This window comes from Monodelphis domestica, chromosome 3 (genome assembly GCF_027887165.1).
Source record: "Monodelphis domestica isolate mMonDom1 chromosome 3, mMonDom1.pri, whole genome shotgun sequence".
NCBI classification, from domain to species: Eukaryota; Metazoa; Chordata; class Mammalia; order Didelphimorphia; family Didelphidae; genus Monodelphis; species Monodelphis domestica.
The window spans coordinates 106138033-106282211 of NC_077229.1; the positions used below are offsets into that span (position 1 = coordinate 106138033).

Sequence of the window (144179 nt, forward strand, 5' to 3'; positions counted from 1 at the left end):
AAGTTTATTCATAGATGGCTTGTATTTGCAGCCTTAATTTACCACAGTTGAAGTTTGGATCTTGAGCTTGGAAATATAGCTCAAAGCTTTCTTGAATTGCCGCCAGAATCTGGGGTAAAGGAATACATCTGTAAAATGTTGTTACTCAAGTGTTTATAGATGTTTATAGTTGATGTGTACTTTGCAAAAGGATATTCTTTAACAGAGACATCACATATCAGCTCTGCAAACAACTCAGGAATCCGATTTTCTAAAGGGATCTATTCCTGTCAGAAGATGATTTCTGAAGAGGAAGTCTGTTGGCTAAGATACCCAAATGCAAATGTGTGATGCCAATTGCTATTATACTAATTTTCTGTTTCTATATGTTGTTCTAGTGTTTGCCCCAGTCCTGGTTTCTACAGTTCTATCTTAGGGGCTGGCCATCCTTCAGCTCTCCAAGCAGGTCTCCACCGACCTGGGACCCGGGCATTCACTGAGAACACACCCCTAAAGACTCGGTGTCTGCAGCCTTTCCGTCCCTGTTCAAGTCTTGGCTATTCCCCTGTGGGATATGTATTTGTATGCATTTGTAACCTTGGCCAAAACTGTAAAGGATAGTTTTTAGTGTTTGACTTAAATATTAAAATATCCAAGTCGGCTGGGATTTATGGAGATTTTAATTAATAAAGAAGGAAGGAATTAAATGGCCTAGGCCTGAGCCTAAGGGAGAGGGAGTTAGTCTTTTTCACCAAAAGATTGTCTCCAAGCAAGCTCCAGTCCTCCACTCAATCTCTTGAACTGAGTTCAGAAAATCTCACTCAATTCAACTGACCTCCTTTTAAAGAGAATTTTCTCTTATGTCACCTCCCCTAAATTTTCACATCTACCAATCACAGTAGATGCTTTTTCCAGAACTGCCCATTCTTAGTTTTCACCTTCTTTGGTTTTCACCTTCTCTGGTTAAATTAAATCTTCTGAGTACGTCACACCTCTTGGTTAAGCTTGCTTTTATAAGTTACTTGACCTTTTTTAGGTACTAATTTAACCTTTACTTAACACCTTTTTGTATTAGATCTAAAAACAGTTCTAGCTTTACTATAAGGTATGAGTTGGGGACTTTTATGGTTCAATCAGGAGTTTACAACTTTATCTTCCCCTAAGGCACTATTTGAGTAGTGTAGAGTAATTTTAAAAGTTCCCAAAACATTCCTGATCAAGTATCTCCATTGTTACAATAGGGAAGAGCTAGACCAAATCTTCTAAGGTAAAGTCTGAGTAGTTTTAAGGTTCACACTAGGCAATTGGAGTTAAGTGACTTGGCCAGAGCCACGTAGCTAGGAAGTGTCTGAGGGAAGATTTGAACCCAGGAACTCTAGTCTACAGGCCTGAATTTCTATCCATTGAGTAATGTAGCTGCCCCTGATAGTTTCATTTCCATCTTTTTATTCTCAGCACCTAGCATAGTGCCAAGTATGCATTTAATAAATGCTCGTTGAATGAATGAATGAAAATTATTTTTCACATGAATTCTTTCTAGCATGAATCCTCTGATGTCTGGTAAGATTGGAGCTTCAGTGGAAGGCTTTCCCACATTCAAGACATTCAAATAGCTTCTCTCCAGTATGAATTCTCTGATGCTGAATAAGAGTGGAGCTCTGACTAAATGTTTTCCCATACTCATTACATTCACATGGCTTCTCTCCAGTATGAATTCTTTGATGTTGGATAAGGTTGGAATGCTGACTGAAGGGCTTCCTACATTCCTTACATTCAAGAAGTTTCTCTCCAGTATGAATGGTCTGATGTTGGATAAAGTTGGAACTCCGACTAAAGCCTTTCCCGCATTCATGATATTCATATGGCTTTTCCCCAGTATGAACTCTATAATGTTCATTAAGGATTGGTTTCCTACTGAATGCATCCCCACATTCAGTGAATTTAAATGGTTTCTCTCTCAATTTAAATGTGAGCTCTCTGATGTCAAATGAGGACAGAGTGTTGGGTGAAGGTTTTTCTACATTCACTAGATTCATAAGGTTTCTCTCCAGTATGAATTCTCTGATGGTAATTCAGACTTGTTGCGTTAGTGAAGGTTTTCTCTCATTTCTTACACTGAAAAGGTTTTTTACCAGAATGAATTTTCCTCTGTTCCATGAGATTGAAACTACTGCTAAAGGCTTTCCCACATTCATTACATTTATGACTCTCTCTAGTATGAACTCTCTGATGCTGAATAAATTCTGAAGCCTGGGCAAAGGATTTCCTACAGTCATTACACTTGTAGGGTTTTTCTCCAGTATGCATCCTCCCATGCTGAATAAAATTCGAATTTAGACAGAAGGCTTTCCCACATTCATCACATTTGTAAGGTTTCTCTCTTGCTTGGATTCTCTGTTGCAAAATTAAATGTGAGTGGTAATGGTAACTGTAAGCATTGCTACTATCATTACATTAATAGCACCCTTCTCCACTATGGATTCTCTGATGCTGAATGAAAATGGAATGCTCAGCAAACCTTTGGCCACATGTAGAACATTTATAAATTTTCTCTGTTTGGGGAACTCTGTGGTATATAATAAGCTTTGAGTTCCCACTGAGAATTCTGTAAAATTCATTATGTTCATGATCTCTTTCCATTCTGACTAATTTTTGGTAGAAAACTGATAATTTCTGGGGACCTCTTTTCTGGGAACATAATGATCCTGCTTCTTCTCACTAAGGTTTCCCAACTGCTTTTTAAAGTTACCTTCCTTTTTGTTGGGGTCATATTCATGACCCCCTCCTCTGGTCAGGCCATTCCCCTGATATAAACCAATCTTTGAATTCCAGTGGAAGTCTCTATCAGATTCATCACAGTCCTGTTTCCTATCCTTGTTGGTTGTTTTCTTGTAGAAGTCTACCAGTTTCTGGGGGGATTCATTCTCTCTCACCCTAATGGTTTTACTTATTTTCCATTCCATATGACCCTTCTGTTTACAGCTCTTTTGAAAGCCTAGAACTCAGTAAATACCCCTTAGAGAATTGTCACATGTATTTCCAAACAATTTTGCCTCTTCAGGTAATATTTCTTCAGCATCAAATTTTCTCTCTTAGATCTGCTCTTAGACCCTGAAACAAAACAAATATGCAAACATTACCTTTTTTTCTTTGTTGGGGAAAAAGTGAATTGTAGGGAAGAAAATCAAATTAAAACAAATTAAAACAGAAACCCATAGATGTCTGTCAATAAGCATTTATTAGGGGTCTACTATGTGCCAGGCACTGTGCTAATTTCTAGGGATAAAAAAAAAGTGCAATAGTAGTCCCAGTTCTCAAAGCAAACTCACTCACAATAAAATGGTGGAAGCAGCTATGTAAAAAACACAATGCGTACAGGATAAATTGTAGTTAATCACCAAAGAGAGGCACTAGAATTAAGGTCAGAAAAAGATTCCTGTAGAAGGTGAGATGTTAGCTAGGACATGAAAGAAACCAGAGAAACCATGAAGTAGAGAAGAGGAGGGACAGCATTCTAGGCATAGTGGCAGCTAGAGAAAATGCCTAGAGTCTTGAGATGGAGTGTTTTGTTTGAGAAATAGTAAGGAAGCTAGTAAAAATGATCTAGCAATCAAAAGGAAATTATAGAAATGTTTGAGTAGGAAACAGTATCTACAGAGATCCTTTGTCTGGCTTAAAGGATAAGATAAGCACAGACAATCAAGTATGTCCCTTCATCAAGAAGAATGAGAAACATGACTAAGATACCAAGTGAAGTATTGTAGAAGAGGAATATGAAAGTTGGGAATGAGCAGGAAAAGGATATGATGTCAAGGAAAAGATGAGGAGGCAGAATGGTGCAATAAAAAGAACAGAATGCTAGTTGCAGTTTGAGGAATGGGATTGAAATCCTAGATATTCTACTTAATATTTGTGCCTCAGTTTCCTCAAATGTAGAATAAAGAGGCTGGACCAAATGATCTCTGTAGTCCCTGACATCTCTAAAGCTATAATGTCTAAGGGAACTTGTGAAAGGAAGTTGATGGAGATGATGAAGAGAGGGACTTGCAATGGAGCAAGGACTGAGGGAGCAGGAAAGGGAAGTTTTTCCATTCCAGACTACCCTGATGATGATGACAAGTAATACCTCCCATTTATACAAGTATTTGCTGTGTATTAGTCCACAAAATAGCTCTGCTCTACAGTCTATTGTAATGGAAAGAGTATTAGATTTTAAGTAAGGAGAAACAAATCCTTTGACTTCTCAGAGCCTTAGTGTCCCCATCTGTTAAATGAGGATAATAGCAACTATAGTACATACTCTACATCACAAAACTGTTGTTTGGCTCATATGAGGTGTTGGCAAAGCACTTTGAGAAATTTTATAGCTCTATATAAATGTCAGCTATTATTTTTTTCTTTTGATGAATCCTCGCCACCTGGCCCCTTCCTACCATTCCAGTTTTATATCTTATTCTCTTCCACAAACTTCCTGATCTAGTGATACTATCCTCATTACTATTCTTCCCACAAGGCCTATCTCCAATCTCTCAGTATTTTTACTAGTTATTCTTCAGGCTTGGAATGCTCTCCTTCTTCCTCTTGGGTGACCAAGCTTCCATCAAATCCCAGCTAAAGTCTCATCTTCTACAAGAATCCTTTCTCCATCCCACTTAATTCTAGTGCCTTCACACTGTTGATTATCTCCAGTTTATCTAATGAAATCTTTGCACATTAGCTAGTTGCATGTTGTCTCTTCCATTAAACGGTGAGCTTCTCGAGAACAAAAACTGTCTTCTACCTTCCTTCCTTCCTTTCCTTTCCTTTCCTTTCCTTTCCTTTCCTTTCCTTTCCTTTCCTTTCCTTTCCTTTCCTTTCCTTTCCTTTCCTTTCCTTTCCTTTCCTTTCCTTTCCTTTCCTTTCCTTTCCTTTCCTTTCCTTTCCTTTCCTTTCCTTTCCTTTCCTTTCCTTTCCTTTCCTTTCCTTTCCTTTCCTTTCCTTTCCTTTCCTTTCCTTTCCTTTCCTTTCCTTTCCTTTCCTTTCCTTTCCTTCCTTCCTTCCTTCCTTCCTTCCTTCCTTCCTTCCTTCCTTCCTTCCTTCCTTCCTTCCTTCCTTCCTTCCTTCCCCTCTCTCTCTCTCTCTCTCTCTCTCTCTCTCTCTCTCTCTCTCTCTCTCTCTCTCTCAAAACAACTACTATTGTATTATATACTAAGTATTGGTTCCCAGGCAGAAGAGTGGTAAGGGCTAGGCAACTGGGGTTAAGGGACTTGTCCAAGGTCACACAGCTAATGGAATGTCTGAGGCCACATTTGAACCCAGTTCCTCTGAGCCCGGTGCTCTATCCATTTTGCCACCTAGCTTCCCCCTGTCTTTTTTTATATCCTCTGTACTTAGCATGGTCCCTGGCACAAAATGGGCATAATATTGATCATCAGTTTATTTATTGATTGATAGAGTTCAGATAGAAATGGTCTCAAGACAAATTGCTATTCTATTATTCTTTTATAGTTAATGTTCTATGGACTATTGTTCAGGCAGATAAAATGTTTGCTTTTGTAAACAAATAAAATTAATGAAATATAGACCCACCTTCTGTACACATACTGGGACAATTCTAGGGGAAGGTAGACAAGATGGAGATAATCTGCATGTTCTCATATCCCCAAATGGTTTTAATTTCATCTACTAAATGTCTACATTTTGGACTTTTAAAAATTATCATTTTATTTTTAAATGAACAAACATTTCTTTTCTCTTCCTCTCACCCTACTCCAAATTAAAAAGAAAAAGAAAAGAAAAACAAACCCCTTCTGATAGTCAAGCAAAACAAATCCCCACATTTTCCATGTCTCTTGACTCGTTATACACCCTGAGCCCATCACCTCATTGTCAGAAATGGGTAGTATGATGCATCATTAGTCCTCTGGAAACATAATTGGTTATTGCATTGGTCAGGTTCTTAAGTTTATCCAAGTTTTTGTATTCACAATGTTGTTATCATATAAATTATTCTCCTGGTTCTGCTCATTTCACTTTCCATCAGTTCATACCAAACTTCCCAGGTTTCTCTGAAACCATCCCTTTGGCCATTTTTTATAGTACAATAGTATTTCATTATATACTTTAATGTACTTAGCCATTCCCCAATGATAGGCACTCCTTTCACATCCAATTTTTGACATTATTGAAAAAAGCTGCTAAAAATATTTCATACATATGGGTATTTTGCTTCTTTCTTTGATATTTTTGAGGCATCAGTCTAGTAGTAGTATTGTCAGGTCGAAAAGCACAGGCATTTGGTGACTTTTTGGACACAGTTTCAACCTATTTCCCAGAATATATAGACCAATTCATAGCTCTACCAACAGTGCATGAATGTGCTTATTTCCCCACAACCCCTTTAGTATCTGTCATTTTCCATTTTTGTCATCTTTCCTAATCTAATAAGTATGAGGTAAAGCCACAGAGCTGCTTTAATTTGAACTTTTCTAAGCACAAGTGCTTTTGTAATATTTTTCTTATGCTCTTAATAGATTGTTTTTTCTTTTTAAAATACTTATTCAAATCCTTTAACCATTTATCAACTGAGTAATTGTTCTTATTCTTACCATTTGAATCAGTTGTTCATCTTGGAAATGTGTAGATCTCTGTACTTTGAAAGCTTTCATTCCATGTAGTTTGAAGATTTTAAGTATTTGCTGAACTGATATCTATTTAAAATGTTGTTCATAGTTTTTTTTTTGGATCAGTGATAGGTGCAGGAGATTATGTTTTGTATGTATTAATGTGCCAGTCCCAACACAGTTTTCTAAAAATCTCAAGAATATTTGGGGATTTGTATCTCTTTTTCATGGATTTGGTGTCTGCTGGCTTATAAGGTACAGCAACTCTTTAGTATGAGGTTCTTAACCTTTTCTCTTTGTTCTAGTACTCTTTGGAAGTACATGAATGGCTTTTCAGAATACTGCTTTTAAATTCACAAAATAAAACACTTAGGATTGCAGAGATAACCAATTATATTGAAATAAAGTTATTAAATACACACACATATACACACAAAGTTCATAGATCCTAGGTTGCAACTTCATGGAACACGATACTCCTCTCAGTTTCAGTTCTTTACTTCAAAAGTCACCACTTTTCTATTGACTCAAACCTTGAGCGATTCTCTTTCAGCCTCTTCTCCCCCATTTGGAAGGCTGAAAGGTAGAGTTTCAAACACTTCCCAAGATTTCCTTTATAAAGGCCAGATACCTAGGCCAAGTCCCATCCTTCTTCCCCTTCTTCCTGTCTCTTTCTGTATATTGTCTTCTTCAACAGAAGGTAAGCTCCCAAGTCAGTCACGAGACTGTCTCCAAGCTGGGTTCCAGTCCTCCACTGAACTCAATCTCCTGAACTCAGTTCAGAATCTCCACTCCGAACTGAATTGCCTCAATTGACTTTTTATCCCTTTCTTTTAAAGAAATTTTCTCTTGTGTCACCTCCCCTAAATTTTCACATCTACCAATCACAGTAGACGCCTTTTCCCAGGACTGCCCATTCTTAGTTCTCACCACTCTTTAGTTCTCACCTTCTCTGGTTAGATTATATCTTCTGAGTACTTCACACTTCTTTGTTAAGCTTGCCTTTTATGAGTTACTTGACCTTTCTGTGATTAATTTAACCTTTATGGGTACTTAACATCCTTTTGTATTAGATCTAAAAATAGACTTAGCTTAAGTTTTAGTTTCACTATAAGGTATGAGTTAAGTACCTTCATTGTTCAATCAGGAGTTTACAACTTTATCTTCCCCTAAAGTATGTCTAAGTATGGGTGGAGTAATTTGATCTTTGAACATCCTTAACATTCCTGGTTGTACCTTCTCTCATACTGTCTCTGAGGAACAGTCAGAATATTCCTTTTTCTCTATTGTCATTGCCAGTTTCTTCTTCCTTTTATTACCTTTCAACAACCTCTCCTTCTTTGAGATTTAATCTATTCAAATTTTCCACTCAAATTAGAATGGATCCAGATTGTTGTTTTTTACCTCTTTCTAGGATATTTCCCCTCCATTCTCTATGAATTCATATTTGTTCACAGTATCACTTCTACATCCAACCCCTTACTAATACTAGGGTATTTGAACTTAAATGTTTATATTCCTTCAAATAGCCTGACCTTCCAAATCAATTCCAGTTGCTTGGTTTGACCATACTGGACTTGATGTATTTGTTACCCCTCATGTATAACACTCCATCTCCCATCTACATACCTATGTTTTAGCTCCATGCCTGGAATATCTCCCACATCTTTAACTTTTGGAATCTCTAATTTCCTTCAAAACTCAGCTTGGGTCACCTTTTATATGAAATAATTTCCAACCCCCTGCTATTGCCTTTCCTTCAGAAATTCCTTATATTCATTTTGCATATATTTTGTATATACTTAGATATGTAAAAGTTGTCTCCTCCACTAAAATTGTAAGCTCCTGGCACATAATAGACACAATGTTTGTTGATTAAATGAGCAGGGTAAAATATAATATGTCCCATTTCTGGACAATGTGTGTCTATTAAGGGATCTTGAAAGCTCACAGTTTTTAGTAAACATCAAATATTGTTAACTCATATTGAGCTCACTTGGTCAAGTGCAAGTTTAATTCTTTGGAAGTTGTAGTTTTCAGGATTTGTACTCATTACCAGGAATATTGGGTTTAAAAGATGAGGTTTTGTATCAGGAAGGATCATTGAAAGTACTACAAAGTTTACCAAGTGATTACTAACCATTTCTCTTCTTTCTGTTCAATTCTAAGCCCAGTTGATCGCCCACTAGCAGTACTTGTCCAAGACATATGTATGAATGGACTAAATTAATGGATTGCACATCTATCTGCATATTATGGTGTGAATAATTGGCATTCTTTTTCCATTTGATTTTTCCTTTCTGGATTGTCGGGCCAATCTCATTTGCATGATCATGGATCTCACTTGGGTGAAGTGAATCAGAGGACAGACAAGGGCAATACCATCTGAGAAGGGAAGTTCCAAAGTAAGGAGGTGAGTACCATGTCAGTGATTATGGAGGTGGGGGCAGACTTTCTTGATGATGCTGTCCAAGAGACATCCCAGGAGAAAAGAAGCTGATGGTGGCTGAGGCAGGCACTGATTCCTGAGCTGCCTCTGAGATCTTGTCCCTGGGCACAGTTTGGGAATCTGAGGATGATTAAAATCACAGTAGAGTGTAGAAGAAGGGAGCAAAGACATTATCATTCAGCCCAAACCTCAGTTTACTTAATTATACCCCAATGATATCGGACAGAAGAAAGTGGGACTTGGTAATTTCTACAAATTCAGGGTTAATATAAATTTAAAAGAGGTCAAAGGAAAAAGTAAAGATTTTTCAAAAGAACTGCAAACTATCAATTACAAATGGGGGCACAATGAATAGAATGCTGGAATTGGGAGTTTGGAAGACCTGAGTTCAAGTCCAGCCTTAGATAGATACTTACTAGTTGCATAGACTAGCAAGTTGTTTAAACTCTGTTACCTTAGTTACCATATTTGTAAAATTGGACTAATAATAACAGCTACTAGAAGTCTAAAAATGCATGACTGCTCATTTAACATGTCTTCTCTACCTCCTATAGCACTTCAGAGTTTTTAGCACATAATGTATATTCTTGTCTGATCTGATAGAACTTGATCCACTGAATTATGATTAGGAATGATGTATATATAACTCTACTTTTATTAAACTGGGATTCTTATAATTCAGAATCTATCATGTTTGTAACATGAGTGTCAGTATAAATACACAAAAAGTTGCCATATTTTTCAAACTGAATATTGGTGTCACAAAAATAAGATGACAAAGTGTAGGATTTAAATTACTGTCCAATACTCCAAGTATTATATTTTACAAAGTTTATTAATAATTATTTGAAGTTAGGGAATAAAAAGATAATTATCTAACAAAATATAAGCCACATGAATAGATTCTCCTGACACTCACCTCATGCCACCTCCACCAAACTGGTCAGAATAAGAGCTCAAGAGGTAGGGATACATGACATTTATAACCTCCTTATGTCAGCATGTAAGGTGGGAAGAAGAGTGGGGTGCTGGGAATTGTAGTTTTTAGGGTAACAGATTCTAATTACACAACCCCCCCCCATGATTCCCATGGAAAACAAGCATATAGAAATCTCCCAGATTTATATGCCTAGTTTCCCCATGGAATCAGTACACATAACCAACCTGCACCTCTAAAAGATTTATAACTATAGGTACATACAATATTGTACTTTCTAAGGGGGGAAATTACAATAATTTGGGGGTAAGAGGGAAATAAAAAAGAAAGAGAACAAAAACCAATGATTGCTAGGTCCATGGACAAAAAGTCAATTAGGGGGCAGTCCCCTTTGGCATAAGAGTGTACATTCAAAATAAATGCATTCAATCCCCTACAGTTCAATTTCACTTTCACTTTCCAAAGTTCATTATGGATCCTTTGGTGCAGTGTGAGGTTTCTGCAGGCATCTCCACGGTGCTTTCTCCAAACAGCTCACTTTCTAGATTCAGGGAGGTAGCAAGTTTCTTATACTAAAATTACTCTCGAACAAGAAAAATTTTATAAAACTAGAATTTTATGACAATTATATAATCTTTCCTGAGGAGGGTGTTGACAAACAAATGGATCACCCTGAGATACATGGCTGAGTTATGAGGTAAAGGAATCAATTGTTAAAAGAAATAAAAAAAACAAAAAATTCAAATAAAAGAGAAATATAACTTCTAGATGAAATATAAAATATCAAAGTCATATGTTTAAAAATTCTAAGTAAGGAAAAATAAACCTATAACAGGTTCTTGAATCAGGGCCCAATTAAAGTGATTTAAGTCCCACATGCCTGTAGGACCATTGCAACAATATGTACTTACCCAATCAGCAGCCAGGACTACAGAAAATTGCCACACTTATGAGAGCCAGAAAAGGGACTAGATTTTTGCAGTAAATGGGAAATATCATTCCCTGATCTGATTTTACCTTTACTCTCAGGGATAGGGGAGCCAGAATTATAGTTGAGCCAAGATACTTTGTCTGAAACTGGCACAGGGAAATCCTGTATCTAACATTGTCAAACAGCCACTTCCTTGAACCCCAAAACAAGTCCTCTGACTTGGTGAAGTCAATCCTGAATGATGCAGGCTCATCAATTTCATTGGGATTGGTTGGTCTCCTTTAACCTTGTGCTTTTTGGAACTGTATAATGGTTCCTTTGTGGTCCCTTCTCTTGGAATCCAACACAATCATTAATCAAAGTCCCATAATATTTATCAATCAATGGCAGGTTTCCATAGTCTAAAGCTTTTGGGTATGCATTAATATTAGGGCTAATGGATATTGTAAACTTAGTGTAAAATAAAAAAAACTATTAATAATGGTAACATGTGCTTCAAGTACAAAAAATGAAAGAAACAAGAAAACTCAAATACTCTATTGCACATACAAGGAAAAACAATAAAATTTTTTAAAATCAAAAGTGTATAGTTCACAATCAGTGACATATTGTGTTTGCCCAGGAAATGTGCAAAAGAAAGGTTTCTTACTCAAAAATGATATCCATTTCCTTTTTAATTTGGCCTTGATCCAAAGTGTGAGTGCAAATGATTTTCACTAAGTAACAGCTTTATAAAACCGGTAATGCACATTCAAAGAAGTATCAAAATCCCCAAATCACAAGAGCCCATTTAATGACAATAGCAAACAAACTTGCTATCATTAGGATTCACATGAGTTGCTGTGGTGTGACATTGAAAAACAACAACTTTGAAGTTCATAAATACTTGTTACAAGTTCTCTAGATCTAGTCAATCTTTTAACCTTGGCTGAGATATTTTTAATAATCTGCATATTACTGCCATCATTCCAAAATGTGGCAGACCAGAAAAACAAACAAACAAACTTCTGTACTGCTGATGAAAACCTTCTGGGTCTAAAATGTCACCAAGATTCTAGATCAGGGGTACTCAACCTGTGGGTCGCAACCCCGTTGGGGGTCGAACAACCAAAACACAAGGGTCACCTAAAGGCATCGGAAAATACATATTTCCGATGGCTTTAGCCTCTGAGAAATCGCGCTACTTTACAGCAAGATATCAGAAATAATGGGGACCCTGCTGCCCGCACATTGTACTAATATTAGTTACCTATCAGCAGCCCTCCCCCCATGAGGGGCGATGGATTTACCCTGTTGCCTGGAGACCAGACTCAAACAGAGACCCAGAGAGAGCACCCTGGTGCTGGCTCCGGATGGGTTAAGATCGAGTCCTGGAGTGGATAACTCTTGGAGCAGATAATGGAGCTGAGTAACCCCAGCAAAGTGAAGCCTCAGCTCAAGCTGGAGAAAGACGACAGGAAGAAGAAGGCAGTGTCTGTGGACCCCCTCCCCAGGCAGGACTTACCTCCCGCCCCAGTGCTCAGGCTGCCTCCTGCTGGATTAATATTTCTCAATATGTAATTAAATATTATTTTTGTGATTAATCACTATGTTTAAATTATGTTTTATTTGTAGCAATGAGAATACATAATGCATATCAGGTATTTACATACCGAATCATAACTGTAGCAAAATTACAGTTTTGAAGTAGCCACCAAAATAATTTTTTGGTTTGGGGTCACCACAACACGCGGAACTGTATTGCGGGGTCACGGCATTAGAAAGGTTGAGAACCACTGTTCTAGATCATTCTGGTGGAAGGGGAGAATAAGCTGAAGAGTTACAAATTAAAAAAACAAACAAACATCTAGTGGTTATAAAGTCCCCTGGGAAAACCTTCCCACCTTCCAGATGAGATTATAACCCATGATGAGGTAACCAAGCCCCTTGGGAAACCCTTCCTCCTTTGGTATGAGACTGTAACAGCCTTAAAAAGCTTGTCTTTATATATCCTATCCATTGCAATGTGGAGGTGAGGAATACAATAGTGAAAATTATTTCTGATGTCTCATCCATTACACTTTTATAAATGCAGACATGGGAAATACAATAGTTCCATTGCATTTCACTTTATCTTTTGTTACAAACAACTCAAAGGTAGGCAAAAATGATCGGTCAGAGGCAGTGGCACTACTAGATATCTCAAAAAATCACTTATGAAGACCACTTAAAATTAATTTAAATTTTTAGGTCATTAAATTCTCCAAAGGTTGTATACAGGTTGTAACCAGTTTGATGATAAAATAAAGTAAACTTTGGATTGAAATTTCAAACTCTTTGTTTGTATTTGGAAAAACATACTCTCTAGACTGATAGAACTGTCAACTAAATCCACTATTACAAAGGAAGATTACAAAAGCTAGTCAAGAACCAGTGAAGAATGAAATAAAGCACGTCAGATAGTAGTAGGAAAGAAGTTTCTGTATATATCTGAACATTTAAGACACCTCAAACTGTGTATGTCTAGTTCAGGTACATTCTCAGGACTAAAAAAAATAGGTCCTTTTTACTTAATATCACATAATTGCTTGTTATTTTTGTATTGTTTTATCTTCTCAATACACTATGAGGTGAAGAAATAATGTTGATAAATTGGAGTTGTGAGGAGGATGATGTGGTAAGATACTTTGTTTGGTATCCACAAATGTATCTTTTAATTCTCCTCCCTGAAGGAAAGCCAGGGATAGCTTTCTTTCCCTGGGTCAGTAATTGAAGGTTCTTAGAAACAAACTATATATATATATATATATATATATATATATATATATATATATATATTTGATGATATGGAAATAAGGATTAATAATAAGGAAAGCCTTAAACTAACAGAACTAACTTCCCACCCACTTTCTATGTCTGTCTCATTACAAGAGCCTTTGTTTCTTCTGGCAACACTAAAACTGCCTAGCACTTACTAAAAACCCAAAATGCTATCTGACTATAAATCTACCTAAATCCTTATTTAATTAATTTAATTTGACAGAGTCTCCAAGCACATATAAATTTAGTCAGCCAAGATGGCAGCTGCTGACAATCCAGTCACCTAGGTATTACCCAGAGACCAGACAAACAGCTTCAATCTTTCTCCTTCTCCAAAATTGTTATCCAGCAAAGCAGATCTATCATCTTCTTCTTAAAGATGACTTCTCTTGATCAGGAAAGTGGAAACCCTTTTCAGATGGGATTCAGAGGTCTTTCTTCCCTTCCACCAGCCACGATAAAAATCACAGATGCCTATCTCCACAGCAACCAGAGAAAGCAAGATCACCCAATCAGTGAGTGAGTTAGTGAGAGATCCAAGTCAGTCCGTGCTCCAGTGAGAGGACCTCACCAACTGACAGAGCTTTTCTGTGTTCCTCCTTCTAAGTTCTGGTCCCATGCTCAGCCCTCTGCCTTGCCTGCACCTTCAGAGATCCCTTTATCAAATATCTTATTTTAATCAATACTTAATCAATATCCTAATTTCTTTCCTTCAGAGGTCAAAGAAAGCAGATATACTGCCTCAACTGTATTATCTCCTCTAAGGCCACACTGCTCTGAAAGTAGTAATTAGAGTAATTGTTGAAGAGCATTGACTCTTCTAATATCTGGTTTTCTTTCACTCCTATGGGCACAGGCAGATTTGAGAAATAAGGCCCAGAGAAGGACAGGACTTGTCCAGGGTCCCATAGAGAGTCAGGGTCAGAGGCAAGATTAGAGACCAGATCTCCTGATTTCAGGAGGAGGTCTTTTTTCCCTGATCTAGTCTGCAAAACAGTAAATCCTGCCCTGGCCTAGACCTTTCTCTCTTTCTCCTTCACATTGGCCTCCCCTTGCTCTCAAAAAGGCATGTCTTCTCCAAGAGAGGAAACACAGGAAGATAGAAGGTGAAAAAGACTGGCCGCCCCCTCTTTCCTCAGTGAATCCTTAGAGGTACTCCCTTTCGGACAGAGCTGCCCCTGGAGGTCCTGGACAGGAAGTGAATCGGATACTCTCTATCCGGACACCTTCTTCTGAGGGAGGTCTGAGCTGGAAATTGCCCAGTCTTGGAAGTTCAGCAAGGAGCTACCCAGAAGTTCAGCAAGGAGCTATCCAGCCTTGGAAATTCAGCCAGGAGCTGCCTGGCCTTATAAAAAATGCCAAGGTCCCAGCTGCAATGGGCAACAGATAAACTTCAGGACCGGGAAGACCCTGTAACATAAAAAATGCCAAGGTCCCAGCTGCAATGGGTAACAGATAAACTTCGGGGCCGGAAAAACCCTGTAACATGAAAATGTCAAGGTTCCAAGAACAGTATGTAGCAGATAAGGGCTGAGGGAAGCCATACATACCGGCAACATTCCAACAAGGGTATGCAAAAGATAACGGGCTGGAAGGAGGAAGGGAGGGGGGCTATACATGCTGAAGAGTATTTAAGACTGAGTCTTCAGGAGGGAACTTGGAACTCTGATGGCAGAGTTTCCACTGGTGCACACCAGTTCCATAATAAATGACCCTTTGCCTGATTGCATTGTCTATGGGACTTCCTTGGTGGTGGATGAAGACCCAGACCATAACACTTCCAACCAGGTTTGCCCTTATCACACTTCCGGGAAACTCTAGGAAGTCCAGAGGACTCGGAGCCTCGGTGGCTTCCCAGATGGGCAAGGCTCCAGGGGAGGAAAACCGACCCCTTCTGGGAAGGAAAATAATGATAACAAGAAGAAGAAGAACAACAACCTGGCATTTAGTATAAAACTGTAAGGTTTACAGGTCACTTTACCTACATCACATTTAATCTTCAAGACCATTATGGGAGGCAAAGGATTATTATTTCCATTTTATGAATGAGGATGCAGGTTCAGAAAAGTTGACTCTTGCCCAGAATTACAAAACTAGTTTTATTTATATATTTAATAGAATGCATCTCCAAATATCATAGCCTCTCTTTCCCTCCTTTTACCATAGAAGTTATAACCTACCAAAAAGAGATTTTATATATATGTATACATATATGTGTAGAGACAGATGGAAAGATACCTTCTTTTATGTTATTTTTCAGTTCTTTCTCTGCAGGTGGACATTCATGAGTTATTCTTCAAATACTAATCCTATGGCTGTATATAGTGTTCTATTGGTTCTCTTTATTTCATTCTTCATTACTTCATGTAGGTCTTTCCACATTCTTAAAAAAAAAACCAAAACAACAACCCTCCTCATCATTTCTTATAGGGTGATAAGTGTTCCTTCACAATGATATATCACAATTTGGCCAGTCATTCCTCAATTGATGGGTACCCCCTCAATTTCCATTTCTTTGCTACTACAAAGAGCTGCTATAAATATCTTGGAACATATAAGTTCTTATCCCATTCCCCTGATCTCCTTGGGAATACTGTTGCTGAGTCTAAGGGTAGACAATTTTATAACTCTCTGGGTATAATTCCAAATTGCTCTCCAAAATGGTTGTATCAGATCATATTTCCACCAACAATATATTAGTGTCCCCATTTTTCCATATCCCCTTCTGCATTTACCATTTTGCCTTTTTATGATTTTAGCCAATCTGATAGGTGTGAGATAATTATCTCAGAATTATTTTGATTTTCATTTCTCTAGTCAGTCATGATTTAGAGCATTTTATCATACACCCATATGTGACTTTGACTTCTTTGTCCAAAATATGGCCATATCTTTTTTTTCCCATTTGAATTTAGTTTATTTAGTCAATTTAGAACATTATTCCTTGGTTACAATAATCAAATTATTTCCCTCCCTCTCTTCCACCCACCCTTCCCACAGTCAACACACAACTTTATTGGGTATTACTTGTGTCCTTGATCAGAATCTATTTCCATGTTGTTGATGTTTGCACTAGAATGTTCATTTAGAGTCTACATCTCCAACCATATCCCTTCAATCCATGTATTCAAGCAATTGTTTTTCTTTGGTGTTTTTACTCCCACAGTGTTTCCTCTGAATGTGGATAGTGGTTTTCTCGTAGATTCCTCCAAGTTGTTTGGGATCACTGCATTGCCACTAATGGAGAAGTCCATTACATTCGATTGTACCACAGTGTATCAGTCTCTGAGTACAATGTTTTCCTGGTTCTGCTCCTCTCACTCTGCATCAATTCCTGGAGGTTGTTCCAGTCTCTCTGGAATTCCTCCACTTTATTATTCCTTTGAGCACAATAGTATTCCACCACCAACATATACCACAATTTGTTCAGTCATTCCCCAATTGAAGGGCATCCCCTCATTTTCCAATTTTGCCACCAAAAAGAGTGAAGCTATGAATATTTTTGTACCTGTCTTTTTTCTTATTATCTCTTTGGGGGTACAAACCCAGCAGTGCTATGGCTGGATCAAAAGGAAGACAGTATTTTATCGCCCTTTGGGCATAGTTCCAAATTGCCCTCCAGAATGGTTGGATCAGTTCACAACTCCACCAGCTATGCATTAATGTCCGAACTTTGCCACATCCCCTCCAGCATTCATTACTTTCCTTTGCTGTCATGTTAGGTGTGAGGTGATACCTCAGAGTTGTTTTGATTTGCATTTCTCTGATTTTAAGAGATTTAGAACACTTTTTCACATGCTTATTAATAGTTTGCCCATTTATCAATTGGAGAATGGCTTGATTTTTTTGTACAATTGGTTTAGCTCTTTATAAATTTGAGTAATTAGACCTTTTGTCAGAGGTTTTTGTAATAAAGATTGTTTCCCAATTTGTTGCTTCCCTTCTAATTTTGGATGCATTAGTTTTGTTTGTAGAAAACCTTTTTAATTTGATGTAATCAAAATTATTGATTTTACATTTTGTGATTTTTTTCTAGCTCTTGCTTGGTTTTAAAGTCTTTCCTTTCCCAAAGATCTGACAAGTATACTATCCTGTGTTTGCCTAATTTGCTTATAATTTCCTTCTTTATATTCAGGTCATTTACCCATTCTGAGTTTATCTTGGTGTAGGATGTGAGATGTTGATCCAAACCTAATCTCTCCCATACTGTCTTTCAATTTTCCCAGAAGTTTTTATCAAATGGTGGGTTTTGGTCCCCAAAACTGGGATCTTTAGGCTTATCATAGACTATCTTGCTGAGGTCACTTGCCCTAAGTCTATTCCACTGATCCTCCTTTCTGTCTCTTAGCCAGTACCAAATTGTTTTGATGACCACTGCTTTATAGTATAGTTTGAGATCTGGGACTACAAGTCCTCTTTCCTTTGCATTTTTTTCATGATTTTCCTGGATATCCTTGATCTTTTGTTCTTCCAAATGAACTTTGTTATGGATTTTTCTAATTCAGTAAAAAAGTTCAAAAGCTGTCCATATCTTTTGTCCATTTATCATTTGGGGAATAGCTTTTGTGAAGTTCTGCTCTGGGGCCCAGCCAATGCTGGGATATTGGACCTTCTCCCTCTGTACTAAAGAACTGCCCCCTTCTCTGCAGGATGAGGGGCTAGATTCAGATCTAGAATGGGCTTGGTATTTAATAAGAGGGTTTAGGCTTCTTTTACTCTTGCTCTAAGGTTCATCACCCCACCCCACTGCTATTTTATCACATGCTTCCCATTTAGTGCTATCCATCCTCTCTTCTTTACTTGGTTATTTTGGTTTTGTAGTCCCTCTTTAGGAAAGACTACAAAGATACTCTGCATGATATGAATCAGGCATAGGACTCGTATTTGTTTCTTATACCCAAAAGAAACAAGGATGCATTGATAGAAATCCTTAAAACACGTATGTTAAATTTTAGCTACTGTTATACTCTCTTAGGAACTTGATACTTAAACCTCATCAAAACTTAAATCAGTTTGTAGAAATGTTGAATAGAAATTCATTTCAGATCTGTATTATTCCTCTCAAAGGCCAAGTCTTCTGGCCAGCCAGATCAGGGTTTGAGCTCCTTCTCTTGTCATTGTCCTATTCTCTGATGTAGAAACTTCCCTTTATCAGTCACCTCCATCTCATTTTTCTAGAACCTCCAGACCCCTTGAACTCTGATGATAACCTTGAATCCTAGGCATAAATATGCCTGGAGATTGGTGTTCACACAGAAATAGCTAAAGAGTCACAAACACAGAAAAAGAAGCCCAAAATCAAGGTTTAGGCTCACTCAGGAAAGAGATGCATTTTAGTTGCAATGCCATTTCTGCTAGAATGTGGAAAGGCAGATACCCCTCCCATTCCATTCATGGGACAGCTACTTGCCACATGGAAAGACTGAGGAAATAAAGAAGCAAGGACAAAGCCACTCCCCTTTAAAAGGTTCATTGATTCATTGTAATAAAAATTGCCTCAGAATTCATTGCTAAGTATTATCTCCAATCATACCTATCAATGTACAAAGATATTTTTATAGTTAATTTATAATGCTCAGCAGAGACCCATAGTATATAAAAATCATCAACAGTGCATCCTAAGTGGTCATTTCAGCAACCTTATATATACAGAATAGAGAGGTAGGAAAGGAAAAGTAAAAATTTATACAGCAGAGAATAGATAGATAGCAGAAGGGGAAGATCTGCATCAGGTAAAATTATGGAGTAGTTTGTAAATAGTAGGGATAAAGCTAAATTTGCAAACCAACACCAGAGCTGTACCTAGTTACTTGACAAACTTATTTTAAGTAAATAGACTTAATAAAGCTGAACCAGAAATTCTCTTAACACTAGAGCTGAAGTTCAATGTCACCTAAATTCTGCCAACTGTAGCTAGGTATGTGATTTGCTGTCTTAAGGAAAGATATTGTCATAAAGTTAATACAGATAAACTCTCTTATGACATTGTCTCTTCCTGCTCAGTGGTCAGCAAGCACCCAAGCATTAAGCCCTTTCACAAATACATACAGAACCAGGAAAGGAATTTTGTGCATGCCTTATTTGGGCTCCAATTATATTAATAAATGTTTGAGATAGGATTAAAACCCAGGCCTTCTTGGCTATGAATCTAGAGCTCTTTTACCTATGCCATGCTGTTTCTCTAGTGATGAAGGATCAGGGAAGAAGAAGGAGGAGGCGGGGAAAATTTAGGAAGAGGATAAACATGCAGAATTTATTTTAGACAAAGATAAAACATCTCCTATTCTTTTCTTATGGGGAAGAAGTATGAAGCCTGAATTTTTGGTCACAGAAATCTTTCCCCAAGTTGCCTAAAAATTTAAAGACTCCTTTTACTTGTAAATAAGTCATCAGTAAAATTCCTAAAAAACAAACAAAAAACAATCAACCACCCTAGAATACCTCTTTCTGTCAAAGAGATAATGCATTTTTAAAATCCAGAATAAGTCATGAATATTTGGACCTGGCCAGTGCCTAGGATGGTTTGTTGACATTCTTTTGCTGGAGTATATGTACTTGTTGTGAGGTTTTAGTGTTCTATTGTTGTTTTTAATAGAAGAGAAGGATTTTCAGAAAGAGGGGAGCAAACATTTATTAAGTGCCTACTACGTGCCAGGCACTGTGCTAAGCACTTTACAAATATTATCTCATTTGACCTTCACAACAATCCTGGGAGGTAGACACTATTATTTATTTCCATTTTACAACTGAGGAAACTAAGGTAGACAGAGATTAAATGATTTGCCCAGGGCTACACAGCTAGTAAGTTTTTGCAGCTGTATCTGAACTCATCTTCCTGACTCCAGCTCTGTACACTATACCACTTAGCTGAAGTTAGGGAAAAATGTAAAGCAAGAAGGGAGTACATTAAAGTCATGGAGGTCAGCCCATGGAAAGGCACAGAGATGAGAGATGGAGTGTCCTATGTAAGGAGCATCCAGAAGATCATTTTGACTGGACCACTGATTACATAGTAGGGAATAATAGATTATAGGAAAAGTAAAGTGGAACCAGGTTTTGAAATGTCTTGAATGCCAAACACTTAATGCAAACACACACATATATAAACTTTATGACTCTCTCTCTATTGATTATCATTGAGTGTGTGTGTGTGTGCATGTACAAGACATTGAACTAGGTATATTGAACTCAATCAACTGCAGTGGCTCTTTATTAGAGTAGTCCTTTGCATAGCTCCATCTTCTACCATTTCCTTAAGAAAACGATTTCATTCAGAGAACAATATGAACTCTTGAGGTCAGACCCTCACTTTATTGCTTGAATTGTTTCTCATATTCCTTCATCATACATTCCTTCTCTATGCCAATCATCCATAGACAACTGAGGCAAAGAGAACTGAGTGGTTTAATGCAAGAAAACTCACAGATGTCTCAAGCTCTTGACTATACTGATGACCACTTCACTACTTGGGTACAACAGATAGATCTTTTGTTCCTTTGATGGGAATTACAACTTCAATGCCATATAGTCAATGAAACAGGACATCTGTGCCCCTTTAGTCTTTCCTTGCTGATAAGATATGATGAACTCATTGATAGTTTGGGCTGTGTACCCATCTCTCACAGACTGTATAAACTGGTAATGGTCAAAATATAAGTGGATTGTTGTTGCACTTGAAATTTACCCCCATTTACATAGTCTTTGAATTTTTCATTGGCAGCTATAGAAAGGAAATTAGGAATATATTGATAAGGTTTGATAAGATAAGGAATTTTTTAAGGCTGTCTCAGAGGCTGGAGAATGAGGCAAGAAAGAATTTTTGGTTCAAGGCTTGGAATTTTGAAGGGGGAAGGGCAAGAAGAGTTCTGAGGCTCTGATTTTTATGGAGACTTAGCCATCACTGCTCTCTCCCTGCTTGTGAGAGGAAAGAAAGAGAAACTCTTTCAAATATCTTGAGGGTTTGTTCTTTCCTCACTGTGGAAAAACATCTGGAAGAAGACTGGTGTATGCCTGCTGCTATGAAAACTTTTGTGTGAAAGGAAAAAGATCAGAAGACCTTGTTTGCCTTGGGCTCTGACGGAAACCTCTGGAGTCATACTCAGCTGTAATGAGCTCAGCCATTTTACTTACTATATTTCTAGATCTGGAAACAACTTTAAATAATAGATAATTAAGGATTTAGTTATCTTAGCATAGATAGTTTGGGATTTTTATTGAGAGTTAAGGAGCCCCCCCCCCAAAAAAAAAGAGTTAAGGAGCCATTGTATAGCTCAGGTGAATTCCTGAGATCCGAAAACTTTGTCTTGTGACAAAATTTGATTGGGAGGAGTGATTTAGCTTTTTTAGTGTTAAGGAACTCTTCCATAAATCCTTAAACCTTTAATATCTATAGATATAAAAGTTATAAGGTTTTTAAGAAGAATCTCCAGATCAGTTTGTGCACTGAGCCTTAAGGAGGGAATCTGTAGATACTTTATCATATCTAGCAAAGTATATTACCACAGTATCCTCCTTATTAACATCATTTATTATCTTAATATTACATAGCCTACTTCAAAGGCAAGAACTCCAAGTTGTATAGGGAATACCAAGTTTCAGTATATATCATTAAAATGTCAATTAAAAGTCCATTTGTTAAACAGGGTGGCTCTCTGGAAGAAAAGGGAAGGATACTAGAAACAATTTTGTTAATGTAAGAAAAAACAAAAATTCACTTTTTAAAAACATGAAATATTTAAGAATTCTGAACAACTATAATTCTAGAGGAATGATGATAATACATACTACTTGCCTACTGCCAAAGGGTGATGGAATCAAAATGCAGAATGAGATTTTTTTTGTGATGGATAATATGTAGATTTGTTGTATTTGACTATCATTTGGCACAAAAATTAGTTTACTTTTTTTCTATAGTGGGGGGTTTGGGGAGAATCGAGTGATATTGTTGCCAAACAAAAGAAAAAGAAAAAAGATCATTGCATCATTTTGTTAAATGCATAAAAGAGAAGAGATGGAATTTCAGAAGGAATTACAACCAATTATATGGGTTTTTTTTTTTTAAAAAGCAAGCTAGACATAATAGAAATTTGCAGTTTCATATGTAAAACTCTTCTGTTCTTTTACATATAGGTATTATTTTGTGTGTTTGTTAAATTCCAAATTTTAAAAAATAAAAGCGCCTTGGACTCATTGAAAACATCACATGATTTCTCAAATTATATATATATATATATATATATACATATATATTTATGATTGTAGGACTTGCAGCTGGAGAGTTAGGGTTCATCTAGTTCAACTCCTCATTTTATAGAGGAGGAAATCAAGATCCAGATAGCAAAGCTGCACATTGAACTCAGATCTACACCTTCAAATCCAGTGCTTTTTCTCTAATAAGTACTAGGTAAAACTTGTTGCCCCTCTTTGCCACCTGTTATAAGATATATATCCCCAAATGCTCACAATCTCAGAAGGATAACATTTCAGGTAACCCAATAGATAAGGGAATGACAATGAGTGGGTTTAATTAAGCTGCATTATATCACCAACATGTATAAAAGACATAATAGAGGAATTGTTAACACTGGAAAAGGTAGACTGGCAATATATTCAGAGTGAGGAATAATACCTGGATGTCCTTGTTGCTGTATGCACAAAAAATATGAAAAGAATCAAAAGAAGACCTCTAGCATATTTGGGATTTCTGGGAAAACAGACAGGAATCTTATAGCATGAGAAGTTATTAACGGCTTTCAATATTCAAAAGGGTGGCAATATCAAAGATCTAAGAAGTAAAAAAACGGGCAGTTATAAAAAGAGACATTAGGGAAAACTTCCTCACAATTACAGCTATGCTAAAGTAGGACCAGCTCCCTTAGAAGCCAGGGAATACCCTTATTAATGATATCAGAAACTGAAGAATCATTTATTGTAGCTATCATAGAGGGGATTTTTGGTCAGGAAGGAGTCAGACTAGCGGGCTTTTTAAATTCTGTGAATCTGCAAAACTCTCCTTTTTTTGTGACCCAAGCTTGTGCCCAAGAGACCGCCAGCTTTCCCTACCCTTAACCGTTTGTTTTTTTTTTGCTCCCCATGCACCTTCTTCTCCTTCCCCCTCCCCCAAAGTTTCTCAATTACTTAAGACAAGTAGCAGAACCATTACGCCTCCCAAGGAAGTTCTTATCCCTGGATCACATTTTCTTTAACACCCATAGGATTGGAAGGGGGCTGGAAAGTGGGGAAGAGTACCAGTTATAGATAGGGTTTAAGGGTGAAATGAGGCTCCAATCAATTCTGAGGGGTGGTGGTAAAAGGAAGAAAACCAAAGCAGAGCTTCTCCTCAAAAACTTCTCTACACAGGTCTACATTCCGCATTTTTTTCCCCTCTTCTCCTTTCTGCTAAAAGGATAGAACCCTTTTTGTGTTCCTCCGAACGCAACCTTGCCCAGAGGGACACCGAGAAACTACATCGGCTTCCTAGAGCGTCACCGGATATAAGGCGAGGGTGGGGGTAGGTAGTCAGGATAGAAGTGAGGAGACACACTTCCTGGCCGGATTCGCTGAGAGTGCGTATACACACTTTTCCGGAAGTTGAAATACTCTCGGAGAATCTTCTCCCTTTTCACTACTCGCCGCTCAAAATCCTTCCTGCGTTTTCTCCCCGACTCCCTGCTCTGTTCTGTGTGTGGAGAGAGCGAGAATTATTCATCGAGTCATGGGTTGGAGACAGCTTCCGTTGGAAAGCGTCAGTCATGTTTGTGGGGCTCTCCTTCCGGCTTTGGCATGGACTTAACTTTATGAATTTAGTTAAGCCGATTTCCCGCATTAGGTCCTGGTTTCCTCTTCTGTGAAATTAAAGAGCTGGGTTAGAGTGTTAAGTCGCACCAAATCGTTACACCACCACCTGTTTTCTAAAGTTCCTTCTAGCTCTTACATCCTTTGTTTTTTCAATCTTGCGATTTTAATGATTATCCGAATCTTAGTATCAGATAGATGTCAAACCTATTTTCATGATACCAAAACATTTTAATTTCTAGTATAAATATTAGCATTCCCCACAGAAGCAAAATCTCTGTAGCATCCTCAATAATTTTTAAGAATGTAAATTAGTAATACAATAGTTTGAGAAGGGATAGTAGGCAAAGGCAAAGAGGTACAAGGTGAATTTGGGGACTAACAAGCCATTTTGGCTAAGGTGAGGAATTTGTATTTTATCTTAGGAGTTGGAAATTTTTTTCTTTTATTTCAAAACCTGACTTTTATTGCCCATTAAAAACCCTTAATCAATTTTCTACCTACTTTCCCACTTTTATTACATATTGCTGCTCTTCACATATACTCTGCTCTAGTCAGTCTAGCTCAACTAGTTCTCCAGCTACATACTGCTTCATTTCATAACCCATTTTTGTGCCTTTGTACAGGAGGTCCTTTATCTGAACATCTTAGAACCCCTAGCACCCTTTAAGGCTGTTTAGTCATTCCCAATCACCTTAGATATTAATCCCCTCTCCCTGTTGAAATTTCTTCGTATTGCTTTGTACATGTTTCATAGTTGTACTTATTTTTGTCTGTTATGAAAAAGCATTTGACTTGGTAGAGCAAAATGCCCCCCAAAAGACTAATTTCCAACAGGGTACCTCTCATACATATATAAAAATCATTCTACACTGAAAGAAAAACATAGTTCAGCAACCCTCTGATCCCAAATATTAGATTTGACAAAAAGACAAAAAGCTGAGACATACTGTACATTTCCATGATGCACCCAGTAACTTCATCATCAAAACCTCCATCATCATCCTGCAAAACTACATTAGTCCTGGCACTCATCTCATAAATACCTTGGGTAATCTTTGCCCCTCTGACTGGAAAGCAGAAGAAAGAGGTCTACCCAAAGCTTCTGTTTAAGGTTTATATGGACTTAGGTCAGGTCTCTTCACCTCCCCCCCCCCCCCCCAATTCCTTTGGATTTCTCCACCATAAACCTGCACAAAGCACCATCCTTTCTGCCTTTCCAGGTTCCTTTTGTGTGTAGTCTTCCCCCTTTAGATTATAACCTTTTTTTTTTTAAACCCTTTCCTTCTATCTTGGAGTCAATGCTGTGTATTGGCTCCAAGGCAGAAGAGTGGCAAGGGCTAGGCAATGGGGGTCAAGGGACTTGCCCAGGGTCACACAGCTGGGAAGTGTCTGAGGCCAGATTGAACCTAGGACCTCCTGTCTCTAGGCCTGGCTCTCAATCCACTGAGTTACCCAGCTGCCTCCCTAGATTATAACCTTCTTGAGAGCAAGGATTGTATTTCTTTTGCTTTTGTTTTCTCAATATTAAGCACATAGTAGGTACTTAATAAATGTTTATTGACTGATTGATATAGTCTTTCCAAAGAAGTTTACAACTGTGATGGCAATTATCAAAAAGTTTAGTTGGAGTGGGATTCCCTGTGGATGTTCCTGTTTGTGAATGACTTTTTTCTTGTTTTAACAATCTTTGGAGAATTGCAGTGCCTCCTGGAATAGATCTGTAACTACTTTAAGATTTCAGCTTGAGAGCAGGTAGGTGGCTTAGTGGATTGAGATTCCCATGTAGAGATGGGAGATCTGGGGTTCAAATCTGGCCTTAGATACTTCCTAGCTGTGTGACCCTGGGCAAATCAATTAGCGCCCATTGTCAAAATAATATATATCATGCCAGTCTTCTGCCTTAGAATCAATACACAATATTGACTCTAAGATGGAAGGTAAGGGTTTATGTTTTTTAAAAATTGCAGCTTGACCATCCATCCACAAAGAAAGAAAAATGAAGAATGCCTTTTACCCAGATTATAACATAGATTTGGATAGAACTTATCCTGAAGAACTTGTCCAACAGTATCCATAGAAGAGAAAGCCAGTACATATGCAGTAAATGACTTTGGCCTCTTTTATGTCAGACCAAGCTCCAAGTACTCCATAGTGCCTTTTTCAAGCGATTTCAATACCATTGAAACAAATTGTTCTCATCTGCCTAGTCTAGGGAAAGTCTTCTCATGTTTAGGGTAGATTCCCCACTAACTCACTGATGGGTTTAAGTCCATTTGAAATGATATGATCATAATTTACTTTTGGCTTGGATGTAGCTGCTTGCTACTGTGATAAAGGATGAATGGTTTGCAAAAACAGACATGCAAACATCAGAGGGAGTGATTGACAGGAGCATGTGACTAAGGGTCACATGAGAGTCTGAGGCTTGAGATCTGGGAAATATTCTATGCCCAACAGACTTCATCAGAGCTCTCCTGGAAGGACCTGAGTTTGAGGCTTGGAAAGACTTCCTCCTAAGACCAATAGAAGGAAAGAAATCTTTTGGATCTGGTTGCTGGCAACTTTAAATCAAGAAGATTGAAGATAGGCTATCCAAATGATGATCCTGGCCCATTTGATTGGGCTCCTGGTGTGAGACTTGGCTATTGGGGTTTTTACTGCTTAGCTTAATAAGATAAGTTTAGATAGTTTATAGATATTAGATAACTAGTATGAGTTTCTCTTAAACCCCTGTTCCTTCCTCCCCTTACCAATCAATAAATCTTAATTATTTATATGTTCCCTCTTGTTCTTTCCTCACCCCAAGTCCAACATAACACCACACTATAGGACATGGTGAACTTATCCCTTCTTCACTCTTTCCTTTGTCTCATTACTGCATCACCTATTCTTGGGCAATTCAAGCCCTATTTAAAGTTTGTTAATTTGCTGTTTATGCTTTTTTTTTTTTAAAAACCCTTACCTTCCGTCTTGGAGTCAATTCTGTGTATTAGCTCCAAGGCAGAAGAGTGGTAAGGGCTAGGCAATGGGGGTCAAGTGACTTGCCCAGGGTCATACAGCTAGGAAGTGGCTGAGGCCGGATTTGACCCTAGGACCTCCCGTCTCTAGGTCTGGTTCTCAATCCACTGAGCTACCCAGCTGCCCCCTGTTTATGCTTTTTAAAAGAAATTTTGCTTCTAGATGAAGAAAAGACAAAAAGGCTGTTTGAAGTTGTGAGTCATCAAGGAAGCTGGGAAGCCATTAGCAATATGTGTGTGTGTGTGCATGTTGAATTATCTGTCTGATTCCTTCTGACCTCTCATGTTTTTTCCTATGCTTTAAAATATACTGGGTAGCTCAGTGGATTGAGAGCCAGGCCTAGAGTCGGGAGGTCCTGGGTTCAAATGTGACCTCAGATACTTCCCAGCTGTGTGATCCTGGGCAAGTCACTTGACCCCCATTGCCTAGCCCTTACCACTCTTCTGCCTTGGAGCCAATACACAGTATTGACTCCAAGATGGAAGGTAAGGGTTTAAAAAAAAATACTTCTCTCTCTCTCTCTCTCTCTCTCTCTGTATGTGTGCATATATATATATATATATATATAAATTTTTGTAATTTTCAAAATTTATTTTCTTTTAATTGCCCATATTTCTCCCTGATATTCTTCTCTCTTCCTACCCACTCTACCATCCTCTGTAACAAAAAACAGGTTCTTCAGAGACAATTCTATTTGTCATCTCTTGACTGTGAGGTAGAACCTCAGAGTTTCTTTAATTCCTATGTATCAATTAGTGAATTAGAGCTTCTTTAAAAAAATAAGATTGTTGATAGCTTAGATTTCTTTCCTTCCACTTGAGTGGAGGCAGGAGATAGAGAGTCTAGAGTAGATTAGAACCAAGGGGAGATGGCTGTGGATGGAAACTAAGTTCTTTAGCAGAGTGAGGTTCAGAGAGGTGGAGAGTAGCTATAGTGACTTTCAATCTCTTGGCTCCAAGAAAGGAAGAACAAGAAAAGCTGGGATGAAGGAAGGAAGTGATGAGCGGATGATAAACAATTTCATTCACATAGCCTATATTCAATTGGTTGCTAATGTCTTTCTTTTCCACTTTCCTAATTCTTGAATATGCATCCTTCATATTACTATGGTATAGATCCTCATCACCTCATGCTTAGACCATTGTAATAGACTCCTGGTGGGCTTGGCTGTCCCCACAGCAGTCAAAGTGATCTTAAAACAGCAGACCTGACTTTGTCAATAAATTCTAGTGGCTCCTTATCATTTCCAGTATCAAATACAAAATGTATTTAGTGTTCATAGTCACTTAAAACCTGGTCCCATGCTACCTTTCTAGTAGTTATACCTTACATCCTTTTCCCTTACTTGGGATCCAGAAAACGAATCTTTTAGGGAAGACCCTCCATCTCCTAACTTTTGTCATTTTCATTGGTTCTCCCAATACCTTGAATGTTATCCTGTAACCAGCCTTCCTCTAAGTCTGTGACAAGGAAATCACTTTAAAAGACTGATATATATTAATTTAAGGTCGCCAAGGAATTCAGCTATGTAATTCCTAAATGAAAACTCAAGTCAGCAGTCAATCTTTTATGGAGTTTAATTACAATAGGAGGAAGAAAGGAATTCGAGATAGAGAGAGAGAAAAAGGGAGAGAAGGGAATAGGGCTTAAATACCCCTTCTGTTTAGGCTGGGCCAAAGGCCCAAGCCCTTAGATAGCTGGGGCAATGAAAGGAGATCAGTCCCTATTACTCACGTGACCAAAAATGGAGAAACAGTCTCCGGGGCCCCCACCTTCAGCTTCCTTCAGAGCAAGCTTCTCAGAGCACACCGCAACCACTCCAGCAAACTCCTCAACCACCACCTCGAGTCTTCAGACCCCCCTATCCTTAAGGAAACCCTCCAAGTTGCCTCCCCTCAGTTCTCACATCTACCAATCACTGTCCATCAATTTCCCTGTGCCAATGGAGGCTCTAGCTTAACCCAGGACCGCCCAGAGGCTTTGCACATGTCTGTTGAAGGTCATATTTTCAAATAATTAAATCTTTGCTCCTTTGCTACAGCCCTTTCTAAATCCTGTTAACCTGAGTAGGGTAGGGATTGGAATAATTAAATTTTGATCTAGGCTGCAGCCCTTACTCAATCCTGTTAGGACTGAATAGGGTGGAGATTGATTCCAAGTATCTCCATTGTATCAATTCTAAAATCAATCATGACTCAAAGAAATTCCTGTTCTATGCTTAAGCATAGGTCAAAGTCCTTTCCATTGTTCAGCAAAGGGTTTCTGTCCTAAAGTAATCTTAAGAAGGGAAGGAGAAGGAACCTCCCATGCCAATGGGATTCACATTCCAATAGTCAAGACCCACTATCAATAGGAAATTTTTCAAGTATGAAATTTCCCAATGGTGAAATTTCCAACATTTATAAGTCTAAGAAATTTTGAGGTTTACAGTCTCAGCTAAAATCCCTTCTCTTATGAGAAACCTTTCCTGGGGTAGCTAGATAGTTCAGTGGATAGAGCACAAGACTTGGAGATGGGAGATCCTGGATTCAAATCTGTTCTCAAACTATAAATCAGTTAATTCCCATTGCCTAGCCCTTATTGCTCTTCTGTTTTGGAACCAATATTTAGTGTTGATTCTAAGTCAGAAGAGAAGGGTTTAAAAAAAGAGAGAAACCTTTCCTGATTCTCCTTAATACTAGTCCCTTCCCTCTTTTGATTATCTCCAATTTATGTATTTGTATAATTATGTACAATTGTACATATGTACAAATATGTACAATTATGTATTTGTATAAACTTGTTTGCTTGTTGTCTCTCTGATTAGATTATGAGCTCCTTGAGCACAGAGGTTGACTTGCCTTTTTGGTGTCCCAGTACGTAGCACAGTGATAATTAGTGCTTAAATATTTGTTGACTACTTACTGAATGGCTTTATGTACATTGGTAGCCATCATGGAGCAATAGAATGAGCTCTCTGGATTTTCAACAGAGGACTTGGGTTCAAATCCTCTTTTTTCTACAGATAATGAATGTGGAAAGTCTTCAGTTATAAAGTATATCTTATTTAACATGAGAGGATTCAAACTTCAGAGAAACCCTAAAAAGTATAATTGTGGGAAAGCCTTTCCCCAATATTCAGGTTTTATTCATCATCAGAAAATTCATATTGGTAAGAAACCTTTTCAGTATGATGGGGTTGTGCAGAGAAAGGATGAGAAATGATTTAAAAATCTTAGAAAGGCTTTGAAATATTTTTTAAAATAGTACTTTTAGATCATATGATTTTTACTAGTTAGCAGATATTGCCAAATAAAATCTAGATTTCAACCCTGTGCCCTTCTACCATTTGATAAGAGTTTGCCTGACATTCCAACCCAGAAGGGGGGAGCTCCCCACTGTCTTTGCTAATTTCTCAGCCTGGTATTTAAGGTACTCAAGAATCTATTGCCAACCTACCTTTCCAGTTTTGTTCATATTACTCCTTTTTCATGCTTTGTTTTCAGTCAAACTGGACTGCTAACTTTTTTCCAAATTCCAGTGACATTTCTTGCTTCAATGCATTTGCTTGAATCATTCCCTGTACCTGTAATGTGGCAGGATGAAGTAGAAAAAGCATTGGCTATGGATCAGAGGATGTGAATTATAACCTGACACTTGGTACCAGTATGATTTTATAAAGCAAAATTATTTACCCTCTCAGTTTTCTCATCTATAAAATAAAAGTGTGGGACTATGTGGCTTCCAAAGACCTTGCTACAGTCTAGCTTTAAAACCTTTGATCTGGGTATGTACTTTTTTCAGTCCTACCTCTCTGGATGCTTATCTTCTTCAAAGACTGTAGAAACATCCTGGATTCAACACCCCTCTTTACTAGTACCTTCTGAGAGGAATATTAGGGTGCACTTATCAGCTAAAATCATTAATCATTATTAGGTGACAGTGGATATCCATGTAATCTATATCATCTCACTATTTTTGTTACTGATCACATTCTAGCCTTTTGAGATCTTTCTGGATACTGATTCTGTCATCACACATATTAGTTATCCCTCCTTTTTTTCATTCAGAAATTTTATATTAGTATGCATCATCTACATGCCAAGTTGTTGATAAAAATATTGACAACAACAAGGTCCATGGAGAGATTGTATTCTCATATGAATTTCTCTCTTGGTTGGTAATAGTTCATTAAGCGTGACTTTAAAAAAACCAACCCCTTACTTTCTGTCTTAGAATAAAGTCCTGTGTATTGGTCCCAAGGTAGAAGAGCAGTAAGTTCAAGGCAATAGGAGTTAAGTGACTTGCTCAAGGACCCACAGTTAGGAAGTGTCCAAAGCCAGATCTGAACCCAAGACCCCCTCTTCTCTAGGCCAGGCTTTCAATCTACTGAGCCATCTAGCTGCCCCCAAGCATGACTCTTTAAATCAGGGGTCCCTAAACTTTTTACACAGGGGGCCAGGCCAGTTCATTGTCCCTCAGACTGTTGGAGGGCCGAACTATAAAAAAACTATGAACAAATCTGTATATTGCTGTCTGGGATAGTGAAGGCTGCAGCGCTGGCTGTGATGGGCTTGTCTCACCTTGCACAGGCCCATCACTGCCACCACTATACCGGGCAGCCATAGACACAGTGGGGAATCCCCTCCTCCAGATTGCGGCTCACCATGCTGATGTCTTCCATTGTGCAACCACATAATCCTTTGCATGGTTCCTTGTTCTCGTTCAGTTACTCTCAGAACAAGGTGCCACTCAAAGGTGTACATGAGCAATGCTGTACTTTGCAGCACTGCCACATATAGTGCTCTTCTCACTGACCACCAATGAAAGAGGTGCTCCTTCTGGAAGTGTGGTGGGGCCCAGATAAATGGCCTAAGCAGGCAGCATGTGGCCTGCGGGCCATAGTTTGGGGACCCCAGCTTTAAATTATGCCCTTCAAAAAGTCCAAAATTCTCTGATACATACTATCATCTGGTTCTTGTGTTCCCAACTTGTTAATAAGGATATCAAGAGAACCTTTGTCAAATGCCTTGCTGATATTCATACCTAATATATTTGGGGCATTCCCCTTATCTAAAAGTCTAGGAAATAGGTCCAAAAGATAAATGAATCCAGCCTGGAAATGAATTTTTTAAAATGTTTCATTGATATGACTAATATGGAAAAATATTTTATATGAATGCACATTGTGAGGAAGAGATTATAACATCAGTGAGATTGGCAAGCAAATGCAGGGAAATGGAAGCTTGAAGGAACTGCCAAAGAAGGAGAAGGAAAGAATATTCTAAAGAAGAATCTGGTCAGGGAGACAGTTAAGAAAGCCAGCATCTGAAACTAGTCACTTCTTCTTTCATTAACTTTGGAAAAGGAGCTAGCAGTCACTGCTCTGGATTCCTGGCTAGTGTCTTTTTTTTTTTTTTAATATATTTTATTTGATCATTTCCAAGCATTATTCGTTAAAGACATAGATCATTTTCTTTTCCTCCCCCCCAACCCCCATAGCCAACGCGTAAGTCCACTGGGCATTTGATGTTTTCTTGATTTGAACCCATTGCTTTGTTGATAGTATTTGCATTAGAGTGTTCATTTAGAGTCTCTCCTCTGTCATGTCCCCTCAACCTCTGTATTCAGGCAGTTGCTTTTTCTCGGTGTTTCCACTCCCATAGTTTATCCTTTGCTTATGAATGGTGTTTTTTTCTCCTGGATCCCTGCAAGTTGTTCAGGGACATTCCACCGCCACTAATGGAGAAGTCCATTACGTTCGATTATACCACAGTGTATTAGTCTCTGTGTACAATGTTCTCCTGGTTCTGCTCCTCTCGCTCTGCATCACTTCCTGGAGGTTGTTCCAGTCTCCATGGAATTCCTCCACTTTATTATTCCTTTTAGCACAATAGTATTCCATCACCAACATATACCACAGTTTGTTCAGCCATTCCCCAATTGATGGGCATCCCCTCGTTTTCCAGTTTTGGGCCACCACAAAGAGCGCAGCTATGAATATTTTTGTACAAGTCTTTGTGTCCATTATCTCTTTGGGGTACAGACCCAGCAGTGCTATGGCTGGGTCAAAGGGTAGATATTCTTTTGTCGCCCTTTGGGCATAGTTCCAAATTGCCCTCCAGAATGGTTGGATCAGTTCACAGCTCCACCAGCAATGAATTAATGTCCCTGCTTTGCCACATCCCCTCCAGCATTCATTACTTTCCTTTGCTGTTATGTTAGCCAATCTGCTAGGTGTGAGGTGATACCTCAGAGTTGTTTTGATTTGCATCTCTCTGATTATAAGAGATGTAGAACACTTCTTCATGTGCTTGTTAATAGTTTTGATTTCTTTATCTGAGAACTGCCTATCCATTTCCCTTGCCCATTTATCAATTGGAGAATGGCTTGATTTTTTGTACAATTGATTTAGCTCATTATAAATATGAGTAATTAAACCTTTGTCAGAGGTTTCTATGAAGATTTTTCCCCAATTTCTTGTTTCCCTTCTGATTTTAGTTATATTGGTTTTGTTTGTACAAAAGCTTTTTAGTTTGATGTAGTCAAAATTATTTATTTTACATTTTGTGATTCTTTCTATATCTTGCTTGGTTTTAAAGCCTTTCCCCTCCCAAAGGTCTGACATGTATACTATTCTGTGTTTACCCAATTTACTTATGGTTTCCTTCTTTATGTTTAAGTCACTCACCCATTTTGAATTTATCTTGGTGTAGGGTGTGAGGTGTTGATCTATTCCTAGTCTCTCCCACACTGTCTTCCAATTTTCCCAGCAGTTTTTATCGAATAGTGGATTTTTGTCCCCAAAGCTGGGATCTTTGGGTTTATCGTATACTGTCTTGCTGAGGTCGCTTTCCCCCAGTCTATTCCACTGATCTTCCTTTCTGTTTCTTAGCCAGTACCAAATTGTTTTGATGACTGCTGCTTTGTAATATAGTTTTAGGTCAGGGACTGCAAGGCCCCCATCATATGTGTTTTTTTTCATTATTTCCCTGGATATCCTTGATCTTTTGTTCTTCCAAATGAACTTTGTTATGGTTTTTTCTAAATCAGTGAAGAAGTATTTTGGTAGTTCAATGGGTATGGCACTAAATAGATAAATAAGTTTGGGTAGGATGGTCATTTTTATTATATTGGCTCGTCCTATCCATGAGCAGTTAATGTTTTTCCATTTGTTCAAGTCTAGTTTTAGTTGTGTGGCGAGTGTTTTGTAGTTGTGTTCATATAGTTCCTGTGTTTGTCTTGGGAGGTAGATTCCTAGGTATTTTATTTTGTCTAGGGTGATTTTGAATGGGATTTCTCTTTCTAGTTCTTGCTGCTGAGCTGTGTTGGAGATATATAGAAAAGCTGATGATTTATGTGGGTTTATTTTGTATCCTGCAACTTTGCTAAAGTTGTTGATTATTTCAATTAGCTTTTTGGTTGAATCTCTAGGATTCTTTAAGTAGACCATCATGTCATCCGCAAAGAGTGATAACTTGGTCTCCTCCTTGCCTATTTTGATGCCTTCAATTTCTTTTTCTTCTCTAATTGCTACTGCTAGTGTTTCTAGTACAATGTCAAATAGTAGAGGTGATAATGGGCATCCTTGTTTCACTCCTGATCTTATTGGGAATGCATCTAGTTTATCCCCATTGCAGATGATATTAGCTGTTGGTTTTAGATATATACTGTTTATTATTTTTAGGAATGACCCTTCTATTCCTATGCTTTCTAGTGTTTTTAATAGGAATGGGTGTTGTATTTTATCAAAGGCTTTTTCTGTATCTATTGAGATAATCATGTGGTTCTTGCTAGTTTGCTTGTTGATGTGGTCAATTATGTGGATGCCTGGCTAGTGTCTTACATTGAAAAGATTGGAGCATAGCTCTGAAGATCCTTTTTTAGTTATCAACAATATCCCCTCAGAGACAAATCAACTCTACTTCCTTTTAGTGAATTTCATAATAGATTAGGGAGAACATAAATTCCCTCTTTCCCTTCTCCCACCATATCTAACTTTCCTTCTTTAAGAACAAACCCCTTTCAGAGAGAGCTATAGTGTGAAAGTCGTCTTTTGAAATTTCTAAGAACTCACCACTTTGAGAAGATCTATTAGGACCAACCCAGACAGAGAGAGGCAGGAAGTAGGGTGGGGGAAGGAGTGAGAATCTTAGCTTTCCCTCTAATCTATTTCCTGGTCCAATCACTCCAGCCTTTCTCTGCTACCTTAAATATCCAATGAGGAGCATCTATTACAACATGTAAAATCTGTCAGATTGCTTACAGTCTCAGGGAGGAAGAAGAGGAAAGAGAGGGGGTAAGAAAAAGCATTGAGTATTCTCCTTTTTTTCAACTATTTTGAGAATCCCTTAGTGACCTAAAAATTGTTTCCTCCAGCACAGGCCTTTGTGTATATTTGTTCTAATCCAACTGCTTTCCTATCTTTTCATTTTTCAGCATCATTTCCACTTTACACAACAACAACAAATTAGGAAAAGATAGTTCTAATTAATAGAGCATGCATTTTAAATATAGAAAGTTGAATTAGAAAACCTAAAATCAGCCCAAAAATCTGCAATAGGGGATTATTTAAGTAGAAATGATAATTTAAGATCAGATCTGCCAATCTCCTCCCTTCTTCACCCTCCCTGGTTACCTCCCTCCTTGTCCCTCCTCCCTTCCTCCCTCCCCTTCCAGTTGAGTCTTCTGTTGGTCTCTCTAAAATCAACTCAGAGTGATTAATATTATATTAATACTATGGTGTATAAAATAAATCACTCTTTTCTCTAAGATTAAGGGGTTTATTTGGGAGAAGAGTGAAGATAAGAAGATGGAGGGAAAGAGGGTTTGGGGTTTCCCTAATACTAGACTAATTCCTATGTTGGAGGATGGTGGAATATAGTTCAGATTTGGGAAAATTGGTTAACAGATCTTAAAATTCAGTCACTATAGTATAGCAGAGAGAAATCAGAGAGCAGGACTTTTATTCTTCTTCCTTTTTGTCTCAAGGCAAAGAGACTCAGTTTTTCAGTTTGTCAGATCCTTTTCAACAGTCTTTCCTGGTCACCATTCCAATTAGAATGCTTTCCTTGAGTGACAGTTCAGCAGTCCCAGCTTCTCCAGCTCTGCTGCAGACTTTTCCCATTTTCTCTCTTCCACAGATGCTGAAAATGGACAATAAAAGACTAGAAATGTTAAACAAAAATAAAACTTTTTTGAGAAGACCAGTAAAATTGGGAAATCTTTGCTTAACTTGATTTTATAAAAAGAGAGAACAAATTAATGTTACTCAAAAAATTAACATGGTGAAACCACAATAAAAAGAGAAGAAATGAAAATTATCTGAACAGAACATACACAATGAACTGATTACACATATATCACACATAATTATGTGTTAGAACTAAAAATTCAAAAGAAATAGAGTATTACCTACCAAAATATAATATATCCAAATTTATGGGATATGAAATCAGACTCTAAAACAAACCAACATTAATAAGTAAATGGATAAACTGTAAAAGAAATAGAAAAAGCAAAAAAAGTGAAAACTCTGGTCCAGATAGATTTACAGATGAATATCATCAAATATTTAGGAGCAAGTAATGATTATGATGCATAATTTATTCTCAATAACTGAGAATGATATTCTGCTAAATTCATTTTAGTGGATATGGACCTATTTACTAGGCAACAAGGTGGCATAGCAGATAGAGTGCTGGGCCTGAAGTCAGGAAGACCCAAGTTCAAATGTGACCTTAGATACTTAGAAGCTATATGACCTGGGGCAAATCACTTAACCTCTATCTGCCTTGGTTTCCCTGACTTAAAAATAAAGGATAATAATGGCACCTATCTCCCAGGATTGTTGTGGGGATAAATCAAAATAATATTTGTAAAGCTCTTTGAACAGTGCCGGAACATAGCTATGTAACAGCTAAGTAAAGTTACTATTACTATTATTATTAAACCAAGGAGAATAAAGCAGAACAAGTGAAGGAGGCCCTATATACTAATATTACTCATGAATATTTTTGCAAAAAATTGAAAATAAAATTTATTTTTACAACTATAAGAAATATTTTTTAAAATTTCACTCTAAGTTGTATTTATATCAGGAAATTCAGGTAGGTTTCTCATTAGGATAACAATATAATAGATCATATTCTTTAAAATATTATAGGCCACATGATTATATCAATAGATGCAGAAAAAACACTTTTACATAGGAAAGCACTTTTATGCTAAAAACTTAAAAAATCTCAGACAAAGACCATTTTTACTATAGTAAGTATATGTCTAAAACCAAAAGCTAACATTATTTTCAATGGGGAAATGCTTTCCCAAGAAATATAAGAATAAAGCAAGTATGTTTGAACTTCTCATTATTATTTGATATAATTCTAGAAATATTAGCAAAAACATAAAAAAGAATATTAAAGACATTAACATTGGCAAAAAGGAGACAAAATTAACTCTATTTGCAGAAATTGTTATGGTTTATTTAGGAAATCTGAGATGTGAGATATAAAATGGTTGAGTCTTAAACTATAGTGATTAAAATAGTGGAAGATATAAATTGTGATAGATATAAGAGAGGGTGAGTAAATTTGACCGCAGAAATATGTTTCACTACAGTGTCTTGGGTTTAAAATCAAATATAAGGTGGTCGCCAGGGAAATATTCCCAATTATTCAAATACCCAAGTCAATTGGGTTTTATAGAGATTTTAATTAACAATACAAATGAGTAATCAAAGAAAGAGAGAGAGAGTAAGAAAGGAACAAGTATGAAGGGCCTCAAGCCAATATGGCCTAGACCTGAGTCTTAAAAGAGAAATCAGTCATTTTTTTAACACTCACCACAAGGTCTGACTAAACAAGGATTCTAGTAACACCAGGCCAGCGTCCTTCCTCAAAGAGTCTTCCAGCCAGATATTGTTTCAAAGGGCCTCTCTCAAGAGCCTCCAGAGCTCCTACCCCAGAGGGTCAGAGCCCCTCAGAGGAGCTCCTCAAGGAGCTCTCCTCCAGAATGAGAGTCAGAAATCGAAATCCCTGAATGAGATCCAAGCTCTTATTTTTAAGGGCAAAATTTCTTCTGTCACCTCCCCTAAGTCCTTACATCTACCAATCACTGTAGATGTTTCTAAAGGACCGCCCATTTTGAATTCACAGCTGAGTAGTTTTAATCTCTTTAGTAATTCAGAAAAAAATGCTGCTGTGTTGACAAATTTCATTAAGAAAAAACCTCTGAATAAGTTATCACCCTTTTAGGTTTAAGTAGTTTACAACTTGCCCCACCTATATGGGTACCTAGCATCCCATTGTATCAATTTTAAAAACAGGCATGACTCTAAGAACTTCCTGTCCTTTCCATAAGCATGGGTCAAAGCACTTTCATTGTTCAGCAAGGAGTTTTTCTGTCCTAAAGCAGTCTTAAGTAGGGTGGAGTAGGGATATTCCCAAGGCAAGGAGTTTTCACATTCAAGTAGAATTCTCACTATCTGCTAGGGAATTTTTTTAAGTAGAAGATTCCCCAATGGGGAAATTTCCAACATTCATAAGTCTGAGAAATTTTAAGGTTTACAGAGAGAATCCGTAAAAAACCTAATTGAGACAATAGCTTTATGAAGTTGCAGGATACAAAATCAATTTAAATACAAAATAATAAAAATTCTCAATGTTTTTATATGGCAATAACAATATTGTAGAGAAAAAAAGAGAAAGTTTCATTTTAAATGACTATAAAACACACAAGATATCTGGGAAACCATCCACAAATAAATAATTAAGAGTTATTTAAACACTATTATGAAAAACTAAAGAAATAATGATTTTCCAGTAAGAATAGGAGTAAAGTAAGAATATTCATTATACCCATTACTCTTCAATTCAATAATATTTCATAGTGCTAGAAATGTTACCTAAAACAATAAAGCAAGAAAAAGAAATTGGACATACAGGAAAAGGCAAAAAGAAAACAAAATTATCACTTTTTATAGATAATATAATGGTTTACTTAGATAATCCTAGAAAGTCATCTAAAAATTTTAAAAATTAATAACTTCATCAAAGTTATAGGATATAAAGTAAATCTACACATATAATCAGCACCTCTATATATTACTGATAAAATTAATCAGGAAGGGATAAAAATATAAATGCATTTAGCAGATCAATAACACACAGGAACTATATGAACACAATTTTGAAACACTTTTTACACAAATAAAGGTAATTACATAATTGGTGAAACATTAAATCCTCATGGGTAGGATGAGCCAATGTGATAACAATGACAATATTACTCAAGTTAATTTACTTATTCAGCACCATATCAAAATGTCAAAAGATTTCTTTATATAGACTTAAAAAATAACAAAATTTATCTGGAGGAACAAAAGGTCAAGAATATCAAGGGAAATGAAAAAAGTGGGAAAGAAGGGCCTTAGCAGGAACAGATATTAAATATTGCAAAGCAAAATCATCAAAACATTTTGGCAACAGGTAAGAAATATAGAGGTTGGTCTGGTAGAACAGATTTGGCACACAATATATAGAATCAAACAAGAACAAAAGCTTAGTGTTTGATATCAAATGGGGGAAAAGTTATTGGGGCAAAAACTAGAGCTAATCCACAAAAAGAGTTGGGGTAACTGGGATGCATTGTGGCAGAGAATAAGTGTAGATTCATATATCACCTTGCACCACATACAAGTTTCAAATGGGTACATTGACTGCCAAAGAACTGGAAGTGATTGATAATTGTAGCCTCAGATCAAGAAAATTTTGAGATTGATAAATAAACATTTGTTTTAATTTAAAATTCCCTTCTGTCTTACCTCCCAATAAAAGGGCTAGGCAATCTTTATATACTTTAAATCCAGGTTGAGTTTTATCTTTCTTGGCAAAGTAAATATTGGAAGGTATTCAGTAAAAGTCAACTTCATTCATATTAAAATTTTATTGTCTTCAATTGCTTTCTTCAGAACATCTTCAGAACTATCTACCATGTCCTCATCTATACAAGCTACCTCTCTGGTAATTTTAATATGATGCAAATGAATTTGATTTTTAAAGTGATCAAATGAACCCGCACTTGCAGTAAAAATTTCTTCACTACTCACTTCACTTCCACTTTTTGTTACCTTAAAGTTAAAGCTTTTACTCTAATGACTGCTATACTAAGAGGACTGTATTTTTTTTTTCAATCTATGTAGCTAAAAGACACTCCATTTCTATCACTGTAATACTTCTGTTTCTTGTAGTTGCTTGCAAACCACAAAAAGCTGATTCAACTTTGCCTTTTCGTTTTATTTTGTATGATTGTCTTATAATATTCTGTACCATAAATTGAGGCATTCTGACATTTCATGACTATTTTAGTTACTATGAAGATGTTTAGGCAATTTAATTATGTTAAGTTTTTGTTCTAATGGAATAACAAGCCTCTTTTTTTTTTTGTACTGGTAATGTTCCCATCTTAAGCATACTTCCTTTTGTTCATTTTGCTAATACCTTTTAAAAAATGAATTCAATTGTTGGTAATATGGTGCCTGGCAACATATCACATTCACATGTAATGATGAGCTAGTCAAGATGGATGACTTACAGACATGTGAGTCACTGGCTCATGTGTGACAATTGCTACATGTTTGAATATGGTTAAGTTACTTAACTCCTCTGAGCTTCAAGTAGTTTTCTAGATTTATCTTCTAAGTTATCTACCAGTTCTCATCTATTTTTATCTACCAGTTCTTATCCCTTGTCTGGATGGAATACTATAACCCTTTCATAATATCTGTTTTTTTTTTTTATAGACTCACAAGATCTGAGAATTAGATTAGATTTTACATATAATATAGTCAATCAATAAGCATTTATACCATGTTCTAGGCATTATGTTAAACAATTGGGATACAACAAAAATCTAAAGACAGTCCTTGTTCTCAAGGACCTCATGGTTTAATGAGAGAGACAATATGAAGACAACAATGAACAAACAATATATTGAAACAGGATAACTGGAGATAACCAAAAGAAGGGAGGAACCAGCATTAAAGGGGATCAGGCCAGGTTTCTTCTAGCAGTTAGGATTTTACATGGCTAATATAGAAGTATGTTTTGCATGACTTTGCATGTATAAATTGATATCATATTATTTGCCTCTCAAGGAGTGGGAAGGAGAGAACTTGGAACTCAAAATTTTAAAAATGAATTAAAAATTTTAAAAATGTAATTGAGAAATATTTAATAAAAAAACAAAAATTTTAAGAGTAAAAAAAAAAGCAGTTAAGAGTTTAGATAGGATTTGAAGGAAGCCAGGAAGTGGAGATGAGAAGGAAGAATATTTCAGGCATAAGAAACATCTGTGAAGGTATTTGGAGTCTGGAGCTGGAATCTCCTTTGAGGAACATCAAGGAAGCAGTGTCATTTCTTTGTATATAGAGATTTTAGAAGTGGGGAGAGTAAGACATAAGGAGCCTGAAAAGCTGGAAGAAGGCAAGTTATTAGGGCTTTGAATGACAAACAGAGAGAGGAGTTTCTGTTTATCTTGGAGGTGATAGGAAGCCTTTGGAGTATATTAAGAGGAGAGGGGATATGGAATACTATTCCATTACAACCATATTCCACAATTAGTTCAGCCATTCCTCAACTGATGAACATACCCTCTGTTTCCAATTCTTGCCACTTCAAAAGTAGAAGAACAAAAGTTCAAGACTATCTAAGGAATTAATGAAAACAATGAATAAAGGGGGCTAAGCTGTACCAGATATCAGACTATATTATAAAGTGGCAACCATTCAAAGAATCTACTACTGGTTAAGAAATATAGTAGATTAATGCAATAGGTTAGGTAATGTGGTGATTAAAATAGTGGGAGTCATAAACTGTTACAGATAAAAGAGTGGTTGGCTTAAATTGTGACCGCAGAAAATATGGTTTCAAGACAGTGTCTTATTTTAAATCAAATATAAGGTGGTCACCAGGGAAAAATTCCCAAATATTAAATATACCCAAGTCAGCTGGGTTTTATAGAGATTTTAATTAATACAAATGAGGAATTAATGAAAGAGAGAGAGAGAGAGAGGAAATAATGAGAAAAAAGGGTTAGACCAGCCTAGGCCAGCATGAGCCAGCCTAGGCTGAAAACCCTAAGAGAGAGATCAGTCAGTCTTTTATCTACTCACCACAAGATTTGTCCAAGCAAGATTCTAGTGTTCAGAGAGACATCAGCTGCCTCCTCCAATTCAGCTTTTCCCAGCTGAACAAATATGCTTCTCAGCTGAATGATCCCCAGCTCTATCTGAGCTCCTTTTTTAAAGCGAATTTTCTCCTATGTCACCTCCCCTAAGTTCTTACATCTACCAATCACAGTAGTAGTAGTCTCTCGGTAACCAAGGATGACGTTTGTCTTTGTGCGCTTTCATCTGTGATGTAGATGAGTGTGCACAAAGACACTTGTGCGTGAAGGAGATTTAAGTGGAAAAGTCGATGCACAGAGACAGTCCCACTCACTCTCTTGGCGTTGGAAGCCTGGGTCCAGTGGCATGAAAAGTTGTTACACCTGGAGACTTCCTCAGCTGCATTGGATAGCCGTGTTGTCCTTTGTGCTCCAACATGCCCTAAGCACTCCACAGTGCTTTGCTGCATCGCCCTCTCAGCCGTTGAACCTTCTTATTGGTTTCTTCCTTTCTGCCGAAGCAGTCTTCACATGCTGGGTGAGCAAAGCCTTAGTTCACCAGGGATCTATGACCCGATGGCTACCCCCGCACTTTAGCCAGTTTGTCGAAGCCATTGTCCGGGGTGTGGCCGCTGCCACATGCTAGCAGCTATTAGGAGCCACAAGTGAGAGCTGGGTATCAGGTGAAGGTCAGAGGTTGTAGAGCTGTCCTAGGAGGGCACGACAAGCCCTCCATACCAGAGATACTACTAGATGTGGTCTAATAGAGGAGATAAAGAAGGATAATCTCCACTCTAGTCCTAGGTATTATAGCAACTGAGAACAAGATAATTTTTAGGTTGAAACAAATGAAACTGAATGCTGAAAAATTATAATGGATAAACTGGATCCCTTTCTGAGAAGAAGGTATTGCCATCTTCTTTGCAGAATTGGGGGATCTAAGAGTATGGGCAATGCATATAATCCTAGACATTTTTCAGTATGTTGGTTAGTTTTTCTAAACTATTTTTTCCCCTTCTTTGCTATAAAAGATGGCTATCTGGGACTGGCAAAGAGTAACAACAGGAAATGTCAGTGATATAAAAATAGAAGATATCAACAAAATTTATATTTTAAAAGATTTTTCCAGCTGCCACTTTCCACTACTGATTCATATTGAACTTGCAGTCCTCTTAACTACCCCCAGATGTCTTTCCCAGATGAACTGCTGCCTAACCATACTCCCTCCACTTTGTACTTCAGAAGGTAATTTTTTTAAAATGCCACTCTAAGACTTTCCACTTACCCCTGATAAATTTGATTAGATGCCTTTTTGGATTCTTACCCTTAAACCAACTGCTATTTATCCTTTCTAGCTTTTGATTTTCTGAAAATCTGATGAGAGGGCCACCTGCCCCTTTATCCAAAGCAGGAGATGAAGCACATATCCCTGAAGTCCTTGGCCAAAGCTCTTATACATCCTGTCTAGTGCATTCTGGACCAGATGTTTTCCAAAGGACAGACCATTCTTAATTCACACCTGAGTAGACTTAAACCTTTGATTAAGTTCACACCTGAAAAAACCTCTGAGTAAGTTCTTACTTCTTTGCTCCTTGTAAATTCACAAGTTGCCTGACCTTTATAGGTACTTAGCACCCTTTTGTATTAGATCTAAAAATAGGCACAGCTTAAGAACTTTTGCCTTACTATAAGTATGGGTATAAGAAGGTGTGGAATGGATGCTCAGGAATTTCAGAGGGGACTGCTCCATTCCTCCTCTCCACAATGCTGAAGGACATTTTTCATGTGCCCCACCCCTCTGCCCAGTGGTCAAATGCAAGCACTTCCTCCCTCTGCTGCCTGGAGTACTGTGGGGGGGGGGGGGGGGGCTTACAGGCAGCTTGAAATAGCAGTTTGGGCACTGTAAAAATAAATTTGGCGAGTTATAAAAATATTTAGATGAAAAAACTGTTCCAATATAGCTTCAAAACTTTTCAACTCTGTTTAACTCGCCAATCAGGTTCAAATTGTTCGAATACTTTCGGATACTTTTGATAGAGGTAATCAAAAATATCCTCAGTGATGAAGTGAAGTTCAAATGTGAACTTCCCTTCAGGGCCAGGCATAAGGACACTAATGAGACTCTTATAAACATAAAATGTTTATTGAAATATATAAGGATAAATAAAGGATTTCTAATTCTAAGGGATTCTAAAGCCACCTAAATAAACTCCCAGGTTCCACAAGGAACCACTTCTCCTGTGTTTTACAGGTTACACTAATCCTCCCTAATCTGACTAACCCAAATTTATGCTATCTAAATAAAAACTACCACTATTTTCCTTATAAATCTTAACTTTGCCTTCAGATTATAAAATAGCACAGGCTAGCTGGTTGAGCCTCAACAAGAATCAAGTTAGGACTCTGAGTCTTAACAGACTCAGAATCTAAATCAAAGACCAGGTTTTTCTTTGATCTTCTCAGAGTTAGTTAAACAATTTTTAAAAACCACAATAGATATTCAATAGTGTTTCCCAAGTTGGGAAAGGAAAACACTGAGCTCTTTCAGATCTTTCCCTCAGACAGAGAGAGAGAGGCAAAGATGTTACCTCCTCCTGCCCTGAGAGAGAGTCTCTGAGACTGTGTCTCTGCCAACTGCCAGAGAGCAAACTTCCAACTGCCAGGGAGAGCAATTGACATAGGAAAACAGTTATAACTATCACCAGTTGAAATTAACATGCTCTCTCAACTCTGCTTCAAACTCCAGCTCTTTTCTCAAGCCAGCCATTTTACTTCTTATCCCTAAACTAATAAAACAATACTTATTTTCTAATATCATCCTTACAGCACACAATGTCAAAAACATTTGCCAATGCTGCCTCATGGAGTCATTAGCTTCTACTTGCTCAATTTTAATTTTAGGAAGTTATTTTCTTCCTTGAGCTTTTTGTTTTTCCTTTTCTATTTGACTGATCCTACTCTTTAAGTAGTTATTTTCTTCAATGTTTTTGCCTCCACTTCTATTTGGTCCAATGTAGTTTTTAGGAATTTGTTTTCTTCAGTGAATTTTTTCCAAGTAATTGAATCTTTCTATTATTTCCTCTATTATTTAATATTTTAAAACTTCAGCTTCTTCTAAAACTTCTTTTGGAACCTGACATCTGTGAACCTTAAAAATTCTCAGACCTTACTTCATAAGGTTTGGTTAAGACCATTCCCCAGTTAAACAATGAAGGAACTTAGATCAGGAATGTGAGACCTCTACTCCACCCCTACTTAAGCCTGCTTTAGGGGAAGAAACTCCTTGCTGAACAATGAAAAATACTTAAACCCATACTTATAGTAAGGCAAAAGTTCTTAAGCTGTGCCTATTTTTAGATCTAATACAAAAGGGTGCTAAGTATCTATAAAGGTCAGGCAACTTGTGAATTTACAAGTTGCAAAGAGGTTTTTCAGGTGTGAACTTAATCAAAAGGTCAAGTCTTCTTAGGTGTGAATTAAGAATGGTCTGTCCTTTGGAAAACGTCTACTGTGATTGGTAGATGTGAGAACTTAGGGGAGGTGACATAGGAGAAAATTCCCTTTAAAAGGAGAGGAGAAACTGAGAGTAAGGACTCTCTTGCTGGAGCTCCCTCTGAGGAGACTCTGTCCCTCTGGACTCTCTCTCTCTCAGGAATCTCTCAGGAACTGTCTCAGAGATCTTGTGGTGAGTTGATAAAAGACTGACTGATCCTTCTCTTAGGGTTTTCAGCTTAGGCTGGCTCATGCTGGCCTAGGCTGGTATAGCTCTTTTCTCATTATTTCCTTTCTCTCTCTCTCTCTCTCTCTCTCTCTCTCTCTCTCTCTCTCTCTCTCTCTCTCTCTCTCTCTCTCTCTCTCTCTCTCCCTCCCTTTCATTAATTCCTCATTTGTATTAATTAAAATTTCTATAAAACCCAGCTGACTTGGGTATATTTAATAATCGGGAGTTTTTCCCTGGCGACCACCTTATATTTGATTTAAAAACAAGACACTGTCTTGAAAACATATTTTCTGTGGTTACAATTTTAACAACCACTCTTATATCTGCCACAGTTTAAGTCTACCACTATTTTAATTATTACACATCCTTCCTCACTTTCCTTTGGGGCCTCACAGGATTTTCTTTCTGCCATTGTTATCCTCTTCTGAATTTGTATTTTGATCTTTCCGGTCACTAAAATAACTCTCAAGGTCTTGAGCTCATTTTTCTAGTTATTATTCCTCCCACTCCCCTCTTACCTTGTCTATCTGTTGAGGTTCTGCTCTGATCTTGAGGTATGATAGGGGCACTATTCCAAGCTTGTAATGTAGCCCTCTCTGGTATTTAGCATAGTCCCAACTGTCTTTGGGTCTCACAGTATGCATTTTGAGGGATGGCCTGGCTGACTTCTTGTGGGGAGGCTTGCAGCTGTTTTGTTCAGGTGGATGCAGCAACTTCTGCTGCTAGTTCCCTTGGTATCTTAAAGGCTGGCATAGTCCCCACTCTGCTGGTTCCTTGCCTAAGTGCTTTGGGCTTCCCTCCCACTCTACCATTTTGTTGCCTCTGTGAATTGACAGTTCCATTCCATTGTTTCGGTCCATGTGAAAGTACTTTGGGCTAGTCTTCACTTTGCCAGTTCCCCAAGGTTCCACTTGCTTGGTTACTCTCCCTTCTAACCCCATTAAGGTATGTCCCTCCTGCTTTCCTTTGTTTTGAGGTGACTTATTTGTGTGCATTTATGTGTTTGGAGGGTTTGGTTGAGTGAAGTATCCCTTAGTCTACCATCTTAGCTCACAGCATGCAACTCACTGTATCCTAAAGTTTATGCATTTCTATTCTGCATCTAGGTTCTTTTCTTGATCTGGTATGGAACCTCTCCCTTGGAGTAGAATGGCCTACATAGCACCATCCTGGTCAGATCCCTTCCCTAAAGTCTATATACCTCTTCTGTTTTCATGAATGTTTCTATGTATGTATGTGTCAGTTTGTGTGCATGGGTGAGCTAGTGTCTTTCATGTATTTGTCTGTTTCTATATACTAATCTGGGTTAGCAAAATGATGATTTGTGACTTTTTCTTGGATTTCCCTATCAAATTTTATGTTTATGTATGTTGAGAGAGTAAGGTACAGAGCTTGGTGAATCCTTTCTTTTATTCTGTCATCTTGATTCTCTCCCTTTAAATTTTCTGATATTCTCAAAATTACTCAGTTATCACTTTTGAAACTGAGTTATCCTATAGTGAAATTAGATTTCTTCAGGGAGAGATCCATGAAGTAAGACAAAAACTCTGGGAAGAAATAGGGTACCTTTCCCTGAAGAACATCTAGAGCTTTGTGTTTACTCTGGAAAAGCTAGATTCTCTTTTCTCTCAAGCTCTCTCACCAACTCAGCCCCTCACAAAAGCACAGAACAAACATAATCAATTTCTACCAGTGAAGAAAATCTTATGCAAATGAGCATTGAATTTTGGGTTACATCAGAACAATGTCTCCTGAATTTCATTTCTGTATCTCCAACTTGATGCTCCATCAGTTTGAGGTATTAAATTAAACATATTCAAAATATTATTCATTATATTTCCCTCCAAACCCACATTTCTTCTAAAATTTCCTGATTTTGTTGACAGTTCTATCTTTTCAATTGTACAAATTTATAAATTCAGAGTCTTCCTTAACTCCTCACACTCACCCACTATGCCTTATCAGTTGTCAGGTACCTGCAAATCTACCTTTACTACATCACTCACATCAGATCCTTCCTCATTGACTTGTCAAATTGAATTGAATCAAGAACTTAATAATACAAATAAATTAAATTAAGAAAAAAAATTTAAAGGCCAAAAATCAAATTGGCAAATTATTATTTCATTTAAGAAAAAAGACAGCAGAGGAAAATTAAAAGACCAAAGAATTTAACGAATGGCTGTAGAACTAATTGAACAGAATCCTATCCAGACTCTGGCTTGTCTAAATAAAAGTTTAGACCAGTCTCGCCCCGCCTTTCCAGGAATTGCAGATGATAACCGAGGTTGGGAGCCCTCCAACGTTCCTAGAGCTTCCCCGGAAGTGCGGCGCTGTGGGCGGAGCAGGATTTGAGCGCACTTCCTGTCCGGGGCCGCGACTTGGATTCCTGCAGGTGAGCGGGTCCAGGCCTGAGGAGGCGGGGCACCCCTGACCCGAGTCCTAGTTTGGTTGGCACTGAGAGCGTATCTCTCTTTGACTTCCCTCTCCCCAGGGGGTGGACGAGGTTGGTCCCCGTGGCGGTGGCTTCTTTAACCGGGAAGTTGGAGGTCTTGGGTCCGAGCCCCGGCAGTGCCCCGACTCCCTGGCGGGACGTCTGGCCCAGGGTAGAGGGGATCCCTTCCCTCCCTGGTGCTCAGTTCTCCTCAGGGAATGATCATCGACTTGCAGTCGGAACGGATTCTAGAGATCTAATTCACCTCCCTCATTTTACAGATGAAGAAACCGAGGCCCAGCCAAGGGAAGTTACTTGCCCAAACACACACCGCTGGTAAGGGACAGTGTTGAGATTTGAACCCAGACTCCAGGACTCCAAATCCAGGGATCTCTGCACTGCAGTGGGCTGACGGTCTTTTTCTATGGTCCCCACTGTTCGTTAGGGTCGGGGCGACGACTCAGTAACTGTTCCTGTGGCTCCCTAAGGAGCAGAGATCCTGTCGGGGACCAAGTGCTGTGTGAGCCCTGAGACCAAGGTTAGTGCTGACTGAAGAGGGAGGGGAACTGCATCTGACCGCAGTTTAAAGGACCGCTTAAATCAGATCATTGCTTGTCTAATATATGCTCATCACTGCCCTGGGATAAACCTTAGGCGTGTAATCTTTACGTGACAAACTTTTCCAGACTCCTGTACTGGGAATGGTAGGGTGTTGTCCCTTAGTATATTTGGACCAGCTCCTCGGTTGCAAGAAAGTAGTTGACAGTGTTATAGAGGAAAAGCTTAATAAAAGGGAAAACAACAACAAAAATCCTAAAATGAAAAATTATTCATCCCTACAACGTTGATATAGTTCTAGAGTAACTTTCAGTCCTAAGTATGAGAACTCCTGGAGCAAATGTACATACTTTTGAGCAGTGAAGGGTTGTAGATTCTCTCTGTCTCCCCTCTCCCTGTCTCCTTCCCTCTTTCTCCCTTTCTCTTTTCCTCCTCTCATTTTCTTTCTCACTCACACCCCCCTCCCATTCTTTCTCTCTCCTCTCCCCTCCCTTCCTCTCTTTTTCACTGCCTTTATTCCATATTTTAAATATTTCCATGTAGTACATCAGTTTTTCAGGTCAGGTAAGGAGAAGTTCCATTAGACTACTACAGTCTGGAGGATGTCATAATAAAGCAAAAAAATACTTTCCCTTCTTCTGGTTGTTCCAGATCTTTTCTTAGAGGATCTTATTTTCTGTTGGTTATCAGCCTCATCTATCACCTTGTATATCTTTTGAGGTAAACATATGATTTTCTCCAGTACCTCAATTGGAAAATAGAGGGGGAGGAGGTAATTAATTAATCAGCATTCACCATTTTTTCTCTTTTAATCAAAAAAAACTTACAGGCCCTGAAAATGAAAGCAGATATGTGTCAGTCATGCACATTTCATTTGTATACAGTAATAATATGCACTATTTTTCTTGCAAAATAACTGTGCATGCAATATACTTTACATGAACTCCGTCATTGGCCTGTCATTTCCACAGTATGCTGGTGACTGACCTGTACTAGCAAGAACCTACATGCTATGTGGCTAACATCTTTGATTATTTTACAGTACATTATGTATTAGCCTAGATTGGGTTGGGTAGTTCAGGCATTTCTGCTGTGGTTTGTTGTAAATTCTAGATGTTCTAGCATTATTTATGGGGGAAAGCCACTTTTGGACACATTGGCCGATGGCCCAAGTTCTAAACCTATGAATACTTGGGATCTTTTGGGATTATTTGCTGTCCCAAGTAGAAATATGCTATATAAGGTTTTTGCCTCCCTTACATCTCTGATGAGGATATAATAGGAAAGGAATTGACTTCCTCTGGGTTTATCTTATTGCATGTTAGGGCAGTTGTTTTCTGATTATTGATTGACTAATTAATTACATATTGAGATAGATTTGGTAGTAATCCACATGTTCTAACGCTACACCTAGATTAGGACCCATCTTTCTCCAAATCCTGACATATGCCATCTCCACATTGAGTCTCTTCCAAATAAAGATGTTTGTCTATGATCTATCAATTCACTGGGTCCAATCCCTTGACTCCCCCATTTTATTTTCCTTCTCTACCAGTTCTCCAGATAGTAATTGATTGCATATACAGTATTGTCTTTTTACGGCCTATTCATTTTTCAGTACTGTTTTGTACATTGATACTTTCTAGTTTCAGTACATGATATGTTATGGCTTTCTACTAGTTCACTAGTTTGTGTTTTACAGGATTGCAGAGCAGGACTGTTCCCTATTTAGAGTTCTTAAGGAAACTCCAACATTAATATATTATTTGTTCTGCTCATGTTTTTTTGGTTATTTGTTCTTTGCTGAAGCCATTAGTATATAGTAAGCTTTTTTCAGTTCTTCTCTTATACTTATAACTTACTGGTTATGGATTGCCACATTACTTCTGGCTCTGACATTCTAAAGCACATATTTAATGTTCAGTTCTTCCAAACATCTCCAAAATAGGTGGGGGTAAATCCTGTGGCATCATTCCTAGAGCCCCTGAGACTATGTTTCTGAAATGTCATATATTGGCTCTGTGGACCCTCCTACTGTGGCCTAATGTTCACAGCATATTTGACATTGCAATTGACCATTCTTCTGGGGTTCTTCTTGGAATTAATGAGGCATTGTTCTAGACCTCTTAGGTCAAGTACTTCTTTCAGTAATTTGCACTCAAAAATCTCATCCCTATCTGATTGGATCCTGGACAGAAAAGCTATATTTTGAGAAAACAAAACAAAACAAAACAAAAACCTCCCATAACACTTTAACTGTCATGGAAATCTTCTGGTTCTGGGTTGGCTAAGTTCATGCACATCTGTCAAAGTGGCCAATCATTACCATGACATTTCTGATTTTCTTCTGATCCCCTTCCAAAGACAGGAAGTCTATATACCAGCTCTAAGGCTTGCTGCTCTTTACACTCTTGAGGTAAGTGGCTAAAATTGACATTACTTTCTTTTTGTTAGGGTTGAAATTTAGTTAAACTGAGGCACAAAGTTCTGAGCATGTTCAATTATCAATAAGGCTAGCAGTTACCAATAGAAGGTGTCTTTAGTTCCTTCGTAAGCCAAAAGGCCCTGAAAGAGGACAGACAAATTATTTTTGCAGACTAAAGGAGGTGCATCCAGAAACTAGAAGGCAACATCATAGATGGGGAAAGCAGTATGACTGGTTATAAAACCTGTAGCATCATAAATGGGGAAACAATATAATTGGCTAGAAATTGGGAATGTGGGAGAGCAACAACCCCTCCTTCCATCTAGGAAGTTCTGTTTGATTTGATTTTCCTGCAAGAATAATTAATGGCATATAGGTAACAGATTTCTTCTAATTGTACAATAGCAGCTAGTCATAAAGAGATGATGGTTTTTCTTTTAATTAAAGTGATTTATGTAGAAACTGAACTTTTACATTTAACTCAGAGAGGAAAACTCAACTTATGAACTCATGAACTTAAGAACTTAACTCTGAGACAAAGAAACTTGACTTAAGCAGCTATATAAAATGTTGGGAGTGATACAGAATAGTATCAATTACAAAATAGAATCCATTTGATTCTCTTACTTTGAATACACTTTGTATATATTTAGCACTTATGCAGATTCACTGCCACCATATTGGAGCTAGTAGAATGTTTCTATACTATATTATCAGTTTTTCTTAACCTAGTTGTCCAGAGTCATCTTAGGCAGCTTTCATATCCTTACATAGCATTGTTTAACTTTTTAATAAAATCATCCATTAATGAGTTCCAGCTTCTGCTTTATAAAACACTGATGCTTACTACCCGTGAGACCTTGGGCAAATAACTTCTCCTCCCTGGACCTCAGTTTTTACATCTGTAAAATTAAGGGTTTGGACTAAATAACTTCTGAGATCCTAAAATCCCTGCCCTTATTTAGTTTATTGTTTTGCAAGAGGATGAGAGTTATAAATAATTATAATCCTATATAAAATGGCAAGTTACATGACTTCTGAGCACTGTTTGCCTGATCTGCAAAATGCAAGGATTGGTTTAAATAACATTTCTAAATATCTAAGGACATATCTGGCTCTTGACATTTTTTGATTGTGCAACTCTGATATGAAATTTTAACTATGTAAACATATAAGTATAAGTTTGTGAACTTGGTTTAAAATTAAAAAAAATAACTTTCATTATTACTGGTTTCCTTCGTAGTTTACATATTTTATTTTATGCTTTTAAAAACCTCATTCTAAGATATCTATAGGTATTCATGCTGCTAAAAGTATTCATCGCATAAAAAGATTAAGAACCCCAGATAATTGAAAAATATAAAGTGTACTTCTGGGGACACTAAAAAATTGAGAAAAATTGGGAAGTCAGAAATTTTATAATAAGAGGCAAAGTCCTACTCTGCATCAAAACTGTAATTCATTTTTGTGGGGACTAATAACTAGACATTGTGACATGCTTTGCTATCCTATTTTTCCATGTTACTCCCTTATTCCTTCTTTGAGGAGTTATAGTCAGCTACTTGTGCCCTTAGTAGGACAAATTTATTCTTTGAAATTTTGGTTGAATGACAGTTACCATGCTGTCCAATTCTCAATTTCCTGTGATTTTTATCCTCAGATCTTCATCTGTGCACAGACAGGAAGGAGACTTTTCAGAGAAACAAGAATCCTGGTGGCAGCTTGGGGGTCAGTGTCCTTTTCCATCTGCTTTTCTTCACCTGGGATACTTCAGCAGCAGAAAGTTCTGCACCACCTTGATAGTCTTCAACATGGTATTTGCCCTTTTCTCTGCTTTCTTGACCCTATCACTTACCCATGCTTTAACCTCAGTGAACCATATACCAAGCACATTCTTCACAGCATCCCTGAGAGGTTGTTATAACAAATATTATTCTCATTTCCTAATGAGAAAACAGAAGTTCAGAAAGAGTAAATTATTTGTCCATTATCACACAGCTTAGAAGCAGAAAAACTAGGACTCAAACTGTCTCCAAGACCAGTGCTTAGTTTTCTTTAGTCTGGAACCTTCTTACTTCTGATCATACTCTGACACATAAATGGAATGCACCATCATGTGTTTTTTTTTTTTATTCAGACCTTTGATTTTATTGATTTAAGGAATTCCTGAGAAACACTTCCTCCTCTTATAGTAGTAGATCAGCAGCTTATCTCTCTGTAATTTATAATCTTAGAGAGTTGTCTGGGTCACTTAGATAGTAAATGATTTGTCCTCAATTACAGATCTAGTAGTATATGCCAGAGGCAAAACACAAACCCAGGTCTTGCTGACTATAAGACTGGTCCTATTTCTACCATACCTTACTAGCCTTCACTATATAAAATTAAACTGAATTTCAGTAGCTAGGCATATTCAGCTGACTCTTTAGGGACTAACATCTGGGTCACAAATGCAGATTGTATGAAGATATTGGAATAGAAGAAAGAAGCTTGATATTATGTACACAACAGTATGGTATTGGCATTTTTGGTAGTAAGACTTTTGCTTTGTATTATCAAACTCCTCTGTAATCCATACTGTTTGTTTTCTTTACACTAAACTTCAAAAAGAGGTTTGACAAATAGAGAGTTTAGAGAATCATTTTCTTTGGGTATGATTTGTCTAGCTATATATAAATGCTATCATTTGGCTCAGTGGTATCAAACTTGAATAGATACCAGTTCCCTGTGGACCACATAATGATTTAGAAAAACACAAATTAGCATTATTTTATATTATATTTTATTTATTTTATTAAACATTTCTCCACACTCCATGTGGGCTGCAAGTTTCACACCTTTGATCTAGCTCAAATTTCTTCAAGTTATCCACAAGGATTTAATGACAGATATTGTTGAAAATCTTACTGAAATAAAAAGACCTACTCCATGGTCTACTAGTGTAGAGACCCTCTCCCCTCCAGAAAGAAAGGAAGGAAGGAAGGGAGAGATGCAAGAAGGAGGGAAGGAAGGTAGGTTGGTTTTTATTTGATATGACTTAACTCTTAGCTTCCATCTTTGAATCAGTACTGTGTATTGTTTTGAAGATAGAAGAGTGGTAAAGGTTAGGCAGTGGGGGTTAAGTGACTTGTGCATATTTGAAACCAAGACCTCCCATCTATAGGCCTGCCTCTCAATCTACTGAGCCACCTAGCTGCCCCTGATGTACCTTGTTCTTAAGGAACTCATGTACCAGTTTCTAGGGATCTAGTTTGTAAACCCTTTTTTGAAAAATCCATTGTGGAATTGTATAAGAAAATAATAATAACATTTATTTAGCACTTTAAGGTTTGCACAGCTGTTATATAAGAATTATCTTAATTATCACAACTGTGAAGTAGATGCTATTATTGTTATCCTCACTTTACAGATGAGGAAATGGAGACTGAGAGAAACTAGGTGATTTGTCTAGGGTCATATAGCTAAAGAAGTATCTGAAGCATCTGAAGCTAAAGAAGAATCTGAATTTACTCCTTCCTGACTTCAAGTCTAACACTTTATCCAGTGTTCTTTCTTGCTGCTTCTCTTATCTGTGGTTTCTATAATCCATTTTTAAACTCATTTTTAGAAATTTTATCTTTTTCTTATATAGTTTTATAGCACTTTTCTCATTTTCATGATTTTCAAATATGGTTGATCATTATTTCACTGTAAAAATTAAGTGTTCCTTGCCTTCTCAAACATAAATAAGAAGAGGGGGCAGCTAGGTGGCTCAGTGGATTGGGAGCCAGGTCTATAGATGGGAGGTTCTGGGTTCAAATCTGGCCTCAGACACTTCCTAGCTGTGTGACCCTGGGCAAGTCACTTAACCCCCATTGCCTAGCCCTTACTGCTTTTCTGCCTTAGAACCAATACACAGTATTGATTCTAAGACAGAAGGTAAGGATTTAAAAAAAATAGATAAGAAAAAGCCTTAAATTAAAACTCTGGGGATGGAATATAAGAAAAAAACCTCCTACCTTATAAGAGATTATATGCTAAAAAGCTGTAACAGAGTTTTTTAATGCCCAGCATGCTTTATTTTATAGTTCATCAAATTGAAGAAAATTCAGTTATTGCTGAATTTTAAACATAAGTAAGACTGATTAAACATACCACATTTACAGATTTTCAATATTCAGATATCTCTTAAATGCTCAGTTTTGTGTCTCATTTGTTAACCCCTATTTTATATACACTTTTTTTCTTTTAGATAATCACAATTAGTATAGATATTCTAATTCTTTATTAGCTTCACATTAAGTTCATATAAGGTTTCCATATGTATATTTCCATAGTATCATTCTTATTTGCTTTAGTATATTTTAGTTTATTTGATATGAACAACAGTCTATTCAGTCATTCTTTTTTTCTTGGACATCTGTATAGTTTTCAGGTTTTTTTCATATTGCAAGTAATGTACCTTTAAGCAGATTTAACAGGTTTTTTAAAAAAATTACTTTCAAGGTGATCATTATTACAGAGTTACTAGATCAAAGAGTATAATTATTTCCATGTTTACTATCCTGAGACAGTTTTTTGGGACTGAAAATCATGCCTGATTGAAACTTGCATTTTAAAAATTGGTTCTTAAAATATATATATTTATATCATGTAACTTTAATGAACTCATCGTTCATTACTTTAATTCTTTGTTGAATATCTTTGATTTTATTTATCATTCTTGTTTTTGTTAGAAGGATTTTTGTGGGTTCATCTTATCCTTTTCCTTACTGAACTCATTGTTTTGATTTTTTTTGTTGAGTCCTGTTGCAGGCTACGAAATTTGGCACAATGATCACTCGGACACCAAGATTAGGGTAACATACAGTTTACTTACAAGATGTAGCAGGTAATAACCCAAAGATGCTTGAATGCAGCTTCCTGTGGTCCCCTATGAAGATGTACCCAAGAACCTCTTGTGGAGGCAGACCACACAGAGCTGCAGTTCTGTCAGGTCTGAGAAGCCACACCTTTCCTGTGATTTCATGGCTTTTAAGGGGCTCTTGATCACATTTTTCAGTGGGTGGGAATGACTGTGCTGAGTCTGCTGGAGTCATCTTGGTGTGGCATGGCTGTATGACATACGCTGTTTTGCATTTGAATTTCTAACTATATCCTACTCATGTTTGACCATAATCCACCTCCTTTCCTCTGGTCAATTAGCAAATATTTATTAGTGCCTACTATGTGCCAAGCATTGGGAATAGATACAAGTACAAAGGATGAAACTCTCCCTTCTGCCAAGGAACTCACATTCTAATGCTCTTTTCATTTAGCAGGATCAGGGTCATTAATTTCCTTGGGTCCCAGTAAGTTGGCAGGAACATACATGATAGGGAATGCCACAGTATTAATAAACAACAGGAAGTATTTAATAAGCCATGCACTGCCCCTTGTATCTGAGCCACTCTAGCCATCTCAGCTTGGAAGAAGTTCATGTTCTGGAAGGTCAAGTTGATTATCTCTTCTGTGGTATCTGAAATAGTCTAGTCTAGTAGTTGTCTCTCAGTAACCGAGGATGACTATTGTCTTTGTGCGTTTTTGTGCACAAAGACACTTGTGCATGAAGATTTAAGTGGAAAAGTCAATGCACAGAGACAGTCCCACTCTCTCCATGTTGGAAGCCTGGGTCCAGTGGCACGAAAAGTCGTTACACCTGGAGACTTCCTCAGCTGCATTGGATGGCCGTGTTGTCTTTTGTGCTCCAACATGCCCTAAGCACTCCACAGGGCTTTGCTGCGTCGCCCTCTCAGCCGTTGAACCTTCTTATTGGTTTCTTCTGTCTGTTCAGCTGAAGCAGTCTTCACATGCTGGGTGAGCAAAGCCCTAGTTCACCAGGGGTCGATGACCCGATGGCTACTCTCACAAGGTTTAGCCGGCCTGTCGAAGCCATTGTCCGGGGTGTGGCTGCTGCCGCATGCTAGCAGCTACTAGGAGCCACAAGCGAGAGCTGGGTGTCAGGTGAGGGTCGGTGGCTGGAGAGCTGCCCTAGAAGGGCACAACAAGCCCTCCATACCATAGATACTACCCCTCCCTGAGCACACCATACACCCCATCCCTGTTCATTAGAGAAAACTAGATGAAGAGTGAAGTCCCATATTCTAATAGCAAGGGCATCACTGCTCTCTTAACCCTTAGAGCCCTACTATATGTCTATCCCTGTGGTACCATCATGACTATAATCATAGGGACCACTCATCAAAGACCACATTTTTCCCCACAACTCCTAAGCAGCACCTTGTATGTCCACTACTCCATGATGTGTACCATTGGGGTCCTCATGTTCCCTTTTGGTAGACCTTGGGAGGCCAGTGGTATTAGGTGGTTTTGTAGTACTATATCTGAATTTTTTTAGCATAGTAGTCCTGAGGTAACTGTGGGTAGATATCAGCTAGAGTTAATTTGTTGCCTCCCTCTTGTAACCTCTTGTATACTGTTAAATCCAGATTGTTACTGTTCAAGTTCTGTAGGACTAACCGTGACTTTTTTCCTATGGTCTTCTCTGTTGAGTGGATACAAATTCAGAAATCATATATAATGACTTGCTTTGCAGTGGCTAGCTGGTATATGGAGTTATTATGGAAAGGGTATCTACTTTTAGTGACTGTCCACAAGACTGGTGAGGAGCAGGATAAATGTCAGGTGTTTCTGTGACATCCTTTACCAGTTTCTTTTAGATAGACAAGAGACTGAACTCTCTTCCTTATAGCTTATATCAGTCTATATCCTGACTTGCTTTACTATGGCTTCCATTCAGTACTTCCAGGTCCTTACCACTTCCCTTGCTTCTGGACTTCAGGTCCCCTAGATCTCTATTTTGTTCATACTCCTGAAACTGAACTTTCTCCCTTCCTCGGCTCTCTGCCTGGACCCAACCCATCATCTTTAGGTATGAACTAGGTAGAATGAACAATTGAAGCTTTTTCCATATTGCCTCCAGCCTCTGAGCAGTCAGATACCAGGTTCTTGTGTCTGGCCATCCTGGCATCCAGGAGATCCTAATTCATTTCTTTCCCTTTTCATTAATCCAATGGTCATGCCTACTACATTAAATAATACAGACTAAGTGATCTGATGGAGTAATCCTTCGAGCATCAAATGTAGAGTTAACACAGTTTACTTAAAAGAATACAACTGACTATTTATGTGGAACATGTTGAGTACAGCTCTTGAGGATTTTCCTTGTTTTCTTTGAAGAATCACTGAAGACCTTCAAGTGGAGATGGTCCATAGAAAGCTGAGATACTGTCGGGTCTGGGAAGCACCCCCAGGTTCTTGAGATTTTACAGATCTCTAGAACTTGTGGCTCCAGAGAAAGAAGACATCACCCCACTTAGAAATCACATATCATGCTTCTATATTGAGATTTCCAACTGTGTCACAGTTATGATGATACCATGAGTCCCCTGGATTTTCTTGACACATTTTAAAATCTGTCTTCTGCACAGAGAGATCCCTTATCCCTTATATTTCTTTAACTTTTTAGTCAGTCCTTAAAAGTGTTCCTTGTTCTCTGAAAAAAAACTAAATTTAATGTAAATTCAAGTATTTGACCTTTCTGTGATTGCTTTCAGTGCTGGTTCACCAGCAGCTATATTTTGAGCACTGGTGTACACTGAGTTCACTTAACAATGTATTTGAAAGGGACCTGTTTGAAGATTTTAGTTCTATTTAGCAACCTTTCTTCAGTGTCTTATCCTGATGAAGAGTATTCCTCTTGGCTTTTTCTGTATAGTTAAAATCTTCCAGTATTACTTAATTACCTAATTTTCTATTTCCTCAGTTTGATATTTCCAGTGCTCCCCACTGCTTAGCAATTATATTCTATTTCTATTTCCATTTTTGGCTCTTTGCTGTTCTGAAATCCTTTACCTTCTTCTGCATGGAGACTTTCTTAATTTCCCCAACCACTAGTGTCCTTCCCAGACTACCTTGACTTTAACTACTTGGTAGATACTCCTATTCATTAACTTTATGCTACATATATACATAATACATTTTTGTTATATAATAATATATGATATACATAATAGAATAATACATATACATAATACAAAATAAGCTCATTTAAACTAGAGATTGTTTCATTCTTTGCCTTTATATCCTCAGTACCTAGCATGGTACCTGCCACATAATAGGTTCCAGATATTGGTTGATTCATTCAGTGCCTTACTGTAGTGCCGAGTTGTCTCTAGGTTCTTGAAGATTATTTCAGTGGAGTATAAGCTCTGCCTAGCCCTGCCAAGCACAGTAGGTTTTGTGTACAGACCCAGTGACAGACTACATGCCTCTCTCATCCAGGTACCAGCCAAACTATTATTTGGAGAGGCTTATCCCCATCTGGCCTGAAGGTTGGTGAATATTTAGAAAAAAAAATTCTTTTTTTAAATTGTATTTTCCCCAATTTCATATAAAAACAGTTTCCAACATTTTTCAAAGAATATTGAGTCTCAAATTCTCTACTTCCTTCCCCCACCACTCCCCACCCCTGTTGAGAAGGTAAGCAATCTCATATAGATTTTACATGTGCAATCATGTAAGCCATTACACAGTAATTCTTTTAAAAAATGTTTTATTGTTGTACTTTATTATATCATAGCCCCTTCCCTATGATTCTTCCTATCATTCCCCATTCAATCTTTCCTTGTAACAAATAAACTGAACAAAATACATCAACACATTGGCCATATTTGAAAATATATGCTTTATTCCACACCTCTAGTATGTTGCCTCTCTTAAGAGGTGAAAAACATCTGTTTCCATCAGTTTTAAGAAGTCATGCTTGTTCCTTGCATTAATCAAAGTTCTGAATTATTTCAGTGTGGTTTTCTTTTATACTAAGTAGTACATTGGATAGAATGATTAGCAGGGGGTGGAGTGGGGGAGGGGGTCAGGAAGATCTGGGTGCAGATCCAACCTAAGATACTTATTAGCTGTGTGATCTTGAGCAAGTCTCTTGGGCTTTTTTTTGGCCTCAGTTTCCTCATGTGTAAAATGGGGATAATACTAGTACCCATCTCCCATGAGTTTTGGGAGGATCAAATGAGCTAATAATTGTAAAGTGTAAAATTGTAAAATATAGAGCCTAGCACGTAGTAAGTAGTATATAAATGTTAACTGTTGTTATTATTGATGTCATGATGCAAATTGTTCATGTTCTGCCTCAGTTGTATCAGTTCAAACAGATCTTTCCACTAATTCCATTCTATTTTATATTACAATTTGCTTAGCAAATCATTAGGTACCTACTTTTCCTTCAGTTCTTTGAGGTTTAAAGTGCCAACTCCAATCCCTTATCTTTTCAAGATTTTGCTTGCTTACTTCTGCCATTCTAGTGAACTTGCTGTCAGAGGTCACTGCAGCCCTCTTCAATCTTGTGATCCAATATGTTTTTTCTAGTTCTTATTCTCTTTTGCATAAATGTAGTATTTGAGGCATTTAAACTCTCTTAGGGATATGAATTTGGCTAAATTTTTAAATGTCAAATTTTGCCTTGAAGGATCCCCTGAAGATGTAGTAAGGAGGGAGAACTCTCCAGACATCTTGTCTTCGTAACCCCTTACTCTAGGGGAGGGAGGAAGCACTCCCATTGGCTACTGAGTAGTAGGGCTGGTGATGTGGTCAGACTTGGGGAGAGGGAAATTGAGAGGCTAGGGGCACAAGCACTCCATTCTGCTCCCCTCTGTGAACTATGATCCCCTCAAACCTAGTTCCTCTTCAAAGTGGAAAATGAGGGGACCTTGAAAATTTCAAAGTATACCTCTTTAGCCACTATTCAAGGAGCCAGAAGCCATTTCAAATGCAATACTTTATTGAGAAAGAAAAAGATGGCCAGAAACAATTAAAAAAGCAATAAAAGCCCCAGCTTACAGGAAAACTCCTTATTTATAGGAAAATATAACCCTCAGGTTAAAGGACATCATCCTGACACATTCACCCCATCATGGTCCAGCCTTCCTGAAGCCAGTATCCTCCAAATGAACTTTTTTAGCAAATGGTCAAGGATTGAAGCTGGGTTTTAATCTGGATGAAGGGCTGGTTGGGAGATCAATATCTTCCAGAGCTTCTATCCCACCTTTATCCCTTGGGCTGGTACCTCTTTGAATGCAAATTGAACTGACTGGGTCAGGGGATTAAGAATGCAAATTAAAACAGCCCAAGTTTGCTTGGGAAAGAAACTGGGGAATTGCTGAAGAGACTATTAGCTTAACCTGGGGTTCTTAAAACTTATTCTTAAATTACTAGACTAGTTTTGAACATTTTTAGAGTACAAACTCAAAAGACACATCCTTATATCTCAAAAATACGTTGTATAGTAAAGATACTGGTTGCTTCTGATAGTAAAGACATAAATTGTTTCTGTCTCACTCAGGCCAAAGGTAGTTAAGAGGCCATTGCATTCTGAATGGAGTGGGGCAATCTTGTCTTGTAAGGGATGCTGTCTTGAAGAGACCTGCTTACTAACTTTTACTGGGGAGAGGAGCAGCCTAGCCATGCCTCATTCAGGCTTTCTAGTTAGGGACTCTGGTGAACTCTGTGCTGCAGGAACAGGGGCACTAGGTCCTTGGCATGTGCGCCCACAGAGAGATCTCTACGTGCCATCTCTGGCACACATGCTATAGGTTTGCCATCATGAATCTAGAGGAAGCAGAGTAGGCCAGTTTGACTAGGATAGAGAATGCTTGGAGAGTCAAATGTAATGATTGAAGAAAGACCAATGGGAACCAGATTAAGGAAAACTTTAACTGCCAAACTAAAAGTGTTTGTATTTTTTCCTAAAGCTAATAAAGAACCATGTATTTATAAGTAGGGGATTGATGTGGCCATTAATCTAGAATAGACATTGCAGGCAAGTTGGCAGCAAACATTTATGAAGCACTGACTATGTTCCAGTCACTGTGCTAAGTGTCGTGGATACAAACATAAGTAAAGACAAAGATGATTCCTTCCCTCAAGGAGCATACATTCTACTTTCTACAATAACACAAAAAAGGGAGCTGGAAGAAAGGGAGTGGGGGGGGGAGGAGGGCCCACTCCCATATAGCAGTGAACTCTGGAGAGTCAAAAGCACATCTGGGAGAAGAGTGAAACATGGCAGGACTGTTCCCATCTTTAAAATGGAAGACATAGAAGGAACTCCCTAGTAGGAAAAGGGGGCTACCCTGGCAAAGGGATATTGCAAGACATGAAGGCCTCAAAGTTCCAGGGCAAGAAAGCAGCTGCATGATGGTGGCAAATTACTGATAGTCAAGCTCAGCCAGGAGGGGAATTTGGCAGCTGTATTGAAGATGGATATTTTGACACAATAGACAGCAGTGAGTCAGCAAACATTTATTAACCACTGTGCTTGGTGATGGAGAATAAAACAATCCTTTCAAGGAGCACCTTATAGACTCAACTAAAATAATAGTTATTGAAAACCACTTAATAGATTGCGGGGACAGCTGGATAGCTCAGTGGATTGAGAGCCAGGTCTAGAGACGGAAGGTCCTAGGTTCAAATATGGCCACAGACACTTCCCAGCTGTGTGACCCTGGGCAAGTCACTTGACCCACATTTCCTAGCCCTTACCACTCTACTGCCTTGGAGCCAATACATAGTATTGACTCCAACACGGAAGGTAAGGGTTTAAAAAAAAATAGTGATTGCAACTGATAGTACAAGCCACACTCTACTTTTAAGGTTAATAATAGAAAGGAAGAATGCATACTTTAACTTTGGTCTCAAATTGTTCATGTTTTGTTCTTTTACCTGAGTGCTGTTACCTTTCAACATTATCTTAAAAGAAAAAAAAAAGTGAGTGCTGGACTGAATTTGGTTCCTGTCTTTGATACCAACAGTAACTATGGGCAGGTCACATAACCTAACTGAATCTGAATTTCCTTGCAAAATGAGGATAACATTTATAGTGCTTAACTTATTATGTTACTGAGGGAAATCAAATGAGATTATTAGATCAGGTATTTTGCAAAAATAAATTACAACTATTACTATCTTTATGTTTAGTTGCATATGTTATTTTGGTTTTGCTTTTTTTATTTTGAATAATTTCATAAAAAAATTCATGTTTCTTCAAAATCTTCCATTAGTCATATAATGTAATTTGTACAGCCATTTCCCATGCTGATACTTTTTTTACTTCCTTTTCTCCCAGTGGCTTTTGGGACAGGAGAGACATTTAGCTCTCTTGAGGGAAAGGCAGTTTAGTAGGTTAAGCAAATTGTCCCAGATTGATTATAACCTTGATTGCTACCCCTGTCTTTGTAGGCATAATAGATTTAGTCACTTACTTTTACTCTGTGTGTGACTCCCTGCTTTAAATGTTTTTCCTTATAGACAGCATATTGTGAGATTCTGGTTTTTTAATCCATTCTGCTATCATTTTCAGATTTATGAGTGACTTCATCCCATTCACATTCACAATCATGATTACTAATTGCATGTTTCCCTCCATCTTATTTCCCCCTGTTTATCCTTCTCTCCCTCTCTCTCTCCCCCTCCTTTCAGCCTTTCCCTGTTCAAAAATGTCATGATTTCAGACAAAAAAAAAGTAAAAATTAATCCAATCAAAAGAAATAAGGAAATTACGTCTTGATAAAACAACATCAATACTTAACATAGATGCACCAAGTGGCATAGCACCCAAATTCTTAAAGGAGAAGTTACAGGAGCAAATAGACAGTAACATTTAACCTCAACCTTCCCCTCTCAAAAGTAGATAAATCCAAGCAAAAAATAAACAGGGGAAGAAGTTAAGGAAGTAAATAGAACTTTAGAAAAATTTGACATGATAGACTTCTGGAGAAAACTAAACAGGAATAGAAAGGAATATATTTTAAGGAGAAGGCTATGGGATTTTCAGAGGTGAAACAAACAAACTATAGTTGCCAAACAGCCAGTAGCCTAGTTTGGTTGTAACATGTTGTAATGGTAATTTTAAGAGAAGTGTAATCAGCTTAGTAAAGAAATAGAATGTAGAGTTAGAAAAGAGATCTGAAAATTTTCTAGGCTGCTTTAAAGAATTTTCATGGAACTTTGATGATGTCAAAGGAAGAGGAATTTTGTAGTGTGCCTTAGGAGTGTCAGTTGAAAAACAAACAACCACTTCTGGGAGAGAGACTTGGAGGTTGGTTGTTCTTAGCTTTGCTGCTGATCAGCCTTGGAAGACTTGTGGAGGAGTTGAACATCTTGCTTGGACAAGAGTGAAAGGAGTCTGATTAATTAAACAGGAGAGTTATTGAGCAGTTCTGAGGAATCCATCTGGTGGCGCCAGAGGGTAGCTACTAAATGAACACCTGGTCACTGACGGGCACAGTGAAATCATTGGCTGAAGAAGGAAAGTTGCAGATCTATATAATTTTTTGGAAATAGGTCAGTAAGTTAGATTTTAAATTTAGTTAGTAAGTGTAGTGTCTACCCTAGTGGCCAAAGAAGATGTCTTTTGCAGGACGGGGGTTTTGGTTGGGTTAGTTAGAAAATTCATTAGCTTTAGGGAATATTGTCTTTTCACCAGTTGATCTTCCTTTTACTTTCCCTTTCCTAAATTTTAATAGTTACAATAAATAAGTTTTTTTTTTTAATAACTGACCTGAACAAAGATTTTCTACAACTGCCTGGTGGCCATATTTTTCAACAGTCAAACTAATGTTCTAATGAACCTTTCCACACCAAAGACCACTATTGCTATTATTAACATACCAATAACCAATAAGGGTCAATACCCCTTATAACAGAGTAGAGTGCATGAAGGAGGTATTTCAAAATTAAACTGGAAAAGTAGGTTGTGTCAGATTGTAAAAGTATTAAATGCATGGCTTAAGAGTTTCTTATTTCAATTCTATATGCATTTGGTAGCCATGGAAAATTTTTAACCAAAGGAGTGAGATGTTTAGACTTGTGAATTAGGAAGGATTATTTTGGCAGTTGTTCAGAGGGTTAATTTTAGAGAGATATGTGAGATTGGAAGTTTATAGAATCATGTAGATTAAGGATTCTTTTTTTTCCCCTTGGTCATGGATCATTTCTTGGAATAATCTTTCTTAATACATAAAATAAAATATATAGAATTACGAAGGAAACCAGTTATATTGATGTACAGTTACCAAGATTAAGAACCCTTGGTCTAGGTCAGCACCTATGTCCTCAGGTGAGATAGAGAGGGGGAACAGAGCAGCCCCCTTTGGCACTCTGGGGCATGATGTCATGTCTTTGCCAACACAGGCTAGATGAAAGATGATGGTCTAAGCAATGAATGAGTTAATGAAAAGCATCAATTAAGCACTTAATATGTGTCAGATACATTGTGAAATGGCTATGGATATAAATATAAAATTGGGACATCCTCTACTGTCATGGAACTTACACTCTAAGTGGGAAGATAGCACATTGGATGGGTGTTACTGTCTGGGAAGACACAAAGATGTTAAATACCACATTGGATTGCTACTCCCTTCCAGAGGCAATGGTAGTGTTCTTTTTATCAATGTTCTTAGAGCAAGAGGTGGAAAGGGTGGTATGAAGTAAGGGCATCTAGAAAATGGGCCAGGATGCAACTATAGTGAAGGCCATTTGACATGCTAAGTTGGGGAAACTTTATGTTCAGGTTTCCTATCAAGGTACTAAGTACATATAATCAAAAATTACATCTAAGGCTAAATAGGGACCAAACAGTGTTCTCCCTTATAGATAGGCTTTTAAAAGAAATAATAATTTGGACCTATGATTTCATTGTTTGATAGAACTCTTAACCTAGTAAACTTCTACCAATGCTGAGCAGCCATTTATGGTTTTTAAAAGTAGTTTAGAAAGTTGCTCAGGATAATATGACCAGCATATTCAGAAGTATAACTTGAGCCCAACAGTGGCATTTCTACCTACCATGCCATTCTGCCTTTATATAGAGAGGCTACATTTTTGAAAATTCTAAAATTTACCTAACTTCCATGAGGCAACAAGAATGTGTTGTTTCAGGAGCTGGTGACTTTTGAAGATGTGGCTGTGTATTTCACACGGAAGGAGTGGGGATGGCTCGATCCTGCTCAGAGGGACCTTTACAGAGATGTGATGCTAGAGAACTATGGGAACTTTGTATCAATGGGTAAGAAGTCTTTGTGGCAACTATTCCCAAACTAGCCATCTTCTAGAAAGAAAGTTTGGAACGCAATTCAGGGGCCATTCAAGTATCTCTTATTGGACTTTTCTATGTTAACTGTAGGTTTAAAAAAATCACTCCCTATCTGTCCTCTGCAGATTTATAGGAGTGAGCTCAAAAAGTTCTGGTATTTTAGAATCAATAATCATATTCTGTGTGTCTTTTCCTAAAATCAGGACTTCCATTCTCCAAACCTGATGTTATCTCCCAGCTAGAACAAGGAGAAGAGTCATGGGTTGAGGATCTGCAAGAATGTGAGGAAGGAGAATTTTCTCCAGTTGTTCACAGTGGTAAGTAGTGAGGTCAGATCCCATTGGAGAGAGCAAAAAATGAGAGTACAGCGAATTTGTGGACTGATGAACAATTTTAAATATTAGGAGAGGATTTTAAAGGGTTGAATCTGCAAGTACTAGGTTATACTTAGTTTTTCATGCTTACCTTTTCCTCTCTCCTAAATGTTCCTCTCAGGAAAGTGATCATCTGAATACCTTTCCTCTCCCCATCCTCTCATTAGGTCTTCATCATTTCTAGCACTCTTAAGTTTTATTTTTTAAATTTCTATTCTGTTTTTAGTTTGATAATTGCCTTTTTTTTCTCCTGTAGTTTAATTTTTCTCACCAAAAGAAAAGTGGTCATCTTTGCTTTTTCTTTTCAGGTTTTAGGAACAGATCTGAGAATGAAAATTTTACTCCAAGGGAAGAAATCCCTAAAACATTTGAACTATATGGAAATATACTAGAAAGATCCCCAAGGGACATTTTCCAAACCACAGAATTTGGACTAGCCTTCGGACAGGAAAATAGTTTAGAAGGGCAAACAAGACACTTCTTAGAGGAAAGATGGCGTAAATCAGCTTTACAATTGAGAGGTTCTCAGCAGCTGACAATTTTCCACAACCAAATGTCCAGAAATGAAGGTCAAGAGTATAATGAATTTGACAAAACCTTCAGTTGGAGTTCAAAGCTCATAACTCATCAAAGAATTCCTAAAAGAGGAAGGGGCCGAAATTTTTCTCAGCATTTAGCCCTTATTCAACACCCAGGAATTCATGGTGGAGAGAAGCGTTATGGATGTCGTGATTGTGGTAAGACTTTCAGTCAAAAGTCAGGATTCACAAGACACCAGAGAATTCACACTGGAGAGAAGCCCTATGAATGCAATGAATGTGGGAAAAGCTTTAGTCGTAGCTCAAATCTAACTGAACATAAAAGAATTCATACTGGAGAAAAACCATACAAATGTAACAAATGTGATAAGGTCTTCAGGCTAAAATCAAATCTTAATTGTCATGAAAGAGTTCATACTGGGGAGCGACCTTATGAATGCAACATCTGTGGGAAAAATTTTCCTCAGTTGTCTAGTGTTATGAAGCATCAGAAAATTCATACTGGTGATGGCACTTGTAAATGCATTGAATGTGGGAGAATCTTAAGTAGCCAGCTCCGCCTTATTGAACACTACAGAATTCATACTGGTGAGAAACCTTTTCAGTGTAGTGAATGTGGGAAAGGCTTAAGCAGCAGGTCAAGCCTTCTTCAGCATTACAGAATTCATTCAGGTAAAAAACCTTTTAAATGCAATGAGTGTGGAAAATCTTACCGTAAATTCTTAGGTTTAATTGATCATCAAAGATACCATACTGGAGAGAAACCTTATATTTGCAAGGAATGTAAAAAAGCCTTCAGCCGCCATTCAGTCCTTATTCGGCATCAACGATCTCACACTGGAGTGAAACCATTTAAATGTGATGAATGTGGAAATACCTTCACTCGAAGATCTGTCCTTAACGAACATTTAAGAATACATTCTGGAGTAAAGCCATATGAATGTAACGAGTGTGGGAAAACCTTCACTCGAAATTCCACTCTTAATGAACACCAGAGAATTCACACTGGGGAAAAACCTTATGAATGTAACGCATGTGGGAAAACCTTCAGATGTGGTTCCTATCTTACTATACATCAAAAAGTTCATGCTGAGGAAAATCCATATGCATGTAATGTATGTGGGAAAAACTTTAGTTTGAGCTCCACACTTATTCGACATCAGAGAATTCATACTAGGGAGCAACCTACTAGGCTCTGCGCTCCTTGAGGTCATTGACCTAATCTTAACTAAACTTTGCATTTTCCCCTACCTCTGCACACAGTAGTTGCTTAGTTAATGGTTAAATTGAATTAAATGTTATGAACATGGAAATGCCTTCAGAGTTCTGATCTTATCAGATAATAGAGAATTCATACTGGAGAGAAGCCATGTGAATATAACAAAAAATAAAGCCATTATTTATCAGTCACTTCTCATTCAAGACCAGAGGAATTACACTCCAGTTAATTTATAAATGAAATAGTCATTGGGAATAGATAATCTTAAAGATGGGAAAATCTACAGTATATCAGAGTCTTATGATAAACTGTCAGGTTTTTGAGGGTAATGCCTAAATTTTTAAAAATTCAGAATGTATAGTGTCCAGCCCTGTGCCATTAGTAGAGTCATACTTAATACATATTTGTTCATTAAATGATTAAACTGATGACCTATAAATTCCTTCAGTGACAACTTCCTTTTTAGTATATGAGAATCTCGGCTTGGAGTAAGAGTATAAGGAGATAGGACTGCAGACTGTCAGGGAAACATAGGCAGTAATTGAAATTCCATGAGTTAATATTGCCCCTAAACAAACCTATACTTAGTAAGAGGAATAGCTGACCCTGTCCTGACATTTAAGAAATACCAACATTTGAAAGGTGGTAAGAAATTGGATAGGTACCACTTAGGTAGTTGGAAGAAAGTCATTATGTCACAGTAAAGTAAAACTAACTGGGTTTTAGAGATCATTTCTCCAAATTCAGTTATGCCTGTCCAAAAGCTTGCTGAATATGGATGGAGATCCAGCTTTCCTGTCAGCATTAAAACTGAGCTCACACTTGTACCTCCCCATAACTTCCCTTTTCTTTTGGGGGTAAATATTTTACTTTGTAAACTTTCCTTCAACCCTCCAATATCCAGTCAGCTTCCATGCCCTGCTGTTTTCTGTTTCCACAGTGTCTTTCTAGTCTAACCCCTTTTCATTCACATAAACACTCCCTTAGTTCAGTTTTTCATTACCTCTTGGCTAAACTACTTAATACCCTTTTAATTGGTCTTTTTGCATTTAGTCTCTTGCCTCTCCATCTTCAAACAGATTCCATAATAATCTTAAGATGTAACTGACCCTGCATTTCTTCTGCTCAAACAGCTTCAACAGCATCATAGAATGTTATGTCCTGAGAGCAAAGATTTTTTTTTTTGGTCTTTTTATCCTCAGATTTTAACACAGGACCTTGAAAATAGTAGGCATTTAAGAAATTTGTTGAACTTCCTAATTTGAAAGAAACTGGAACCCAAATGGGAAAGTACTATACCTAAGGAAGCCTAGAACTTAATTCTCTTGACTTTCAGGTCAGTATTCTTTAACTGTTTGCTACCTCTAATAAAGTATTACTGTTATTCAACAGTCAGATAAATAGAAGTTATTCCCTCATAAATCTAAAGGCCAAAAAAAAAAAGGTCAACTGTTTAAAGGAGAAGGATGTAGATGGGAGCACTAAAAGAAAGGCCTAGACTACAGAGAATTGCTGAATGGTTCTGCCAGTCTGGATCTGAAACTTAGAATCAACTTGGTCTGACTAGCCTAGAAGAGCTGAAAATGGAAGAATTGCACATTAGAGAATCTTAATTGCAGATTTTGGTGACTTTAGAGAATCCTAAATCACTTGTTTCCCAAAGAGTGGGATGTTTAATTATGTGCAGTTATATCCAAGTAATGAGAGATGAGAATTCAAAGACATAATTGTATCAAAAGGAGAGGGAATAAATAACTTCAGTGGTGTTTGCTATTAACCTCACTGTGTATTTGCTATGTGTGTGTATATGTGTGTGTAGAAGAACCATGTTAGAGTGCCTAAAAGAGAAGGTAGGATCCTTGAACCTGTTGGATTTGGGTAGCATGAAGAGGGAGCTATTATTTAAAGTTGTTGCTGTGCAAAGGATGATGGAGAGGAACTCCTGGGAGAAACTAATAAATTAGGATTGTGGTGTGGTAAAGTGGAAGATATTCTGGATTTAGTACCTCCCCTGTAAAATTAGGGAATTGAACTATTCTTATAGTTCCCAGCCATGGGTCACAGGTTTGTGGGTGCTATAAAATTATTATATCATAAAAGTTCCTGAATCCATTTGAACACCAAACACTGCTGTTTTGATCTTTAATTCCAAAGAAATACATTAGCATAATGTATTTAGCATAAATAATGGGTTTTTTGTTGAACACTTTTATATTATTGATGTTGATTGTGCCTAATAAGAAAAATTTTTTCCTGACCTTTCAGAATGAAATATGACCTTTACTTTTGCTGAGACCTGACCCACCTAGAGTGGGTCTTTGGAGTTGTCTACTTTCTGATTTCACGAGGTATCAAATTTGCTTTTTCACTGATAACATTGCTTTGGTTTGAATTATTGTATTCTCTTTCAGTTTAATCCAGTTTTATTAATTTTTTATGAAAGGGTCCATATTATATTGTTATATGTTAGAGAATAGTTGCTTGTGAAGTTTTGCAGTGGTTACTTCAGCTTGGATACTATTTTACCAGAGATCAAGTTTGGATGTTTAATTTACCCAGCCTAGATTTTTTTCCCTAGAAATTTTTCCAATTTATAAGATGTGTTTTTAGTGAGAATGCTGAAAAGAACGATTAGAACATTCAGAACCAGATAGATTCCAGTGCAAGGAGCCTTCATAGAGAAGCATGGTGAGCATTAGCAGGAGGGCTTGCTGTGGGCTTGGTGATTGAACTACTTGTGAGTCATTGTATTTATGGCTGTGAACAGTTGCTGTTTTTTCGTTTTCAGTGGAGGCTACTGTGTTTACAACAGATTTTTGGAGTAATGTCAGTGCAAATGAAGTAGAATTATAATAGATAAGCAAACATGCTTTTTGTAGGCTGAATAAATATCTCAGAATATGTATTGCTTTTTTTCAAATGTGTGTATTCTATTGTGATTAATAAAAATACAAAATTATTTAAAAACATTACTGAGTTCCTGATAGCTTTTTCATCATATATTGTCTTAATCATTGGATTCTGATAGTATAACTGTTAACCATAATAGGGCTATGAAAATTTTTTTGATATTAAAAAGAGATCTTCATACTTGTAAAACATCGGGAACCAACTTTGCCTACCTCTCAGGTCTCTTCCTACTTCATTTTAATTATTAGAAAGTTTTTTCTTACATACAATTTATACCTATATCATGACAACTACTACCCACTTCTCATAGCTCTGCCCTTTGTGGCAACAAAGAAAAAGTCTAATTCCTCTTGAAACTAACAACCCTTCAAATACTTGAAGACAACTATCACATATCTCTTAAGCCTTTTTTCCTTCAGTTTGAATAATCTTAGTTCCTTCAACCAGTGCTTATATTGCATGATTTCAAAGCCCATCACTATTCTGATCAACCTTCTCTGGATGTTTTCTTGTATCTTTCCAAAAAGGTGGTGCCTAAACCAAGATATGCTGAAGATATAGTATGACCAGGGCACAATACAGCAGGACCATCACCTTTTTTTCTGAATATATCTTGCTCAGTGGAGGTTATGATCAATTGCTATATCAACAGTTGAATCATAAGTTTGCAGTCTACTAAAACCCCTTTACCTATTTTAAGATCAATTGTCCAGTCATACCTCTTTCATCTTGTATTCATAAGGTTGATTTAAACACAAATAGAGATATTTATCAATAATATGGAAATAGGTCTTGATCAATTACATGTAGAACCCAGTGGAATTGTGGTCGGCTATAGGAGGAGGGGGAGGGAAAGAACATGAATCTTTTAACCATGGGAAAATATTCTAAATTGATTAGTTAAATAAAAATTTCCAATTAAAAAATAATTTCTAATATAAATAGAGATATTTACATTTATCTCTGGTAAATTTTATCCAATTAGATTCAGTCCACTGTTCTAGCCTGGGAAGATCTTTTTTAGATCTTTCTTTCATCCAACATGCTAATAACTATGCCTCTTAGCCTTGTGTTATTTTTTAATTGGATCAGTATACCATCAAAATTTTTATAGAGGCATAGTAGAGAAAGTGCTGAACTTGGAGTCAGGGAGACCTTATTTCAAATCTCACCTTTGATATCTACTACCTGTTTGATCATGGGCAAGTCACTTAATCTCAGACTGTTTATTTTCCTGTAAAATAGGAATAAGACTAATTGGAGGATCTACCTTACATGACGGGCAGCGTGGCACAGTAGATCAGGAGCCATCTGGGAAGCCAGGAAGACCTCTGGCACATTCATGTTAAGTGAACAAGTTATTTAACTTCTCAGGACTCTAGACAGCTCTCTCAAATTTTAAGTAGAGAAGATGTCAGTGTGCAGAGGTAGAGGGAATTTTCTAATCTTGGAGCTCCAAAGTGATGAAATCCCTAGGTTCTTATCCCTAGCCACGTTTGTGTGCCCAAACTGCAACTTCAGGCTGCCTGTGAGCCCTCCCCCACCCTCATCCCCCCATTACCCCAGAGGGAGGAAGTGCTTGCTGGTCAGAGGGGTGGGACATGCAAAAAGATGTCCTCAGGCACTGGGAAGAGGGGGAATGGAGCAGTGCCACCTCCCTTGCTGGTTGGGTACCTGTGTCAATGCTTCACCAACACTGCCCTAGCCCATTTGCCTCACAAGATTATTAAAAGGTTTAAGTGACAATATCTGTGTAACAATACAGAATCACTCCTGGGCTGGCAAGGCTAGAATGCTCCTCTTTCCTAAACAGACTCCAAGGTCTGATCCTTGCACAGAAATTGGGTTCAATCTTGAGGGAGCCTGGCTCTTTGTCTCAAACTCTGGTCCTTTATATTCCCACCCCAGAGCTCTGGAGAAAATCACTTAAAGCTTAGATGTGACTTATATTTAAAGAACTCCTACAAAGAAGGTAAAAGATGTCACTTAATATACAGTGTAGATTGAGCATGACAGATGTTTATTTCCTACACAAAAGTAATTCTTAAAAGATTCATAAACATGCATTGAAAAAAGAAACAGTGGATTGAGAACCAGGCCTAGAGATGGGAGGTCCTGGGTTTAAATCCGGCCTCAGACTCTTTCCAGCTGTGTGACCCTGGGCAAGTCATTTAATCCCCATTGCCTAGCCCTTACCACTCTTGTGCCTTAGAACCAATACACAGTATTGATTCTAAGACAGAAGATAAGGGTTTTTTTAAAAAATAAAAATGAAAAAAAGACAAACATAAAACACAATCACTTATAAATACTGTTTTAGGGGGGCAGTTAGGTGGCTCAGTAGATTGAGAACCAGGCCTAGAGAGGGGAGGTCCCGTGTCCAAATGTGGCCAGAGATGCTTCCTAGCTATGTGATTCTGGGCAAGTCACTTAACCCCCATTGTTTAGCCCTTACCACTCTTCTGCCTTGGAACAGTATTGATTCTAAAATGGAAGGTAAGAATTTTAAATGAATTAATGCTATTTTACTCTCACAAGAAGTTGGTATTTAAAGTATTAAAACATGAAGTATTTAGTGAGACTGCTGAATAAACATTTCACCTTTACCTCTCAGTTCTGTACTTTCCAAAAAATTCCATCAAAGTCTATATTGGGCAAATCAGACCAGTGACTGTGCTCATTCTCCTGTGGGAGGTCACCTCCTCCAAGAAAAAGTAGTAGCTATAAAAGGCACATCCTTTAGTTCAGACAGCACTGGCAAAGAGACCCAGGAGCTCCTGGCATCTCAAATTCACAAGGTTTCGTTCAAGGGTAGAAACCTCTATCTCAGGATCGCTGATTGTGTGCATATGCTCAAGAAAAAAAACAAGAGGCAGCAGCAATTGAAACCCCAGCTCAGGATCGCCTGGATGAATACCTGCTCCACATGTGAGCAGTTGAAATTTTTGCCAAGGAGGAGGAAGATTGCCCCTTTACAGCCACTCCAAGAGGTACAAGGGATAGAGATTTCCAAACTAACATGGAAGAGAAAGTGGAAACTCTCTTTTTAAACTGATATGCCAGGGCAGCTAGGTTGCTCAGTGGATAGATCCAGGCCTGGTATTGGGAGGTCCTGGGGTCAAATGTGCCCTCAGATGCTTCCAGTTGTGTGACCCTTGACAAGTCACTCAACCCCAGTTGTCTAGCCCCAACCCTTCTTCTATCTTAGAGCTGATACCATTCATTCTAAGACAGAAGTTAAGTGTGATGACTTTGGATTTTTAAATAAAGGATCTTACTTCTGAACCTATGAACTGTATCTCTGAGGGGATGGGAAGTGTCTTCCCTCCAATGCTAGTTGGCACTGTACCTGTGCTGTGCACTATTCTAGGGACCACTTGGTGACTCCTGGCATCTAGAAGACCACCTCTGATCTGGACTGAAGTCGGAGTCTGCCAAATCAGAGAGGCTCAGAAAAGGGATGATAGGAGAAACATAAATTGGACTTAAGAAAGGAAGTAGCTCTCTTTTATCTTGGGACTGACTGCTGAGCAAAAAGTGGCCAGGAGAGTGCTGACATACTTGGCTGGGGTGGGAGTTGGGGTGGCTAGGAGAGCACCCGCACCAGTACCGGTGAGTTCTGGCTAGGGGAGCCCCAGCACATGCATGACACTGTAGAGATTGGAGGCTGGCCTTGAGAGCACCTCATACCTGAGGTCTGCCTGTAAAAGTAGTGCAGCCAACTGGGAGAGGAGGCTTCTGAAGGGAACAGTTGGCCACATGTGGCTAATTAAAATTAGGATACACTTTCCAGAGAATTTTAATCTTAACATAAGGGTTTAAATAAACACAGTCTCCCATAGATGGAGCCATTATGGGGGACACAGAAGGACCAACTAAGGTTTGCTGCATCAGCCTAAAGTACCAAGTCCTTTGGCACTCAGGACATAGCAGAAGTGGCTCAGGGCCCTGCAGCTGGGAGCTTCCCTATTTGTCCCCTCTATTTAAAAAAGCACATTGCAGACTTTAAAGCACTTTATAAATATCTACAAGTATTTAATCCATTCTCATCTTTTTTAAAAAAATAGAAATCCATTAAATTATGAGCTCTTTGGGGGAAGGACTATCTTTGCCCCCCCCCCCTTTTTTGTATTCTTAGTGCTAAGCACAGTTCTTGTCACAAAGTAGGCATTCATTCAATGTTGACTGATTGATAAATAGTTCTAGGACAAACTGTTATCCTGTATTTTTTTTTAAAACCCTTACCTTCTGTCTTGGAGCCAATACTGTGTATTGGCTCCAAGGCAGAAGAGTGGTAAGGGCTAGGCAATGGGGGTCAAGTGACTTGCCCAGGGTCACACAGCTAGGAAGTGGCTGAGGCCAGATTTGAACCTAGGACCTCCCATCTCTAGGCCTGGTTCTCAATCCACTGAGCTACCCAGCTGCCCCCTATCCTGTATTTTTTATATCTAAAACTTTTCATAGGTAGATAAAATAACTACTTTTTATAATTAAAAGTAGTGAGATTATGTTTATCTTCTTTAGGAACACTGAGAGCATCCTGAGGACAAAACTCCAATAGCAGATAGGATCATGGAGATATACCACATCTGGTTCTCACATGATTCTTATTTTTTCCACTTGGTTTTCCATTTTAAAAGCTTTTCATTCAATGATGTTTAGATTTTACATATTAATTATGATATTTATCAAAAACATTCTTAAAATTTTAGGGTTCAGTATTATATCCAGGAGATTGTGGACAAGAATTTTGTCTGTAATAATGCTCAGGTTCTGAAATAGCTTATTTTATTAAGTCTCAAAAACTATTTAAAAGTCAGTATTTGTATCATGATGATTTTGTTATCTTTTGGTTCTTCTGGTGTACAAGTCTGGCTACCAAGACATGTCTTATTAGGTGTTCAATAGGTACTAAGATTTTTTCAATCTACAGTTTTTTCTGCTCTTAAGTCTGATCATCATGAGGATAATGATCTATTTAAAATTTCTGGTGACCTGATCCTGAATTAACACTATAAATCCCTCCTTTCAATGAGTCAATTCATAGTTTTAGCTCATTTTTCAGCAAAGAACTGTAGACATATTGTTGTGTTCATGCGGTTGTTATCCATGATAGACGTTTTGATTCTACGTTTAGATCTTGGCCATTTCATGGGTTTACTTGTATATACCTGTGATAAGTGATGTCATATGTTCTCCTTTTGCATTTCTACTCCCATAGTTCTTTCAACGTGGAGAGCATTCTTTTACATAAGTCCTTCAGGAGTATCCTGGCTTGTTGCATTGCTACTAGTAGCAAAGTCTATTACATTGGATTTTCCCATGTTTTATTTTCTGTGTACATTGTTCTTCTGGTTCTGCTTGTTTCACTTTGCATCAGTTCATTGAGGTTCTCCCAGTTCATATGGAAAGTCTCCAGATCATCAATCCTAACAGCATAATAGTATTCCATCACCATCATATACCACAATTTGTTCAGTTATTCCCTGATCGAAGGATAACCCCCTCACTTTTCATTTTTTTGCCACAATGCATGGCTATAAATATTTTTGTACAAGTATTTATCCTTATTATCTCTTTGGGGTACAAACCCAGAAGTGGTATTGCTGAATCAAAGGGCAGGCATTCTTTTAAAGCCCTTTGGGCATAGTTCCAAATTACCTTCCAGAATGACTGGATTAATGTATAACTCCACCAACAATGCATCAGTGTCCCAATTTTGCCACATCCCCTCCAACGTTCTTTTCCTTTAATGTCGTTTTGGCCAATCTGATAGGTGTGAGGTGGTATCTCAGTGTTGTTTTGATTTGCATTTCTCTAATTATAAGAGATTTAGAATGCTTTCATGTGCTTACTGAGAGTTTTGATCTGAAAACTGCCTATTCATATCACTTGACCATTTGTCAATTGGGGAAAGGCTAGATTTTTTGTAATTGACTTAGTTCTTTATAAATTTGAGAAATGAGGCCTTTGTCAGAAGTTTTTATTATGAAAATTTTTTCCTAATTTGTTACTGCTTGACATTGCTAAAGGAAACCACATACTTATAAAGATCACAAATTCAGGTTATCCAATCTAACTGGGCCTTTATTTCAACAGTCCTCATCTTTCACTTAATTGCCTCCTATCGTTTGACCAGTGCTAATTTTTTAGAAGTTACTTTCTTCAGCATTTTTGTATCTCTTTTACCAAGATATTAATTCTCTTCATAATTTTCTTGTATTGCTCTCATTTCCTTTCCCAATTTTTCTTATACTGTTCTTATTTACATAGCTAGAAAGTGTCCAAAGCCAAATTTGAACCTAGGACCTCCCGACTCTAGGCCTGGCTCTCAATTCATTAAGTCACCCAGGTGCCCACCTCCTCACTCTTTCTGACCAGGTTTACAGTATCTTTACTGTCCTTTTGTGCTGGGTTGCTCCTGCGAGTGTCCCTATAGCCAGTGCTGCTACAATATGTTATCTAGCCCTTACTCCATTGTCTGTAGACCTCTTTATCTTCCTAAGCTGCCTTGAACTGAAAAAAGAATTCTGCGACTTTTGTTCGTTACTTCCCTCACATTTGCTTTGACATGCTTTTTATAGTACTTTAGAGAGATGTGTTGAGAGAGCTCAGAAAAAATGCTCATCTCATACCACCATCTTAGCTCACTTCTGTACTTATATTCCCAATCCATTGTTCTCTCTGTTTCTTTGATGAGAAAGCTTCATGATTTTCTATTCTGCCAGTTATTTGGTGTAGAAGTCATAAATTCTGCTCAAATAATTCTTGTTTTTCTTTTCTAGAAATTTTGTTGTGATTCAATCATCTCAAATTCTAAGGAGTTCTCTGTGTGATAATTAAAAGAGTGGATGCCTTAACCTGTAAGAGTTAAAATGGTTGAGGTTATAAATTGTAGTAGATATAATAGTGGGTGAGTAAATTGTGACCGCAGGAAATATGTTTTCACCACAGTGTCTTGTTTTAAATCAAATATAAGGTGGTTGCCAAGGAAATATTCCCAATTATGAATCTACCCAAGTCAACTGGGTTTTATAGAGAATTTAATTTATAATAAAATGAGGAATTAAAGAAAGAGAGAAAGAGTAAAAAAGGGATAAGTATGAAGGGCCTTAAGCCAACATGGCCTAGACCTGAGTCTGAGAAAGAGATCAGTCAGTCTTTTATCACTCACCACAGGATCTGTCCAAGCAAGAATATAGACACCAGTTCAGCCAGCCATCCTTCTCCAGAGAGGGATTCTTCTGACTGTCCTCAAGAGACTTTTTCTTTTCCTTATATAGGGAATTTTTTCCTTTGTCACCTCCCCTAAATTCTTACATCTACCAACCACAGTAGATGTTTTTCAAAGGACAGCCCATTCTGAATTCATAGCTGAGTAGATTAGAATATCTGAGTAAGTTTCTCACCTTTTTGTCCTGGCAAGTTTACAAGTTGCCTGACCTTTAATAGGTACTTAGCACCCCATTGTATTAATTCTAAAAATAGGCATGACTTAAGTATGGGTGTAAGCATTTCTCATTGTTCAGCAAGGAGTTTTCTCCCCTAAAGCAGTCCTAAGTATGGGTGGAGTAGAGGTCCTCCCATTTCTGATCCAAGTAGAGTTTTCACATTTTAGATGGGGAATGGTCCCTAATAGGGAATTGTCCCAATGAAAGATTCCCCAATGGGGAATTTTTTTAACATTCACAAGTCTGAGAAATTTCAAGATTCACATCTGTTTCATAAAATGTAGATCATTTTCCCTTTTCTTGTTTTTTAGTATTTCTTCATTGGTCCCTGAATTTGTTTACTAGATCTGTTTTCCATATTTGTTTCTGCGATTAATGCTTTCTTTCTATTAACATCTGCTTATGTCCAAGGTTTAAAAATGGAGACTTGAATCCAGGACTTCAATCCCCAGAAGTCCTTGCTCCACTTCCCCAGAATGCTTTGTAATCTCACTGAATTCTCAACTGGGCCAAGAGCAAATTATTATTTAAAGGGTCTCTGCCTTCGGCGGGGTCTCTGGGCTTTCCTGTTGCCACTAACAAGCAGACGTGTCTTTTTCATAATGTAGGTGAGGTTGTCTAGGCCTCTCTGGGCCTAGACACGTGCTTTCTTATTCTGTATTTTCTTTAATCCTTAACCTTTAATAAACCTCTAAAAAAACTATACTCCTGGCAGAGAAACTAATTTCTACCTGCCTCAGCTTCCCCAAATTTTAATCTTTACAAAGGTCTCAGTTTTCTTCTTCCTAAGATCTTTGGTAATTTTAGCACTCCTCCCTTCAATTTTCCCTATTCCCCACTTTCTCACTCTTCCCTCTAGTGGTGATTTCCCTGAGAGCTTGATCTCAGAGCATTTTGCTCCTACCATGCTGGGCATTCTACCAGTCCAGGCCTCTACCCTAGATATATATGTCTTCATCTTTTTGGTCACATGACCTAGAAGTCACATATATTACACACACAGTATGTATGTTTATATGTTTATATCTAACATGTATGTGTGCATGTATGCTAGTAACTGAAAGTTGCTAGAGTTTCTAATATCATTCCACTGGTATATGTTCCAATTTAATCAGTCAATAGACAGGAATTAGGTTTTTAGCAAAAGGTATTTACCAAGGTGGTATAATAAAAAACAATTGGTAGAAACCATTTCTTCCCACAAAAGTCTGGGGCATGTATGAAACATAATAATATAGTCCCTTACCTGGCATATGAGCATTAAGAAAGAATGCCAAGTCATGTGAGGAGGGAGACAGAATGGCAAACTGAAGCCCTGACTTCCTGAACCAGCTGGCAGTAGCCCTTGCTTGGAGGGTGAGGTCAAAACTCATGACCCAGACTGTCCTATTAGAGAACCCAGTAGGAGTAACATCACTGGCCATATAAAAGATGGGGCCAAGCAATAGCAGGTCCTTTTTCTTGGCTCTTATCTGGGCTGACCATCTGGTTGGGCCCTCTTACCACTGAAACTTCACAGTGCAGCCAGTAGACTAAGGTAGTTAAGGGTGACTTGATGATATTTTTCTTTCTCTCTTTCTCTTTTACTAATAATTATAAATTACTATGTCTCCAAGATTAATTTTAATTCTAACAGGCAGACTCTCACAAGTATCTAAAAGTCCATGGCAAAGTCGGCTCTCACATGTGACACAGAATATCCCATAACTTCTCATTAAAGGCCATGTACCAATAGAGAGAAGATATAAATAGAAGTTTGTTGTCCCTGTCATTGATAAAGGTTTGTCTAGTGTGAAATTGAGATTAACTCCACTCTACTTATTCTTTAGAATTTTAGCCACCAGGAATATATACACCCTCACTTAAGGATTTAGTGTGGGGGAGGAAGGTCTATGACCCATGTGTGCTAGCAAGTGACAAATCAGAAACAACTGACTGCCCCCTGGGCAGGCCAAAGCCAAGTTTAAGCCATCATTGGTACATGTAAGGCACAGGAAGTGACACAAAAGCTGCCTTTAAATTCTGTGGTCACTTCCTGTGAGGCGTCTTCACCTTGGAACTTGACTGTGAAGGAACTCAGGCTGGATATCTCAGACTGCTTCCTTTTAGACTGTCACATGGTGAGTGAAAGGCTGACTCCCTTTCCTTGGCTTTTCTGGAGGCACTAGCCTCTGAAAAGGCCCCTCATCTTGGAGGAGGCCTCGTGACTGGAAGCCAAGTTAAATTTTATCCTCTGCCACCTCCCCCACCCCCCCTTGTTGGGGCCTCTGAATTCCTGCCTGGTTCAGAACAGGTCAGAGCATCTATCTCTCTCCCTCTCTCTTTCTCTCATTTCCTTAATTTCTTCTATTTGTAAATAAACTACCAAAAAAAAAAAACCATTCTGACTTGAGTAATTAATTGGGATTTAGTAATTAAATCCCTGGCAACCAACCCTCAAATATTCAGTCCAACCATAATTTTTACCCCTTACACTAGGAGACTATGAGCTCACAAGTCAGTCCGTTGAGCGTTGAGGAGAATCACAGTTCCCTCACTAGCCCTCTAGAACTCAAAAGTCATCCATACATCTGTGAACAGAAATGAGGAAAACTATATTAAGCTTATTGGTGCCTTTTAACACATGGAGTTCTGTTGGGCATCCATTTAAAAGCCTCTCTTTATATATAGTGAGCCAACAGGAAATACAGGATAGCTTGTATATTCTGAAGTCCTTTATTCTGCTTTTTAGGAAGCAGGATGCCTCAGCACCCATGTGGGTGCAGACTCAACACATCTGAGGGCTGGGTCCCCTATTGTCCAGCCCCTGCTAAACTGTAAGCCTTTTCCTGAGTCCCTTACCAGCAATCCAGTTCAAGGAATTGTACCTCTTGAAGCTGTTTCCCACGCCAGCTGGCTGTCTCTATATCTTTTTGTGCCTTCATCCTCTGTGTTTCTCTTTTCTGGTGGGATGTTTCCTTCTGATTCAGTCGTCGAGTAGGGAAATTTGACACTTCTCAGGGCTCTGCCCAGTCTCCTACTATCCTCATGGGCAAAGGTCTTAACTCTGGAGCTCTCCATCTCTGGACTGGCCCACTATTCAGCTGCCTTCTGCCCATTTTCCTCCTGCTTATTGCCTCAGCCAAATCAGCTATCCCAATATTCTCTGAATCCAAGAGGTTCACTGAGCATAGACAATTTTGTCTGTAAATTTAAAACCATAAAAATCATACTCATACACTTCTTACATTAACTGAAAAGAGGGTGCGGAATTGCACTCCTCCGTCACCCCGCCGCCTCACCCCGTCCCCTCTACTCTCCATTCCCCCACCTCCAATCCTTTCACCCGGTCCCAGCTCTCCTTACCTAAACAGGCTATCAGGACTGGAGTGGGTGGAAAGAAAACCTGGATCAAGTCAAAAGAAAGACCTAGCAAATACCAGAGACAATGGTGGAGACTTAAGTGGAATGAACTCCCCGCCTTCTACTTCTGGGGATTTGGGGAGGGATTGTGGGGGCGGGGCGTGAAGGGAAGGTGGCAGGAGCTGTCCTTCGGGATCAGTTCCAGCTGACGGGCTACAAAGGTCCCCAGTACCCCCAGACTTCCTAGAGCGTCACGGAAGTTGGTAGGGGGATGGACTTGGTCCAGGGGCGGGGACACTTCCGGTCCGTTGCCAACTCTTGCTGTCTGACAGGTGAGGAGGCGGGGTCGGGTTTTGCAGCCCGCGAGGTACCCGGAGTTGAGGAGGCGAAAGGAGGAGGCGATGGGGAGAGGGAAGAGGTACAGTCCTCCTCCGCGCACCTAGGCGTCTGGGCGAGAGAGACGGCGGGAGTGGGCTTGGGGTTTTTGTCGGAGACCCCGAGTAGGGCTTCGTAGAAGGTGAGGGTACATGTGAGTGAGGCGATGAGGAGTCTCCAAAGGCTTTCCGGAGGAGGTGGCGGCATCCAGGATTGGGACCTGACAGGGGTCGGTCGGAGATGGGCTTGAGGTTCTTGCCCGTAGCAGGAGACTTGGTAATGTGCTTCAGTAGCTGGGAAGCTTCTGGAGGGGTTCAAGCAGAAAAGTGCCCCGGAGAGGGCTTTTAGTTCGTGTGGCACTAAGGGGTGCGACCGGTCCTTCAGCCCATTCTGTCATCTGAGACCCAAGGTACTTAGGTGTGTGAAACCGCCAAGCGTAGAGACAATGGGATTACAGGTCTGCCTTCTGTAAATTAGGAGACTCACTAGCCAATACTTCGGAGCTGTTGCTACAAAAGGAAAACTTGTTGAATTCTCTAGAATATAATTTACCCTTCTAGAGGCTATATCTGAGACAGGGAACAAATTCTTACTCACTGTCCTGAGCTGTTCCCTAATGCCCTCAGGCATTGACTAAATCTGCTTCAGCCCATTTCTCAGTAAACATAACTATTAAATGTCTATTTACTGCTTTAAGTCCTGAAAATATAGCAGTATGTGAAAAGCAGTCCTTTCCCCCCTCTCAAGGTGTTTTCATTACTTCTGGAAGTTGAGAGGTCGGAGTAGGGAATGTTCTTTAGTAAGGATAAGTAAATGTAAAAATAATATATTTAATATAATCTAATATAAATTCCCTAAATACATTTATTATGTGATACATAATAAAATCACATAAAATATAATGTTTAAATAAATAAAAATATAATTCCTTGAGGCAGTGGGTACTACCCCTACTACTAATAGCTAACATTTATATAGTGCTTATTATATACCAGGAACTACAATTATTAGAAAATTTGATCCTCACAACAACCCTGGGAGGTAGGGGTTGTTATGATCACCATTTTACAGATGAGAAAATTGAGGCTGACATGTGAAGTGACTTGGGTATGGTCACACAGCTGGTCTGAGGCCCAATCTAAACTCAGATCTTCCTAACTCCAATCCACTGCTCCTTACCTAACAGCTATAGGGATCAGAAAGGAGGCTTCAGAAAGAAATGGTTTCAGAATTGGGCTTTGGACCTTCAGAGCTGAGCAAGGGAGTCAGAGAAATGGAGGAGGTGGGTAAATGCTTTCTAAACATAGAAGACAAACAGTCTATGCAAAGGAGTAGGCATTTGGACCAGTGATACCCAGTTTGGTTGAAATTCGGGATATCAGAAGATTTGAATATCAAATGGGTCTACAAAAGTGTCTCCCTGGCTATAGAGAGCATTAAGTGCCTGGCTGGAGCAATAGGGAGAGTCATTGAAGATTTTTGATCTGGACTATGATATTTTCATACATCCATCTTAGATTCTTAACTTGAAAGCTATGTAGAGGATGGAACAGAGATGGTAAACATAGAAGCAGGGGAATTCCTGTGGAGACTATTGTGAGAGTCCAGGTGAGAGATAGTGGGGGCCTGAATTAGGGTAGTCAGTCTGAGATGAGTTCATAGGATTGTAGCTTTAGAGCTGAGAGAAACTTTTGAGATCATTTAGACCTTATTTTGTAGATGAGGGAACTGAAGCCCAGAGAGTTTTTATTCCTGGGAATAAATTGATGCTGTGTGGTTTGAGCTGAATGCATTTTTCTTGTTTATTTTGTTGTATAACCCTAGTCTCAACTTCCTTTACATTTAATCATCCCTAGGACCATCTCTGCCTGGAAACAGGAAGCCTCAGGATGACAGGGACCTACGAAGTAGCTCAGGAGTCACCACCTGTTTCATAGGCCATTCCCTTCTCTTCATCTGGAATACCCCTTGGGCAGCATCAGAAGGTTCTGCTCCAGTTCCATGATCTTCAACATGGTACTCATCTCCTGAAGCTAAGCTCGTTTCACTTGCCAAATTCCTTAGCTGATTTATTATCTTATTGCTAGGAGCCCACCATAACATAATGACATATTTGTATATACTTACAAATTGTATATACTTACAAAATACTTTAAAAAATAATAGCCCTAATGTAATAGATTTCACAAATATTATTCCCATTTTGTTGATGGAGAAACTGAGGGTCACAAGGGTTAGGTGATTTGCCATGATAACATTGTTCTAAGTGATAGCCAACTATTTATCACTTTAACCCAGGTCTTCTGTCTTTCATTGTTGAAGTTTTTTGCCTCTGGCCATTTTTCCTAAATGACTGAACTATAGCCAGTTATAAAACCAAAATGATATTTAGTAGGTAAGCTCATAAGGTGATATGGTTAGGCATCTAAATATCTACATTATAAGGGCAAAATGGGACTACTGAGCATAGTATTACAGAAAAAGGATGAGTCAGAGCTGATCATATTATGAATATGATTTAGCCATGTAGTTCCATATTAAATAGCTTAATATAAATATATAACATATAAAAGCCCAAATATTTGCAATCCTTTTATTCAACTTTGTTAGGAAGCCCTTTATTAGAATAATGGATCCTTTTTTTGTCATTGATCGTTATTTAGAAGGTTGAAAAATACTGTATTCAGAAAATCCTATCTTTTTGGTTTATAAACCAGAAACCTATTTGGGCATATTTTCCACAATGTATTGCTACATCTTGTCCATAGAAGATCATGGGAGAATTCATTAGCCATTCCATTGAAATTAAGAGAGTCTCCTGCCCTGCCAACCATGTAAATATCAAAATTGAAATGAGTTTAGGATGTATAGCAGGACTAGCTCTTAGCACTAGTAGCCAGCATGGGTTCCCTGTGTTTACAAACAATCTCTTTATTGATAACTCAAATACATTTTCTTGTTTCCAATTTCCTGACACAATTCCTATTTCCCGTGTCTTCCAAATTACTAACATTGCTTCTACTGTGATAATTCAGTGACCCTTTATCCTCTTAAACAAAATCCTGGATGAAAGCTTGAGTAATTAGAAAGGAGTAGAAGCAATAATCTTTCATTTTGTCAGAGAATAGAAGTCTGACAGCTGCAACTGATCTTTCCCCCTGTCATACATTTTATGGAATCTAAAATTGTATTTAATTGTAAGTCCTATTTCTTCTTTTTCAGGCTAGATTTTATTTTAAAAATATTTTTCCATGGTTACATGATTTGTGTTTTCTCTCTCTCAGAGCTGATAAGCAATTCCACTGGGTTATACATGTATTATCTGTAAGTCTTTTTTCTAAAAGAGGCTATGTAGAAGAGGAAGAGAAATGCCTGACTTAAGAGTCAGGAAATCTGAAATTCAAATCCTGGCTTTGCTTCTCACTAGCTGGGTGTCCTTGGAATATTCACTTCACTTCTCTGAGCCTCTGTTTCCTCATCTGTAGAAGGGAGATAATACTGTAATTGCCTCCTTTACAGGGCTATGAGGAAATTGCCGTATAAATGTCTCAAAGCACTATGTAAATGTGAACTATTCTTTTTAGTTCTTGATCTTTCTTGGTAGTATATAAGAATGTAAATCATTAAAAAAAATTCTTACCTTCTGTATTACTTTGATTGTTACTAAGTATTAATTCTAAGGCAAAAGAAAGGTAAGGGCTAGGAAACTGGGGGTAAGTGATTTGCCCAGGGTCACAAAGCTAGGAAGTGTTTGAGTCCAGATTTGAACCCAGGACCTCCCATCTCCAGGCCTGGCACTCTATCAACTGTGCTACCTAGATGCCCCATTGTGAATAATTTTTATTAATTATTTTATATCTTATTCCTTGTTGAACTCATTTTCATAAGTTTTTTGGCTAGTCTCTTGCATTTTCCAGAAATACAATTGTCCTATGCAAGTAGAGATATCTTAAAGTCTTTGCCCTTTGATTTTATTTGGACTCATTGCAAGCAGGCCATCTAGCATTTTTCTTTTCTCTGTCTGAAAGTTGACTTTAATGAATGTAAAGTTAATATTTTGCTCTTGTCAATACAGGTCCACCCACAAATACATTCTCTATTCGTACCTGCTCAGTGCATTCTTTTTATGGATTCTAAAACAACCTATTTAGAGGATTCTGTTCTATCTAGTATCCTTCCAAACTGGAAAGTAAGTAATATGAATAAAGTGATGTGAGAAACTTTCTGTGTAGTACAGACAGAAGGGCAGCCAGGGGACAAAGTGCTAGGTCTGGAATCAAGAAGACTGAGTTCAAATCTGGTCTCAGACACTTACTAGCTGTGTGACCCTGGACAAATCATTTAACCCTGTTTGCCTCAGTTTCCTCATGTGTAAAAGTTGCTGGAGAAGGAAATGGCAAACCATGGAACCCCAGATAGGGTCACAAAGAGTTGAACATGACTGAAAAATGACTAAACAACAGACAGACAGGATATGCTTCTGCCTTTCAGGTCACCAAAGATGGATAAGCCCCAAACAGGTATTAACTCAAAAGTGGGAGCAAAGATTCTGAGGGAAATTCTACCATTGACTTCTTGTGATGTCTTTGGATAAGTTGCTTTGCCCAGCTTCTAGTGCTTAATTAGATTTGTTAGTGGAATTGCAAATGGTATTGGGAAACTAAGGTATATGTGAGTCTTGAGTAGAAAACACCTTCCCCTTAACAGTCAAGCAGATTTGGGTGTGGAGTCTCCTAGACTGGCCTGGGGAATAAAGTAGAATGAGGCAGGAGTATCACAAACTAGCCAGACTGTGTTAGATACTAGAATGAAGGAAACCTCCAGCTGAGGCAGATGTCAATAGAGTAAGATAAAGGGAAATGGGTAGTCCTTGTCCTGCAGTATCGTCAGTGCAGAATTTGCCAATTCAGTAAAGATTTATCAAGAGTGTACAAAATTTGTGTTTGGCCTTGAAGGCGATAAAAGATCATAAACATAATCCTAGGCTTGTCTCTTTCCTATCTTCCTTTGCAGTTTAGGTGCCTAGTTAATTGGCTATACTACAGAGGCAGCAATATGGAAGGAACATGCTTTGTGTTTCCTTTGAACCCAGCTCTTTCACTTTCCAAAGCAAGCCAGTAGTTTATATGAATGGAAAGTGTGACACTTTACTGAGTGCTTTCCTCACTGAAATTTGGTGAGATAAAGTTAGTGCTGGTGTTATTATGACCATTTTACAGATAAGGAAACTGAGGCTCAGAGAAGTTAGATGTGACACTGGGAAAGTGTCACACCCACATCTTTGAAGTGATAAAGTTCAGTTAGAACTTAGCTTGACTTCATGTTTCTTTACTCCTTACCTTAATGTCGCCTATCAAGACTATTGTGAGACTAGGATAAGATTGTATATAAATGTAATCCATTATTCATATTCATTTTCTATCATTCTTAAGCAGGATGTTCAATTCACCCCCTTTTCTGCAGTAAATCTTATACGGGTCATTTAATCCTCTTTACAAATAAAAATTTAAAATCAATATGTTACTTTGATAATTCCTGCCCTTTGCCACATCTTCCCACTGTTCTTTAGAAGTTTATAATCTAGATGGAGAATCTGGAAGTGTACAGTTGAAAAAGATGCAATTAAATTTGGGCAAGTTAACATGGTGTAATAAGTACATGGTACTTGCCTTAAATGGATCAATGATCACATCTATGTGTCCTCTCACCAGTGGTGCATCTGAGAGCCCATCCACACTGTACCATTCCATGAATTCTTGTCCTGCTTCCTATAAATCCACCATAGAAAGTTCATTCAGTCCACTTGAGGCCTTCCTCTAGGCCCTCTAACATTTTGTGGATATCAGCACAGCTCCTGGACTGTCCTGCTCTCATTATAGAGGCAGCTCCCCTTTTTTTTTCACACTGATCAGAATCCTACAATACCATTTGCAATTCAATTCCCTTTTGTTTGTTACCCATTGGGTCTCTGTTATTCAGTCATGGGCCATTTCTTCAATAATGTTGGTGTTAAAAAAAAGATGGGAATAACTACTTATCACTGAGGAAATGGCACAGTTAAATTTATTCATAGCACTTTGGTATATTTTTTTTGAAAGCAGAATGGCAGCACATGGATAGTTTTCTGTCCATGTATGTACAACCTGCTCTTCTTGGTCAAATTCCACCCATCCTTGTCAGTTATCTTGCTGTCTTTGTTCCAGGATACTAGATTGATAAGTATGATTGAGCCTGTAGGGAGCATGAGGCCAAACAGCATATTAGAGAGGAGGGACTGACTTGGGAATAGGCCATATGAATTTGACTTCTGTGAGTCTGCTTAATAGCTTTGACCTTGGATCAAAAGTTTAACTTCTCTGGGCTTTAATTTCCTTGCCTATAAAGTGAGGTGTTTAGTTGATCTCTGGTGTCTTCTCCAATCCCCATTATATAGAGGAGGAAACTGATGCATATTGGAGTTAAAGTGACTTATCCAGGGTCACACATATGAGGACAGATTTGGTCTTAGATCTTCCTGACACCAGGCACCATCACTTTCCATTGTCACCTTGCTGCTTCTAGTTTACAAACTATCTCTGCTTGCAGTGAATTGGGTGAAGATCAAAACATAGTAACCTAGACCTTAGCATTGGGAAGATAATTTTGGCAGCAATGTGAAGGACATAATGGAGGAGGAAACACTGGAGGCTAGTTAGTAGGCTATGACTAGTTGAGGTGAATGGTGATGAGGGTCTAAACTCTGGTTTAGATGATGGTAAAACATGAACTTCAGATTCCTTATCAAGCCATTGAATGTATTTTATGTCACCACTTGTTCTAGGAGATCAAGCAGTGTCCTCATTCCTTTGGTTATGAGCCATATCTAAAAATTCCTACAAGTCCCAAAATTACATATACATATGTATATGGTGGTGCTGGTAGCAGAAATTCATTGTATTGTTTCAGGAATTGGTGTCCTTTGAGGATGTGGCCGTGTATCTCACCTGGGAGGAATGGGGACTTCTAGACCCTGCACAGAGACAACTCTACAGGGATGTGATGCTGGAGAATTATTGGATCCTTGTTTACCTTGGTAAAAAGTCATTTTTCTTGCAATCCTTCATAAACTATTATATATACATATTCTCTGTTGTTATGTTCTCTCATTTTCATTTTTGATTTAGATCATTGCATTTTCATTAATATTTTTTGTAAATTTAATAATTTTGAGATTGTTACTTTATCTTTCCTACAAGTCTTTCACTTTTATCTATGCTACTTTTCAGGCTATTTCCCCATGAATTATTTTCTGAGATTATTTGTCACTTTCTATTGCATCTTGCCCACAGGGCAGTATAAGGACTTACTGTGGACTTCAACCAGCAATAACACATAAAAAATAAGGAATTAAAAAGGAAAATAGAAAGTCTGAATCAGTCAAGAATTTATTAGTCATTTATTAAGTGACACTAAGTGTTGTATTAAAAAAAGACAAAAGAGGGAAGTTTGTACCCCAAGGGAAGTTTGTACTTTTGGTATGGAGAGAGGGAGAGGAGACCCCTCTTCCACAAAGCGGGGTTCAGGGGAGACAGCAGATGTAACGAGTTGACTCAGAGAGAGGAGAGGATTTGAAGATTTTCCCCCTTTCTGCCTTCCCTCCTTAGCTAAAGCTGTGCTCCAGATTCACTCTTGTCCCTCTTGTCCCCCCTCCACTACTCGAGACCAAAGGGTCTCTCTTGATCTGTTCACTCACACTCAGCTTGGGGAACAGATAACTTTTAATGTCAACTCAATCAGGTAATACAAAAGGAAATAATGGGCAGGTAAGAATGGGAAAAGGAAAGTGGGAAAAGGGGGTCCCTGTCTCTATCTATAATATTTTCCTTCAGTATATCTTTAAGAGGGATGCCGCTTTCTCAGCAGTAAATCCTTCCAGTATTTCTTCTAGATTTTGTTCTTATACCTTATGAGTCCCTTTTCTTATAGTAAACTCACTTTCTTAAATTCCTCTAAGTTTAACCATACTTATTTTCTAATATCATCCTTCTTCATCTTCAGTCTTCATTCTTATTGACCTTTGTAGCATTTGGTACTGTTGAAACTTCTCTTTGATAGTCTACTCTTATTTTTTTGGTGTCATTGCTCTTCTAATTTCTCCTACCCATGTGATCATTCCCCCTTATTCTCATCTAGGTCATGCCCACTCACCATGGCCATCCCACAGGGTTCTGTTCTAGAACCTCTTTTCTTTTTTTTTTATCTTAGAACCTCTTTTCTTCCTCTGTATTTTTTTTACTCAAATTCATTAGCTCTCATGGATTCAATTATCACCTTTACCCTGACGAATCTCTAGTCTAATCCTAACTTCTCTTCTGGCCTCCAGTCTCACATTCCAGTTGCCTGTTAGACATCTTGAACTAGATGCCACATAGACATCTTAAACTCAACATTTCTAAAACTTAAATCATTATCTTTGCACCCAAACCCACCTTTCTTCCTAATCCTTATTACTATTGAAGTTATCATTATCTTCCCAGTCCTTTATGCTTGAAACCTTGATTTCTCACTCTCCATATTGTGAACTTGGAAATTACTCCACCCTACTTAGACATACTTTAGGGGAAGATAAAGTTGTAATCTCCTGATTGAACAATGAAGATACTTAGTTCTCACCTTACAGAGAAGCTAGAACTTTAAGCTAAGTCTATTTTTAGGTCTTAAGTCAAAAAGGTGTTAAGTAACTATAAAGGTTAAATTAATCACAAAAAAGGTCAAGTAACTAACAAAAGGTGAACTTAACAAAGAAGTGTGAAGTAGCTCAAAAGATATAATCTAACCAGAGAAGGTGAGAATTAAAGAGTGGACAGTCCTGGAGAAAATCTAACCAAAGAAGGTGAGAACTAAAGAATGGGCAGTCCTGGAGAAAAGTGTCTACTGTGATTGGTAGATGTGAAAATTTAGGGGAGGTGACACAAGACAAAAGATCTTTAAAAAGAGGATGTAAAGGCCATAAGGGGGATTCGGACAGATGGGCATTCAGATATTTGGGCACTGACTTGGAGGAGCAACTGGAAGACAGACACCCAGACTTCTTTTAGCCTGTCACCATGGTGAGTGATAAGACTGACTTCCCTTTCCTTTGACTCTCAAGGGAGGCCTTTGGCCAAGGCCTTTAACTCCTGCCTGGCTCAGCCTGAGCTGGAGCAGTTTAAATTAACTCTTTCTTCTCCCTCTCTCTTCTCCTTAATTTATTCTCTCTATATTAATTAAAATCACCATAATTTCCAGCTGACTTGGGTATTTTATTATTTGGGATTTTCCCTGGTGACCAATTAATTCAGATTTTAAGTCAAAACACTAAAATTATCCTTTACAATATCCAATCTCTTACCAAGGCATATTGATTTTGCCTTCATAATATTTCTTGTGTGTGCAAAATAATGGATCACAAACCTACCTCCCAAGAAACCAATATTGCTGTTACTATGTATAGTGTTCCCCTCATTCTGTTCATTTCACCTCACATGAGTTCATATGACTCTTCCTAGGTTTTTTCTGAAATCATGCTCCTCATCATTATGGCACAATAATATTCCATCATCATCATATACCCCAACTTGTTCAGCCATTCCCCAATAATAGATGGGTATCCCCTTGATACCCAATTTTTTGCTACCACAAATATTTTTGTACTAATAGGTCCTTTTGCCTTTTCTTTGGGGGTATAGTAGTGGTATTTCTGGGTCAAAAAAGTTTTATAGCCCTCATTTTGACTTTTCATTCTCTTCTTCCTCCCTCTGGAAACTACCTTGTATATATATCTAGTGTATGTATATACACATTATCTTCTCCATTAGAGCATAATTTTCTTGAAAAGAGGGACTATCTCACTTTTGTCTTTATAACTCTAATGTTTAACACAAGGCCTGGCGTAAATAGGTGATTGACTGATTTCTTCTCTGCTTCACTTATTCTGCTCAGGCTAGGAATTCTCTTTGAGGAGTTGCCCAATTGACTTTGATGAAACCTTGCCTTTTTCTCAGTAAGATTTCTAGCAGGTTCTTTTCATCTACTCTTAGTCCCCTAATTTTTTTTCTAATACATTTCTGGGGCTTTTAAAATTTTATATTTTGTTTTGAATTCATTTAAATTTAATAGTTGTTCTATAATTTACTTTCTTAATGTGGAAAAACTGGCATAGTATTGTATTGTCTTGTATTGTTAGGTTGTAAGTTCAGATCTGAGAACAAGAATTTGACTCTAAGGCCAAAAATCCTGAAGAAGGTGAAATTATATGAAAACACAGCAGAAAAACCTCAACAAGATGCATTCCATGTATCAGAATTTGATGCAACCTTTGAACAAAAAAGCAATTTAGCTAGATAGATGAGATACTCTAAAGGGGAGAGTCAACTTGAATACATTTCATAGCAAAGAAGTTCTGAGCCAATGGAAGTTTTCCACACACACACACAAAAAACAACCACCAAAGAAGAGAGACATCAAGAATATAATGAATTTGGTAAAACGTTTGATTGGAGCTCAAAGTTGATTTCATTTCAGAGAGTTTCCGCAAAAGAAAGAGACTATGAATATATTATATGTAGCCATTTTCCTCAGCTTTCTGTTCTTATTGAGTATCAGCAAAATCATTGTGAAGAAAACTATTATCAAAGTCAATATTGTGGCAATATCTTCAGTAAGAAGTCAGAATTTGTAAGGCATCAAGGAATCCATACTGGAGAGAGACCTTTTGAATGTAATGATTGTGGAAAACTCCTTAGTCGTAGCTCACATCTTACTGAACTTCAGAGCATTCATATAGAGGAGAAATCTTATACATGTAATAAATGTTGGAAAGCCTTTGGTCTGCACTTAAAGCTTTTTCTGGCTGGAGAGAAACTTTACGAATGTCATGATTTTGGGAAAACTTCCACACAGTTACCAGGTTTTATTAAGCATCAAAAAATTTATACTGGAGATAGTATCTATAAGTACAATGAGTGTGGAAGAATCTTAAGCAGTAAGCTACGTCTTACTGAACATAGCAGAATTCACACTGATGAGAAACCTTTTCATTGTAATGTATATGGGAAAGGTCTAAAGAGCAGGTTAAGCCTTATTCAGCATTTTAGAATTCATATTGGTGAAAAACCTTTTCAGTGTAATGAATGTGGGAGAACCTTGAAGTGTAGGCTAAGCCTTATGAATGTAAGGAATGTAGAAAAGCTTTCATTTGACATTCAGTTCTTATTCGGCACCAGAAAGCTCATACTGGAGAGAAGCCATTTAAATGTAACGAATGTGGAAAAGCTTTCAATAGACGTTCAGTCCTTAATGTACATAAGAGAGTCCATACTGGAGAAAAGCCATATGAATGTAGTGAATGTGGAAAAACCTTCTCTCAGAGATCTACCCTTAGCCAACACCAGAGAATTCACACTGGAGAGAAACTTTTTGAATGTAATGAATGCAGAAAATGCTTTGGTCTTAGCTCACATCTTACTGAACATCAGAAGATTCATACAGGGGAGAAACCCTATAAATGTAACAAGTGTGGGAAAGCCTTTGGTCTAAACTCAAAACTTATTTGACATGAAAGGGTTCATACTGGAGAGAAACCTTATGAATGTAAGGACAGTGGGAAAACTTTCACACAGTTACCAGGTTTTAGTAGGCATCAAAAAATTCATTCTGGAAATGGTACCTATAAGTGCAAGGAGTGTGGAAGAGTCTTAAGCAGTAAACTACGTCTTCTTGAGCACAGCAGAATTCATACTGGTGAGAGACCTTTTCAATGTAATGTATGTGGGAAAGGCTTAAGGAGCAAGTTAAGCCTCAATCAGCATTTTAGAATTCATACTAGTGAGAAACCTTTTCAGTGTAATGAATGTGGGAGAACCTTAAGCAGTAGGCTAAGCCTTATTCAACACTGCAGAATTCATACTGGTAAAAAACCTATTAAATGTGATGAATGTAGGAAAGCCTTCACTCAGTTAATAGGTTTTATTAATTATCAAAGAAATCATACTGGTGAGAAACCCTATGAATGTAAGGAATGTAAAAAATCTTTCACTCGACATTCAGTCCTTATTTGACACCAGAGAACTCATACTGGAGAGAAACCATTTAAATGTAATGAATGTGGAAAAGCTTTCAATAGACGTTCAGTCCTTAATGTACATAAGAGAGTCCATACTGGAGAAAAGCATATAAATGTAGTGAATGTGAAAAAACCTTCTCTCAGAGATCTACCCTTAGCCAACACCAGAGAATTCACACTAGAGAGAAACCATATGAATGTAATGAGTGTGGGAAAGCCTTCAGTTTGAGCTCTAGGCTCCTCCGTCATCAGAAAATTCATACTGCAGAGAAGCTTACTGCATTATAAATTCCATAATGTCAGGGAACTTGTATCTCTCAGTTCTAAGAGGTACAGGATACAATAATATCATGCACACAATAATGACAATTAATTTTAATTGATTGTTTTAAGTATGGAAAACCCTTCAATTGGCTCCAACCTTATTAGACAATAATTGTGAAATTTTTGGCAGATAATAAATTTTGTTGATTTGTGTTGTTTTTCCACTATATATACTTATAGATTATGCACATTTTGTAAGAAGTTTCTTATAACAAAAGTAAAAGAGTTAAGTAAAATTAATGATAGTGACCTCAACTGAAAATTCATGGAACATTTCACATCTGTAACACTACTACTTCTTTATAAAAAATAAATGAACAGAAATCTTTTTCCCCCTCTCTCCTACCCTTAACCACATTGAAAAAATAAGAAAAGGGGAAAAAATTACATTTCTTACCACAAATATGCATAATCTAATAAAATAATTCCCCAGTGGCTATACATCAAAATATGTCTCATTTTGTACTCTAAATCCATTACCTCTCTAATGGATAGGATATTTTTATATTGTTCCTCTGGAATTGTGAATAGTCATTGTGTTGATCATAATTCTTTGTTTTATAGTTTTGTTGAAAAGTAATTGTTCTGATACAGCTCATTTCTCTATTGGTTTCTAAAAGCCAGCAAAATTCTTCATTTTTTATAACGTTGATGCTACAATATAAATTGTTCCTGTTTCTTTTCACTTCGTTCTGCATCAATTTATAAAGCATGTCTTCTTAAAACCATCCATTTCCTCATTTCTTATAGCACACTAGTAGCCCATCACATTCATAAACCAAAATAAATCAACCATTCCTCAATTGTTGGACATCCTCTTAGCTTCCAGATTTTTGTTTGTTTGTTTGTTTGTTTTTTGCCATTACAAAAATTGTCTATCAAATATACAGATAGGAGAAAAGTTCAGGACCAAATAAGTAATAGAGAGGGTCATAGAAGCTAAAATGGATAATTTTGATTACATAAAATTACAAAGATTTTCACAAACAATTCTAATAAAACTAAGATAAAAAGGGAAGCAATGGGGGGGATCTTAGCAATAAGTTTCTGACAAAATTTTCAAAGGTATATATGAACAGATTCAAATTCAAAAGAAAAATTTTCAAGGGAAGAAATGCAGGTTACTTATAGCCATATAGAAGAAAACTTCAAATCATTACTAATTAGAATAATGCAAATTAAAATAAAGATGACAAAAAAGGAAAATGATAAACTGGTGGGAATCAAGGCTTATCCCATACAAGAAAAATGTTGGGCAAGTCAATTCATATATGTAATGATTATTGGAAAGTGAGAAATTTTATTTTTTACAACTTTGGATTTTTAAAAAATGTTTACCTTCTACTGTCAAGTGTTTTCTAGCATATGCAGATATTTTAAGGACAAAGAAATAAGTAAAAGTCATACAAGATGAAACAAAAAAATCATAAATGGTCATATATGTATGAAAAGGGAATTTATCCTTTTCCCCTTTTCGATGAAGGATACCTGGCATGAATTTGAACTTGGGCTGGAAGCAAAGACTTTGTAAGGAAAATCATTGGATAAATTTAGTCAAGAGGGTACAACAACAGCCAGAAACATGGAGCAAAGGAATCATGAATATTATGAGACCAGGAGGGCAGGATGATCTTCCATGCAACACCCCCTGGGCTGTCCCCATGGGTGGCCTGGGAAAATTAGAAAGCAATGGTTGGTTCCTGAGATGTCACCTGGGAATTAGTGGGAGAATTTTATTTTTCTATCTTCTACTACTTTTGATTTAATAAAATTCCTAATTCTGAGGACCAGTCTCTTAAATTCTTACATATGTGTCTGTAACACTGCTATTGTTATCCCTGTTCCCCAAAAGATGTGTATGTTGAATTTAACATAATAACCAAAGTATCTTCATTTTAGTGATTCTTTTACATTATTACTGTGTGTACCACATGCATTTGTTGCTGTTGTCTTTAATTTCATAGTTAGTGTCATTGTATTTTTTTTTAAAGACACTGGGCTTAGTCTAATAAGATTAAATTTAATAGAGATAAGAGTAAGTCTTGCAAGGTAGTGAGGTAGAATGGGTTGATAACTGGCCTTGGAGTCAGGGACAATTGGTTTTGAATGTTACCTCTGTCACATATTAGCAATATGATAGTCATCTTTGGTTTCCTAGAGATCAGATATAGTATTTGAAATTTTCACACCAGGAATTTATGCTGATAAAATCACAGGTCTACCTCTACCTTCCCACCCCCTCCCCTCACTTCTAAAAAAATAGTCTAAATTTTGGTTCAAATATAATTTCTCTATTAAAAAAATAGATGTGACTAGATAGATTTCCCCCCCTGAAATACATGGACCTCAGAGATGTAGTATTGTTTTTAGGGAATGAAAGGAGACTAGTGTTTCTAGATCAAAAAGTTATGGTGGGAATAAGGCATAAAAAGATTAGAAAGGTAGAAGGGATCTAGTTATAATTATAAAGGACTTTGAAACCAAAACAGGATTTTTTTATTTGACCATGGAGTCAATATTGAGTAGAAAGGCAACATGGTCAGATCTGCACTTTAAGAAAATCAATTTCATGGCCAACTGAAAGATGTATTGTGGTTGGGAGACATATCTGGCAGGTAGATCTACCAGTAACTAAAGTGAGAAGGGCCTACAATAGGATATCAGCAGTATGGGAGCAGAGAAGGTCAAGAGAGATGTTGCAAAGCTGAAATAGGCCTTAAAAGATTGGATACAGATGGTAAAATAGTGAGGAGTAAAGGTTGACACACACAGTTGCAAGCTTCAGGCACTGAGAGTATTTTGTTCTCGATAGTAAGGAAGTTAGGAAGTGGGGGAGAATTTAGGGGGAAAGATAATGAATTTCATTTTGGACATGTTGAATTTAAGATATCAGAAAAGAGAAGAGGACCCAGGACAGGTGATCCTGTGGGATAACTATAACTAAAGAGCATGATAAGGAAGAGAATCCTGCAGAGGAGACCAAAGAGTGATCACATAGCTAGAAGAAACACTAAGAAAGAGTGATACTCAGAAAATCTCTAGAGAAGTTTCTATAGCAGTCCAACCAGTGCTTGCTACATAAAGTTTTTCCTTAGTGGGTTTTGACTTGAGAAGGAGAAAGGAGTCTGAGAAAAATGGGTGATAATTCAAGAGACACAGACAAGTTAATTGATATGGGGAGTGGCGCATGCTCCTGGGATGTTTTCCTGAAGAATTAATAATAGGAAAACATGAGAAATAAGAGAACACGTGGAAGTAAGAATTCCTAGATAGGAATGAGGAAAAGAGAATCAAAGTGATTGAGTGGGAGAATAGGAATTGAGAGAAGGAACAGCACCAGCTTCCTCCCCTTTATTCAGGTGTGGATTGAGAGGGTTCAATGAATAAGGAACAAAGCATAGGTGATTGACATTGGTTGAAATGGTAATGACAACAACCTGCATAAATCTAATCTGCGCTTTGCAAATGAGTTTGACTCCTTGCTCTATGTGAATGAGTTTGCCTTAGCATGGCCAAGTCAAGCATACACTGCCCATCCAGAGGTCTGACCCTGCATTTGGTAATACAATATCAATACATCAATCATATTTTTTAGATGTGAATATGCCTGGAATGCTATAGTTTCAAGGGGAAGAGAGTGATCATCAATGTCAAAGTTTACAGAAAGGTAAAGAATAGAATTGAGAAAAAGCCATTGGAATTGGCAGTTAAGAGATCACTGGTAATTTTGGAAAGAGCCATTTCCGTGGAATAATAAGGTCAGAAGCTAGATTATAATGGATCAGAAGGTAGTGAGAGGAGAGAAAGTATCTTTTGCAGACAGACTTTTCAAGGAATTTGACTGCAAACAGCAGAAGATAAACTAGTGGGGATCAAAGTTGAGGTCAAATGGGGATTTTTTTTTTTTTTGCAGATGGGAGAAGCATAAATATGTTGGCAAGTAGAGAAAGCCAAGAGGGAGAGATTAAAGATAAATAATAATGGGGATGATAATGAAGCAATCTTTTGAGATGGAATAGAATGGAATCACTTGGGAACTTCCAGAGCATCCACTGACATGAAGAAGTCTGGAGGGAGCTGGGTTTTAATTGTCTGAGGCTGGGCCTCCCATTCTGGCATACAGAGTAGGGTCTTGACCTTTGGATTGGGGGGAGGAGTCAGGTGAATCTGAGGGCTTTCCAGATATGGCTTCCCAGAAGCCTGGGGTCTGGAGGCATTGATTCCTCAGAGGTGGTGCCTGGCTCCACAGACCTAAGGCTTTGGGGTCATGGGTCTAAGTGCTACTTCTGCCTCGTTCTGATCCCTCCTCTTCCCTTGATGAACCTTAGTTTCCCTACTGTTCCATGAGGGATTTGGAAGAAATGGTCTCCAAAACCCATTGGACTGATCTTCATAAGAGGATCAGAGGCTCAGAACAGACCAAAGCTTGGGCTGAATGAGGTGGATGGAACAGGCTTCTAGAGAGAAAGGGACTCAAAGAAGAAGTAAAAGCAAAGTGGGGAGGAGGGCTAACCTGGGTCAGGAACTTTTTTACTTTTGAAAAATATTTTGACAACTCTATTTCAACAGAATTTGTTTCCTTTGTGACCCTATATATTTCATTTTATACATTTAAAAACATTCAGAGATAATAATAACTGAAATTCATATAGCTCTTCAAAGTTTGCAAAGTACTTGTTTGTACATGTTAACTCATTTGAGCCTTACAGCAAATTGAATTAAAGATCTTAGTGCAAGAAGGAAAATTTGATCTCTTAGTTCAGAGGTTTCAAACTTATGGCTCTCAAAACTTTCCTCTTCAATAAAAGTATAATTGGGAAATGTTTAACAAACTAAAATACAATACAACACAAATAATGTTAACTCATGATTTTCTATTTGAGTTTGAGAGCACTATTACTTGTAGAATGAGATAGAATTGAAGTGGGACACTTCGCAAATGAGTTCAAACACCTAGAATATTGATTATTGGAACCATGATTTATTAATAAAAGAGAGAAATAAAGAAACTACCAGCTGGGACAGAATTCCCTAATGGAATACTGCACAGGTTCAGCATTAGGGAATAGGTTATATAGGTTTCCCAGATACAAGTTACACATACAGGTTCTTATCTGACAATAAACAGACCTTAATGCAGGAATTTTAGGTAGAAGACAAGAAGTCCATCCTGGGGTTGTGATCTAAGGAGGGTTTATCTGTACTAAGTCAAATATTAGGTCGCTGACCCTTTGATGTTCCTGAAATTCCTCCTTGTCTCCTGCCAGATTGTTATCTACATAAAAAGTTTGGCCTCCTGTCCAGAAGGGAAGCCAGGTCTGTCCCCTAAAAATGTGGTCAAAGGGCTATCTCTTTAATTTTCCATCTTTTGGTCTATTGGGGGCTACTTCATTCCTTCCTTTTTCTGTTAGGGGGGGGAGTCAAACCCTTGACTCATCAGACAGAGGAGAATAATGTGATCTTAAGGCCAAAAGCTTAATAGCCTGCAGACGCTGACAGATATAGGTCATAAGATGGTTGATCAGGCAGGGTCCTATTGAGAGGCCCACTATTACTAATATGAGTGGACCTGCCACGGCCACAATCAAAGTAGTTAGCCACGGAGACCAAGAGAAAAGATGTGGAGTACCATTTGCTGGATTGAGCATTAGCCCAGGTACTCTCTTGGATCCTTCCCATGAGCAAGGCCAGAGATTCCTGTATAATCCCAGAATGATTAGGATAAAAAAACAGGATTCTCCCAATGCTACGCAGAACCCCCCTGCTAAAAGAAAAGGAGGTCTAGTCCCTGTCTATTTTGGAGAACCATTTCTGCTAGAGATGACTGATTTTTAAATTAACCATCCTTTATCCTCTGGGTTTTTAATAGTCAGGGAAAGGGGATTCCTGAAATCGAGGGGGATGTCCCAGGGCCTGCTTCACTCCCTTTGTAGTATAATATTGGGGTCCTCTTGCCGCTACGGGGCAACAGTTCCACATCCCCAGGTTGCACAATAGAATTCTTCCCCTTTTTTGCATGACAGTGACCCTTTAGATGGGCAAGCATAGACAGGAGCTTCTGATAGATACAGAGTCCCTGATGGGATTGCGCATGAAAGGGTCTGAGGGATCTGTCCATTCACTCCCAAATAAATCACATAAATCAAAAAGGATTTTGGGGTTTTTTCTACTCCTGGGTTGGTCTGTCACTAATTAATTCCTTTCTAGTCCCAATTTAGGAAGGAGGCGAGGGGGTCTACCGAACAGAATTTCAAATGGGATAATACCGTGTACATACGGGGAAGAGGCTTACCCAGTTCTCAACAGACTCTAGGACCAATTTTGTCAGGGTCTCCTTTCAATTGCTGAGTCACCCTAGCTACCAAAGCAGGCCCATTATCTGACCCTATTCCCAGTGGGAGCCCAAACCCAGGAATGATCTCTGACATTAATTTCTTAACTACCACTGAGGCAGTTTCATGTTTTGTTGGATAGGCTTCTACCCAACCTGAAAAATTGTCTACCAGGTCTAAAAGGCACCTGTACCTATTTTTCCCTGGCTTGATTTCTGTAAAGTCTACCTCCCACTGTCTCCTGGCTCCAGCCCTCTTCACCGGGTGCCTCTGGTTCCTTTGGTCCCCCATTTTGATTAACCCTCACACATGTTTCACATCTCTAAGTGATGTCTTTGCAGATTTGGTGCATATTATGAAAGATAAAGTCTCTGTCCAGCATATCACTCAGTTTTGTGCCTCCCATATGTGTGGTGTCATGTATTCTCTTTGCTAGCTATCTCCCCACTGCTTCTGGTAAGTGAGTCCTGCCATCTGGCAGGCCCAGCCATCCAAAGGGGAACCATACAGCCTCCAGGAGGGCCAGATTCTCAGGCCCCATCTGGTTCAGTGGCCCCTGCCATCCTATCCCCTCCCCTCTCCAAATAGCGAAGTGAAAAAGGGTGAAGGTCCAATATTCTGTAGCTTCTTCATTACTCAAAATGGGTGTAGAGCTGTCCCTGTCTATTGTCAGGAGTGAGGGATTGGCTATAGGCAATGTCCAGGGCTGCAGGCTGGAATGGTTGCCAAGTTTACAAATGCCTAACACATATCTCACAGGGGAGTAGCCAAAACTTGAACAGGGAGGGGAAGACCACAGACACAGGGTTTCTAGGGGCATGTCCTCAGTAAATGTTGGGGTCCCAGGTCAGTAGAGAACTGCTTGGAGATCTTAAGGGTGTCCAGCCACAGCTTCCCCCAACAGACAGACAGGTCACAAGGGGGAGAGCCAGCCCCTAAGACAGAAGTGCAGAAAACAGGACTGGGGCAAAAACTAGAATAGCAGATAGAAGCAGAACATTAATACAATAGCAATTAATATTACACATTTTCATTTGGGTATCTTAGCCAACAGACTCCATCTTCAGAAATCATCTTCTGTCAGGAATAGATCCCTTTAGGAAATTGGTTGTTTGCAGAGCTGGTATGTGATGTCTCTGTTAAAGAATATCCTTTTGCAAAGTACACATTAACTATAAACATCTATAAACACTTGAGTAACAATATCTTACAGATATATTTCTTTACCCCAGATTCTGGGGAAAATTCAAGAAAGCCTTGAGCTATATTTCCAAGCTCAAGATCCAAACTTCAACTGTGGTAAATTAAGGCTAAAAATACAAGCCATCTATGGATAAACTTCACCTACTCCTAACAATTTGAGAATGTTCAATTATTAACCTAATAGGTTGTTTGGGGAAATGGAAACTTTAATTTTCCAATTTGTATTATGTGCTGATTATGGGAATTGTCACGAAGGAAGAAGGCCCAGAAAGGGAAAATATCTCCAAGTCACAAAGGACACAGTGAGTGGCTTTGTGTACCAAGAAAGGCTGTCACTGCCATTGTTGTTTCACTCAAGGATTAGCAGCCTAGATGGTCAGGATAATTCAGTCCAAAGTGAGCCTTGGGCTGCCTTCTCTATAACCATCCTAGGACTTTCTCTCTCCTTAGAGCACTTGCCACTGGATCCCAGAAGCCTTTTTTCCTTAAAGGACAAGTCTCACCCATTACAGCTCAGAGAAATTCTGCTTGTCAGTAGACCAAAAACAAATTTACATACCCTCAAACAATCTTTTCTGACCATTTGCCCTCTCTAAGGATTCCTTAAAGCCTATGAGTCTATATTATAGCAATTATTCTTACATATTTTGGCAATAATTAATTTATCACAATTTAGTCATAAGACCTGAACAGGAATGTTGAATTCATTAACTCTATAGTAATATACAAATCTGGGCTAGATCAAATCCTGATCTTAGGCCTTCTGAAGGAACTAAGACAAGATGAGTCAGGAATCTCTCTAAGGAATTTTCAGAGAAACTCCAGAATTATTTGTGATTTTCCCACAACACATACATTAATTTTATATATTATTCCTAAATTAAAGATCCAATTATGAGAGCAGAACATTTATCTGTTCTCTTTCACCTCCTCTCTCCCTCTGTCTCTCTCTCTTCTTTCAAAACCCCTCTGCTTAAAAAGCAGAACACAACTTCCATTCTTCCTTTACAAATACACATACTAAAGCTTTATGGACTTTAGATCAAAGTCCCTTTCTTCCAAATTCAAATCCAACATACCATCCCACCTTCTCTGACTAACTTAAAGTCAAACAAACATACTGGTGATATCACTTCAATTGCTAATTGGTAACCCAAATGAATTCTGATTTAAAGGATTACATCATTGAACCACTATCTTTAGCATAGTGCTCATCCATTATAAATTTCAGTTCATAGTACAAATTGGTAAACTGAAGTAACCACTGAGTATTGAACAAATCTATGGCACAGGTTTACAATGAGCTTTAGTTTACCTCCAAACAATACTTAAACACATATTTTAGCCAGTTCAATTTCTGTCCTTATAGAATAAACATTCCTCTCTAGGTCAGGCTGACTCACATAGCAATCATAAAATTCTGAGCAAGCATTTTTCACATATATGCCATTTTTAACATCCTACCCACTCTTTGGCTACTGTTTGCAACATATATCCTTATATGGATCGAAATGTAATCAAAATATCAACCAACAAATCCCCCCAACTCCCAAAAGTTACTGTGAGGTAACTTATCAATTACATATCACTCAATTCATTTTATCACTCTGGACCTGGTATGTTTGCATTAAGATTCCACAGCTTCAAACAAGCTTTTTGGTCAGACAGGGCTGGCAATATTTGCTTGCTTGAACATCTTAAAACCTTCAAAATATACAATTAAAATATACTCATCTTTAAGTTCTATCACACAGTGATTGTCAACTTTTTGAGATCCCTATTTCAGTCCCTAAGTATCAGTGTGGAGAAATTATAAGCACTTCTTTCTCCTTCCTGTGTGCAAGGAAGGGGTTAATAGCTTCTGAGCAATTTATCCTAAGGCTTCCTGACTTGATTTAGATTTTATTACTTAGCAACCTTGGTCCATCCTTCTCAGTGGATTTCAGTTTGAACTCCACACTTCCAAATAACTATGATTAAGTCCTTTAGCAATGTTTCAGTGTAACCAAACTGAGGTGCAAAGCATCTACCTGTACTTCTCTCAAACCTGTCTAAAGTAGAATAGAACCTCCAGTTTAGTTTCTTTCTAGCTCAAAACATTGCTACATTCCTAATTTAAGTCCATAAACATTATTCCAATTTATAATGTGTTGTGTCTATTTCACACTAGAATTCATAGTACCAGTTAGTACCTCTATTCATTACTCTCACTGAAATGGAGCATTTCATAACATGAATCCAGACACCCCAAAATTCAATTATTAACTTATATGGATAGATTATAAGATATAAAGTTATTTCCTCTCACTTGTACTTAATCACTTTTCCCTAGTTAGCTACATGATACCTGGCATTCCAGGCTGATCTCTTTGATATATCTGAAGCTACGCTGTATTTAATCCTCATGACAAGCCCTCTTGATTTCAGGGCTGGTTAAATTTGTCTTGTTAAAGACATACAGTTTGTATATCATATACCATTAACCTATTTAGTTGGAAAACTTAATTCTCTTCATAATACAAATGCATATATATTTAGCATTTATTCAGCATTACTAATTTCCAGCATTTGGCATCTGAATACATACATGTTCATCTCTAGATTACAAATTCCTTCCTATGCATTTTGCACATTTAAAAACAATTCATGTAACCTTGATCAAAGACAATATCATTTAAAAATGTCCTCTTTTGTAAAATATCAAATTCTTAGCACTTATATCATTAAATCCCATGCACAGATTAACCACTTTAAAAACCTCTTGTGAGTCATATGATTTCTTGCTGCTAGTTCTGACAGTACATACATTAAAATAAATCGGATTTGAAAGATTTCCAAGTTTAAATTCTAGAATAAGTTCTCAACAACAACTTTTTCTGAATGACTTTTCCATCTATAAAGTAGCCAGTTCAATTTCTGTCCTTATAGAATAAACATTCCTCTCTAGGTCAGGCTGACTATCAATCACATTTAGACAATTCTCAAATTCACTGAAACCATTATGCATTGCAAGATTTAACAAAACAAACTTCTAACCAGGAGTTTTTGTGCTCAATAAAAATCTGGCAACATTTCACATTGAACTGACAAACAGTAACCACAATACATTACATTTGTACCATATCAAAATCATTAGCAATCCTCCCAAGTTGAGAATTAATTTTAAATGAAGATTGCTAACCATGGAGTAAAAAAATCTTCCCTTTCTGCTCAGAATTTTCTCTCTTTCGCTCCTTTGGGGGCCCATCCAAAGGAAGAAAGAGGAAAAAATCATTGAACAGGTATTTGCTTTTGTCCTCTACTGAGGATTTTTGACAGTGGAAAGTTCAAGCTTGCAACTCCCCCCTTTTTACATAGAGAAGAGACTGTGACAAAGTCAAAGATAAACAGTAACATACAATCCTGTGACAAGCATGCTTTGAGAGGGAAAAAATAGGTGTTTATAGGATCCATTCTTAAGAAAAAATATATGCAGGGAGAAAATTCATTAAAACAGTTTCAGCGTACTTGGGGAAGCTGTGATGAGCTAAGCCATCTGATTGGCTGAGTTGACTTTCTTGTTCCCTAGCTCTCTCTGAACTGATCTATCAAAAACTGACCTTTTTTTTAAAAAAAATTATGATTTCTAACAAAATCTCTTCTAGTGTCTGGACAAAATGATCTGCTCTCAATAGGGTTGGAGGTGAACTTTCCTGAGGCTGGCTGGTTTTCTCAAGGAAGAGACTTGTAAATCCCCTCCTATTCAGACTCTCTCTTGGGCTTAGGAGCTTTCAGTGAGATACAGCCCAGCCCTTCCCCCATAGTCTGCCCCGTTGGGATGCAGTTGGAGGGAGCAGGGAACAGCCACTACAAAAGAAATTCCTCTCTGCATCATAAACTCTTTTTGCCTCTTTCTTTGTTTCATTTAGCCACACAAAACCAACAAAGACTCAACAGAGACATTTAGGACACACTCTCACACCTTCATACACATTTGAACCCGAAGGTTCCCCAGAATTCACTGAAAGATGTCTCTTTAGTGACCTGACTGTGGGACTAAGCTGCGTCCAGCAACCCAACAGCCTCTACTGAATCTGGATTTACAGAACAGAACAGAACTCCATGGCCAACAGGACTCTAGGGCCCAAACAGAACTTCAGGACTGAACCTTCAAGCAGGCAGACTCCTAGAGTAAAACAGGCCATGGGGCAGAACAAAACAGAATTCTAGAGAAACAGGGCTAACTTAACAAAACAGAACAGAACAGGGCAGGGCAGGGCAGGACAGGACAGGACAGGACAGGACAGGACAGGACGGGACAGATGGTTCCAAAATCAGCCTAAATTTTGGTCAAAGTCTCAAATACCAGAACCAGGGACAGGCTTCGGAGAGGACACCATTCACTTCCTCGGATTTCTGACCCAGTCCCTCTTGGGATTTGGAAACTGCATACTCTCCAAGTCCGCAGTTAGAAACACTCCCTAAGGGGATAAGGGTTCAAGTCTCCTTCACAGGCCCAGGCTTAGCAAACCCTAGCCACAGGCCTAGAGAACTTTTCTCCAAGCAAGCACACACACACAAACACACACTTACAGAAGCCCTCTCCAAAGTCCTTACCTCCTGGTCCTGGAGTTCGAGATCTTGCTGCAGGGCTCCAACTGAAGCGGGACACTTCACAAATGAGTTCAAACACCTAGAATATTGATTATTGGAACCATGATTTATTAATAAAAGAGAGAAATAAAGAAACTACCAGCTGGGACAGAATTCCCTAATGGAATACTGCACAGGTTCGGCATTAGGGAACAGGTTATATAGGTTTCCCAGATACAAGTTACACATACAGGTTCTTATCTGACAATAAACAGACCTTAATGCAGGAATTTTAGGTAGGAGACAAGGAGTCCATCCTGGGGTTGTGATCTAAGGAGGGTTTATCTGTACTAAGTCAAATATTAGGTCGCTGACCCTTTGATGTTCCTGAAATTCCTCCTTGTCTTCTGCCAGATTGTTATCTACATAAAAAGTTTGGCCTCCTGTCCAGAAGGGAAGCCAGGTCTGTCCCCTAAAAATGTGGTCAAAGGGCTATCTCTTTAATTTTCCATCTTTTGGTCTATTTGGGGCTACTTCAGGATAATAACTCTGGAAGGGATTATTTTATTTAAAACAAATGGGTTAGGTAAAAGAGTGAGTTTTTCATATTTTAGCATTGTATATTAAGAAGTTATTATCATGTGAGGGAATCCAAGGACTTTGTATTTGGGGAAAGATCAAGAGAAAGAAAGAAATGATATTACTTGAACTTGAATATTATAGATTACCTGGATAGGAAGAGGAAATAGATAAGGAAATAGGGAAGCAAATCATAAACCTATCACATGAAGGAAGGAAATGTTTATTATATGCCTAGCAATTACTAGGCATTGTGCTAAATGCTGTACAAACATTATCTCATTTATTTCTTGTAAAAGTCTTATGAGATGGGTGCCTTAATAGCTCTACTTTATACTTTAGGAAATGAAGGCAGACAGAGGTTAAATGATTTGCCCAGGGGGTATATAGTTAAGTATTTAAGGATGGATTTGAGTTTAGGTCTTTTTTGCTCTAGACCCAGCGCTCTGCACTGTACAACCCAGCCATATCACAGATTAGCAATGGCAGCTTTCAGTTATGTGGATATCTGCTATCTCTAAGCAGTTGATACCTTCTTGACTTGCTTGACCTTCAAAATGTGACAATGTTATATATCTAATTCTCCCTAAGGAGGCATAATAATAGGGCTGAGCCAGAAAGAGGCTCAATTCAATTCAGTTCCATTGCATCCAGAACCACTCTCTGGCTGAGCCAGAGAGAGGCTCAATTCAATTAATTTTTATCATATAACCTCATATAGTATGAACAAAAGTAGTTTAATTAAAATATAAAACACTGTGAGAATTGATCAGTGGCAAACAATCCCAACGCCTGTGCTTTGTAAAGGATATTTTAGGGGTGTGTCTTAAAATTAAATTAATTATTGGTCACTAGGGGATATCCCAAATAAAATACCCAAGTCAACTGGAAATTTATGGTGATTTTAATTAATATAGAGGAAAGAAATTAAGAAAGAGAGAGGGAAAGAGTTAATTTAAACTTCTCCAGCTCAGGCTGAGCCAGGCAGGAGCTCAAGGTCTTGGCCAATAGGGCCTACCCTGAGAGCCAAGGGAAAAGGGAGTCAGTCTTATCACTCACCACATGATCATCTCAAGCAAGCTGTCTGAAGGAGCTCCTCCAGGCTCAAGTTCCAGGATCGAACTGGCACCCAGGCCTACTCACAGGAAGTGACCAGCCAGAGCCACCTCTCTGGGGAAAGAGAGCGAAGAGAGGAAGTGACGTGCCCTATATATAGATGGGTTTACATCACTCTCCTGTGTCTCATCTATACCAATGGTAGGTTAAGCTTGACTTAGGACAGCCCAGGGATCTGTCAGCTGTTTCTTCCCATGTCTATCAAAGGCCATCCTCCTAAATACTTTATCCTTAAGTATGGGTATGGACATTCCTGATTTTGTTTGACTTTACTAGGGTGGAAAAATCTAAAGTTCATAAGACATTCCTGATTTTCTTAGACTAAGTATGGTGGAGTAATTTAAAGTTCACATATGTCAGATCACTTTGTGCCCTTGAAGGATTAGTATTGATACTTACCATATCCCTCCTTTTTCCTTTCAAAGCAAATTTCTAAAATCAAGGTAGGTGAACAATGGAGGGTTGTTGTTTTTTTTTTTTTGGCAATACAATTAGACAAGGCTCCCCACTGGGACTGTGTCAAGAGCCATCAAAAATATTGCTTATGTTCTTTATTAGCTCACCCATGGACTAATCTTGTGACTGAAGTCAGTCACATGTGCTAGAATTGATATCTTGGTGACCAGATATAAAACTGTTCTATGCGATAGACTTTGGGCTGTGCCAGATGGATGCTCCATTGCGTCTAAATGATTAGGGCTCCTCTTGAGCCAAAAAATTTCACTCTAGGGGATATAAGGAAACAGAGGCTCCTTCAAGTTTACTGGACTTTGCTTTCACCTTGTGTTCATTCAGAGACCCAGTGTGTGATCTTTAGCTGCCTTTTTATCAATAGTTCAATTCTTCATAAAAGAAAAGCGTGACAAAGTTGGGGAGAAAGTGGGTGTCTCTATTGTTCTGAATACTTGCAAATTGTCTTTTTGACTTGCCAAAATCTATGGACTACAATTATGTTTGGTGTGCAGAAAGCAATTGAGACATTGGTTAGGGGCCTTTCCAGCAACACATACCATGATACCAAGATTTGGCCTGTCACGTGTACTATTGATTTGACCAAGGGTCACACTTACTGTAGAAATTATTAAGCAACATTCCAAATGGTTTGGGATAAGCCCTGAGTCATCATGCCCCATGTCACCAACAACCTTTAATGGGAGACATGGCTAAAAAGTCAAGTTAAGACCTTTTGGGGAAACGATGCTGGGAAACACAATTAAAATGGCCTCAGGTACTTCCTCTCATATTGTTCTACCTTAGAAATATGTAAGCAGGATTGTGGATTGTTATCTTTTGAAATTGTTTGCTAGGCAACCTACAACTGGGGTCAGGATCTTAGATCCTCTGAGCCCTGTGGTAGGGAATGAAAGCTGGACAAGAACAAAAGCAGGAGCCAGGGCAGCAGTTTGAAGAGAGGTTGGCTGATGCTCAATGCTGTTGCCTTAGTGTGATGGAAATGAATATGATAGACATGACTATAACTCTGGCTCTGATTCAAACCCTAATGTGTTTGAGTATCATCCTGTCTTTAATGGTCTTGTGCTATTAGAATTGCCTTATTTTTCAGATTCTAAGCTATTGATGAACATCTCCTGTTACAGTGCAAAAGTTCTTTGTTGCTTGATCCCAGAGATCTTCTCCCCTCTTTCTTAAAACACTAAAAAAACTTGTTACTCTTTCTTTTCTAACTTGGCCTTTGTTCCAAGTTCCAACATAGGTTATCATTATTTTCTCTCTTACAATGGAATAAATATCTTCACTACAGATGATTTTGCTCCTTGGTTTTCTTCAGGGTTAACAACATTATTTACTACTCCTTGGTTTTACATGTTAAGTGTGCTACAATAAATTCCTTTTGGAACTAAAAGACTGTCTGCCCTTTGATCCAACCATAGCACTGCTGGGTTTGTACCCCAAAGAGATAATAAGAAAAAAGACATGTATAAGAATATTCATAGCTGCACTCTTTGTGGTGGCAAAAAATTGGAAAACGAGGGGATGCCCATCAATTGGGGAATGGCTGAACAAATTGTGGTATATGTTGGTGATGGAATAGTATTGTGCTAAGAGGAATAATGAACTGGAGGAATTCCATGGGAACTGGAACAACCTCCAGGAAGTGATGCAGAGTGTGAGGAGCAAAACCAGGAGAACATTGTACACAGAGACTGACACACTGTGGTACAATCAATGTAATGGACTTCTCCATTAGTTGCAATGATCCTGTGATCCTGAAAAACTTGGAGGGATCTATGAGAAAGAACTCTATCCACATTCAGGGGAAAAACTGTGGGAGCAGAAACACAGAAGAAAAACAATTGCTTGAATAGATGGATTGAGGGGATATGGCTGGGGATATAGACCATAAATGAACATCCTAGTATAAACATCAACAACATGGAAATATGTTCTGACCAAGGTCACATGTAATACCCAGTGGAATTGCATGTGGGCTACGGGAAGGGTGGGGGGAGAGGAGAGAGAAATAGAATATGATTTTTGTAACCAAGGAATAATGTTTGAAATTGACCAAATAAAAAAAAATAAAGCTGAACAGAAAAACCAAAAATAAATGAATGAATGAATGAATGAATGAATAAAAGAAATTTAAAAAGGCAAAAAAGTCAAGAAATAGACTGGAAAAATGAGCAAACAACAAAAAAATCTAGACTATAAAAGCCTACTATGGCCACAAAGAAGAACAAATTCTAGATCTCACAAAAAGAAAATTGTCCAAAGTTTCTAAAGTAGCTTTTTGACTTCCAATTTTATTAACCTCTTCTGTGCTTTTCAAGATTTCCATTTTTGTGCTTAATTGATTTTTAATTTATTGCTTTTCTAGATTTTTAGTTGCACACTGAATTCATTCATATATTCCTTCTCTTTTGTTGATTATATGTTTAGAGATATAAATTTTCCCTAATTATTATTTTGACTGCATACCCCAAATTTTTTTATGTCTTGACTTGGATTTAAGTGAGGCAGAGAAACACTAAGTCATTGGCTTCCCTATCCTTTTGAGGATCATTAAAGTTTAGTTGCAAGACAAAAGTCAGAATGACTGATGATAGCATGGGATAAAGTAAATTATTTTAATATCTTCAATATCTGACCAAGCTCTTAATGCTCTGCAATGTATGCTTCAGTTATCTTCATGGTCCTGGAACAAATTGTTCTCATCCACCCATCTCACTTGGGGAAGTCTTCAGATGCTTGGGGTAGACATCCCCCTAACCAAGATGGTTTTACCAGGATTTGGCCATTTTGTATTGTGAATCTTAAAATTTCTCAGACTCTAACCTTAGAAGATTTGGTTAGGTTATTCCCTATTTAAACAATGTAGGTACTTGGTCAGGAATGTATTGAGAACTTAACCTTACTCCACCCATATTTAGGCATACCTTAAGGGGAAGATAAAGTTGTAAACTCCTTACTGAACAATGAATAAAGTACTTAACCCATATTTATAGTGAGGCAAAATCCCTTAAGCTAGGTCTGTTTTTAGATCTAATACAAAAGGGTGCTAAGTATCTATGAAGGTCAAATTAATCACTAAAAGGGCAAGCTTAGCAAAAAGATGTGAAATACTCAGAAGTTTTAGTCTACCCAGAGAAGGTGATAAGAAGATGTGAATTAAGAAGGTGATAACAAGATGTGAATTAAGAATGGTCAGTCCTTTGGAAAACATCTACTGTGATTGGTAGATGTGAAAACTTAGGGGAGGTGACATAGGAGAAAAATTCTCTTTAAAAGGAGCTGTCTGAGCCAGTTCAAGGAGAGAGGAGTTCAGATTAGTTGAGCTCAGGAGCTGAACTGGAGGGTCTCTCTGAACACTAGAGTTTTGCTTGGGACAATCTTGTGGTAAGTGATTAAAGACTGACTTAGTTTTCTCTCTTAAAAGAAAGGCCTAGGCCCTAGCCTTCCTATTATTTCCTCTTACTCTGTCTCTCTCCCTTTCTTTAATTCCTTCATTTATATTAATTAGAATCTCCATAAAACCCAGCTGACTTGGGAATTTCATATTTGGGAATTTTTCCCATGGTGACCACTTATTTTTTATTTAAATCAAGACACTAAAATTATCTTTATGCTTTTGGCAATTCAAAGTCTTGAACCCATATTTTCACGGTCACAGTCTGTAACAGTATGCTATAGCTTCTTGGAGCTACAGGTAAGAGGTGGATAAGAGTGGTCACTGAATGTGGAGGGCAGCCTTGAAAAGAACTTGGCAAGCCCATACCAGACACCCCAGCTGATGATAGAATTTCATTGAATAATACCCCATCCAAAGAAAAGAAGAAAGAAAATAGTAAGAAGCAGAATTGGCCAATTGGAAAAACAAGATATGGAAGCTTACTGAAGAAAACAACTTCTTAAAATTACAAATTGGGCCAGTGGAAGCTAATGCTTCAAAAGACACCAAGAAATGACAAAATAAAATCAAGAGAATGAAATAAAAAAGAAAATGTGAAATATTTCTTTGGAAAAACAAGTGACCTGGAAAATAGGCCAAATAAAGTGAATATTTATTGGATTACTTAAAAGCTTTGATTAAAAAACAGGGCTAGACATTATATTTCAAGAAATTATAAATTTCAAGAAAACATTTTCAAAAAATTATAAAACTTCCATAATATTTTAGAATCAGAAGCAGAAATAATTCACTGATTACTTCCTGAAGGAACTTACAAAATGAAAACTCTAAGGAATAGTATCACCAAATTCCCAAGGCAAGAGATTCTATATTTATAAGAAGGATAAACTCAGCAAGAATGTCCATTATCACCACTGTTATTCAATATTGTATGTTATATCAAATATGTTTTATCAAAAAGACAAGAAAAAGAAATGGAAAGGATAAGAAGAGGCAAGGAGGAAACAAAATTATCACTCTTTGCAGATAATATAATAGTATACTAAAAGAACCATAAAGAATCAACTAAAAAACTAGTTGAGAGGAAAGGACAGAGCCAAGAGGGTAGAGAAAGTACATAGAGTTTCCTGATCACCAAATTTCCCTCTAAATAAGTTTGATATAACTGCTCAAAATGAATTCTAGAGCAGCAGAACTCACAAAAGGATGAATGGTTAAAGGATATGAACAAAGTAATTAAAGGGATCTATAGTCCTGTGGAAAAAATGCTCTAAACCATTATTAATTAGAAAAATTAAAATAACTGAGGCACCACTCTACACCTATAAGATTTGCTATTATGACAGAAAAGGAAAATGACAAACTTGGAAAGGATATGGGGAAAATGAGCTACTAATGCACTGTTGGAAGAGTCATGAACTGATTCAACCATTCTGGAGAGCAAATTGGAACAATGCCCAAAGTGCTATAAAATAATACATATCCTTTGACCCAAAGAGATAAAAAACAAAAAGGGAAAGGACATAAATATTTAAAGCATTTTTTTTACATTGGCAAAGAATTGAACCATGAGGTTCAAGGGAATGGCTTCGTAAGTTGTATAATTGCAATGGAATACTATTGTGCAGGAAGAAATGATGAGCAGAAAGATTTCAGTAAAATCTGGAAAGATTTACACAAATTGATGCAGAATGAAGTAAGAAGAACCAGGAGAACAACTGTACACATTAACAGAATTATTGTATGATGAACAATTGGTAATAAATTAGCTATTCTCAATAAAACAGTCATCTAAAACAATCCTAAAGGGCTCATGGAGAGCAAAGGATTTGGGCTATCTGCTTCCAGAGTGAAAACTGATGGAATCTGAATCCAGACCAAAGCATACTATATTTCATTTTATTAATTTGTTTTGTTTGCTTCCACAAAAGGACTAAAATGGAAAAATGTTTTACATGATTGTACATGTAAAATCAATATCAGATTTCTTCCCATCCCAGCAAGGGGAGAGGAGAGGGAAGAAGAGAATTTGAGACTCAAAACCTTTTTAATGTTAAAAATTACTTTTAATGTAATTAAAATATCATTGAGGGAAAATAAAATGTTATCAAACTTAAAAAATAAGTAGTTAAGGAGGGAGGATAGTAGCAATTAGCTATGATTTCCCCTCCACTGCAAAACTTCACCAAAACGAATTGAAACAATTAATAACTTTATCACTTTTAGGATATAAAATAAACCTACATAAATCACTAGCATTTCTACATATTACCACCAAAACTCGACAGGAAGAGATAGAAAGAAATTCCATTTAAAATAATTGCAGATAATATAAAATACATGTGAACTTCCTTCCAAGGCAAACTCAGAGCCTAAATGAACAGTTATAAAATATTTTTCACAGAAATAAAAGCAGGTCTACGCAAATGGAGAAATATTAATTGCTCATATGTAGACTGAATGAATATAATAAAAATGACAATCCTACTTAAGTTATTTACTAATTCAGTGCCCTACCAATCAACCTACCAAATAATTATTTAATAAAGCTAGAAAAAATAATAAAATTCATCTGCAAGAACAAGAGATCAAGAATATCAAAGGAAGCAATGGAAAAAAAATATTAAGGAAGTCAACCTAGAAGAAACAGATTTCAAACTGTGTGTATTACAAAACTTTAATCCTCAAAACAATCTGCTACTGGTTAAAAAAATAAGGTGGTGGATCAGTGAAATAGATTATGTATGCAAAATATGGCAGGAAATGGCCATAGTAATCTATTGTTTCACAAACTCAAAGAGCCAAACTTTGGGGTCAAGAACTCATTTAAGAAAAAAGATCTATTCAATCAGCATTTATTGAGTTCTAGAAATATGCTAAGCTCTAGGGATACAGAGAATAAAATGTAACAATACTTGCTGTAACATAGCTTACATTTTACTTGGATCATATAAAAATGAAATAGGAAAAGTTATTATCTGTAGCAGAGCAAGCTGATACAATTATTTTCATATGACAGAATACACAGGAATAGGGGAATATATAGTATCTGACATTCATTTGACCAGTATCTCTTTATTCTTTGATCTCTCTCAATTAGGACAACTGTAGAGACTAATCATTTGTTAGTCCTTTCTTGGACAGACAGAATTAGCATTATTCCCTAGGTTGGAAGGGAGAAAAAAAGGGTACTGAAAAGGAGGTGGTAGGGACAATCTAAATTAGATCTTTTTCTTTCATGAAATAAAAATGATATTTCTTTACGTTCCTAGTCAGGGAGAATGCCCACCTTTAAGTTAGGTGCACTGACTTGGTGGCATTTTGCACTGACTTGGGAATAAGGTTTTTTCAAAGCTGTGGCAAAAAAGAAAGTAGGAATTGTTCTTTTGAACCCCCAAAATGTCTTCAAATGCTTTATATTTCTTTTTTACAGATGCCAACACACCACTCAGTGTTATCTAGCTTGTCTACCTCCCTGGAACTTCTTCCTGAAATGAAGGACTGAGTACCAAGAATGGTACTCCTGGACAAAAGCTATGAATCTCCACTTGTCTTTGGGCAGTTCCTCTAGGACATCTCTGAATCTCACACTTTTCAAATTCTCAGATACGGTGGGACTTATCTAGGTCTGTGTTACAATTCAAAGTGATGTAATGTCCACTTTGAAATAGAAAATCCTTTCTATAATTCCAGGGAAGGAACAGATAGCCCTGTTTAAACAGAAGGTTTCTATTTCCTCCTACACTACAAATTCATTCCTATATAATACTCTTTTCATATCCTGGAGCAAATCTACATATGGTTTCTTTTTCTTTTTTTTTCTTCCTTTTCTTTTAAACCCTTCACTTCCATCTTAGAATCAATATTGGGTATTGGTTCCAAGGCAGAAGAGCAGTAAGGGCTCCAGACAATGGAGGTTAAGTGACTTGTCAAAGGTCAGGCATGGCTCTCAATCCCCTGAACCACTGTAAACATTAAAATTCCTTAGACTTATAAATGTTGGAAATTAAATTTCCAACATTTATAAGTCTAAGGAATTTTAAGGTTTACACCACCCAGATGCTCTCCACATCTGGTTTCTTGCATTCCTTCTCTAACTCTGTGATCCTCTTTCTCATTTCTTAACTCTGGTGGGACAGTCCATTTAATCTCTTTCTCAGATCTTCCAAACTGACCCTCCCTTTTATTGGCAGAAATGATACACATGCATCCTTCTCCTCATCCAGGAATTGTTTTATTTTCTAGAATTCAGTAGACCCAGAGTAAGGAGGTCCTAGGTTAAAATCTAGTTTCAGTTACTTCCTAGCTTTGTTGTCTAGAAGAGAATATCTGCAGTCTGATCTTTTTGGAGATTAGGAAGAAAAGGGAGATAGAAAGCTAGTCAAGTAGGATTCCAGAAGAGTCCATCTACCAGTTGTAGAGCTGGAAGATGGCTACTGTAGAACAGACTCTAAAGAAGAAAAAATGACAAGTTGATACCTGCAGATAGTGTGGCATGGGTCATAATTTGAAGTCAAGACCTGAATTCAGATCCTCTCTCTGATGGTTGATAGTGACCATGAGCAAAGGATTTGACTCTTAAGACTTATGTAAGATTTAGAATTAAGCTTCTTGAGGGCAGGGGTTGTTCCACATTTGCCTTTGTATGCCTGAGATTTACTTGATTTGGTCTCTTGAATTACTGTGAGGAGTGAAATCTGAAATAACTGGCCTCTGTAGAAACAACTGGGCTTAGCATCTAGTTTGCAAGAATAACTGGTTTTTGGCCACTGGGGATTGCTTATAAAAGGTAGGAGTCCTCTAGCTTCAAACTGTGACAACTAGCTTGTCAGGGGTCTTGTCAAAGCTCGTTCATGTGTGATTATTCCCCTTACTCATTAGGCCACTGTCAGGCTAGGCAGAGGCTGATTTCCTTGTGTTAATGTTTTTTTTTTGACTCAGTTTATACAAGTCTTTCTTTGTCTAGGGTACAAGCAGGACTCCTATATATGCCACAACATTATGAAAATAATAGACAATTTCTTTCTTTGGTTCTAACTCCCCTGAAACAAAAATAAGTCTCTTATCCCTTGAGTGATTCTGGCTTCCTTCCTCTCATTTTTGCTTGGTAAATTGAATAAAAAAAAACCCAAAAACAAAGTTCAGACTGACATTCAGAGTAAACAATCAGACATGACTTGCCTCAAAGCTGATCTGCTTAGGGCTGCAATGATGACAGGGGAATGGGTTTTATTCTTTTTCCTTTTTTTTTTTTATCATAAATCAAGGGGGAAACTAAGAAAGGAAGAACTGAATGAGAAATGGGGAATTGGCTTCCCCTCAGGAGGGAAGAAGGATGGAAGTGGGAGTTGGGGATGGGAAAGAAATGTGTTTATGACCAAGTAGATATTCCTCAGTGGCCCCAGAGTCTCCTGTCCCAACTTCCTTCTTCTGGTTTGGGCTCTGCTCTGGCCAGTGCCTTCTTTGGCTCCATTCTCCTCCATGATTTGGGTGCCATGATTTCCATGTGAAATTCAAGCAATGAATGAACCAGCCATGACTTGGTTCCTTGCTTGGAAGGTTCAGAATGAAAATGTGACTGGGGCTTCTTCTTTATAATCCCATCTCTCCAGAATGGTTCCTTCTCTTTCCTTAGCTGCTTTTTTTAGCTTCTTTTTGGAAGTCTCTTCAGGTGAAAAGTCAAAACCACAAGAAACTGTGGATGCTGGGTAGCCTACTTGGCTTGGAAGGCAGATGCTAAGTCTGGCAAGTTTCTAAACAACCCTGAGAAGAGGGTGCCTGCTGTTGAGCACAGGAGGCCAAGGCAAGCTGCTTTGCTCTACTTACCCTCCCCCAACCCCAGGTGAGTTCCTACTGCTTCTGCCCAGCTCTGGACTTCCTCAAGAGTAGCCTCAAGGGGTCCCAAGTGCTGTTTCTTCAGGACCTTGTAACCTAAGGACTGAAGTCTTTTTCTCAATCCTTTCCTGCTGGTCAAATTTACTTCTCAAAGCTGGTTTGAGGGGGGCTTCGATGCTTGGGACCTCAAGAGAACTTTATATTGCTTCCCTTCATGCCAGTGTTGATGATTACGGCATTATGGTTGAGAAACATGTTCTCCTGGGGATATACAAAATGTACCAAACAGGCAAATACACTGTCATTTTGTATCTTTTTTAAAATTTGGGTTTTTAATTTTAATAACTAATTTTCACATAAGCTTTCCACGATCCAAATGGTCTCCCCTCCCTACTGTGTGCTAAGCACTTTACAAATATCTCATTTGATCCTCTAGGACTCTGTGAGGTGGTTGCTATTATTATCCCCATTTTACAGTGGAGAAAACTGAGGCAGATGGAGTTGAGAGACTTGACTAGGATCACACAGCTAATAAGTACCTGAGACCAGACTTGAACTCATGAAGATGAGTCTTCCTGGCTCCTGGCTCAGTGCTCTATCTTCTTCATCATCTAGCTGCCTCTGTGATGGGAAGACTGAGTATTTTATGTGGGGTCAGCAGGTAAACCAGTCCAGCTGGACACTGGAGAGTGTGAAGGGAAATAATGGTTATAATCATAGCTTCAAAACAGGGAGTAGAAAGAGTATCGGAAAAAAATAAAATAAAATGAGGAGACCAGGGTTCAACGACCGGCTCAGACATTTGCTGGCTATGGATATGAAACTGTTTTTTTTTTTTATACCTTCGATGTTCAAGGCCTCTCTGCTCATTCAGAATGTGCTGCTGGATCAGATTCTTGATCCCCACCCTCATCTTTTACAGTGAGCTCTCCCCTTCTGCCTAGTGGTGCCTCTTTTCCAAGATAACATGTTACTCCACCCTTTGTACCGTCCCCCATATCTCCCTCACATGCAGCCAAAAAATTATCATCACCCAGCATGCCTTTCTCAGATCTCTGTGGTTTCCCCCCTTTTTATACATCCCATGTAACTGACAGGCCTCTTTGTATCAAATACACATGGGGTCTTGGCTCATGATCTGTCCAAATGAAACAGAAAAACTCAAATGATCATATACTAATATATGTATTAATATAATAGCTATCCATTATCATGACATGATAAAGATGCCACCATTTAAAATAATTATGTAATAACTATGTTATATCATTAAATATTAAGACATTAAAACTTTCCTGACTCAGTTTCTCTAGTTTGACAGTGACTGTGGGTAAATCATTCTAGGTTTCTGAATCTTGTTTACCAAAAGAGGGAATAATCTCCAAATTATTTATCTCCCATGGGTTGATATGAGAAAGTTCTTCCTAATATTCAAAGTGCTTCAGAAACAAGGGCTATTATTATTCTGGAATTTGCTGTCACCTGTATGTGTGAGCACTGGAGGGGAAAGAGGAGAACTTTGGAAACTGACCTTCAGGTCAGTTAACTTTGGATCCAGAGTAGGGCTGGAGAACAGTTGCAAGGAAGTAAGTGCTTCCGTGGGGTGGGGCTGAAGAGGGCAGGCTCATATGCCAGTGATATAAATACGCATTTAGGGCTTTGACAACACAAAAGCCAAACTCCAGACAAGAATCTGCTTCCAGGGTGAGCTTTATTAGGGTTGGTTGGGGAGGGACCTAACCTGGGACCATTAAAAAGGCTTGTGCCCAATGTATGAGAAGGCTCTCACTAAGCTGAGGAGTTTGGACTTTCTCATATGACAATGGGAGGCCATCGAACGGTTTCTGGGCAGGGGAAGGATTTTGGCAGAACTGGGATTTAGGAAGACAGCCATGGCAGTGAGTACAGAATGGATGGGGTTAGTGAGAGGGTCAGGACTAGAGGCAGGAGAGAGGTAATGAGAAATCTGAACTGGGTTAGTCGTTGGGAGAGAGAATGGGATTAAACCATGAATTATGATCGAGGCTGAATTATTTGGAAGAACAGAAAGAGTCTTGGATTTGTGGCCACAGGACCTGGATTTGAATCTCTTCTCTTCTATTTTCTACCTCTAACTACTTAGGTATGCTTCTTAACTTCTACATATCTCAGTTTCTCCTTCTATGAAGCGAAGGAGTTGAAGTAGACACATTTTTAAGTTCTTTCCAGTTCTAAGTTTGCTGACTATCAAGTCTTGTCAACTGATCTAACATGGAATAGTGAAAGAAAAAGAGGAAACAAAGCTGGCAAGGCTAGTGAGGACCAGATTGTAGATGGGTTTGAATGCTCTGCTTCTGTTCTCAGTGTTGCCATCTGTAAAATGGGGATAATAATCTTTACATGAGGTGGTTGTAAGGAAAGGACTTTGTAAATCTTTAAGTGTTAGATATCTTATTTTCCCAGTTCCATGTAAAACAATTTTCATCATATGTTTTTTGAAATGATGAGATCAAATTGTTTCCCTCCTCCCTTCCATTCTCCCTCTTGGAGATAGTAAGCAATTTGATCTGAGTTATACATGTATTATTACATCAAATTCTCATTCTTATTTTTCATGATCAGTATTTGGGTAGCTTTGGGTGGAGAAGGGAGAGCTGAAGGGACCTCATAGTGGTGGGGGCTCCCGGGCTGGGCTCTGGGGCTATTGGAAATGAGAGGGGAACCCAGTGAAGGTCTTGAACCTCAGTTTTCCCTATTGTATATCTAGGTATAGACAACAGAGGATCATGAAAATTCTCATCTCTGTCCTGCTGGGAACCTTGTTGTTTGTGGAGTCAGGTGAGACCTTGGGAGTCTGGGTGGGAGATCCCAAGCCTTGGAAGGAGGCAGACAGATTGCTAGGATGTTTTCTGCCTTTTTCCTAGTGACATAAGAAAATCCAAAGGAAAATGAGGGATTTGAGACCCGGGTCAGGGTTGGGGTGGGGGAGGATGAGCTGGAACCCATAGGGAAGTTTAAGGGGCAGCTTATAGAGGAACCTATCCTTTTGACCAGGGTAGAGTCAGAGGAGGAGCAGCTGCTTTTCTTGCTTGCAGTTGGGAAGGGTGATGGGAAAGGAGCACTCACTGTTTGCTGTGTTTTTGTGAGCTCAGTTGTCATGCCTGAAAAATCTTTTGATTGTGCATGCGGTGAGAAGTGCTTTGTTTTTTGGAAGCTAGTGTATTTGTTTTTACATTTATTTTTTTTTATTTGTCTTTTTTTAAACCTTTACTTTGTGTCTTAGAATCAATACTGAGTATTGGTTCCAAGGCAGAAGAGACATAAGGACTAGGTAACTGGGCCTAAGTGACTTCCTCAGGGTCACACAGCTAGGAACTGTCTGAATGTAGATTAGAACTCAGGACCTCCCATTTTCTGGTCTGGCTCTCAATCCACTGAACCATCTAGCTGCCCCTAGCTGATATAGTTGAGTTGAGTGAACTGTGTGTGTGTGTGTGTGTGTGTGTGTGTGTGTGTGTGTGTGTGTGTGTGTTTGCACACAGGCACACATGTGTGTGCCTCTGTGCTTCTGCTCATGTTTGGGCACTCAGTGAATTGTTTGTAAGCACAGTGAATTCACATTTGTGAACCCAGCTGAATGATGTGTTATTGTGCTGGTGGTAGGGTCCTGGGGAATTCTTCTTGTTCTTAGCCCTCTCTTCCAAACCTTGGGGAAGCCTCGGGTCCAGGTTGTAGGGAAGGAGACAGCTCTCCTAAAGACACTCCCTTGCTTTTGGGTTTGGGTTCTTGGGGTCTTCCTGGCCCAGAACTCTCATGAGGTGTCCTTGGGATGCTGGGTGCTCTCTCTGGCAGGGCTGCTGCTCTGACCCACATGTGCTTCTCTACAGCTCAGAGCCTGAGGTGCTATGTTGGCGTTGGGGTGAATAAGAGAGACCTCCGTACAACTAAGACCTGCAGGAGTGGTGAATCCTTCTGTGGCAAAATTGTGATGACTCCAGAACTCGGTGAGTCTTGTTAGAGGCAGGCCAGGGCTCAGAGCTTCAGCTATGGGATGGGGAGGTTGGAGTATGAAGCCATGGGATATGTGAGTATGGGAAGAAGAGGGTTACTATTTTATTTTATTCTAAAATTATTTCTTTCAAAGTATTTCCCCGTGGTTACATGAATCATGTTGTCTCCCTCCCTTCTTCCCTCCCCGCTCCTGGAGCTGCCAAGCACTTCCACTATATATGAATTATATATGAATTATCACGCAATACCCATTTCCATATTATTCATTTTTGTAATCAAGTAATCTTTTAAAAACCAAAACCCCCAATCCTCTACCCATATAAACAAGTGATAAATCATTTCTTTTCTTCTGTGTTTCTGTTCCCACCATTCTTTCTCTGGGTGTGGATAACATTCTTTCTGATGGGGGAAAAACTGCCCGCAGCTCCCCCACAAGAAAGGAAAGATAGAAAGTTATTTCCTTGGGGAATGTAACTAAGCCGTGGGAATGGGAAGAGAGAGACTATACACTGAATCGTATGAAAATCGAGCTGCACAGACCCAAGCTCCGTCTTCCCACTTCACCAGGAGATGAGACAGTGAGAAGACCTTAAAACAACATCATGGGAATCAGGAATGAGTTTAGAGATCAGTAGAGTGGAAAGCCAAGGGCCTCTTAGTATCAGGGTTCTAAGCAGGGACCTCTCAGGCTAGAGGAAAGGAGATTAAGAAGGAAAGGTGTTTCAGAGAGATAGAGGAAGTTCCATGAGAATAGCTGAGCATGGCCAGAGGCCAAATTCCAGGAGGGAGAGAGATAAGGGGTAGAGGATAGAAGTGAGGCAGGAAGCTAAGTGGGCAAGTGAGAGGGACTGGTCCTATGTGCTTGCCCTTTATTGACATTCATATGCAAAGATACATAATGCATATTAATTGGAGACATAGTGGATTGTCATTGGTTCAAATGTAAATCGTGACAAGATAAAGGCACCTCAGTGAGAAGGGTGGGTGTTAAAGAGTAAAGAGACATTAAAAAAAAGAAAAAAGAGATCATACTGGATCTGGAAACCTTAAACATGAAATTTCCTTCTATTCCACAGGGTCTAATACAAATGTATCCATCTTGGATTGTACTACTTCTTGTGCGGAATTTAAAAACTCAAAATCACAGTTAATAAGAGGCTTTGTGGATGCATCCTGTTGCAGCACTGACCTGTGTAATGGGGTGGGTCTGTTCAAGGGCAACCCTTGGGCCCTGGCAGGGGCACTCCTCTTTAGTCTGGGGATTGCCCTTCTCTGGATGGGGCTGTAAGAACCCTCCTTCCTCACCAGTTGCTTCTTACTAGTCCTTCTTTCCGTCACCAAACCCATGAACCTTAGCCCTGATTTGGGGTTAAGAGCTTTAGCATATTTCCAGAGTCCTGGCATTCCTAAGGGGTTAGACATGAAGCTTCCCTGTCTCTTACCCAGTCACCCTTCCTTTCCTCCTTTTCTTTCTTGCAGGATTCCTCTTTAGATCCTAGCTAATCAGTTCCTCCCTTGTTCTAGTGAAAATCCCTGGGTATGATCTCCCTCCTCCCTGCTTTGTGCTTCAGTATTACAGATATGAGGTTCCCTGGGGAGTAGCTCCTGATGCTACTGGGTCCAGTTGGGCAGAATAATAAGTAATTGGGTGCTGAGAAGGCCGCAAAGTCTGAGTTAAAACACCTGAAGCTACCCCTCTTTGCTCATGTACATACATAGTAAATGGCTTGTTGTAAACTGGGATGCCTAAGGCAGGGGTAGACAGGATAGCCTGTTTTATATCTGATAGAGCTGACAAGTGTACTGGCTCTAATTTGAGGGTTTCAGGGAATGAATCCCTTGTTAGTGCTATAAGGGGTTTAGTAATTTCCCCATAGCAAGGAATCCATTGTCTACAAAACCCTGTTGCTCCCAAAATTGCTCTCAACTGTTTCTTAGTGGTAGGAGCACTTAAATTTTGAATATTTTCAATTCGTTTCAGAGAAATAGAGTGGGCACCCACAGTCAGGATGAACCCCAAATATTCTACTTTAGGGAGACCCCAATGAACCTTATCCTTAGAGATCTTATGCCCTCTTTTGTGCAATTCCATAAGAAGGTGTTTACTATCTTCCTGACATGCTTCTGTGTCTGTTGAAGCCAAGAGTAGATCATCTATGTATTTAATTAATTTGCTATTTTAAAATGTTATATTATCTGTGTCTTGGCTCAAGATTTGTGCAAATAAACTCGAGATTTTTACGAACCTTTGTGGCAGTTGACTCCATGTATCTTGTTGCCCTTCCAGGTGAAAGCAAAGATATGCCTGGAATTTTCATGTATAGGTATGGAAAAGAAGGCCAAGTACAAGTCTGCTACTATAATGTAGCTGTGTTAGGAATAGAGGAAATAATAGTATTTATATTGGAAACTACGGAGTGTCTGTTTATAACGTGGTTGTTCAAAGCCCTCAGATCCTGTACGAATCCATAGAGGTGCTTGTCATCAAGCCTACTTTTTGTTTTTTTAATGGGAAGGATGGGCGTGTTGTATTCAGATTTACAAGGGATTATTATTCCCTGTTCAATTAATGAGTTTATTATCCACAAGCAGAGGATAAACTATGGGAGTAAAAACACCGTTGAAAAGCAACAGCTTGACTACTGGGGTGGAGGGGATATGACTGAGGAGAGACTCTAAATGAACACTCTAATGCAAATACCATCAACATGGAAATGGGTTTGAATCAAGAAAACATGTGATACCCAGTGGAATCGCGCGTTGGCTATGGGAGAGGTGGTAAGAAAAGAAAATGATCTTTGTTTCCAATGAATAATGTTTGGAAATGACCAAATAAAATAATGTTTAAAAATGAGTTTATTACTAGGATAATACCCTCAATTTACTCTTTTGAGAAGGAATATTGAGGAATGGAAGGAGGTGGGCTGGATTTAGTTTTAATCTGCACAGGAACAGCTGATTTAAGTAAGCCTACATGGGAAGGTGATGTGGCCCAAAGAGACTCCAGTATATCTTCAGGTATTACAAAAGTGGGAGGCTCTTTTGCCTCTTCTCTCCCTCTCTCTGCGAGAAGTACAAGGAGCAATTTTAAAGATTCCTCAGGTACTTCCAATGATAAGGAGCCATCTGGGGCACAAATTATTGTGGCTTGTAGTTTTCATAGTAAATCCCTCCCCAGCAAGTTTGTGGGGGATTAAGGCATTAAAAGAAAAGAATGTTCAACAGTTAGGGGTCCCATGCATACCATGGGAGGAGAAAGTTTTGGGACCTTTAAAGGTTTTCCTGATATACCTACTACATTTAGAGAGCCAATAGAGTCACATTTTGAGTCTGGTTTGCTTACCAAAACTGACCTAGATGCCCCAGTGTCCAAAAGACAATTGTAGTATGAATTTCCCACCTTTAAAGTGACATGAGGTTTCTTACTATGTGGGGGGGGGGGCATGTATAAGGATTACTGGCATTAAAATATCAGGGTCTGGAAAATCAAAAGTTTCACTCTTTGATTCCAATGCCCTTGCCTCCCCCCTTCACACCTTCATAAATATGCTTGGGCAGTTTTTTGGGATTCCCCCATGCTGATGGGGATTCTCACCAAGAGTATAGCATGGACAAGCTCCATTTTAAAAATATATTTTTGTTGGGCATTGTATTGAGTATTATCATTTTCCTCATTTGGAGCACTGTCATTATTTTGATTGGCATTAGGATTCCTATCATTATTTCTAAAGTTGTTATTATTTCTTTTTTCCTGTAGCCAGCTCCTACAGACTATCATTACATTGCCTCTCTTCCCACAGAAGTGGCAGGTTACTGATTTATCTGTGGATTCCTGCAAAGGGGCTATGGTTTCTCTCTTATTTTTCAATTGTCTCTTTAACATTTCAATTTCTTTCTTTAAGTCTTCTACTAATGTATTGTGTTCCTCAGATCTTTCTGCATGACCCTTATAAATATGGGCTGCTACTCTCCTGAATTCTTCGAGGTCCATAGAGTCCCAATTAGGACAGCTAGTCTTAAAGTAGTCTTTTACCACTGAATAACAATTCTCAAAGAATTGCCTACGTTTTTGCCTAATGTCCCTTTCTCTGGACAAATCAAGGTCCATATATGTATTTCCTACATCAATAAGTCTGTCCATAAACTGGGAGGGGGTCTCATTAATTTCTTGTTGGGTTCTTTCAAATTTTGACCATTTTCCAGGTCTATCAGTGCAAGCTCTCATGGCTGTCAATAATGCTTCTCTGGCCTAGTTTAGTTTTGTATGATCTAGTTCAACATTGGGGTTCCAGTGTGGATTTTCAGTTGGCCAATCATTTGCTCCTCTACCTCACTTCTGATTAGCCAGAGAGATGACATTATTTTTCTCTCTCTTTGTCAGAAATTCTTCTAATAAATTTTCAACATCCATCCAAGTGGGGTCAAAAGTTCTGAATAGCTTCTCCATTTTTTTTATAATTAATATTGGTTCTTCCTCAAATGACGGTAGATCTTCCTTGAATTTATTTAAATCGTCAGGGTTAAAAGGTGTATGGTGTCTTATAGATACCAAGTTCCCATCTTTATTGAAAGTCGGAACTTCCCTTAAAGGAAATAAACTACCTGAATTTTCTTGTGTTTCTGTTTCTAGGCTTCTTGCTCCATTCTCAATGGGGTAGGTATGAGAAAGGGAAGGTTTGGTCACACTGAGGGGGTGGGTTTGTTGTTGTCCCATAGTGCCAGAAGGATGAGAGGTAGGAATGGTATGGGAAATGAATTGGGCAGGGTGGGAAGGAGGGGCAAAGGAAGAAGGGTCAGTAGCTGGGGGAAAGGATGCAGAGGGGTTAGGGTAGGAGGCTTGGGCAGGGTGTGAACTTAGATGTGAACTTAGGGTATAGGGGATGGGGTAGTCAGTATGGGTGGGGGGAGGAATGGGTTGGGTAGTAGTAAGTTGGGTGTGGGAGGGGCTCATTTGTGAACTAGGAGCCATATTGTCCAGAGCAGAGTGGGACAGAGATTCTGATAATGAGGAAGTATGGAGAGATAAGTCACTCCTATACTGGGATGTTAATGAGTCACTTTTAGTGCTTTTCATAAAAGCTATGAGCTCCCCCAAACTTTCCTCTATAAACTTAAGCCGAGTATTTAGTTCTTCTTTTTTTGGAGCAATCGGTTGGTTTGACTGGGAAATGGGTTTTTCAAGAGGAGACTGACCTGAATCTCTTATCTGATTCTCTAGCTTATGTATGGTATTTTCCAGGTTTATCTTAGAGAAAATTAGATACAATATTATAGCTCCAACAAGTAAAATCTCAACCAGGAGCAGTGTGGAGTATAGCCATTGCCATACATAAGCTGGGATTATGAAACAGACAAAAACTAAGTTTGTACTGTAAAAAGAACAATGTATTTACTGAAAATCCTGAAAAGCCAGCTGTTAACTATGTTGTAAAGTAGTTGTAGCCACATTTTCCTAAAGTCAAAAATTAAGTTGTCTGTAAATCACAAAACATGTGGGGAGCAGGATAAGGCCAAAACTTCCTCCAGGTTTCCCTCACTCATAATTAAGAGTAATCTAGGCAGTTGTTCTCTGAGGGAACGGGGGTTTGTAGTTAAACAGCTTCCCCAGTCCTGCTGCCTTTTGGTTTAAAAAAAAAAAAGAAAAACAGCTATATTCTATCTAATTTAAGGAGAGAGGGGAAAAATCCAAATTTACTTACCTCTACAGCTGATCAAAATAATCTATTAAAAGCTGAATTTAGGTGATAGAACTATTGAGGAATAAACAAGACTAGAAGCTGGTACTTTGAAAAAACAGACAAAATAGACAAAGCACTGGTCAATCTAATTAAAAAAGGAAAAAAGAAAGGCAAATTAACAGCATCAAGGATGAAAAGGGGGACCTCACCTCCAACGAAGAGGAAATTAAGGCAATCATTAAAAACGACTTTTACCAACTATATGGCAACAAATATACCAACCTAGGTGATATGGATGAATATCTACAAAAATATAAATTGCCTAGACTAACAGAAGAAGAAATAGATTTCTTAAATAATCCTATATCAGAAACAGAAATCCAACAGGCCATCAAAGAACTTCCTAAGAAAAAATCCCCAGGGTCTGATGGATTCACCAGTGAATTCTATCAAACATTCAAAGAACAACTAACCCCAATACTATACAAACTATTTGACAAAATAAGCAAAGAGGGAGTTCTACCAAATTCCTTTTATGACACAAACATGGTACTAATTCCAAAGCCAGGCAGGCCAAAAACAGAGAAAGAAAACTATAGGCCAATCTCCCTAATGAATATAGATGCAAATATCTTAAATAGGATACTAGCAAAAAGACTCCAGCAAGTTATCAGAAGAGTCATTCACCATGATCAAGTAGGATTTATACCAGGGATGGAGGGCTGGTTCAATATTAGGAAATCCATCCACATAATTGACCACATCAACAAGCAAACCACCAAAAATCACATGATTATTTCAATAGACGCAGAAAAAGCATTTGATAAAATACAACACCCATTCCTATTAAAAACACTAGAAAGCACAGGAATAGAAGAGTCGTTCCTAAAAATAATAAACAGTATATATCTAAAACCATCAACTAATATCATCTGCAATGGGGATAAACTAGATGCATTCCCATTAAGATCAGGAGTGAAACAAGGATGCCCATTATCACCTCTATTATTTGACATTGTACTAGAAACACTAGCAGTAGCAATTAGAGAAGAAAAAGAAATTGAAGGCATTAAAATTGGTAATGAGGAGACCAAGTTATCACTCTTTGCGAATGATATGATGGTCTACTTAAAGAATCCTAGAGAATCAACCAAAAAGCTAATTGAAATAATCAACAACTTTAGCAAAGTTGCAGGATACAAAATAAACCCACATAAGTCATCAGCTTTTCTATATATCTCCAACACAGCTCAGCAGCAAGAACTAGAAAGAGAAATCCCATTCAAAATTCCCTTAGACAAAATAAAATACTTAGGAATCTATCTCCCAAGACAAACACAGGAACTTTATGAACACAACTACAAAACACTCTCCACACAACTAAAACTAGACTTGAACAATTGGAAAAACATTAACTGCTCATGGGTAGGACGAGCCAATATAATAAAAATGACCATCGTACCCAAACTCATCTATCTATTTAGTGCCATACACATGGAACTTCCAAAAAATTTTTTTACTGATCTAGAAAAAACCATAAGAAAGTTCATTTGGAAGAACAAAGGATCAAGGATATTCAGGGAAATAATGAAAAAAAATACAAAGGAAGGGGGCCTTGCAGTCCCAGATCTCAGACTATATTATAAAGCAAAGGTCATCAAAACAATTTGGTACTGGCTAAGAGACAGAAAGGAGGATCAGTGGAATAGACTCGGGGTAAGCGACCTCAGCAAGACAGTATATGACAAACCCAAAGATCCCAGCTTTTGGGACAAAAATCCACTATTTCATAAAAACTGCTGGGAAAATTGGAGGACAGTGTGGGAAAGATTAGGTTTAGATCAACACCTCACACCCTACACCAAGATAAATTCAAAATGGGTGGATGACTTGAACATAAAGAAGGAAACTATAAGAAAATTAGGTGAACACAGAATAGTATACTTGTCAGACCTTTAGGGAGGTAGAGGCTTTAAAACCAAGCAAGACTTAGAAAGAGTCACAAAATGCAAAATAAATAATCTCGAATACATCAAATTAAAAAGTTTTTGTACAAGCAAAACCAATGTAACTAAAATCAGAAGGGAAGCAACAAATTGGGAAACAATCTTCATAAATACCCCTGACAAGGGTTTAATTGCTCAAATTTACAAAGAGCTAAAGCAATTGTACAAAAAATCAAGCCATTCTCCAATTGATAAATGGGTAAGGGACATGAACAGGAAGTTCTCAGCCAAAGAACTCAAAACTATTAATAAGCCCATGAAAAAGTGTTCTACATCTCTTATAATCAGAGAGATGCAAATCAAAACAACCCTGAGGTATCACCTCACACCTAGCAGATTGGCTAACATGACAGCAAAGGAAAGTAATGAATGCTGGAGGGGATGTGGCAAAGTAGGGACATTAATTCATTGCTGGTGGAGTTGTGAATTGATCCAACCATTCTGGAGGGCAATTTGGAACTATGTCCAAAGGGCAATAAAAGACTGTCTGCCCTTTGATCCAGCCATAGCACTGCTAGGTTTTACCCCAAAGAGATAATAAGGAAAAAGACTTGTACAAGAATATTCATAGCTGCACTTTTTGTGGTGGCCAAAAATTGGAAAATGAGGGGATGCCCTTCAATTGGGGAATGGCTGAACAAATTGTGGTATATGTTGGTGATGGAATACTATTGTGCTAAAAGGAATAATAAAGTAGAGGAATTCCATGGAGACTGGAAAGACCTCCAAGAAGTGATGCAGAGTGAAAGGAGCAGAACCAGGAAAACATTATACACAGAGACTGATACACTATGGTACAATCGAAGGTAATGGACTTCTCCATTAGTGGCAATGCAATGTCCCTGAACAATCTGCAGGGATCTAAAAAACACTATCCACAAGCAGAGGATAAACTATGGGAGTAAAAACACCGAAGAAAAGCAACTGCTTGACTACAGGGGGAAGGGGATATGACTGAGGAGAGACTCTAAATGAACACTCTAATGCAAATACCAACAACATGGAAATGGGTTTGAACCAAGAACACAAGTGATACCCAGTGGAATCGTGCGTCGGCTATGGGAGAGGTGGTGGGAAGGGGGTGGGGGTGGGGGAGGAAAAGAAAATTATCTTTGTTTCCAATGAATAATGTTTGGAAATGACCAAATAAAATAATGTTTAAAGTGAAAAAAAAAAGCTGAATTTAGGGATAGTCACAGTAGAGAAAAAGTGTAGGAAAGTTAAGAAGATTAAAGGTATTTCATCCCTTTGTGGTCGCCAAAACTGTAAAGGATATGTAGCAGTCCAGTCCATATGTATAATTAAGATGTAAGGATTGTGTATGGACACATGGCCATTCTTGCGCATGGCAATGAACTCTGATCCCAGCATTGCTAAGTTTAAGGCGTGAAAACTTAGATCCCTTTGTCTTATCCATGCTGGGATAAACTCCACCTTACCTTGTTTGAATCTACACCTGAACCAATCAATATACTCTGTATTCATGTTTATGCATTAAGCATCTTTGCATATCAAAGATATGCAAAAAAGGAGCAGCCCACAGGCACCTCTCTCTCTCTCTCTTGGATCTCACACCTTGCCTAACACTGTCTCTTTTCTTTTTCTCTCCTCTCTCTCACCTGGGACCTGGCCTTTGGCCAGGTACTTTTCTTTTCCAATGCTAATACCTAGCTCTTTTTAATTCATCCTATTATCTACCCCCTATTCTCTCAGGGTTTGTGCTTGGCAACTAGCTTAAGGAACCTAGGCTAATTTCTCAGCTAAGATCTATCATTTCTCTGACCTGAGTGGTGTTAATTTTGGACTACTGGATGGTTCTTTCCTTTGAGATTTCCAGTGGTTGGAGTGTGCTGTGGCTCCATTAAAATCAATAAGGCTTGGTTTCTGACTCAATTCTGCCATCTCCTGCCTCTCTCTCGCCCTGGCATTCGCAGGTGAGTGCCTCAGGATGGTTTTGGTGTTGTGACCTAAACTATATTAATTATTGGTCGCCAGGGGATATCCCAAATAAAATACCCAAGTCAGCTGGAAATTTATGGTGATTTTAATTAATATAGAGGAAAGAAATTAAGAAAGAGGGAGAGGAAAAGAGTTAATTTAAACCACTCCAGCTCAGGCTGAGCCAGGCAGAAGCTTTATATGTATGAAAACATTTATGGAATCTTTGTTTGTAAAAGCAAAATAATTGGAAACAACACAAATGGAATAATTGGGGGAAATGTCTGAACAGACTATAAATAAAAAAAAGAATTTATCATAGAGGAGGGAAAAGTCAAGTATAATCTGGCATGCTAGGGAGAGCAGATTTAAAGTGTTCTCAGAAATAACTAGTAAATCCAATGGCCCAAGATTCTACAAAAATCAGTCCAGAATGAAGAGGAAGTTCCCAAGGATGAAATTTAAAAGATACAATGAGAAAACATCCTGAGGAGAAAGAATAAGAATTATCTAAGGAATACAAAAATGGGATTCCACTGAATATCCTGCACACTTAAAAAGAAAGTACCTTTTTACATAAGAATACTTGTTGGCTAAATTAGTCAATCTGAACTGAGTGTGAACAGTGCCTCTACATCAGAATGAATCAGTCAAAGCCTTTGGATGAGACGTGGTCATGCCCTGAGAAACTTCTATTTAAAAGGATGTTCTATGGAACTAGAGAGAGATTAGAATTTTCAAGGGTCAGTAAGAAGAAAGGAATAAGTGCTCATACAGAGCTGAGCCAGAACGTACTAGCATTGGGCATCTACGTGGCTCAGTGGATTGAGAACCAGACCTGGAGTCAGGAGGACCTGGGTTCAAATCTGACCTCATATATGTCCTATTACCTAGCCCTTACCTCTCTTCTGCCTTGGAACCAATATTTAGTATTGATTCTAATATGGAAGGTCAGAGTTAAAAAAAAAAAAGTACAAGCAGTCCAGGGTCAGCCAGTGAAAGGAAAGGTAAGACCCAGCAATTGTAGAAAAGGGAAAGATGAAGTAGGGACACCAGCCTCACATTATAGAGATCCCAGAACAGAAGCTGGATTGACACCACTAATTATACCCATGTACTCAAGAACTTAGGGAAGTTCTAAGAAAAAGGTCTGCTCTCTCCAGATTTCCCTCTGGGTGCCTTGAAATCCAAGGACACTGCAATGTGTGTGTGTGTGTGTGTGTGTGTGTGTGTGTGTGTGTGTGTGTGTGTGTGTGTGTAGGTGTAATCTGCTATTCATTTCTCAAACATTTCTGGCAACCTGAATTTTGCCTCAATTCCAAAGAGGCCAGGACAGGGATTAGCAAGAGAGAAATAGAAATGTCAGTAAAGGGAGGCAGGCAAGCCTTTATCTAATGTTAGAAGTCTTTCTAATTTATGGGGCTTGAAGAAGTCATGATTGTACTCCTAAATTTCCTTATACAGCTGCAGGGAACTTAGAGACATTATATTACTCCTATCCTTAAAAGAAATTAATTATTCTAACAATGTTTATAATAGGTATAGATATACCTAGAATGCCTAAGCCAGCTTTTTCTTTTCTTTTAACATGTGTAGACATGGGAGAAAAGACAAAGATATGAATATAAATGTGAGGCATAATTCTATGAGAATAGTGTTGTGGAGATCTAGAGGCCAGGATGAACTGAGATGAGCCAAGAATGCTAATGAACCCCCCCCCCCCAAAAGATGTGATTTGTATTTGTATTTCTACATAGCAATAAAGAGGAAGATCAAAGACAGGAGAGAATAGTTCTTTGGGCTTGATAGGACAATAATAATGGGAAGCAGGAAAGGCACTTCTCTACCCAAGAGAATGGTCTAAGGAACACTGAAAAGATAGAACCCAAATAGCACATTGGAACTTGAAACCCAAGATAATTAAGAGCCTCTGGATGCCCTTGATGAATTTGGGTCACCATGACGAGAAAAACTGTATGCTAGGGTCCTGAGAGAACTGGCAGATGTAACTGTTAGTGACCTTGGAAATAGCAATGATAACAAAAGTAAACCACAAGATTGACAAGCAAATGTCTAGATTTTTTTTTTTCAAGGAAGAGAATATATTCTGCAAACTAGAAGTCAGTGATATTAATTGAAGTTTGGGGGGGAGGGGTTATACAATGAATTCTAAAAAATATAATCAAAGAGATGGTGAGATGGAAAAGTAAACAGTGAATCACAAACACCCATCATGGCTTCATCAAAAACAGGTTATGCTAAATTAACTTCATTTCATTTTTTTTTGCAGCGTTACTAGACTGGTAAATTAGGGGATTATAATAGAGTTTACTTAGGTTTTAGCAAAACACTTTTAAACATTTTAATTATTTTAGCTTTATTAAGTTAACTTTTAAAAGTAAATAATAGGTAAAACAATGTAAAACATGCAAATTTTGAAATAACCTTAGTAATTAATCATTTCATTGATTTTTCTGAGGAATGAATCAAAAGAAAGAAAAGGGAATGGAGATTCAACAGAATTGGTTCCATCTAGAAACCAAAATTCAATTTCTCTTTTAATCACAATATTTTAGGGGGCAGCCAGGTGGCTCAGTGGATTGAGAGCCAAGCCTAGAGATGGGAGGTCCTAGGTTTAAATCTGACCTCAGACACTTCCCAGCTGTGTGACCCTGGGCAAGTCACTTACCCCCCATTGCCTAGCCCTTACTACTCTTCTGCCTTGGAATCAATACATAGTATTGTTTCCAAAACAGAAGGCAAGGGTTTTTTTTAAAAATAAAAATAAATATTTTATTTTCCCCCAATTTTTACCATTCTTGTTTTAAGTTTTGAGTTTCAAATTATTTCCCTCCTTTCAAGTTTCCCTTCCTCCTTCCCCATCCTTGAGATGCTAAGCAATCTGATAGAGATTTTACATGTATAATGATGTAAAACATTTTTCCATATTAGTCATTTTGTGGAAGAGATCTCAAAAAAAAAAGAAAAAAAGAAAGTGAAACATAGTATGTTTTAGTCAAATAATTTGGCCAAATTGACTAGTGAAATTTAATAGGAATAAATGTAGAAAGTTTTATGTGTGGTTCCAAAATATCAATTTCATAAATACAAGATGCTAGAAGTATGGTTGGATAGCAATTTTTCTGGAAAATGTCTGTGTGTTTATTAACCCAGTAAGCACAAATGAGTCAATGGCGTTATGGTAGTTAAAAGAGCAAATGACCTATTGGACTACTTTATGTGAAGCATCATGTCTAGGACCATCCTTCCCTCTAGCTCATCCATATTTTCCAGAATATTATGTTCAATTCCATTTTAGGAGGGACATTGATATATTAGAGAATATCCAGGAGAGGATTATTAGGATGTTAAAAGGTGTTGGAATCATGCGGAAACAGACTAGGTTGAAGAACTGGGGAAGTTTAGCTTGCTAAAGAGAGGGAGTGATGATTCTCTTCAAGTATTTCAAGGGCTGTTATGTGAAATCAATCACTTATAAGCTGATGAGCTTTTACATAATGGTTACAATAATGGAGGACCAAGCCTGCTTAGCTTTCTGCATCTAGCTCATCCAAAATCCCAGACTATGTGCCATCTAAAGATCCTGTCCAGCACTATGCTCAGAGCTTTAAAACTGTGCCTACGCTTTGACTCAGCAAAGCATTTCTAGGTCTGTATTCCAAAGAGATTTTAAAAAGAGAGAAAGGACAAAAATATTTTTTGCAGCTCTTTCTGTGGTGCCAAAGAATTGGGAACTGAGGAGATGTCCATTAATTGTGGAATGGCTGAACAAATTGTGGTATATGACTGAAACTGGAATACTATCGTGCTACAAAAAAATGATGTGAAAAATGATTTACGAAAGACCTGAAAAGACCTACATGAAACTGATGCAAACTGAAATGAGCAGAACCAGAAGAACATTTGTAGCAGTCCACCTCTAGCTATGGGCAAGGGGAACAGTTGGTATGTGCAGATTGCCTTAAAAGAGAGCATGCTCGGTCTTGAGCATGCTCAGTATTGCTCATGGCTGGGAAGGCCTCTGACCCTTGACCCCAGCTTCTCCCAGGTTAGGCGGGAAAACAAGTTTCTTTATTCTCGCCTGGTTAAGAGAAACCACACCTATGCCTTGTCATTAACCAATGAGGGTCATCCCTATGTACTGTGTATCAAAGTGTATAAGTAGCCCAGCAAGCTCCACCTTCTCTCTCTCCTTCTCTTTCAGGCTAGCTGATGGCTGTCCTTGCAGGAGCTTGGCCTCTGGCCAAGCTCCATCTTTAATCTTTCTCGTTCATCTCTCTGACCTGTGTGGTATTAAATGTGGATCTCTGGACTGGTAGAAGCCTTCGGAAGGGTCCTTTGATCAGAGCTTAGCTGTGGCTCATTGATAATTAATAAAGACTCATTCTGGCCACCTCATATCTCTAATTTGACTCCGTCATCCCCCTCGTGGTATCTAAAATTTCTATCCTGTCTCTATATTCCTACCTTGAAGCTCCTCTCCCCTCTGAGAGAGCTTCAACATTGTACCTAGTAACAGCAATATTATGTGACAAACATTTATGAATAACAACTATTCTTAGTAATACAGTGATCCAAGACAATACTCAAGGATTCATCCTCCAGAGAAAGAACTGATGGAGTCTGAATGCAAGCTCCAGACCTACTACATTTCACTTTATTTCTTCACTTTTCTTTCCTTTGTTGAGTTTATTTTCACAAAAAGACTAATATGGAAAGAGGTTTTACATTTATTACACCTGTAAAATGCATATCAGATTGCTTTCCATCTGGGGAAGGGAGAGAATAAGGGTGAGAATTTGGCTCAAACTTAAAGAAAATGAAAGTTAAAATTTGTTTTTTCATGTAATTGAGTTAAAACTAAAATACTAGTAAAATTTTAAAAATCCATCCAGCCATTAACCCAAGTAATTTTGTCACCTAAGTCCCCCACTGCCTTGTCCCACCTCTTTCTCTGTGCATAATAATCACATAATAATACAGTTGCTTCTGGGGAATTGTTAGTTGACTGTTCTATAACTCACTGCTTTGCTTACTTCTTCCTACCAAAACTCATTTCTCTAGTTAAGACTCTACATTAGTAGAGGAGGATGTATTGTCTTCCTCTTCAGAATGTAAACTTGAAATCAGGGACTTGCCTATTTTTGAATCCCTCACCCTCAGTACAATGCCAGGCACATAGTAAACTCTTAATAAAATGTATTTTTCATTCAGTAACTATTGTATTCATTAAGATCCTTTGAATCTCTTCTTTTCTTCTGGCTGCTTCCCTGCTGCCTACAGCTTCCCTACACCCCCATGCTTCTCTCATCATCAAAAAACCCATCACTTGATTTATCCTTTCTCGCTGTCATTGTCTACTCCCCCTTTTGAACAAACTCCTTGAGGAAGCTATCATTGGTGTATCCACTTCCTTCCTCCTCCTTCTCTTGACTCTTCGGCAGTCTGGCTTCCAACTTCATTATTCAACTCACAACTAGTGAAATTCTTAGGAGGAAGTATTTCTTAATTCAAAATTGTTTATTAATTAACTGGTCAAGATAACCTAACCTGGTCAATGACTCTACATAATCTAACAAGGTCAAAAAGCATGTGAAATAGACCTCTGGTACAGGTTTCATATACCACGTGGGAGTTTACTACTCAGTCCCACCCCTCAACATCCCAGTACATTTCTGATGGATAAATAGCTACTGAGGAGGTGGACTTAGAGACCTCAACTCCTCCCACTTTATCACAGGAGGCAGGTCTTTTTCCAAGGAAAGTGCCAGCACAGTCTTTCCTCTCTGCCACATGGCTGGGTCAACTTATTTAAAGTTAGTCTAACATGGCTGCTAGAGCTTGCTGACTTCCCTTAATTTTTTCAAGTGGGTCAGGGTTCATGCTCAGTTAATGTTGAACTCTTAATCCTGTTATCCTCTTAAGATCTTAACAAATGAAGGGAGATGCCAACTCAGGATCATAGCTTGAGGGAGAAACTGTTTCAGCCTATCCTCAGATAAGGGGGTGTAAAAGGGAAAGTTATGTCATAAAAACATCATAATTCAATATTAATTTTCCATGAAATGGAACTGCTTCCTCTAGTTACTAATGATCTCTTAAATCTAATGATCATTTCTCAGTCTTCTTTATTTCTATGCAGCCTTTGACACTGGTGACCATCCTCTCCCTGATACTCTCTTTTCTTTAGGTTTTGGTTAACACCATTCTCACTTGACTCCCTTCCTACCTGTCAAATCCACTTCTTGGTCTGTTTTGCTGGATCTTGATCTAGATCTCTGTGGGTATCCCCCAAGAATTCATCTTTCCCTCTTTACTATTTCACTCGGTGAATCCATCAGCTCCCATTGATTCAATTATCATCTCTGCAGATAGTTCTCATATGTATTTGTCTAGCTTTGCCCTTTCCTGACTTCCAGGCTCATGTCTCCAACTGCACATCAGACATCTCAAATTCAATATATCCCAAACTGAATTCATTACTCTTCTTCCCAGTTCTTCCTGTGTTTCATATTATTGTCAGTGGTACCATTATTTTCCCAGACTCAAAGCTTAGATGTCAGTCATATTCTCACCTTTTGTCTCTCCCATTTCTACTCTGTTGCCAAGTCCTGTCTACACTACCTTTATAACATCTCTTTACACCCTTCCCTATCTTCTCTGGCATTGGCAGGATGGGTACAGGCCCTTGTCACTGCACAACCAGACTATTCAAATAGCCTTTTGATTGCTCTCTCTCCCTCAGCTTTCTTCCTACACCAGCCCATCCTTCATTTGGGGTAATTCTTAAAGTACAGGTCTGATCATGCCACCCTTCTATTCAAACAACTTCCCATTATCTCCAGAATCAAATATAAAATCTTTTGTTGGATTTTTAAAGCCATTTATAACCTGGCCCCTTCCTCCTTTTTCATTTCTAATCCTCATACACTATGGGATTCCATGTCACTGGCCTCTTCGTTTTTCCTTAAACAAGACACTCCATCTCTCTGCTCAGTGCATTTTTTCCTGATTTACTCCCATGCCTGGTATTCTACCTCCTCATCGCTGCCTCTTGACTTCCCTGACTTCCTTCCAAATCTTAGCCAGCATTTCCTGATCTAACTTACTGCTAATGCTTTCACTGCAACATGATCTTATTTGTACATACTGGTCTGCATATGATCTCTCCTATTAGACTGTGAGATCCATGAGTAGTTATTGTTTTGTTTGTTTGTTTGGCTTTTCATGATGTCCTGATTTCTTAGTACAGTACCTGGCACATAGTAGGGGACTAATAAAAGTTTGTTTACTGAATTGTGGATGGGAGAAGAAAAGATTTAGGAGGGGCACAGTAGTTGTTTTCAAGTATTTAGAGAGGGTCACATCAACTTAATAATATTCCATAACTGAAATAGGGAGTTGAAAAGAGGTAAATTTAGGACTCATTAAAGTACTCCATGGGTTGAATTATCTCTTTTGGGGATGGTTGGTCCGTCCCCCAAACAGGACATCTTCAAGCAAGGCTGGATAAGCATTTTTCATGTGTGTTGTAGAAGAGATTCTGGTTCATGTCAGAGAGCATTACAGTTTCTTTCCAACTTTGAGATTCTGTGATTGTGCTCTTTTTTTTTTTAAACCCTTACCTTCCATCTTGGAATCAATACTGTGTATTGGTTCCAAGGCAGAATAGTAAAGGCTAGGCAATGGGGATTAAGTGACTTGCCCAGGGTCACACAGCTGAGAAGTATCTGAGGTCACATTTGAACTCAGGACCTCCCATCTCTAGACTTGGCTCTTAATCCACTGAGCCACCCAACTGCCCCCTCTGTGATTGTGTCTTGATCAGTTACTGTTAATTGCTTTTGTGTCTTATCACTTAGCTCTAAGCCTAACCTAAATTTCCCGTCTTCTTCAGCCCCAGCACATGTCTCCTACATATGGTAGACCCTGAGATAATGTTTGTGGAATTAATGAAAACAAGAAAATCAGGAACTACGTGTTTCAGTAACAAAGTCCTACATATCCTTAAAGAGTAAAATTTGTCTGGAGGCTCTTATAGCTAAGTGATTTGGTTAGTTCTTAGTTAATATCAGATCTTTCATGCTGCTCTAGATTTTTTTTAAAACCCTTATCTTCTGTCTTAAGATTGATACTAAGTATTGGTTCCAAGGCAGAAGAATAGTGAGGGCTATGCAATGGGTGTTAAGTGACTTGCCTAGGGTGACACAGTTAGGAAATGTCAGAGACCAGACTTGAACCCAGATCCTCTGGATTCCAGGCCTGACTCTATCCACTGAGCCACCTAGATGCCCCCTGAATTCGTTCTGAACAGCTTCAGGTTTAGGATTCAGCATAAATTAGTTCCTGCCTATGGTAGTGTTAATTGTACCTTTACTGAGATCATCAAAGGTGACAGGAACATAATTATCAAAAATAAATAGTCTGATTCAGCTCTGCATGTCCCCCTAGTTTCTCATGGAAGCAGCTCCTTAATCCTAATGGTCAGGTCAAAAGAGCAATGATTTTAGACTAATTCTTTAAATTCTGAATACCACATCAACTTGGGAATCCTTGAATAATTGTCTGAACAGAGAAGGTTCCTCAGACACTTATCCAAACATGGCCATAAAACAAGTAGCAGGTTATATGACTTAATGACCCTTTCAACCTTTCAGGGTATGATGTATTCTAGACTTTACCCCGTCTTGTTTTCTACAGTTAAATTTCTTTTGCTCCATGACCCGTGTGATGTTTTCTGTTTGTTTTGCTGGGGCTTGGGATATTTTCCAACTTTGCAGCTGGAGCTTAGTGAAAAAGTCTGACCAATGCATACCACACATCCCTTCATATATTTCAAAACTTTGCCAGAAATAAAGATCAAGTTACTGGATTATTTTTGTAGTATCCTTTTTTTTTAACCTGAATGATTTATTGTACTATAGTTTTGTGGTACCTTTTCTATTCTCTGTGATCTTACAAAGATCACTGACCCTGACAAGTTAGTAAATGCCTGATGTGGGATTTGAATTCAAGTCTTCTGAATCCAAGTTTAAGGCCCTATCCACAAAAGCAAACTGCCTCTAATAAAAGGGTCCTTGGCGTAATAAAACCTTTTTTTAAAAACTTAAACCTTTAATAAAAGGTTTTCTGAAAGTAGTTAATTTGGGTCTGATAAACTGAAAAGGAGTGAGGTACTCCCTTACATTATCCTTCTTTTCTTAGTTTTCAAATGCCCATTAGTCATTTTTAGTTTGTCCTTTCTGATCTTAGAAATTTTTCTCTTTTAACCAAGCCTCTGGTCAAGTGTGGTGTGTGTGTTTCTGGTTTCAACCTTCAATTGGATTTCTTAAAACCAGCATCCTTTGGTCTTGTGAGGAATATTGTCCTGTAGTCTTCAAATATGTATCAATATTTTGGAGGGGTTGTTTAAAGACCTTTTGTTGTAAAAAAATTTTTTTTTGTTTTTTTTGGGGGGGTTTGGGTAGCCTCTCTTACAGACCACACTCAACACTGTGTCCTTACCCCAAAGTTGCTAGTTTGACATACATCCCCTTCACTGCCCTCTCTTTGTTCGTATCCTTGTATTTTGTGCATATGAAATTATATATCACTGGGTAAAACTGTTCAGATTATTTGTTTAAATTTATAATCTTAATAAAAAGTCAATTATTTTTTAAAATGCTCCTTTGTGGGGTCTGGGGGTGGGGAACAGATTAAGACCTAAATAACTGGATCTTTCTATCATTTTTTATTATGGTTCCATCTAACATGAGTACTGATTCCATTCCTTTTATGAGCCTCTTTTTTTCCTCCAATACAGCTAAAAAAACAAGGAGCTCCTCACCCTCTTCAATGACATTTCCATTCTTCTCCAGTGGCCTTTATTCATTAACTATTTAGGTTTCTGATATTGAAAGTTACTGACTTACCTTTAAATCTCAAAAACATATTTTAGCAATGAGAAACTACAAACACTACAAAGAGGGCCAGAGTAAAACAAGTTTATAGCTTCCCTAGGATATTAGGAAGCTATTGCTAGGAGCAGCTAGATGGCTCAGTGGATAAAAAGCCAGGCCTGGAGTCAACAGGTCCTGGGTTAAAATCCGACTTCCTAGCTATGTGATCCTGGACAAGTCACCGAACTCCAGTTGCCAAGTCTTTACCAGCTTTTATGCCTTGGACCTGATACTTAATATCCATTCTAAGGTAGAAAGTAAGGGTTATTAAAAAAAAAAGCCATTGATACCAAGGCTAATGTGAAAGAATACAGCCTATATAGTCTACTGCTTTCCCAGCCCCATAAGCTGTGTGTTGGGGGAAGGCTCAATGAGCTATGCTAATGCTCTGAAGGGGTTGTTATTTGGACTCTAGCTTGTGCCAGTCTTGGATGTGGTCAGGATTTATGGCCAAATATCACAGATGGTCGGTCAACTAGTTTAACCAGGCACCAATGGAGCTCAATTATTTTTGTTTTCCCGGATACTTCGGCAATGGCAATTTGGTCCTTCCGAATGACTATGGATAACTGATGTGGTGATACATTTTAGTCCTGAGTATGATCCTTATGAGAAGTAGCAAGCCCTAGCTAATCAATGATGGAACAGGTGTGGAGGAAATCCTTAGGTGGAATCCCCCTCCCTTCTCCCACCATGAATAATTCTTCTACCCCCTCATCCAATTTCTAGTTATACACAACTTAACCTGATGTCCTGGAATGAATTCACCCTGAAACCCAAACTTTATATCTTGAAAAGGCCCAGATTCACTGCTCACTCTTGACTACCAGCCTGCCCTGGCTCCTTAAGGAGGATGAGCTGGTCCTCTACACCTGGTCCCTTCAGGACAATGAGATGTCACCAGAACTCGATTCTCAATGATTAGCATCATTCCATTCTCCACTCCCTCATACTATCTCTATCCCAAGGATTCTGAATACTCCCCACTCTTTATTCTGTTTGTGCCCACCCCAGTTCTAGAACTACCCACCCCTTCTACTGTGCTCTGTAGATGCTCCACAGATAACAAGCTTGCTTTCATCTTAAGCCTTTTCTTTTCACTCCCTCAGACCTAAATCCCTCCTGACAACACTTCTCTGACTAGCACTGGCTGCACTTTCACTCATATCCTGACTCATCAGTCAAAATAGAGGAGTTGGAATATTCATTCTTCACCGTTGCCACTACCAAGAATCCCTCAGTAACTTGTCTTCTGAGTTTCATTCAGTCCATGTTTATGACTTAATTGCCCTGGCTCAATCTTTCCTCTCCAACTCCTACCCCCATACTAGGGGACTTTAACATCCATATTACTCCCTCAAATATTATAACTTTCTGGATCATTCCTTATATCTTACATTTCTTCTCCATTTCAGCTATACAATTGGTCATATACTTGGTCTGGCCCACCTTGATCCTGCCATCATTCAAAAGTGTCCCACTTCCATGTTCATGGACCTGAACATTCTTTATCTGGTGATATGTTGTCATTCTACCTTTCCTCTG

General features: G+C 38.2%; 3 protein-coding genes and 1 long non-coding RNA gene across 22 annotated transcripts; 3 read left to right on the forward strand and 1 right to left on the reverse strand.

The window, feature by feature from the left end:
- Window positions 1-48643: 48643 nt before the first annotated feature.
- On the forward strand, window positions 48644-72040 carry LOC100619815 (zinc finger protein 883-like). 15 transcript variants are annotated; one of them, XM_056822963.1, is made up of 8 exons: window positions 48748-48772; window positions 49093-49147; window positions 49257-49349; window positions 51734-51785; window positions 53455-53608; window positions 66786-66912; window positions 67143-67256; window positions 67622-72040. In XM_056822963.1, exons 5-8 carry the CDS (start codon window positions 53606-53608, stop codon window positions 69058-69060), a joined length of 1683 nt encoding a protein of 560 aa, XP_056678941.1. In that variant the 5' UTR covers window positions 48748-48772; window positions 49093-49147; window positions 49257-49349; window positions 51734-51785; window positions 53455-53605; the 3' UTR covers window positions 69061-72040. The 15 variants fall into 15 exon arrangements, with proteins under 15 accessions (XP_056678935.1, XP_056678937.1, XP_056678941.1 ...); XM_056822961.1 differs by lacking the exon at window positions 51734-51785; XM_056822957.1 differs by lacking the exons at window positions 49257-49349; window positions 51734-51785 and having other exon boundaries at window positions 48644-48772; window positions 53455-53522.
- Window positions 72041-73982: 1942 nt separating this feature from the next.
- Window positions 73983-83141, reverse strand: LOC103092606 (uncharacterized). The gene is made up of 2 exons (XR_465669.2): window positions 82778-83141; window positions 73983-82615 (listed from the first exon to the last, which is right to left on the reverse strand). It is a non-coding gene; the product is annotated as an uncharacterized LOC103092606 (long non-coding RNA).
- Window positions 83104-93792, forward strand: LOC103105808 (zinc finger protein 436-like). Of its 3 annotated transcripts, none has more exons than XM_007488853.2 (5): window positions 83104-83192; window positions 85006-85165; window positions 87225-87338; window positions 90095-90221; window positions 93354-93792. In XM_007488853.2, exons 2-5 carry the CDS (start codon window positions 85151-85153, stop codon window positions 93512-93514), a joined length of 417 nt encoding a protein of 138 aa, XP_007488915.2. In that variant the 5' UTR covers window positions 83104-83192; window positions 85006-85150; the 3' UTR covers window positions 93515-93792. The 3 variants fall into 3 exon arrangements, with proteins under 3 accessions (XP_007488915.2, XP_007488910.2, XP_007488914.2); XM_007488848.2 differs by having other exon boundaries at window positions 83149-83425; XM_007488852.2 differs by having other exon boundaries at window positions 83150-83291.
- A 26878-nt stretch (window positions 93793-120670) lies between these two features.
- On the forward strand, window positions 120671-125298 carry LOC103105207 (lymphocyte antigen 6H-like). 3 transcript variants are annotated; one of them, XM_056822975.1, is made up of 5 exons: window positions 120733-120767; window positions 121088-121185; window positions 121810-121880; window positions 122930-123046; window positions 124130-125298. In XM_056822975.1, exons 3-5 carry the CDS (start codon window positions 121829-121831, stop codon window positions 124339-124341), a joined length of 381 nt encoding a protein of 126 aa, XP_056678953.1. In that variant the 5' UTR covers window positions 120733-120767; window positions 121088-121185; window positions 121810-121828; the 3' UTR covers window positions 124342-125298. The 3 variants fall into 3 exon arrangements, with proteins under 3 accessions (XP_056678952.1, XP_056678953.1, XP_056678954.1); XM_056822974.1 differs by lacking the exon at window positions 121088-121185 and having other exon boundaries at window positions 120671-120767; XM_056822976.1 differs by lacking the exons at window positions 120733-120767; window positions 121088-121185 and adding an exon at window positions 120810-120961.
- The last annotated feature ends 18881 nt before the right edge of the window (window positions 125299-144179 follow it).

Coding starts and splice junctions, on each gene's coding strand:
- LOC100619815 (XM_056822957.1), top strand. CDS start 48,653: ATGATAACCGAGGTTGGGAGCCCTCCAACGTTCCTAGAGCTTCCCCGG. Junction 49,148..53,454: donor TGCCCAAACACACACCGCTG/GTAAGGGACAGT, acceptor TTTTATCCTCAG/ATCTTCATCTGTGCACAGAC. Junction 67,257..67,621: donor TTCTCCAGTTGTTCACAGTG/GTAAGTAGTGAG, acceptor TTTTCTTTTCAG/GTTTTAGGAACAGATCTGAG.
- LOC103105808 (XM_007488853.2), top strand. Junction 87,339..90,094: donor GTATCCTTCCAAACTGGAAA/GTAAGTAATATG, acceptor GTATTGTTTCAG/GAATTGGTGTCCTTTGAGGA. Junction 90,222..93,353: donor TTGGATCCTTGTTTACCTTG/GTAAAAAGTCAT, acceptor TTGTATTGTTAG/GTTGTAAGTTCAGATCTGAG.
- LOC103105207 (XM_056822974.1), top strand. CDS start 121,829: ATGAAAATTCTCATCTCTGTCCTGCTGGGAACCTTGTTGTTTGTGGAG. Junction 121,881..122,929: donor CTTGTTGTTTGTGGAGTCAG/GTGAGACCTTGG, acceptor GCTTCTCTACAG/CTCAGAGCCTGAGGTGCTAT. Junction 123,047..124,129: donor TGTGATGACTCCAGAACTCG/GTGAGTCTTGTT, acceptor TCTATTCCACAG/GGTCTAATACAAATGTATCC.